Source organism: Oncorhynchus masou, chromosome 33 (genome assembly GCF_036934945.1).
Source record: "Oncorhynchus masou masou isolate Uvic2021 chromosome 33, UVic_Omas_1.1, whole genome shotgun sequence".
In the NCBI taxonomy this organism is placed as follows: domain Eukaryota; kingdom Metazoa; phylum Chordata; class Actinopteri; order Salmoniformes; family Salmonidae; genus Oncorhynchus; species Oncorhynchus masou.
The window spans coordinates 23091249-23213238 of NC_088244.1; the positions used below are offsets into that span (position 1 = coordinate 23091249).

Sequence of the window (121990 nt, forward strand, 5' to 3'; positions counted from 1 at the left end):
AACAAGGTTCTGCTGGCTCTGTTTACGTGTGAGATGCTGGTGAAGATGTATAGTCTGGGCCTGCAGGCCTACTTCGTGTCTCTGTTCAACCGCTTCGACTGCTTCGTGGTGTGTGGCGGCATCGTGGAGACCATCCTGGTGGAGCTGGCCATCATGTCTCCCCTGGGCATCTCTGTGTTCCGTTGTGTTCGCCTGCTACGCATCTTCAAGGTCACACGGTGAGACTGGGAGACTTCAGGAGAGGCTGGACATAGACTGGCGTGGTGGAGGTGTAGTTTTGGCAAAATGTTTACCTCTGTGATACATTCACGTCACATCTCTTTCTTTGCTCACTGGTTTTGATGTATCATATACTGTTGGAACAATGTTTATCAGTCTCTCGGTATGTGTGCTTGCATGCTTGCGTATGGGTTGTTTGTGCATTCATCTTGACCGTCTCTTTCTCTCTCTGCCCTGTAGCCACTGGGCATCTCTCAGTAACCTGGTGGCATCGCTGCTCAACTCAATGAAGTCCATCGCCTCCCTCCTGCTCCTGCTCTTCCTCTTCATCATCATCTTCTCTCTGTTGGGCATGCAGCTCTTCGGCGGCAAGTTCAACTTCGACGAGACGATAACTAAGAGGAGCACCTTCGACAACTTCCCCCAGGCACTACTCACAGTGTTTCAGGTAGGACGACTCTACCTGTTCCTGGCTTCTCTCACAATGATTATTGACATAATCAAAATGGGATGACGTTATAATGGCGTTGTAATAATGTTGTGATATGACGTTGTGATAACATTGTGATATGACGTTGTGGTAACATTGTGATATGACGTTGTGATGACATTGTGATGACTTGTAATAATGTAATAGTAATATTGTAATAATGTCGTGATGGCGTTGTACTAAAGTTGGGATGACGTTGTGTTACACTGTGTCGTGTGACTCAGATCCTGACAGGCGAGGATTGGAACGCTGTGATGTATGACGGCATCATGGCATACGGTGGACCCTTCTCCTCAGGCATGGTCGTCTGCATCTACTTCATCATCCTCTTTGTCTGTGGAAACTGTATCCTGTTTTTAAAACATGTAGAACACATGGCTTCAGCTGCCCCTAGTCATATACAGTGCCTTGCGAAAGTATTCGGCCCCCTTGAACTTTGCGACCTTTTGCCACATTTCAGGCTTCAAACATAAAGATATAAAACTGTATTTTTTTGTGAAGAATCAAAAACAAGTGGGACACAATCATGAAGTGGAACGACATTTATTGGATATTTCAAACTTTTTTAACAAATCAAAAACTGAAAACTTGGGCGTGCAAAATTATTCAGCCCCCTTAAGTTAATACTTTGTAGCGCCACCTTTTGCTGCGATTACAGCTGTAAGTCGCTTGGGGTATGTCTCTATCAGTTTTGCACATCGAGAGACTGAAATTTTTTCCCATTCCTCCTTGCAAAACAGCTCGAGCTCAGTGAGGTTGGATGGAGAGCATTTGTGAACAGCAGTTTTCAGTTCTTTCCACAGATTCTCGATTGGATTCAGGTCTGGACTTTGACTTGGCCATTCTAACACCTGGATATGTTTATTTTTGAACCATTCCATTGTAGATTTTGCTTTGTGTTTTGGATCATTGTCTTGTTGGAAGACAAATCTCCGTCCCAGTCTCAGGTCTTTTGCAGACTCCATCAGGTTTTCTTCCAGAATGGTCCTGTATTTGGCTCCATCCATCTTCCCATCAATTTTAACCATCTTCCCTGTCCCTGCTGAAGAAAAGCAGGCCCAAACCATGATGCTGCCACCACCGTGTTTGACAGTGGGTATGGTGTGTTCATGGTGATGAGCTGTGGTGCTTTTACACCAAACATAACGTTTTGCATTGTTGCCAAAAAGTTCAATTTTGGTTTCATCTGACCAGAGCACCTTCTTCCACATGTTTGGTGTGTCTCCCAGGTGACTTGTGGCAAACTTTAAACAACACTTTTTATGGATATCTTTAAGAAATGGCTTTCTTCTTGCCACTCTTCCATAAAGGCCAGATTTGTGCAATATACGACTGATTGTTGTCCTATGGACAGAGTCTCCCACCTCAGCTGTAGATCTCTGCAGTTCATCCAGAGTGATCATGGGCCTCTTGGCTGCATCTCTGATCAGTCTTCTCCTTGTATGAGCTGAAAGTTTAGAGGGACGGCCAGGTCTTGGTAGATTTGCAGTGGTCTGATACTCCTTCCATTTCAATATTATCGCTTGCACTGTGCTCCTTGGGATGTTTAAAGCTTGGGAAATCTTTTTGTATCCAGATCCGGCTTTAAACTTCTTCACAACAGTATCTCGGACCTGCCTGGTGTGTTCCTTGTTCTTCATGATGCTCTCTGCGCTTTTAACGGACCTCTGAGACTATCACAGTGCAGGTGCATTTATACGGAGACTTGATTACACACAGGTGGATTGTATTTATCATCATTAGTCATTTAGGTCTACATTGGATCATTCAGAGATCCTCACTGAACTTCTGGAGAGAGTTTGCTGCACTGAAAGTAAAGGGGCTGAATAATTTTGCACGCCCAATTTTTCAGTTTTGGATTTGTTAAAAAAGTTTGAAATATCCAATAAATGTCGTTCCACTTCATGATTGTGTCCTACTTGTTGTTGATTCTTCACAAAAAAATACAGTTTTATATCTTTATGTTTGAAGCCTGAAATGTGGCAAAAGGTCGCAAAGTTCAAGGGGGCCGAATACTTTCGCAAGGCACTGTAGCATTTAGATCCGTATTATCCACTGGTTCAAGAGAGATGCAATACTTGCCGGCTTTTGTTCCACCCCAGCACTAACCCATTTGACTCAGCTCGTCATAAGTAACTTTTGATGAATAGTTTCTTTGTTTGTTGAATCAAATATGTTAGTTCTGAGCTGGAACAATAGCCGGTACACATTGCTAGCCCACAGGATCAGGAGTGAAGAACAGTGCATTACACTCAAACGTTAGGTCAATGTTGTATCTCCGTTGCCCTTAAGTCCAGTATGCAATCAGACATCCTGCTGAACGTCTTCTTGGCCATCGCCGTTGACAACCTGGCAGATGCAGAGAGCCTGAACTCAGCCCAAAAAGAGGAAGAGGAGGAGAAGGAGAGGAAGAAGAGTGCCAGGTAATGTCAGCACTGTCTTACTGAAAGAGAGGATGGTCTGTGTTTTTCTGTTGTTCCTCCTGACCCGTCGGGATGTTGTCTTGTGTTTGGGCTCTTTTTTCTCCAGAGATGACACTGATAAGATGGAGGAGTTGAAACCTGAGGACCAGGATGGGGATCTCAAGGTAATCAGAGTAGCTTTTAGATTGGGGTTTTAGAAAGTCAGAGAAGAGCAATCCATAACCACACAGAGGCGCCATTAGACAAAAGATTTTGTAATGGTGGCCCACATAGAATGATACATTCTAAATAAATACATTTTAAATAATTATAGGCCAATCTCAAAGCCGTCACCCCTGGTGAAAATACTTGAAACCCTTGTGAGTGAACAGCTCTCTATTTTACTCTATTTTATCAATGCACCAATCGGGCTTCAGGGAGAAGCATAGAACAATTACAGCAGCCATGACGGTATTAAATGATATCTCTGAAGCCCTTGACAAAAAACAGCACTGTGTCTCACTTTTTATTGATCTCTCTAAGGCAGTTGATCATTCTATACTAAGGCAGATGTTGTCGAGTGTAGGTCTTTCAGAGCATGCAGTTGCATGGTTTGCTAACTATCTGTCTGATAGAACTCAGTGCTCTCAATTTGAAGGGCTTATGTCTGTTAAATTGTGTGTCTTTAATGGTGTGCCACAAGGCTCTGTACTTGGTCCTCTCTTATTCACTATTTATATAAATAAAGACAAAAATGTCCAAAATGCACAACTTCATTTTTATGCTGATGATACTGTTATTTACTGTTGTGCCTCATCTCTTACAAAAGCTTTCCAGAACTTGCAAACTGATTTTTACACTGTTCAACATACCTTGTGTCAATTGAAGCTTATCCTCAATACTGACAAAACTAAACTAATAGTGTTTTCTAAAGCAAGAAATAGACCTCTGAACCTTTCACCTATTACTACCTGCCAGGGCAAGGAGATTGAGGCTGTAACCTCATATAAATATCTTGGAATTTTAATTGATGACGGCCTCTCTTTAAAATTGCACTTACAATAAACTTACAATAAAATTGAAGCTGAAATTGGGATTTTATTTTAGGAATAAGGCCTGTTTTTCTTTTGAAGCCAGAAGGAGGCTAGTATCAGCTACATTTATGCCCTTACTATAGACTGGAGATATTTTATATATGAATGCATCCGCTCAGTGTTTAAGATCAATTGACGCCCTTTACCATGGCACTTTGAGATTTATTTTAAACTACAAAACCCTTACGCACCACTGCACTTTGTATACCAGTGTTGGCTGGCCTTCTCTAGTCACTCGTAGGCTCAGTCACTGGTATACTTTTATTTACAAAGCCATTTTGGGGTTACTACCTTTTTATTTGTGCATTTTTATTATTCAGAAATGTGGTGGGTACTCTCTTCGTTCGCAGGACTTTATCCTGCTAACTGTTCCAAATGTCCGAACTGAATTTGGTAAAAGGGCTTTTATGTACTCTGAATTTGGTCAAAGGGCTTTTATGTACTCTGTGCCATCGTCTTGGAAAGACTTTTAAACTTGAAGAACTTGTCCCGATTGGTATTTTTAAATCACTGATGAATGATCTTGAGACTGACTCCCTGACCTGTCAATGTCTTTAATTTGCTGTTTTTGATTTTGTTATACTCTTGTGAATACTATGGTTTTTACTAGATTACTTGGAGTTTTTCATGTTGTTTGTCTGTAATTTTTGTAATGACTTGGTGCTGCTTACCTTGGTCAGGACGCTCTTGAAAAGAGATTTTAAATCTCAATGAGCCCTTCCTGGTTAAATAAAGGTTAAATAAAACAATACAATAAAATTATACAGTGAGTTAATACCATATGGCATTCATAAAAGTACAGATACACTGCTGATATGTCATTTGTGTCTTGATGAATGTAGGTTCCACTGGAGGAGGAAGAGGAGAAGGAGCCGTATCCCACTCCAGACACTCCAGGTAACCTAATCTGTTCTGAGATCAGTGTCCTAGCTTTGTTGCCATAGCTTCCATGGCCTGGAACTGCCTTATCTCTGATCCTGGTTTTCCCCAGTTGGTGATGATGACAATGATGATGATAATCTGCCAGAGGTTCCGGTTGGGCCACGCCCTCAAAGGCTGTCAGACCTCAGCATCAAGGAGAAGACTCCGCCCATCCCTGAGGGCAGTGCTTTCTTCATCTTCAGCCACACTAACCCGTAAGTATAGTGACACCCTTTCTTGGCATTTTTCCTATTTTGTTGCCTTACAACCTGGAATTAAAATTGATTTTTGGGGGGTTTGTATCATTTGATTTACACAACATGCCTACCACTTTGAAGATGCAAAGTATTTTTTATGGTGACACAAAAAAGAAATGCGACAAAAAAACTGAACTTGAGCGTGCATAACTATTCACCCCCCCAAAGTCAATACTTTGTAGAGCCACCTTTTGCAGCAATTACAGCTGCAAGTCTCTTGGGGTATGTCTCTATAAGCTTGGCACATCTAGCCACTAGATTTTTGCCTATTCTTCAAGGCAAAACTGCTACAGCTCCTTCAAGTTGGACGGGTTCGCTGGTGTACAGCAATCTTTAAGTCATACCACAGATTCTCAATTGGATTGAGGTCTTGCCTTTGACTAGGCCTTTCCAATACATTTGAATGTTTCCCCTTAAACCATTCGAGTGTTGCCTTGGCAGTATGCTTAGAGTATGCTTATTGTCCTGCTGGAAGGTGAACCTCCATCCCAGTCTCAAATCTCTAGAAGACTGAAACAGGTTTCCCTCAAGAATTTCCCTGTATTTAGCGGAATCCATCTTTCCTTCAATTCTGACAAGTCTCCCGGTCCCTGCCGATGAAAACATCCCCACACCATGATGCTGCCACCACCATGCTTCACTGTGGGGATAGGGTTCTCGGGGGATTGAGAGGTGCTGGGTTGGCGCCTGAAGGTACCACGTTCATCTGTACAAACAATACTACACAAGTATAAACACCATGGGCCCACGCAGCCGTCATACCGCTCAGGAAGGAGACGTGTTCTGTCTCCTCGAGATGAACGTACTTTGGTGAGAAAAAGTGCAAAACAATCGCAGAACAACAGCAAAGGACCTTGTGAAGATGCTGGAGGAAACAAGTACAAACGTATCTATATCCACAGTAAAACAAGTTATATATCGACATAACCTGAAAGGCCGCTCAGCAAGGAAGAAGCCGCTGCTCCAAAATCACCATAAAAAAGCCAGACTACGGTTTGCAACTGCACATGGGGACATAGATCATACTTTTTGGAGAAATGTCCTCTGGTCTGATGAAACAAAAATAGAACTGTTTGGCCATAATGACCATCGTTATGCTTGGAGGAAAAAGGGGGAGGCTTGCAAGCCAAAGTTCACCATCCCAACTGTGAAGCACAGGATGGCAGCATCATGTTGTGGGGGTGCTTTGCTGCAGGAGGGACTGGTGCACTTCACAAAATAGATGGCACATGAGGAAGGAAAAATATGTGGCTATATTGAAGCAACGTCTCAAGACATCAGTCAGGAAGTTAAAGCTTGGTTGCACATGGGTCTTCCAAATGGACAATGACCCCAAGCATACCTCCAGAGTTGTGGCAAAATGGCTTCGGTACAACAAAGTCAAGGTATTGGAGTGGCCATCACAAAGCCCTGACCTCAATCCAATAGAAAATTTGTGGGCAGATCTGAAAAAGCGTGTGCGAGCAAGAAGGCCTACAAACCTGACTCAGTTAAACCAGCTCTGTCAGGAGGAACGGGCCAAAATTCACCCAACTTATTGTGGGAAGCTTGTTGAAGGCTACCCAAAACGTTTGACTCAAGTTAAACAATTTAAGGCAATGCTACCAAATACTAATTGAGTATATGTAAACTTCTGACCCACTGGGAATGTGATGAAAGAAATAAAAGCTGAAATAAATCATTCTCTCTACTATTATTCGGATTCATTCTTAAAATAAAGTGGTGATTCTAACTGACCGAAGACTTGGAATTTTTACTTTGATTAAATGTCAGGAAAATTGTAAAACTGAGTTTAAATGTATTTGGTTAAGGTGTATGTAGACTTCCGACTTCAACTGTATACTGAGATTATGTGACAGATCATGTGACTCTTAGAATGCACACAGGTGGACTTTATGTACAGTAATTAAGTAATTATGTGACTTCTGATGGTAATTGATTGCACCAGATCTTATTTAGGGGCTTCATAGCAAAGGGAAGGATACATACACACCACCACTTTTCAATTCTACATTTATTTACATTTTTTGAAACAAGTTATTGTTTTCATTTCACTTCACCAATTTGGACTATTTTGTGTATGAAATCCAAATAAAAATCCTTTTAAATTACAGGTTGTAATGCAACAAAATAGGAGAAACGCCAAGGGGGATGAATACTTTTGCAAGGCACTGTAGGTCTCAGTACTAGACATATGTTATAATGCACGCACACCCACACACTCAAAAACAATGTGTGATTTCATGGCTTTTTTTCCTCAGGGTCCGGGTGGCCTGCCACAAGCTGATCAACCACCACATCTTCACCAACCTCATCCTGGTCTTCATCATGCTGAGCTCTGTGTCTCTGGCTGCTGAGGACCCCATACGGAACTTCTCTGCACGCAACATCGTATGTTTACTGCAACAGACGTTTCTCTTACAGAAAAATAACATTTGATATCATCAAGATAATCTTTACTTCCATGAAAGTAATTTGACTGTAATTTTACAGTAATGACACTGTCACGATAATGTCTAATAGTGGTATGAAATATCTGTGTTAAAAAGAACTAGAAACCTCAAACCTATACTTCATTGCAGTAGTAATCAATTTAGGACTGTTGATGCTTTCTGAAGTTGTTGATATCATGTCAATGTGTTGATGCCTTGCACTCCTGTTAAACTTTCACATTGCTTTTTGCAGATACTTGGTTATTTTGACTATGCTTTCACGGCAATCTTTACTGTTGAGATCCTATTGAAGGTAAATGCTCTCCCCCTGTGTGTGTGTTCTGTGCTCTAGTGCTTGTGTAGTAACGCTCAGACCTTCTCGTTGCTTTCCAGATCCTAGGCTATGCAGATTATGTCTTCACTAGTATATTTACCTTTGAGATCCTGTTGAAGGTAACCAGGTTTCTATGACAACCATAGTCTTGCTACACTCCCCCGTCTACTGTATGTCGCCTGTTTTTAAATGGCGCCTGTCTTTTTCTGCTTGTCTGTCAGCAACCATCACAGCACCTCTTTTAACCACAAACCAGTTTGGAGCCAAAAGAGGGGGAAATATGTATTTTTGTATTTTTTTGAGTGTAGCATGGATCACTCCAGTAGCATGAATCACTGCCTTGTTATTGTGTCCAGTTTTAACTGCACCCTGTAGAGATGAGGGTTCATTGTAGGTCACCTCTTTGTGAACCTTACCCTGGTCTGTTTGTACTTTAGCCAACAACTCCTTTGTCATTGTCAGTTTGGCTTATGCTAAAGCAACCAGGTTAGGAGATCCTTGACATGATTCCCAGACCCAATTCTCTTCTGCTGTCCAGCTCCCACCTGTGTGATCGCTTCATGTGAAGGCTCACATCTGCATCAATTTCTATCGGTCATACGCTTGTTTTGGTATGATTGTTTTGAGTACTTCCACAGAGTATGCATGAAACCATGACACACATGAATGACTCTGAAGCAATTCGACTCTTTTGAATGCAACCTCCCCCCTCTCTGGTTTTGGAGGCTTTCATACACTTCTGTACCGCTCTACTGATGCAAGTCCCATGTTTTGTGTTTTAAGCCTGGGCTTAAATATGCAAATGACAGAACCAATAGATTACCTGTAGATTCAAGGAATATGTGTTGAGCTTTGTTCTAATCTATAAAGGAAATGAATAGCATATCTCTGAAATAATGTTTTATTTTTTGTTGTGTTTTTTGGTTGCTGTTAAAACCAGTTTTTGTTCTATTGAAATACCCTTCATGGCTTATTGAGCAGAATGTGTAGGAGTTTGAGTAAGATTAGAAGGAACTAGATCTGTATCAGTGTGTGTAGGTGTGTTTGTCTGCACACTCTGAGAAAGAGCGTGCGTGTCAACAGATGTAGAATCTTAGCTTGATCATCCTGTTGCAGGAGAACTTTCCTGAAATGCAGGACATTTAAAACGTGTTGTGTATTAGAGGTTTAAAATGAATCAAACCCCACAAAAATGTCCGTTAATTAGAATCCACATAATAATTCACATTTCCTGTTATTATTTTCCTGCTGTAGCAAACTGTCTCAAATGAAGATCCTACATGTCTAGCTCATCTACAGTTGTAGCTGAACCTGTTGTGTGTCTGGTATGAGATGGTCCTAGTGTATAGGTCAGTATATCTGATGCCGGCCTCCCTGTGCTCTCTAGATGACAGCGTTTGGGGCTTTCCTCCATAAAGGAGCCTTCTGCAGGAACTACTTCAACCTGCTGGACCTACTGGTGGTTGGAGTCTCTCTGGTGTCCTTTGGCATTCAGTACGTAAAAATTAATCAATTGGTCGATTGGTGAATCGATTGGTCGATCCATCAAGCAAGAAATAAGTCAATCATTCAATGAGTCAGCGATGTGGCCATAACTGTCTGTGTTTGGTGTTCAGGTCATCTGCCATCTCTGTGGTGAAGATCTTGCGTGTGTTGAGGGTGTTGCGGCCCCTGAGGGCCATTAACAGAGCCAAGGGCCTCAAGGTGAGACGGGGGGCCAGTGGGCCACAGTGTAACAACTGTTTAACAACACACCCTCAAGATAACTGACTACTGAAGTCGCCTGTTTGTAAATCATCAGGCTAAAGGGTACAGGGTCCAATAAGGTCATTCATCCCTGACCTTTTCTCTCTTGTCTCCTCTGTTTTTGACCCTTGACCCTGCAGCATGTGGTCCAGTGTGTATTTGTGGCCATCAGGACCATTGGCAACATCATGATCGTCACCACGCTGCTACAGTTCATGTTCGCCTGCATAGGAGTGCAGCTATTCAAGGTGCCTACCGCCACTACAGTGTTAACACTCATAAAGTATGGTCTGTAGTCTATGCATGATACAGTAGTTATATGTGTAGTTATGTGTGTGTAATATGTGTGACAGCTGGGCAGCTGTTAAACGTTCTGTTCTCTCAGGGCAAGTTCTATCGCTGCACAGACGATGCCAAGTCCAGCCCAGAGGAATGCAAGTGAGTTTGATTGCTATTTGTTCAATCATAAGGACCGGAGTTCTGAGACACAGATATGTGTTTGTGTCTGTTTGGAAATACCGATGATTATGTAGATACATGGATTTAGATGTATAACTCCTCTCTCTCTCTCTTGTAGAGGCACATACATCCTGTATAAGGATGGAGATACAGCGTTGCCTGCAGTTAGGGAGAGGATCTGGTACAACAGTGACTTCAACTTCGACAACGTCCTCATGGCCATGATGGCTCTGTTCACCGTCTCTACATTTGAAGGCTGGCCTGCGTAAGAGCCTCTCACAGATGCACGCATGCGCACACACACACTCATGCACGTGCACACACACACACACACACACACACAGCAAATGCACATGTGAATATGCACACTTCCACGTATGCACATCCAGACAGACATACATTTTGACGAACCATCTCACTGATTAGTGTGCGTTTGTTTCTGTGTCTCAGTCTGCTGTACAAGGCCATCGACTCCAACAGAGAGAATATGGGTCCCATCTACAACTACCGCGTGGAGATCTCCATCTTCTTCATCATCTACATCATCATCATCGCCTTCTTCATGATGAACATCTTTGTCGGTTTCGTCATCGTCACCTTCCAGGAGCAGGGAGAGAAAGAGTACAAGAACTGTGAGCTGGACAAGAACCAGGTAACAACCTAGTTAGTGTGTGTGTGTGTGTGTGTGTGTGTGTGTGTGTGTGTGTGTGTGTGTGTGTGTGTGTGTGTGTGTGTGTGTGTGTGTGTGTGTGTGTGTGAATGCTTGTATGTGTGTTGTCTGTATGTGAACATAAATATGTACAGTACTGTGCAAAAGTTTTAGGCAGGTGTGAAAAAATACTTTAAGTAAGAATGCTTTCAAAAATAGACATGTTAATAGATTATATTTATCATTTAACTAAATGCAAAGTGAGTGAATTGAAGAAAATTCTATATCAAATCAATATTTGCCTTCAAAACAGCATCAATTCTTCCAGGTACACTTGTACAAAGTCAGGGATTTTGCAGACATATAGTCAGGTGTATGATTAAACAATTATACCAAACAGGTGCTCATGATCATCAATTCAATATCTAGGTTGAAACACAATCATTAACTCTGCCGTGGGAACAAGGCCAAGCGACTCAACTATGCACGAAAACACAGGTACTGGGGTGCAGAAAAATGGCCGCAGGTGGTCTGGACTGAAATATTTGTCTGTAGCAGAAGGCAGTTTGTTCTCCGAAGGGCTGGAGAGCGGAACACAAATGAGTGTCTGCAGGCAACAGTGGAGCATTGTGGAGGTTCCTTGCATGTTTGGGGCTACATTTCTGCAAATGGAGTTGGGGATTTGGATGGAATTAATGGTATCCTCAATGCTGAGAAGTACAAACAGATAATTATCCATCATGCAATACCATCAGGGAGGCATCTGATTGGCCCCAAATGTATTCTGCAGCATGACAACGACCCCAAACATACAGCGAAAGTCATTAAGAACTATCATTTTTTTTACTGTAATTATTATTTTCTTACCCCCGTTTCTCCCCAAAGTCGTGGTGTCCAACTGTTAGTAGTTACTATCTTGTCTCATCGCTACAACTCCCGTACGGCTCGGGAGAGACGAAGGTCGAAAGCCATGTGTCCTCCGAAACACAACCCAACCAAGCCGCACTGCTTCTTAACAAAGAGCGCATCCAACCCGGAAGCCAGCCGCACCAATGTGTCAGAGGAAACACTGTGCACCTGGCGACCTGGTTAATGTGCACTGCGCCCGGCCCGCCACAGGAGTCACTAGAGCGCTATGAGACAAGGACATCCCTACCGGCCAAACCCTCCCTAACCCTGACGACGCTAGGCCATTGTGCGTCACCCCATGGACCTCCCGGTCGCGACAGAGCCTGGGCACGAACCCAGAGTCTCTGGTGGCACAGCTACACAGGCCCCCATTAAGAACTATCTTCAGTGTAAAGAAGAACAAGGAGTCCCGGAAGTGATGGTTCGGCCCCCACATAGCCCTGATCTCAACATCATCGAGTCTGTCTGGGATTACATGAAGAGAGAGAAGCACGTGAGGCTGCCTAAATCCACAGAACAACTGTGGTTAGTTCTCCTAGATGTTTGGGCCAACCTACCTGCCGAGTTCCTTCAAAAACTGTGTGCAAGTGTACCTAGAAGTGTACCTAGAAGTGTAACTAGAAGAATTGATGCTGTTTTGAAGGCAAAGGGTGGCCACACCAAATATTGATTTGATGTAGATTTTTCTTTGTTTCACTCACTCTGCATTTAGTTAATTGATAAATAAACTATTAACATGTCTATTTTTGAAAGCATTCTTACTTTACAGCATTTTACAGCATTCTTACACACCTGCATAAAACTTTTGCACAGCACTGTATGTGTGTGTATTTCAATGTATTACTGTGTGTTTTATCTCCCCTCTCCTCTCACTAGCGTCAGTGTGTGGAGTATGCTCTGAAGGCTCGTCCACTGAGAAGGTACATCCCTAAGAACCCCTACCAGTATAAGTTCTGGTATGTGGTCAACTCCACAGGCTTTGAGTACGTCATGTTCGTCCTCATCATCCTCAACACACTGTGTCTGGCCATCCAGGTGAGTCCCTTTCCTGCCATACATGTATAGTCCGATCTCTGTCTCTCTATGTCTCTATATCCGGGTCTATCTCTGTCTCTCTCTCTGTCTCTGTATCCAGGTCTATCTCGGTCTCTATGTCTCTGTATCCGGGTCTATGTCTCTATATCCTGGTCTATGTCTCTATATCCTGGTCTATCTCTCTCTCTATGTCTCTATCTCTCTCTCTATGTCTCTATCTCTCTCTATGTCTCTATATCCTGGTCTATCTCTGTCTCTATGTCTCTATCTCTGTCTCTCTCTATGTCTCTATATCCTGGTCTATCTCTGTCTCTATGTCTCTATCTCTGTCTCTCTCTGTGTCTCTATATCCTGGTCTATCTCTGTCTCTATGTCTCTATCTCTGTCTCTCTCTATGTCTCTGTATCCTGGTCTATCTCTGTCTCTATGTCTCTATCTCTGTCTCTCTCTATGTCTCTGTATCCTGGTCTATCTCTGTCTCTCTCTGTGTCTCTATATCCTGGTCTATCTCTGTCTCTCTCTGTGTCTCTATATCCTGGTCTATCTCTGTCTCTCTCTGTGTCTCTATATCCTGGTCTATCTCTGTCTCTCTCTGTGTCTCTATATCCTGGTCTCTCTCTGTCTCTCTCTGTGTCTCTATATCCTGGTCTATCTCTGTCTCTCTCTATGTCTCCATATCCAGGTCTATCTCTGTCTCTTTGTCTCTGTATCCTGGTCTATCTCTGTCTCTCTCTGTGTCTCTGTATCCGGGTCTGCCTATCTCAGTCTCTATATCCTGGTCTATCTCTGTCTCTCTCTATGTCTCCATATCCAGGTCTATCTCTGTCTCTTTGTCTCTGTATCCTGGTCTATCTCTGTCTCTCTCTGTGTCTCTGTATCCGGGTCTGCCTATCTCTGTCTCTATATCCGGGTCTATCTCTGTCTCTCTCTGTGTCTCTATATCCGGGTCTATCACTGTCTCTCTCTGTGTCTCTATATCCGGGTCTATCACTGTCTCTCTTTGTGTCTCTATATCTGAGTCTATCTCTGTCTCTCTTTGTGTCTCTATATCTGAGTCTATCTCTCTGTCCCGCTATGCCTTTCTGTCTCTCTGTTCTGCATTTCATAAACTGTATATTTATTTCCTTCTTTCTATTCTTCTTATGCCCCTTATCTTCCCCCTTTCTCTTTCTCCGACCCTCTCTCTCCCTCTTCTCTCTCCATCTCTCTCCCACTATCTCCATTTCCTCAGCACTATGGCCAGTCTCACCTGTTCAACTATGCCATGGACATCCTCAACATGGTCTTCACTGGCGTATTCACTGTGGAGATGATCTTTAAACTCATCGCCTTCAAACCCAGGGTGAGTCAGTCTGTTTGCCTGCCTCTCAACTTGCACCATAGACCAGTTATCTCACCCCCTCACTCCACTCCCTCTACCAAGTATCTTCCCCTGCAATATTACCTTAACACTCCCTCCTCACCCTTTCCCTCCCTACTTCTTACTCTCCACCCCCCTCCCCCCACCCACACACCCATGCTGGGCTCCGTACCCGGGCCTGTAGGGGTATTTTGGGGATGCCTGGAACGTCTTCGATGCCCTGGTGGTGATCGGCAGTGTAGTAGACATCATTCTCACTCAGGTAGAGTATTATAGTAGACCTGCCCTCATCCCTGCCTCCTCTCTTCCTCCCTTCCATCCTTATTTACTTCCCTCACCTTTTTCTACTCACTCAAACCCCTCTCTGGTCCTAAAGCCAGTCTGTTGGCTCCTTGTCCTACTGTGGGACCTATGTCAGGGCTGGCCACCATAGGTATGATGTATTACCTATGCAGGACTGGTATTGGGTCCAGGTCTATGGTGGCGAGTTACTCAGCACTGTGTAGGCACTGTATCAGTGAGAGACTTATAACACCTTATACAGTAGAGGGTTGTAGAGGGTTCATAACAGATCATAGTCAGAACTTCACTGTTCCATATGTAAAGTTGGGCTACTTAGAGGCATGTATACACGTTGTATTCTCCCAGACACAGTGCCACTCAGAATCTTTTTTTTCTATTTCCTGCTGTATATTTTCATGTTTTTTGTCTGTATTTTCACCTCTCTCTATCTTTCTCTTTCTCTTTTTCTGCCTCTGTTCTCTCTCTGTTCTCTCTGTTCTCTCTCTGTTCTCTCTGTTCTTTCTCTTTTTCTGCCTCTGTTCTCTCTCTGTTCTCTCTCTGTTCTCTCCCGTCTCTTTGTGTCCTTGGAGTGGCGCTGACAGCACTATTTCGCCGATGCATGGAACACATTTGATGCCTTAATTGTTGTTGGTAGCGTCGTTGACATTGCAATCACAGAGATCAATGTAAGTAGCCATCTTCATGCTCCTTGTTCATGTAGCACAATCAGAGGGAATGCATTACAATAACATCAGGGTTACATTCAAGATCCCAACATATTGTCATGTCCCAAACATGTTCATTAACTATGCTAGCTAGAACAATAGCTTTCCGGGGAGCTATCTAGCTGTTAAGTAGCGTCCACCGTGTTGGAGTAATGTTGTAACCCTGAATGTAACCCGGTCAGCCTTGGAGATCAAATGGCATGTGACATCTATTTAAATATGATGACAGCTGAGTCAGATCTTTACCAGGTTTGTACGATTTTCTAACGATAGGACAGTTTCAAAACACGCCCAGGGTTATTGCAAGGCCTTCCTCCAATATGTTGTCTAGATTAGGGAGCCCATGCTTGGTGCTGTTCTGTGACTTTGTGCCGTCATGACGTTTGTGTGCCTCTGTTTTTCCCCTTTTTTGGAATGACAAATGTAAGCACACATATGGACGTACACATATACACATGCAGAGATTGTCTCACTACGTGGTATATTTCAAATTTTACTACATGAAACAATATACGTAGTTATTTGATATGAATTAAACCAAGTGTGTCTTTCTGGGTTCTCCTTATTTTCTGGTGCTGATCAAAGTTGTACTGCATTATGTTGTTTTCTTTTCTTTCTTCACATGTGTAGAATTGTATGTCATGTTTGATGTACTGAATGTACTACTGTGTGTGGTAATCAGTACTAAGCTGCTGAGGTCGTGCTTTGCATAAAAGGCAGATGCTGGCGTGTCTTCAGTGTCAATATGGTTGCTTATGTAACATGTCTGTTATGGTTGTTCTCTAATTCCTTTTGTTGAAGACGTTTCAATAATTCCGTGGATGGTTGATTGATTCCACAATAAAGAAATGTAATGACATTCTGAACTAGTTGTTAGATAAGTAATTATGTCAATAACTATGTCAATGACTAATTGCTGACTTCAATTATATGAGGGACGAAGAAGTGAAGTTGTTAGTGGTTAACCCAGACCTTTGGTTTCAAGGCCATCCCAGTGGTGAAGGTGATTGTGGACCCAGGGGTAAGAAGCCCCTTCCAGTACCCCACTCTTCCTCATGGTCATCGTCATCTCCGCACAGAGCTGTTTATGTTGTCAGTCGCCACATTTGTTCGCATGAAATATCCTGTTCTGAAACCATATACTGTGTTGAGGTTTTGTCTTGCCTGTTTTGTGGGCAGGTTCCAAGGACAAGATCAGTTCTGGTTTGGGATCTTGCGCGTGTTGAGCATCATCTCATTATCAGTCTTTTTTTGTGTTGTTTTGTTCATGTTTGACCTGGATCATAGTGTAGATGTTGTGGGTTTGTCCAGGTTTGCTTGTGTCTGGACATTCTGGAGATGGGAGAGTGCCTCTGTATGACTCCTAGGAGTGTAGCTACTGTATGTGTGTGGGACGTGTCTGCATCGCATTCACACAAGTTAAGGACTGTTGCATGTTCCTCTACCTGAATGCGTACACACATGCACAGAGGTGGTTGAACACACGTGCACGTACGTACACATGCACACACTGCGTGTTGATCTCTGGCCTGCTCCTAGCTGTGTGTTAAAGTAGCACTGTGGGTGTTCCACCTCTCTGTCTCTCTCTCCCTCTCTCTCTCTCAGAACACTGAGGACAGCGCTCGCATCTCCATCACATTCTTCCGTCTGTTTCGAGTCATGCGATTGGTCAAGCTGCTCAGCAGAGGGGAGGGCATCCGAACGCTCCTGTGGACCTTCATTAAGTCCTTCCAGGTGAGAGAAGAAATGCTCACGTATAGGGTTGCCAAGCTACCGGTAATTTAGCAAAGTTACCAAAATCTTTGTTAATTTTGGTTATTAACAGGTCATTTATGGTCATTTATACTTGAATAGCTTTTAATATATATATATATATATATATATTCATACAGTATTATTTTTTTAGATCTGTGTCATTTTGTCCTTGCGTTTCTAGTAGATAGACCATATGGTTCAAGACAGAATTGCCTAATTAATGAAAAAAGCATCTAATCAACATTATTATTTTCAATAAACTCAACTATTAACTTTTTTCACAACTGCCACCAGTGTGACGCCAAAACATTTACTACCAAGACATATTGACATAATAAAATACATTTAAGTGTGTAAAATATATATATAAAGGTAATTCCATGCTGAAACCCTCATATTAAACACCAATGGTATTCACTAAGTTGATGGTTTATATTTAGGATAGTGTTTTGATTCATGAGCTGAAATAAAAGATCCCAGAAATGTTCCAAACCCACAAAAAGCTTATTTCTCTCAAATGTTGTGCACAAAATTAATTTGTTTACATCCCTGTTAGTGAGCATTTCTCCTTTGCCAATATAATCAAGCCTTACCTCTGCTTGCTGTGTTTCTCTGCACCTGGGGTCAAGTTCGTACTAGCATTATTGGCACAAAATCAAGAAGTTGATTAAACAGCATGATCATTACACATGTACACCTTGTGCTGGGGACAATAAAAGGCCACTCTAAAATGTGCCGTTTTGTCATATAACACAATACCACAGATGTCTCAAGTTTGTTTTGAGGGAGTGTGGAATTGGCATGCTGACTGCAGAAATGTCCACCAGAGCTTTTGCCAGAGAATTGAATGTTAATTTCTCTACCATAAGTCACCTCAAACGTTGTTTTAGAGAATTTGTCAGTATGTCCAACCGGCCTCACAACTACAGACGTGTAACCATGCCAACCCAGGACCTCCACATCCGGCTTCTGCACTTGTGTGATCGTCTGACACCAGCCACCCGGACAGCTGATGAAACTGTGGGTTTGTCTGACACCAGCCACCAGGACAGCTGATGAAACTGTGGGTTTGTCTGACACCAGCCACCCAGACAGCTGATGAAACTGTGGGTTTGTCTGACACCAGCCACCCAGACAGCTGATGAAACTGTGGGATCGTCTGACACCAGCCACCTGGACAGCTGATGAAACTGTGGGTTTGTCTGACACCAGCCACCCAGACAGCTGATGAAACTATGGGATCGTCTGACACCAGCCACCCAGACAGCTGATGAAACTGTGGGATTGTCTGACACCAGCCACCCAGGACAGCTGATGAAACTGTGGGATCGTCTGACACCAGCCACCCAGACAGCTGATGAAACTGTGGGTTTGTCTGACACCAGCCACCTGGACAGCTGATGAAACTGTGGGTTTGTCTGACACCAGTCAACAGGACAGCTGATGAAACTGTGGGATCGTCTGACACCAGCCACCCAGACAGCTGATGAAACTGTGGGTTTGCCCAACCAGAACATTTCTGCACAAACTGATAGAAACCGTCTCAGGGAAGCTCATCTGCTCGTCGTCCTCTCCAGGGTCTTGACCTGACTGCAGTTTGGCGTCTTAACCGACTTCAGTGGGCAAATGCTCACCTTCAATGGCCACTGGCATGCTGTACCGCTTGTATGGCGTCATGTGGGCGAGTGGTTTGCTCATGTCAACGTTGTGAACAGAGTGCCCCATGGTGGAGGTGGGGTTATTGTATGGGCAGGCATAAGCTACAGACAACGAACACAATTGCATTTTATCAATGGTAATTTGAATGCACATAAATACCGTGATGAAATCCAAAGGCCTATTGTGACGCCCATTACTTTCAGTTACTTTTAGATTACTTTCCTCTTAAGAGACATTAGAAGAAGACAAAAATAGGCCTCCCAGGTGGCACAGTGGTCAAGGGCACTGTACTGCATTGCCAGCTGTGCCACCAGAGCTGTGCCACCAGTTACATTTACATGTAAAACTTTAGTCATATAGCAGACGTTCTTATCCAGAAGGAATTACAGGAGCAATTCGGGTTAAGTGCCTTGCTTAAGGACACATCAGCAGATTCTTCACCTAGTTGGCTTGGGGATTCGAACCAGCGACCTTTTGATTACTGGCCTACGCTCTAACCGTAGGCTTCTTGTAACCCAGTTCTTTCTACTTCAATACAGATAGTAATATGATAGGGATAGATTTTTACATTAAAAACCTAAGTCTGTCAGATTTCCAGTCATTTCAATTAATTTAATACCATTTGATCTTCAAGAATAGGACTTGGAAATGTAGAAATATAGATTAGCCAAATAGTTTTACCTGAGCAAGGACTTATTAGTCTACTCTGTTGTTAAATGCTGTTCTCATAGAATGGCATGCTTTGAGTACTACTGAAAAGTGCTATTTGCATTAGAAAAATGAATGCCATATGTTACATTTGCTAAAGGCCGATTGTTTACGTTTTTTTTGGTGGTGACACTTTGATATCTCGATAATTTGCAGCTGAGAGTTTGAACATATGTCCATTAAGTCTATCAAAAGTGTGCGAGTTTGAACATATGTCCATATGTCCATTAAGTCTATGGATTATTTTTTGTTGTTGCACAAATTAGAGCCCCTTCTTAACAAACTGTATGTGTAGCACAATACCACAGAGGAGTGTAGAAGGGAGAAACTCCCTCAACGTTTTATTCCATCCCCCTGGGCACAGACATCAGTTCCAAAAGAAACTGGAATGTTACCAGAATTTTGTCAGTTTACTGGTCAACTTTGAAAGTTTCCAGTAATACCCTCCCTCTGCAACCCTACTGGGGTAACAGTGGAGCCATACAGGTCAGAGTGTAACAATCTACTAAAACTATCTTTTTCTCTCTGACCTTCCTAGGCTCTTCCCTATGTTGCCCTTCTGATAGCCATGTTATTCTTCATCTATGCTGTTATTGGAATGCAGGTAACTGACAGACATTTATTTTGGAAATGTTGAAGTTACAATATGATTAGCATTTATTTCTTCAATAACACACTGTGCTGTGTTTCAGGTGTTTGGAAAGATTGCCTTGGTAGGCCACACACAGATTAACCGAAACAACAACTTCCAGACCTTTCCTCAAGCTGTCCTGATGCTCTTCAGGTATGTCTGTGCGTGTGTGCATGTGTGTGCGTGTGTGTGTGTGTGTGTGTGTGTGTGCATGTGTGTGTGCATGTGTGTGTGCGTGTGTGTGTGTGTGTGTGAGACCTATTGATTTATTATTATGGATGGTGAAAGGTTGTGGTCATTGTAGTCCTAATATTACTGTTGTTGATGCTTCTCAGGTGTGCTACAGGTGAGGCGTGGCAGGAGATCATGCTGGCATGTCTGCCAGGGAAGCTGTGTGACTCGGAGTCAGACTACAACCCTGGAGAGGAGAGAACCTGTGGCAGCGGATTCGCCATCATCTACTTCATCAGCTTCTACATGCTCTGCGCCTTCCTGGTATACACACACACACATAATCGCAGCATGTACACACACCCACATACACACAGGGTTGGGTAAGTGTAATCCATTACAGTAACTAGTTACCTTTTCAAAATTGTACTCAGTAACATACATTTTTGGATTTCCCAAACTCAGTAATGTAATCTGATGAGTTACTTTTGGATTACTTTCCTCTTAAGAGGCATTAGAAGAAGACAAAAAGGATGCATCAAAGTAGTCTCTGACGTGTGGTCAGACTTGCTCAGGAGGAACAAACTTAAACGTTTTTCAATGCTGAATGGAATGTCATTGAGAAAACAGAAAGGTAATCCCTTACTGACACACTGTATACCTCTGTTTTAGATCATCAACTTGTTTGTTGCAGTCATCATGGATAACTTTGACTATCTGACACGTGATTGGTCCATTCTGGGCCCTCACCACCTGGATGAGTTTAAAAGGATCTGGTCTGAGTACGACCCTGAGGCCAAGTGAGTCTGCATTACCATCTGGACATAGAGTACACATACACACACATACCCCTGCAGTCATTCATTTACATTGGTTCTCACTGTGTGTTGTTTCTGTATTTGGTGTCTCTTTCAGTAGTGTGTTGGTTTCAGTGTCTGTGTGACTGTGTTGCTTTCAGTAGTGTGTTGGTTTCAGTGTCTGTGTGACTGTCTCTTTCAGTAGTGTGTTGGTTTCAGTGTCTGTGTGACGGTGTCTCTTCAGTAGTGTGTTGGTTTCAGTGTCTGTGTGACTGTCTCTTTCAGTAGTGTGTTGGTTTCAGTGTCTGTGTGACTGTGTCTCTTTCCGTAGTGTGTTGGTTTCAGTGTCTGTGTGACGGTGTCTCTTCAGTAGTGTGTTGGTTTCAGTGTCTGTGTGACTGTGTCTCTTTCAGTAGTGTGTTGGTTTCAGTGTCTGTGTGACTGTGTTGCTTTCAGTAGTGTGTTGGTTTCAGTGTCTGTGTGACTGTCTCTTTCAGTAGTGTGTTGGTTTCAGTGTCTGTGTGACTGTCTCTTTCAGTAGTGTGTTGGTTTCAGTGTCTGTGTGACTGTCTCTTTCAGTAGTGTGTTGGTTTCAGTGTCTGTGTGACTGTGTCTCTTTCAGTAGTGTGTTGGTTTCAGTGTCTGTGTGACTGTGTCTCTTTCAGTAGTGTGTTGGTTTCAGTGTCTGTGTGACGGTGTCTCTTCAGTAGTGTGTTGGTTTCAGTGTCTGTGTGACTGTCTCTTTCAGTAGTGTGTTGGTTTCAGTGTCTGTGTGAGTGTGTTGGTTTCAGTGTCTGTGTGACGGTGTCTCTTTCAGTAGTGTGTTGGTTTCAGTGTCTGTGTGACTGTGTTGCTTTCAGTAGTGTGTTGGTTTCAGTGTCTGTGTGACGGTGTCTCTTCAGTAGTGTGTTGGTTTCAGTGTCTGTGTGACTGTGTCTCTTTCAGTAGTGTGTTGGTTTCAGTGTCTGTGTGACTGTGTCTCTTTCAGTAGTGTGTTGGTTTCAGTGTCTGTGTGACTGTGTTGCTTTCAGTAGTGTGTTGGTTTCAGTGTCTGTGTGACTGTGTCTCTTTCAGTAGTGTGTTGGTTTCAGTGTCTGTGTGACTGTGTCTCTTTCAGTAGTGTGTTGGTTTCAGTGTCTGTGTGACTGTGTTGCTTTCAGTAGTGTGTTGGTTTCAGTGTCTGTGTGACTGTCTCTTTCAGCAGTGTGTTGGTTTCAGTGTCTGTGTGACTCTCTTTCAGTAGTGTGTTGGTTTCAGTGTCTGTGTGACTGTCTCTTTCAGTAGTGTGTTGGTTTCAGTGTCTGTGTGACTGTGTCTCTTTCAGTAGTGTGTTGGTTTCAGTGTCTGTGTGACGGTGCCTCTTCAGTAGTGTGTTGGTTTCAGTGTCTGTGTGACTGTCTCTTTCAGTAGTGTGTTGGTTTCAGTGTCTGTGTGACTGTGTCTCTTTCAGTAGTGTGTTGGTTTCAGTGTCTGTGTGACTGTGTCTCTTTCAGTAGTGTGTTGGTTTCTGTGTGACTGTGTTGCTTTCAGTAGTGTGTTGGTTTCAGTGTCTGTGTGACTGTGTCTCTTTCAGTAGTGTGTTGGTTTCAGTGTCTGTGTGACTGTGTCTCTTTCAGTAGTGTGTTGGTTTCAGTGTCTGTGTGACTGTGTCTCTTTCAGTAGTGTGTTGGTTTCAGTGTCTGTGTGACTGTGTTGCTTTCAGTAGTGTGTTGGTTTCAGTGTCTGTGTGACTGTCTCTTTCAGTAGTGTGTTGGTTTCAGTGCCTGTGTGACTGTCTCTTTCAGTAGTGTGTTGGTTTCAGTGTCTGTGTGACTGTCTCTTTCAGTAGTGTGTTGGTTTCAGTGTCTGTGTGACTGTCTCTTTCAGTAGTGTGTTGGTTTCAGTGTCTGTGTGACGGTGTCTCTTCAGTAGTGTGTTGGTTTCAGTGTCTGTGTGACTGTGTCTCTTTCAGTAGTGTGTTGGTTTCAGTGTCTGTGTGACTGTGTAGCTTTCAGTAGTGTGTTGGTTTCAGTGTCTGTGTGACTGTGTCTCTTTCAGTAGTGTGTTGGTTTCAGTGTCTGTGTGACTGTGTCTCTTTCAGGGGCAGGATAAAGCATCTGGATGTGGTGACCTTGCTGAGACGCATCCAGCCCCCTCTAGGCTTCGGCAAGCTGTGTCCACACAGAGTGGCCTGCAAGGTGTGTCTGAACACCCAAACAGCACAAACACACATCACACACATATTACATAACGTGTTCATATTGTGAGCTCAATCTTGCCCTGGTTAACTCATATGTTGCATGACTGTTACTCCTTTTAGAGACTGGTTGCAATGAACATGCCCCTGAACAGTGATGGCACAGTCATGTTCAATGCCACTCTGTTTGCCTTGGTGAGGACCGCTCTGAAGATCAAAACTGAAGGTGAGCACTGGGAGAAAACACAGTGACGTCTGAATGAGGACATACTATGAAGTCCATGGGACAGAATCATCCCACAGTATTTCTGATGGCGTATTTCCACTAAGGACTAACCCCAGTGTTTTACCCAAACCGCTCAGATCTTTGTGTTTCCACCGCCACGGCCCGGCTCCAGTTTCTCACTGGCCCATGTCCTTAGTAGACCTGCTCTGACTTAAAGTCAAGCTTCACACGTCCTCAGTGTCAGACTTAGCTATGTGGAAACACAGTTCCCAAAGAACAACATTAGAGCCCACATTACCATAATCACTGTCGACACACTGGTGCTGTAATGGAAACACTCAATGAATGTACTCAAAATACTCTTATACAGTGGCCTGCTCGATAGCTGTCTTGATTGGTCCAAATCATTTACCAAGTGTTGGTTTCCTAGGCAACTTGGAACAGGCCAATGAGGAGTTGCGAGCGGTCATCAAGAAGATCTGGAAGAGGACCAGCATGAAGCTGCTGGACCAAGTGGTGCCCCCTGCAGGCGGTCAGTAGAATGGCTCCCGCCTCCATGTGTCTGTGGTGTCTGTCAACAGTAACTGTACAGTAGATTCTACGTCATGGCTAGCACGGCTAAAGAGAGACCTCCTCATGTCAGACTGCCCTCTATACCCGCACATGCTCAATTGTTATGTACACTTTAAACATACAAATGCGCTGTGCAAAACTACATAGCTAAGCAGTGTTATTACTTATGTACTGTGTGTGTAATCACGTTGGCGATCCTCCAGGCTGACCTTCAACAAAGTTTTCCCTCAGCAGTGGTATTACACAGGATATATACATGGAACTCAAAGCATATACTCAGCAGTCACACCTTGAAAATAAACAAATTCATTGACATTAGTGATCCATGGCCGTACTAACCTTGTGAAACAGATTGCTTCGACAAGTTATTGACAGACAGTTGAGTCTTCACTTCCTTTTTTGTGTGTGAATAGCTGTAAAAGTCCCAGTTGTTAGATCACAGATAAGAGCTGGATCAGATAGGAGATGAGACAGAAAGTACAGACTGTCACTTAAGTTCGGCGAAACTCACCTTATCTCACTCTCTTTTTCCCACCACAGTGTGGTCACATGCTCATTACAGCCCAACTCTGGGGCATCCTAGTGATACTCAGGCCAGGCTCAATCTTATATGGCTCCTTATTCACTTCATTGTGCACCAAGCAGTGTACTCTATAGGAAGGGGATATCGCAGCACCCATGTGTTTCTGTCAAATGCCATGCCGAACTGTTGTTCTGTATACTGCTTGGTTGACCTGAGCCATGCTGACCTATACAGTCTGTGGTGCTGTGCTGTGTTGTACTATGCTGATGATGACCAACCTGTGGTGTTCTTCACTGTGCCATAGTTTGCTGAAACCATTATTTGTGGTATTTTATTTTCATTGTTATCCTTTGCTGCACAATATTTTCTGATTTAACTCCGATGCTTGGCTTGTTCTAGCATTGCATGCTCTGCTATAGTTGACTAACTCCTCTTGATCTCTCTCGCTCTCTCTCTTTCTGGCCAAGCTTCTCTCCCCCACAGCTTTCCCTCTTTCCCCTCTTCCATAGTCTCTTCTGCTCTCTCCCTCTCTCTGCCGTCCGGAATTTCCTGCAGCAGTTCTGTTTTTGGCCGGTGGCATGGAACTAGAGTTGCCTCTCTCCTGTGCCCTAGTTGTCCCCAGTCTGCTTACTAACTAGCTGAGTGACACATATCGCTGCTTCCCTGTTCTGTACTGCTTCCCTGGCCTGCACATCTCTTAACAGTTTAGATATTCTTTTCTTTCTGCTGTAGTCTTCTTGCTAGGTGCTTCTAACTGTGGCAGTATCCCTGTACTGTAGCTAAGCCTTAGATACTGTAGGTGGATGTGTAGCTGTTTGATAGACTCGTATGTTTAGTAAGATGTGGTTGTGTTGGTTTGAAAGAAAACAAGCGTTGCGCCACATCATATCATGATTTTGTGGTATGATGACAGTATTGAGTTGAGGTTAGTGTCTGTTTGGCTGTTTACAGTTCTATGTTTCAGAACTGTTCATATTTTGATAATACCAGATACTCTAGTGCAAGGATGGGCAACTTTGATCGGGTGGGGTCCACAAAAATCTGAACTCATCATGAGGAGCCCCAGTGGCTCACTGGTCAGCTTACCTACATACATATATATACTGTATACAGTACCAATCAAACGTTTGGACACACCAACTCATTCAAGGGTTTTTCTTTATTTTTTACTGTTTTCTACATTGTAGCATAATAGTGAAGACATCACAACTATGAAATAACACATCATGTAGTAACCAAAAATATTTGTATATTTGAGATTCTTCAAAGTAGCCACCCTTTGCCTTGCTGACAGCTTTGCACACTCTTGGCATTCTCTCAAACAGCTTCACCTGAAATGCTTTTCCAACAGTCTTGAAGGAGTTCCCACATATGCTGAGCACTTGTTGGCTGCTTTTTCTTCACTCTGCGGTCCAACTCATCCCAAACCATCTCAATTGTGTTGAGGTCCGGTGGTTGTGGAGGCCAGGTCATCTGATGCAGCACTCCATTGCTCTCCTTGGTCAAATAGCCCTAACACAGCCTGTAAAGTGTGTGTTGTGTCATTGTCCTGTTGAAAAACAAATGATAGTCCCACTAAGAGCAAACCAGATGGGATGGCGTATCGCTGCAGAATACTGTGGTAGCCATACTGGTTACTGCCTTGAACAGACAGTGTCACCAGCAAAGCACGCCCACACCATCACACCCCCTCCTCCATATTTCACATTGGGAACCACACATGCAGAGATCATCCGTTCACCTACTCTGCATTTCACAAAGACACGGCGGTTGGAACCAAAAATCTCAAACTTGGACTCATCAGACCAAACAACAGATTTCTACCGATCTAATGTCCATTGCTCATGTTTCTTGGCCCAAACAAGTCTCTTCTTCTTATTGGTGTCCTTTGGTAGTGGTTTCTTTCCAGCAGTTCGACCATGAAGAAACTTTCAACGTTTTTGACTGACCTTCATGTCTTAAAATAATGATGGACTGTCATTTCTCTTTGCTTATTTGACCTGGTCTTGCCATAATATGGACTTGGTCTTTTACCAAATAGGGCTATCTTCTGTATACCACTCCTACCTTGTCACAACACAACTGATTGGCTCAAATGCTTTAAGAAGGACAGACAATCCATAAATTAACTTTGAACAAGGCACACCTGTTAATTGAAATGCATTCCAGGTGACTACCTCATGAAGCTGGTTGAGAGAATGCCAAGAGAGTGCAAAACTGTCATGAAGGCAAAGGGTGGCTACTTTGAAGAATCTCAAATATAAAATATATTTGGATTTTTTTAACACTTTTTTGGTTACTACATGATTCTATATGTGTTATTTCATAGTTTGATGTCTTCTCTATTATTTTACAATGTAAAAAATAGTTTTAAAAAATAAGAAAAACCCTTGAATGAGTAGGTGTGTCCAAACTTCTGACTAGTCCTGTATACTGTATATAAAAAAAAATGTTGGGTTTCTGCAGAATATCAGTTATTCAAAACAGACTCATGACAAAGACAGCATACATGTATATGATATTCAGCCAATTGTTGGAGTGCTCTGAAGAGTTCCTATAGGAGAGGTAGAGGACCATTGTGTCTTCGGGCCTAGTGTTATTTCCCAGGATGCTGTGCGGCGTGGTGCGGTGCTGACAGTGGAGGCGTTTGTGTGGTCTGTTCACCTAGATGATGAGGTAACCGTGGGGAAGTTCTATGCCACCTTCCTGATACAGGACTACTTCAGGAAATTCAAGAAACGCAAAGAGCAAGGCCTGGTGGGAAGACACTCATTCTCCAGCCTGAACTCCACCATCGCCCTCCAGGTGAGTCTCAACTGCTGTACTGTTCTGTATTGCACTGTACCATTCCACCTCCTCTAGAGTTGTCAATAGTTACCAAACAGTGGTCTAAGGCAGCTGTGCCACCAGAGGTTCTGGGTTCGAGCCCAGGCCATGGGGCGACGCACAATTATTATTTTTTTAATAGTTAACAAACTCAAACTATTATGGCCAATCTGTGTACACTCTACACAACAAGTCAGTTTATTTCAACTGCAGATACCTGTACAATTTAAAAGATAACAACCTTTGAAACTAACTGATAGGACTTACAAACCAAAATATGTGGCTAATTTAGTAAGATAATAATACATTAATATGGGTAAACAATATGTAACTGCTAGTTAGCGATTGGTTGAATCACACTAGTGCTGCTTTGTCCAATCACCACTGGACATCTGCAAAGCAGCAGGCCACTACACCTGAACACAATGTTGCTTCCCTGGCCTGCACTGTGCTATGTCACCTCTAGCCACGCTTTCATCTGCAGACTATATCCTTTCTTACCTGCTTCTGGAAACAGTCAGAGATAAAGAGAATGTTGTTCCTCAGAAATGATTTAGTCTTGTATCAACTCTAGATTAGCAGTGCTGTGCACACTCACCCTGATTAACAAAGCACCTCAATCTGATGTGTCTGTGTGTACTGTATGTGTCTGACCTTATGCTTCAGTTCATGTTCCTGCCAGCTCTCAGCTGCTCTCTTGTCGTCGTTGCAGGCTGGCCTCCGCACACTGCATGATATTGGGCCCGAAATTCGCCGAGTCATATCATGTGACCTGCAAGACGAGGGCCTTGTAGACATGAATGCAGAAGAAGATGACGAGGTGTCTAGGGTAAATCACTGTCCCAGTTCATAGATGCGCTTGATTTAACTCACCCGACACTTAGAATTAGTCTTTTACAGCCAATAGAATGGTCCCAAACTCAGTTCACGTGGTTGCTAGCTGAGCTAAATCAAGTGCCGCAATGAAAACTGTTACTTTGTTGGTCCACTCTTTGGCCAGTGGGAAGAGCTTGCCTATTGACTCAGTCACAACATCACTCTGAGATGTTGACAATAATGTCATTTCCATTGTCGTTGAGACTAGTTTAAAGATGATAACACTCATATTGCCTGATAACCCAGAACACACAGTAGATGATACTTATTCAACCCAGTGGTTTTAAAGTTACTCCACTTACATAAAATGTTTTGCACACAAACCTTCACTAAATGCACTGTTCATTTAATACCCTCATTACCTGTTGAACATAATTTAGTGAAGATCGTAATTAAAACCTCAATGGCCGTTCCTTACCACCAGGACAGACCCAAAGCCAGTGGTTAAGTTTGGTCACTGTGTTGTTATGGTCGCCTGTACTGACCCGAGTGTTGTCTCTACAGAGGAACGGCGTGCTGTTCGCCAACCACACCAATCACGTTAACGGGGACCACCGGGGTTCTGTCACCCAGCGGCCCCTCCAGGTCCCGCCTCCTTCCTGCCATGCATTCGTGGAGCCCTCTCAGGTTGGCTCTGAGGAAGGGGCTGGTGACCCCCACCCCTACAACCACTACTACCCCAAATCCCCCATGTCCTCCAACGCCAACCTCAACAACGCCAACATCCCCACCCTGCCCTCCCTGACCAAAGGGGGGCAGCGGTGCTGTCTCCGCCGAGAGGACTCGTCCGCTAATGGGGCACCCTCTTCCAGCTCGCACCGCAAGAGTGTTGACTTCGACACCCTCACCACGGTCCAGTCTGCAAGGTAGCTTAGGAGGCTGCTTTCTTGGCTCGGTCTCCCTAGTAAATGAGCTCTCTTAAACTGAAAGGGACTTCCTGGTTAAAGGTTACATAATATTATGGTTCTCTTCATTTTTAATGTAGTAGTCAATGAATGAATGCACTGTAAAACAAAAAAATTGATTCAATGTACAATTGTAAGGCAACAAGGTGCAAGAAGATAGTGAGTTCACTCAACAACATTTTCACACAAAAAAAGTGTTTTCTCAACCAATATTTTTGGAGTAAGTTGCCAATCCTATTGCAGCTGGTTGCCTTACAATTGTACGTTGAATCAACATTTTTTTTTACATTGTGCTAATGAACAAGGGGATTATTGTAGGTTTGAATTCATGTGTGATGAGAACAGTGGTTTTTTGCTTGCGTAAGGTCTAGGAGCTGTGGAGCTCAATGAGATCAACCCCATGACAACAGATGTGGATCTGAATAGGACGTTTGGGTTTTGAAGTTGTTGCCCCCATCACATCCTTACCACAGCTATGTCTTTCACATATCCTGGCCTTTCATAGAATGGATCTTTTCAGCACCGTTCATTCTTGCACCACTAAGAGCTCTTTATGTTGAAATCCTGGAATTGTGTGTATCTGTCAGTAACACACACACTCCATTACATTACATTTAAGTCACACTCCAGACCCATTCATTTTATGTCCAGGATTATTATTTCCGTTTGTCTCACATTGTCTTTGTCATTGCATGCCCTTCCCCTCCCCTGTCCCAAATCCACAATTCCTTCACCACAACGTGCTTGCTTGGACAGGAGGCTCTACTATGAGACCTACATTAGGTATGTGTGTGAAACTACTGTTTCACCCTTTAATGACCCCGATCTCGCATTGGCTTATATGATCTGCTTTACTCAGATACTATACCTCAATCACCCCTTAAAAAGGTGTCTGGTTAAACTTTGACCCTTTGACCCCAGGTCAGAATCAGGGGGTGTTCTGTACCCAACCATCCGTAGAGAGAAGCCAGGGGGAGCGGACAGTGATGATGACAAGGGCTCAGGAGAATACTTCAGTGGAGAGGAGTACCAGGAGGACGACCTCATGTTGCACAAGGACAGGTATCAACTGGAAACCACTTATCCTCTGCTCTCCTCTACTGCACTGTCCTCTACTGTCCTCTATTGTCCTCCACTGTGCTCTACTGTCCTCTACTGTCCTCTATTGTCCTCTACACTACTGTCCTCTACTGTCCTCTATTGTCCTCTACTGTCCTCTACACTACTGTCCTCCACTGTCCTCTACTGTCCTCTATTGTCCTCTACTGTCCTCTACACTACTGTCCTCCACTGTCCTCTACTGTCCTCTACTGTCTTCTACTGTCCTCTACTGTCCTCCACTGTCCTCTACACTACTGTCCTCTACTGTCCTCTACTGTCCTCTACACTACTGTCCTCTACTGTCCTCTACTGCACTGTCCTCTACTGTCCTCTACTGTCCTCTACACTACTGTCCTCCACTGTACTGTCCTCTACTGTACTGTCCTCTACTGTCCTCTACTGTACTGTCCTCTACTGTCCTCTACTGTACTGTCCTCTACTGCACTGTCCTCTACTGTCCTCTACTGTACTGTCCTCTACTGTCCTCTACTGTACTGTCCTCTACTGCACTGTCCTCTACTGTCCTCTACTGTCCTCCACTGTCCTCTACACTACTGTCCTCCACTGTCCTCTACTGTCCTCTACTGTCCTCCACTGTCCTCTACACTACTGTCCTCCACTGTCCTCTACTGTCCTCTACTGTACTGTCCTCTACTGTCTTCTACTGTCCTCTACACTACTGTCCTCTACTGTCCTCTACTGTCCTCTATTGTCCTCTACTCTACTGTCCTCTACTGTACTGTCCTCTACTGTACTGTCCTCTATTGTCCTCTACTGTCCTCTACACTACTGTCCTCCACTGTCCTCTAGTGTCCTCTGCTCTACTGTCCTCTACTGTCCTCTACTACACTGTCCTCTACTGTCCTCTACACTACTGTCCTCCACTGTCCTCTAGTGTCCTCTGGTCTATTATACTCTACTGTCCTCTACTGTACTGTCCTGTACTGTCCTCTACTGTCCTCTACTACACTGTCCTCTACTGTACTGTCCTCTATTGTCCTCTACTGTACTGTCCTCTACTGTCCTCTATTGTCCTCTACTACACTGTCCTCTACTGTCCTATACTGTCCTCTACACTACTGTCCTCTAGTGTCCTCTACTACACTGTCCTCTACTGTCCTCTACTGTACTGTCCTCTACTGTCCTCTATTGTCCTCTACTGTCCTCTACACTACTGTCCTCTAGTGTCCTCTACTCTACTGTCCTCTACTGTCCTCTACTGTCCTCTACTGTAGTGTCCTCTACTGTCCTCTCCTCTACTCTCCTCTACTCTACTGCACTGTCCTCTACTGTCCTCTATTGTCCTCTACTGTCCTCTACACTACTGTCCTCCACTGTCCTCTAGTGTCCTCTACTCTACTGTCCTCTACTGTCCTCTATTGTCCTCTACTGCCCTCTACACTACTGTCCTCCACTGTCCTCTAGTGTCCTCTACTCTACTGTCCTCTACTGTCCTCTACTGTAGTGTCCTCTACTGTCCTCTCCACTACTCTCCTCTACTGCACTGTCCTCTACTCTGCTCTCCTCTATTCTACTGTCCTCTACTCTGATCTACTCTCCTCTACTGCACTGTCCTCTACTCTTTTCTCCTCTCCTCTACTGTCCTCTACTCTACTGTCCTCTACTCTACTGTCCTCTACTCTACTGTCCTCTCCTCTACTCTACTGTCCTCTACTCTACTACACTGTCCTCTACTCTACTGTCCTCTACTCTCCTCTACTCTCTTCTACTGTCCTCTACTGTCCTCTACTGTCCTCTACTCTACTGTCCTCTACTCTCCTCTACTCTGCTCTGCTCTCCTCTCCTCTCCTCTACTGTCCTCTACTCTCCTCTACTCTGCTCTCCTCTCCTCTACTACACTGTCCTCTACTCTACTCTCCCTCTCTCTACTGCACTGTCCTCTACTCTGCTCTACTGTCCTCTACTCTACTGTCCTCTCCTCTACTCTCCTCTACTCTACCGTCTTCTCCTCTACTCTACTGTCCTCTCCTCTACTGCACTCTCCTCTGCTCTCCTCTACTGTCCTCTACTCTACTGTCCTCTACGCTACTGTCCTCTCCTCTACTCTACTGTCCTCTACTCTACTGTCCTCTACTCTACTCTACTGTCCTCTTCTCTACTCTAATCTACTCTACTGTATTCTCCTTTCCTCTGCTCTACTCTCTTCTCCTCTCCTCTACTGCACTGTCCTCTACTCTCCTCTCCTCTACTGTCCTCTACTACACTGTCCTGTACTCTCCTCTGCTGTACTCTACTGTCCTCTCCTCTACTCTACTGTCCTCTACTCTACTGTCCTCTACTATACTGTCCTCTACTATACTGTCCTCTACTACACTGGCCTCTCCTCTACTCCACTGTCCTCTACTCTACTCTACTCTCCTCTACTGCTCTGCACTGTCCTCTACTCTACTCTGCTCTCCTCTACTCTACTGCACTGTCCTCCACTGTCCTCTATTGTCCTCCACTGTCCTCTACTGTCCTCTACTGTCCTCTACTGTCCTCTACTGTCCTCTATTGTCCTCTACTGTCCTCTACACTACTGTCCTCCACTGTCCTCTACTGTCCTCTATTGTCCTCTACTGTCCTCTACACTACTGTCCTCCACTGTCCTCTACTGTCCTCTACTGCACTGGCCTCTCCTCTACTCCACTGTCCTACTCTACTCTACTCTACTCTACTGCTCTGCACTGTCCTCTACTCTACTCTGCTCTCCTCTACTCTCCTCTACTCTACTGTCCTCTATTGTCCTCCACTGTCCTCTACTGTCCTCTCCTCTATTCTACTCTACTCTCCTCTACTGCACTTGTCCTCTATTTTGCTCTCCTCTCCTCTAATGTCCTCTACTACACTGTCCTCTACTCTACTCTCCTCTACTGTCCTCTAGTCTACTCCTCTCCTCTACTGCACTGTCCTCTCCAGTACTCTCCTCTACTGTCCTCTACTCTACTGTCCTCTACTCTCCTCTACTCTGCTATGCTCTCCACTCCTCTACTACACTGTCCTCTCCAGTACTCTCCTCTACTGTCCTCTACTCTACTCTATTCTCCACTCCTCTACTCTACTGTCCTCTACTCTGCTCTCCTCTACTGTCATCTACTCTGCTCTTCTCTACTACACTCTCCTCTCCTGTACTCTCCTCTACTGTCCTCTACTCTACTGTCCTCTCCTCAACTCTACTGTCCTCTGCTCTACTGCACTCTCCTCTACTCTACTCTACTCTCTTCTACTGCTCTGCACTGTCCTCTACTCTACTCTGCTCTCCTCTACTCTCCTCTACTCTACTGCACTGTCCACTACTCTACTCTGCTCTGCTCTCCTCTACTCTCCTCTACTCTACTGCACTGTCCACTACTCTGCTCTCCTCTCCTCTACTATCCTCTACTCTACTCTCCTCCACTTGTCCTCTATTTTGCTCTCCTCTCCTCTAATGTCCTCTACTCTACTCTCCTGTCCTCTACTACACTGTCCTCTACTCTACTCTCCTCTACTGTCCTCTAGTCTACTCCTCTCCTCTACTGTCCTCTACTCTACTGTCCTCTACTCTCCTCTACTCTGCTATGCTCTCCACTCCTCTACTACACTGTCCTCTCCAGTACTCTCCTCTACTGTCCTCTACTCTATTCTCCACTCCTCTACTCTACTGTCCTCTACTCTGCTCTCCTCTACTGTCATCTACTCTGCTCTCCTCTACTACACTCTCCTCTCCTGTACTCTCCTCTACTGTCCTCTAATCTCATCTACTCTGCTCTGCTCTGCTCTCCTCTACTGTCCTCTACTGTCCTCTCCTCTACTGTCCTCTACTCTACTGTCCTCTACTCTACTCTCCTCCCCTCTACTGCACTGTCCTCTACTCTGCTCTACTGTCCTCTACTCTACTGTCCTCTCCTCAACTCTACTGTCCTCTGCTCTACTGCACTCTCCTCTACTCTCCTCTTCTCTACTCTACTGTCCTCTACTCTACTGTCCTCTACTCTACTCTACTCTACTCTACTCTACTGTCCTCTCCTCTACTCTACTGTCCTCTACTATACTGTCCTCTCCTCTACTCTCCTCTACTCTACTGTCCTCTCCTCTACTCTACTGTCCTCTCATCTACTCTACTGTCCTCTACTCTACGGTCCTCTCCTCTGCTCTCCTCTACTCTACTGTATTCTCCTCTACACTCCTCTCCTCTACTCTCTTCTCCTCTCCTCTACTGCACTGTCCTCTCCTCTCCTCTACTCTACTGTCCTCTCCTCTACTCTACTGTCCTCTCCTCTACTGCACTCTCCTCTGCTGTACTCTACTGTCCTCTCCTCTACTCTACTGTCCTCTACTCTACTGTCCTCTACTACACTGTCCTCTACTCTACTCTCCTCTACTGTCCTCTAGTCTACTCCTCTCCTCTACTGTCCTCTACTCTACTGTCCTCTACTCTCCTCTACTCTGCTATGCTCTCCACTCCTCTACTACACTGTCCTCTCCAGTACTCTCCTCTACTGTCCTCTCCTCTACTGTCCTCTACTCTACTGTCCTCTACTCTATTCTCCACTCCTCTACTCTACTGTCCTCTACTCTGCTCTCCTCTACTGTCATCTACTCTGCTCTCCTCTACTACACTCTCCTCTCCTGTACTCTCCTCTACTGTCCTCTAATCTCATCTACTCTGCTCTGCTCTGCTCTCCTCTACTGTCCTCTACTGTCCTCTACTCTCCTCCCCTCTACTGCACTGTCCTCTACTCTGCTCTACTGTCCTCTACTCTACTGTCCTCTCCTCAACTCTACTGTCCTCTGCTCTACTGCACTCTCCTCTACTCTCCTCTTCTCTACTCTACTGTCCTCTACTCTACTGTCCTCTACTCTACTCTACTCTACTCTACTCTACTCTACTCTACTGTCCTCTCCTCTACTCTACTGTCCTCTACTATACTGTCCTCTCCTCTACTCTCCTCTACTCTACTGTCCTCTCCTCTACTCTACTGTCCTCTCATCTACTCTACTGTCCTCTACTCTACGGTCCTCTCCTCTGCTCTCCTCTACTCTACTGTATTCTCCTCTACACTCCTCTCCTCTCCTCTACTCTCTTCTCCTCTCCTCTACTGCACTGTCCTCTCCTCTCCTCTACTCTACTGTCCTCTCCTCTACTCTACTGTCCTCTCCTCTACTGCACTCTCCTCTGCTGTACTCTACTGTCCTCTCCTCTACTCTACTGTCCTCTACTCTACTGTCCTCTACTATACTGTCCTCTACTATACTGTCCTCTCCTCTACTCTACTGTCCTCTCCTCTCCTCTCCTCTACTCTACTCTACTCTACTCTAATGTCCTCTCCTCTACTGCACTCTCCTCTGCTGTACTCTAGTGTCCTCTACACTACTGTCCTCCACTGTCCTCTAGTGTCCTCTACTCTACTGTCCTCTACTGTAGTGTCCTCTACTGTCCTCTCCACTACTCTCCTCTACTGCACTGTCCTCTACTCTGCTCTCCTCTATTCTACTGTCCTCTACTCTGATCTACTCTCCTCTACTGCACTGTCCTCTACTCTTTTCTCCTCTCCTCTACTGTCCTCTACTCTACTGTCCTCTCCTCTACTCTACTGTCCTCTCCTCTACTCTACTCTCCTCTACTCTACTGTCCTCTCCTCTACTCTACTGTCCTCTACTCTACTACACTGTCCTCTACTCTACTGTCCTCTACTCTCCTCTACTCTCCTCTACTGTCCTCTACTCTACTGTCCTCTACTCTCCTCTACTCTGCTCTGCTCTCCTCTACTGTCCTCTACTCTCCTCTACTCTGCTCTCCTCTCCTCTACTACACTGTCCTCTACTCTACTCTCCCTCTCTCTACTGCACTGTCCTCTACTCTGCTCTACTGTCCTCTACTCTACTGTCCTCTCCTCTACTCTCCTCTACTCTACCGTCTTCTCCTCTACTCTACTGTCCTCTCCTCTACTGCACTCTCCTCTGCTCTCCTCTACTGTCCTCTACTCTACTGTCCTCTACGCTACTGTCCTCTCCTCTACTCTACTGTCCTCTACTCTACTGTCCTCTACTCTACTGTCCTCTACTCTACTCTACTGTCCTCTTCTCTACTCTAATCTACTCTACTGTATTCTCCTTTCCTCTGCTCTACTCTCTTCTCCTCTCCTCTACTGCACTGTCCTCTCCTCTCCTCTACTGTCCTCTACTACACTGTCCTGTACTCTCCTCTACTCTCCTCTGCTGTACTCTACTGTCCTGTCCTCTACTCTACTGTCCTCTACTATACTGTCCTCTACTATACTGTCCTCTACTATACTGTCCTCTACTCTACTGTCCTCTACTCTACTGTCCTCTACTCTACTGTCCTCTACTATACTGTCCTCTACTATACTGTCCTCTACTATACTGTCCTCTACTACACTGGCCTCTCCTCTCCTCTACTGCTCTGCACTGTCCTCTACTCTACTCTGCTCTCCTCTACTCTCCTCTACTCTACTGCACTGTCCTCCACTGTCCTCTATTGTCCTCCACTGTCCTCTACTGTCCTCTACTGTCCTCTATTGTCCTCTACTGTCCTCTACACTACTGTCCTCCACTGTCCTCTACTGTCCTCTATTGTCCTCTACTGTCCTCTACACTACTGTCCTCCACTGTCCTCTACTGTCCTCTACTGCACTGGCCTCTCCTCTACTCCACTGTCCTACTCTAATCTACTCTACTGCTCTGCACTGTCCTCTACTCTACTCTGCTCTCCTCTACTCTCCTCTACTCTACTGCACTGTCCTCTACTGTCCTCTATTGTCCTCCACTGTCCTCTACTGTCCTCTCCTCTATTCTACTCTACTCTCCTCTACTGCACTTGTCCTCTATTTTGCTCTCCTCTCCTCTAATGTCCTCTACTCTACTCTCCTGTCCTCTACTACACTGTCCTCTACTCTACTCTCCTCTACTGTCCTCTATTCTACTCCTCTCCTCTACTGCACTGTCCTCTCCAGTACTCTCCTCTACTGTCCTCTACTCTACTGTCCTCTACTCTCCTCTACTCTGCTATGCTCTCCACTCCTCTACTACACTGTCCTCTCCAGTACTCTCCTCTACTGTCCTCTACTCTACTCTATTCTCCACTCCTCTACTCTACTGTCCTCTACTCTGCTCTCCTCTACTGTCATCTACTCTGCTCTCCTCTACTACACTCTCCTCTCCTGTACTCTCCTCTACTGTCCTCTACTCTACTGTCCTCTCCTCAACTCTACTGTCCTCTGCTCTACTGCACTCTCCTCTACTCTACTCTACTCTCTTCTACTGCTCTGCACTGACCTCTACTCTACTCTGCTCTCCTCTACTCTCCTCTACTCTACTGCACTGTCCACTACTCTACTCTGCTCTCCTCTACTCTCCTCTACTCTACTGCACTGTCCACTACTCTGCTCTCCTCTCCTCTACTCTCCTCTACTCTACTCTCCTCCACTTGTCCTCTATTTTGCTCTCCTCTCCTCTAATGTCCTCTACTCTACTCTCCTGTCCTCTACTACACTGTCCTCTACTCTACTCTCCTCTACTGTCCTCTAGTCTACTCCTCTCCTCTACTGTCCTCTACTCTACTGTCCTCTACTCTCCTCTACTCTGCTATGCTCTCCACTCCTCTACTACACTGTCCTCTCCAGTACTCTCCTCTACTGTCCTCTACTCTACTGTCCTCTACTCTATTCTCCACTCCTCTACTCTACTGTCCTCTACTCTGCTCTCCTCTACTGTCATCTACTCTGCTCTCCTCTACTACACTCTCCTCTCCTGTACTCTCCTCTACTGTCCTCTACTCTACTGTCCTCTAATCTCAACTACTCTGCTCTGCTCTGCTCTCCTCTACTGTCCTCTACTGTCCTCTCCTCTACTGTCCTCTACTCTACTGTCCTCTACTCTACTCTCCTCCCCTCTACTGCACTGTCCTCTACTCTGCTCTACTGTCCTCTACTCTACTGTCCTCTCCTCAACTCTACTGTCCTCTGCTCTACTGCACTGTCCTCTGCTCTACTGCACTCTCCTCTACTCTCCTCTTCTCTACTCTACTGTCCTCTACTCTACTCTACTCTACTCTACTGTCCTCTCCTCTACTCTACTGTCCTCTACTATACTGTCCTCTCCTCTACTCTCCTCTACTCTACTGTCCTCTCCTCTACTCTACTGTCCTCTCATCTACTCTACTGTCCTCTACTCTACGGTCCTCTCCTCTGCTCTCCTCTACTCTACTGTATTCTCCTCTACACTCCTCTCCTCTACTCTCTTCCCCTCTCCTCTACTGCACTGTCCTCTCCTCTCCTCTACTCTACTGTCCTCTCCTCTACTCTACTGTCCTCTCCTCTACTGCACTCTCCTCTGCTGTACTCTACTGTCCTCTCCTCTACTCTACTGTCCTCTACTCTACTGTCCTCTACTATACTGTCCTCTACTCTACTGTCCTCTACTATACTGTCCTCTACTGTACTGTCCTCTCCTCTACTCTACTGTCCTCTACTCTACTCTACTCTACTCTACTATCCTCTACTCTAATGTCCTCTCCTCTACTGCACTCTCCTCTGCTGTACTCTACTGTCCTCTCCTCTACTCTACTGTCCTCTCCTCTATTGTCCTCTCCTCTATTGTCCTCTACTCTATTCTACTGTCCTCTACTCTATTCTACTGTCCTCTATTCTCCTCTACTCTCCTCTACTGCACTGTCCTCTACTCTACTGTACTCTCCTCTCCTATACTCTACTCTACTGTCCTCTACTCTCTTCTACTCTCCTCTACTCTCTTCTCCTCTCCTCTACTCTTTTCTCCTCTCCTCGACTGCACTGTCCTCTCCTCTCATCTCCTCTCCTCTACTGTCCTCTACTACACTGTCCTCTACTCTCCTCTCCTCTACTGCACTGTCCTCTACTGTCCTCTACTACACTGTCCTCTACTCTACTGTCCTCTACTCTACTCTCCTCCCCTCTACTGCACTGTCCTCTACTCTGCTCTACTGTCCTCTACTCTACTGTCCTCTCCTCAACTCTACTGTCCTCTGCTCTACTGCACTCTCCTCTACTCTACTCTGCTCTCCTCTACTCTCCTCTTCTCTACTCTACTGTCCTCTACTCTACTGTCCTCTACTGTCCTCTACTCTACTCTACTCTACTCTACTGTCCTCTCCTCTACTCTACTGTCCTCTACTATACTGTCCTCTCCTCTACTCTCCTCTACTCTACTGTCCTCTCCTCTACTCTACTGTCCTCTCATCTACTCTACTGTCCTCTACTCTACGGTCCTCTCCTCTGCTCTCCTCTACTCTACTGTATTCTCCTCTACACTCCTCTCCTCTACTCTCTTCTCCTCTCCTCTACTGCACTGTCCTCTCCTCTACTCTACTGTCCTCTCCTCTACTCTACTGTCCTCTCCTCTACTGCACTCTCCTCTGCTGTACTCTACTGTCCTCTCCTCTACTCTACTGTCCTCTACTCTACTGTCCTCTACTATACTGTCCTCTACTCTACTGTCTTCTACTATACTGTCCTCTACTATACTGTCCTCTCCTCTACTCTACTGTCCTCTCCTCTCCTCTCCCCTCCTCTACTCTACTCTACTCTACTCTACTATCCTCTCCTCTACTCTAATGTCCTCTCCTCTGCTGTACTGCACTCTCCTCTGCTATACTCTACTGTCCTCTCCTCTACTGCACTCTCCTCTGCTGTACTCTACTGTCCTCTCCTCTACTCTACTGTCCTCTCCTCTATTGTCCTCTCCTCTATTGTCCTCTACTCTATTCTACTGTCCTCTACTCTATTCTACTGTCCTCTATTCTCCTCTACTCTCCTCTACTGCACTGTACTCTACTCTACTGTACTCTCCTCTCCTATACTCTACTCTACTGTCCTCTACTCTCTTCTACTCTCCTCTACTCTCTTCTCCTCTCCTCTACTCTTTTCTCCTCTCCTCGACTGCACTGTCCTCTCATCTCCTCTCCTCTACTGTCCTCTACTGTCCTCTACTACACTGTCCTCTACTCTCCTCTCCTCTACTGCACTGTCCTCTACTGTCCTCTACTACACTGTCCTCTACTCTCATCTCATCTCCTCTACTGTCCTCTACTGTCCTCTACTGTCCTCTACTCTCCTCTCGTCTACTGCACTGTCCTCTACTCTCCTCTACTGCTCTACTGCTCTGCTCTACTCTACTGTCCTCTCCTGCACTGTCCTCTGCTCTACTCTGCTCTGCTCTGCTCTACTCTACTGCACTGTCATCTACTCTACTCTAATCTCCTCTACTGCACTGTCCTCTACTCTGCTCTACTCTACTCTCGTCTACTCTACTGCACTGTCATCGACTCTACTCTACTCTCTTCTACTGCACTGTCCTCTACTCTCCTCTACTGCAATGTCCTCTACTCTCCTCTACTCTCCTCTACTCTACTGTACTCTACTGCACTGTCCTCTTCTATTCTCCTCTACTGTCCTCTCCTCTCCTCTACTATTTTCCATTCTCCTCTCCTCTACTGCTCTATCCTCTACTCTGCTCTCCTCTACTCTACTATCCTCTACTCTACTGTCCTCTCCTCTACTCTACTGTCCTCTACTCTACTGTCCTCTACTCTACTGTCCTCTACTCTACTCTACTCTCCTCTACTCTACTGTCCTCTCCTCTACTCTACTGTCCTCTCATCTACTCTACTGTCCTCTACTCTACTCTACTGTCCTCTTCTCTACTATAATATACTGTCCTCTACTCTACGGTCCTCTCCTCTGCTCTCCTCTACTCTACTGTATTCTCCTCTACTCTACTCTCTTCTCCTCTCCTCTACTGCACTGTCCTCTCCTCTACTCTACTCTACTCTACTCTACTCTACTCTACTCTACTGTCCTCTACTCTACTGTCCTCTCCTCTACTGCACTCTCCTCTGCTGTACTGCACTCTCCTCTGCTATACTCTACTGTCCTCTCCTCTACTGCACTCTCCTCTGCTGTACTGCACTCTCCTCTGCTATACTCTACTGTCCTCTCCTCTACTCTACTGTCCTCTACTCTACTCTCCTCTACTCTACTGTCCTCTACTATACTGTCCTCTCCTCTACTCTACTGTCCTCTCCTCTACTCTACTGTCCTCTCCCATCCTCTACTCTACTCTACTCTACTATCCTCTCCTCTACTCGAATGTCATCTCCTCTACTGCACTCTCCTCTGCTGTACTCTACTGTCCTCTACTCTACTGTTCTCTCCTCTGCTCTATTGTCCTCTACTCTATTCTACTCTCCTCTATTCTACTGTCCTCTATTCTCCTCTACTCTCCTCTACTGCACTGTCCTCTACTCTACTGTACTCTCCTCTCCTATACTCTACTCTACTGTCCTCTACTCTCTTCTACTCTCCTCTCCTCTCCTCTACTCTTTTCTCCTCTCCTCTCATCTCCTCTCCTCTACTGTCCTCTACTGTCCTCTACTACACTGTCCTCTACTCTCCTCTACTGCACTGTCCTCTACTCTCATCTCATCTCCTCTACTGTCCTCTACTACACTGTCCTCTACTCTCATCTCCTCTCATCTCCTCTCATCTCCTCTCATCTCCTCTCCTCTAGCCACTGTCCTCTCCTCTCGTCTACTGCACTGTCCTCTACTCTCCTCTCCTCTACTGCTCTGCTCTACTCTACTGCACTTTCATCTACTCTACTCTAATCTCCTCTACTGCACTGTCCTCTACTCTGCTCTACTCTACTCTCCTCTCCTCTACTCTACTGCACTGTCCTCTACTCTGCTCTACTCTACTCTCCTCTCCTCTACTCTACTGCACTATCATCGACTCTACTCTACTCTCTTCTACTGCACTGTCCTCTACTCTGCTCTCCTCTACTCTGCTCTCCTCTGCTCTCCTCTACTGCACTGTCCTCTACTCTGCTCTACTGCACTGTCATCTACTCTACTCTCCTCTACTGTCCTCTCCTCTACTGCAATGTCCTCTACTCTCCTCTACTCTACTGTACTCTACTGCCCTGTCCTCTACTCTCCTCTACTCTACTGTACTCTCCTCTACTGTTCTCTCCTCTACTCTCCTCTACTCTACTCTACTCTACTGTACTATCCATATTCTCCTCTATTCTCCTCTCCTGTGCTCTCCTCTGTTCTCCTCTAATGTGCTCTTCTCTTTTCTCCTCTCCTCTATTCTCCTCTACTGTGCTCTCCTCTATTCTCCTCTACTGTGCTCTCCTCTATTCTCCTCTACTGTGCTCTTCTGTGCTCTTCTCTATTCTCATCTACTGTACTCTCATCTATTCTCATCTACTGTACTCTCCTCTATTCTCATCTACTGTGCTCTCCTCTATTCTCCTCTACTGTGCTCTTCTGTGCTCTTCTCTATTCTCATCTACTGTACTCTCATCTATTCTCATCTACTGTACTCTCCTCTATTCTCATCTACTGTGCTCTCCTCTATTCTCCTCTACTGTGCTCTCCTCTATTCTCCTCTACTGTGCTCTCCTCTCCTCCTCTCCTGTACTCTCTCTCTTTTCTTTCCTCTCCTCTATTATCCTGTGCTCTCCTCTCTTCTCTTCTACTCTACTGTACTCTACTCTGTCCAGATTTTGCTGCTGTTGACAAGGTGGTTGTTTACTGATGTTGTTGTCTGGTTGTTGCTCAGGATGCCCCATAGGGAGTTTCAAGACCTTCAAACTGACTTGGACACAAATGCATCGAGGGGTTACCATCAACCAGATAGTCTCTATGACGACGACCAACAACCCATTTACCAAGATGGTGGGCGGTCGCCAAAGCGACGGTTGTTCCCCTCTACACCCCAGGGTGAGGTCCCTTGGTTACCATAGTGATTCAATCAGGGGTGTCACTGATTAGCTGATAAAGATGATGATGGAACACTCAAAGGGCTTTACATTGTAATGAGATCCATAAATGTAAATGATAGGTGTCTCTCCCATGTTTAAACCTCCAGCACCCCACAGACCCTCCTTCAACTGTCTCTCCTGTGTTTAAACCTCCAGCACCCCACAGACCCTCCTTCAACTGTCTCTCCTGTGTTTAAACCTCTAGCACCCCACAGACCCTCCTTCAACTGTCTCTCCTGTGTTTAAACCTCCAGCACCCCACAGACCCTCCTTCAACTGTCTCTCCTGTGTTTAAACCTCCAGCACCCCACAGACCCTCCTTCAACTGTCTCTCCTGTGTTTAAACCTCTAGCACCCCACAGACCCTCCTTCAACTGTCTCTCCTGTGTTTAAACCTCCAGCACCCCACAGACCCTCCTTCAACTGTCTCTCCTGTGTTTAAACCTCCAGCACCCCACAGACCCTCCTTCAACTGTCTCTCCTGTGTTTAAACCTCCAGCACCCCACAGACCCTCCTTCAACTGTCTCTCCTGTGTTTAAACCTCCAGCACCCCACAGACCCTCCTTCAACTGTCTCTCCTGTGTTTAAACCTCCAGCACCCCACAGACCCTCCTTCAACTGTCTCTCCTGTGTTTAAACCTCCAGCACCCCACAGACCCTCCTTCAACTGTCTCTCCTGTGTTTAAACCTCCAGCACCCCACAGACCCTCCTTCAACTGTCTCTGCTGTGTTTAAACCTCCAGCACCCCACAGACCCTCCTTCAACTTTGAGTGTCTGCGGAGACATAGCAGTCAGGATGATGACATCCCCTTGACCCCTTCCGTTCCCCATCGAACAGCTCTACCCCTGCATCTGATGCAGCAACAGGTGTGTACCACTGAACCAAACTGATGGCTGCCCATATGCACTGAAAGACTTACTCTCACACAATTAGCTTACAAAATATTGACACAACTCACTGCACATACACACAAACATGTGTGAGTCTTAATTTAGGCAATGAATTAAAGGTATGTCTATGTGGTTTGACCTCCATGACCCCTCCTCTTCTCCTGTTCCCTAGGTGATGGCAGTGGCTGGCCTGGACTCCAGTAGAGTCCAGCGTCTCTCTCCATCACGCTCTCTACGTTCCTGGGCCACGCCCCCCACCTCCCCCATTAGCAGGGACCACTCCCCATACTACACCCCCCTCATCCAGGTACGTGTGTGTGTGTGCATTTCTGAATGTAAATGTGTTGATACATTTTGTGTGTGTGTGTGTTTGTGTGTATCCAGGTGGACTGGCGTGGTCCCGGGAGTGTGAGCAGCACCCCTGGCTCTGTGAGAAGAAGCTCCTGGTACACTGACGCCCCGGAAGCCCCCTTGAGCCTCACCTACTCCCCCTCACAGCTCCAGATCCCCCCAGAGTACCGCAGGCAGTACCACCAGAAGATAGGCAGTGCCAACAGCCTAGTAGAGGCCGTGAGTAGCCCTGACACACACACACAACACACACAACACATACACACACACAACACACACACACACACTTTGATTGATTTAATGATTTCCCCCTTTTTCCTGTTTCAGGTGTTGATTTCAGAAGGACTGGGGAAATACGCCAAGGACCCCAAATTTGTGGCGGCGACGAAGCATGAGATCGCAGACGCCTGCGAGATGACCATCGATGAGATGGAGAGTGCCGCCAGCAACCTGCTGAATGGCAGTATGGGTAATGGAGCGGGGGAAACCGGGGCCACGGACAAAGTGATGGCCACGAACCTCAGGGACCGTAATCTCCATGACTACAGTGATGAGGAGCCGGACACGAGTGTGAAATGTGAAGAAGATCTGACTGATGAGATGATATGCATCAGCACCCTATAGCATTCAGTCACATAGGCTGACATGGCACCCTATAGCATTCAGTCACATAGGCTGACATGGCACCCTATAGCATTCAGTCACATAGGCTGACATGGCACCCTATAGCATTCAGTCACATAGGCTGACATGGCACCCTATAGCATTCAGTCACATAGGCTGACATGGCACCCTATAGCATTCAGTTACATAGGCTGACATGGCACCCTATAGCATTCAGTCACATAGGCTGACATGGCACCCTATAGCATTCAGTCACATAGGCTGACATGGCACCCTATAGCATTCAGTTACATAGGCTGACATGGCACCCTATAGCATTCAGTCACATAGGCTGACATGGCACCCTATAGCATTCAGTCACATAGGCTGACATGGCACCCTATAGCATTCAGTCACATAGGCTGACATGGCACCCTATAGCATTCAGTCACATAGGCTGACATGGCACCCTATAGCATTCAGTCACATAGGCTGACATGGCACCCTATAGCATTCAGTCACATAGGCTGACATGGCACCCTATAGCATTCAGTCACATAGGCTGACATGGCACCCTATAGCATTCAGTCACATAGGCTGACATGGCACCCTATAGCATTCAGTCACATAGGCTGACATGGCACCCTATAGCATTCAGTTACATAGGCTGACATGGCACCCTATAGCATTCAGTTACATAGGCTGACATGGCACCCTATAGCATTCAGTTACATAGGCTGACATGGCACCCTATAGCATTCAGTTACATAGGCTGACATGGCACCCTATAGCATTCAGTCACATAGGCTGACATGGCACCCTATAGCATTCAGTCACATAGGCTGCATTTGACATGGCACCCTATAGCATTCAGTCACATAGGCTGCATTTGACATGGCACCCTATACCATATGAAGTGCACTATATAGGGAGAGATGTGCCTTTTGGAGTGCCTTTCTTTCTGTGGAATGAATAGGTGGATGGAAACACTGCCAGCTGGAGAGAACTGTAGGGATGGAGGGACATGCTAAGGATCCAACTACAGAGGAGTGGAGGGATGGAGGGACATGCTAAGGATCCAACTACAGAGGAGTGGAGGGATGGAGGGACACGCTAAGGATCCAACTACAGAGGAGTGGAGGGATGGAGGGACATGCTAAGGATCCAACTACAGAGGAGTGGAGGGATGGAGGGACATGCTAAGGATCCAACTACAGAGGAGTGGAGGGATGGAGGGACACGCTAAGGATCCAACTACAGAGGAGTGGAGGGATGGAGGGACATGCTAAGGATCCAACTACAGTGGAGTGGAGGGATGGAGGGACATGCTAAGGATCCAACTACAGAGGAGTGGAGGGATGGAGGGACATGCTAAGGATCCAACTACAGAGGAGTGGAGGGATGGAGGGACACGCTAAGGATCCAACTACAGAGGAGTGGAGGGATGGAGGGACATGCTAAGGATCCAACTACAGAGGAGTGGAGGGATGGAGGGACATGCTAAGGATCCAACTACAGAGGAGTGGAGGGATGGAGGGACACGCTAAGGATCCAACTACAGAGGAGTGGAGGGATGGAGGGACATGCTAAGGATCCAACTACAGTGGAGTGGAGGGATGGAGGGACATGCTAAGGATCCAACTACAGTGGAGTGGAGGGATGGAGGGACACGCTAAGGATCCAACTACAGAGGAGTGGAGGGATGGAGGGACATGCTAAGGATCCAACTACAGTGGAGTGGAGGGATGGAGGGACATGCTAAGGCTCCAACTACAGTGGAGTGGAGGGATGGAGGGACACGCTAAGGCTCCAACTACAGTGGAGTGGAGGGATGGAGGGACATGCTAAGGATCCAACTACAGTGGAGTGGAGGGATGGAGGGACATGCTAAGGCTCCAACTACAGTGGAGTGGAGGGATGGAGGGACACGCTAAGGCTCCAACTACAGTGGAGTGGAGGGATGGAGGGACATGCTAAGGATCCAACTACAGTGGAGTGGAGGGATGGAGGGACATGCTAAGGATCCAACTACAGTGGAGTGGAGGGATGGAGGGACACGCTAAGGCTCCAACTACAGTGGAGTGGAGGGATGGAGGGACATGCTAAGGATCCAACTACAGTGGAGTGGAGGGATGGAGGGACACGCTAAGGCTCCAACTACAGTGGAGTGGAGGGATGGAGGGACATGCTAAGGCTCCAACTACAGAGGAGTAGAGGGATGGAGGGACACGCTAAGGATCCAACTACAGTGGAGTGGAGGGATGGAGGGACACGCTAAGGATCCAACTACAGAGGAGTGGAGGGATGGAGGGACACGCTAAGGATCCAACTACAGTGGAGTGGAGGGACACGCTAAGGATCCAACTACAGTGGAGTAGAGGGATGGAGGGACATGCTAAGGCTCCAACTACAGTGGAGTAGAGGGATGGAGGGACATGCTAAGGATCCAACTACAGTGGAGTGGAGGGATGGAGGGACATGCTAAGGCTCCAACTACAGTAGAATGGAGGGATGGAGGGACATGCTAAGGCTCCAACTACAGTAGAGTGGAGGGATGGAGAGACACGCTAAGTATCCAACTACAGTGGAGTGGAGGGATGGAGGGACACGCTAAGTATCCAACTACAGTGGAGTGGAGGGATGGAGGGACACGCTAAGTATCCAACTACAGTGGAGTGGAGGGATGGAGGGACACGCTAAGGATCCAACTACAGAGGAGTGGAGGGACACGCTAAGGCTCCAACTACAGTGGAGTGGAGGGATGGAGGGACATGCTAAGGCTCCAACTACAGTGGAGTGGAGGGATGGAGGGACATGCTAAGGTTCCAACTACAGTGGAGTGGAGGGATGGAGGGACCAGCTAAGGATCCAACTACAGAGGAGTGGAGGGATGGAGGGACACGCTATGTATCCAACAACAGTGGAGTAGAGGGATGGAGGAACACGCTAAGAATCAAACTACAGAATGGAGAGATTGAGGGACACGCTAAGGATCCAACTACAGAGGAGTGGAGGGATGGAGGGACACGCTAAGGATCCAACTACAGAGGAGTGGAGGGATGGAGGGACACGCTAAGTATCCAACTACAGAGGAGTGGAGGGATGGAGGGACACGCTAAGGATCCAACTACAGTGGAGTGGAGTGATGGAGTGACACGCTAAGGATCCAACTACAGTGGAGTAGAGTGATGGAGGGACATGCTAAGGATCCAACTATAGAGGAGTGGAGGGATGGAGGGACATGCTAAGGATCCAGCTCCAGTAGAGTGGAGGGATGGAGGGACATGCTAAGGATCCAGCTTCAGTAGAGTGGAGGGATGGAGGGACATGCTAAGGATCCAGCTTCAGTAGAGTGGAGGGATGGAGGGACATGCTAAGGATCCAGCTTCAGTAGAGTGGAGGGATGGAGGGACATGCTAAGGATCCAGCTTCAGTAGAGTGGAGGGATGGAGGGACATGCTAAGGATCCAGCTTCAGTAGAGTGGAGGGATGGAGGGACATGCTAAGGATCCAGCTTCAGTAGAGTGGAGGGATGGAGGGACATGCTAAGGATCCAGCTTCAGTAGAGTGGAGGGATGGAGGGACATGCTAAGGATCCAGCTTCAGTAGAGTGGAGGGATGGAGGGACATGCTAAGGATCCAGCTTCAGTAGAGTGGAGGGATGGAGGGACATGCTAAGGATCCAGCTTCAGTAGAGTGGAGGGATGGAGGGACATGCTAAGGATCCAGCTCCAGTAGAGTGGAGGGATGGAGGGACACGCTAAGGATCCAGCTTCAGTAGAGTGGAGGGATGGAGGGACATGCTAAGGATCCAGCTTCAGTAGAGTGGAGGGATGGAGGGACAGGCTAAGGATCCAGCTTTAGTAGAGTGGAGGGATGGAGGGACATGCTAAGGATCCAGCTTCAGTAGAGTGGAGGGATGGAGGGACATGCTAAGGATCCAGCTTCAGTAGAGTGGAGGGATGGAGGGACATGCTAAGGATCCAGCTACAGAGGAGTGGAGGGATGGAGGGACATGCTAAGGATCCAGCTACAGAGGAGTGGAGGGATGGAGGGACATGCTAAGGATCCAGCTACAGAGGATTTTCACCCAACTTTCTTTCTCTCTGTCTGGCAACACCCAGTGAACCAAGAGATGTAGGTAGGGGTTGTCCTTTAGGGGATGCAGTAATGCTAGGTTTGCAGTACATTCAGGATGAGTAGGATTAGTGTCACCGCCTCAATGACTTCATACAGAAATCACATATCAGTGACATCACGTTCCAATCCTCAGGCATATCCCCCCTGCCTCCCATTTGCCTTACCCTCTGCACAGAGATACTGAGAATAGTGAGTCATAGGTGTCGTGGTGGCCATTTTACAGACCACTTTTTGAAACTGTGAACAACCAACACACAAGAAAACAGTGTACTCAAATATCACACACTCATTCCTGCCCAACCAATCAATCTTCAGGGATGACAGGGTTCCGATCGATAGACACATGAACAGGTACAGACACTAGAAGCCATGTTGTTTTAGTGAAAGGAAAAAGCTATTAAGTTGTAGATATTTTTTAAACCCTGTAAGAAAAATAAACTATAGAAAAGAGATGCTTTATATTTGGTTAATTATGAATCGTTACAGGTATAGCAATATCGTCCCCATGCCTATGTTTTATTTGTGAATTAATATGAAATTATATTTTATAATCTTGTCGCCTTTTTTCCTGCTAGAATGCATTATGTTTAAGCATTGCAGTTTAAGGAGGATAATATTGATGTAGAATGACTATGATGTCAAAAAGAGCTGCTTTCACTGAAGTGTACGTACAGTATGGCTGTACAGAAGGGGGGTTTACCATTTACCAGCTTAGCTCACTGCCAACAGAAATAAATAGTTCCAGGTTACATTGAGGACAACTGTTTTTCATTGTGTATTGTACAGCACTAGAGCAGTTTAACTGTTTACTGTGTTACTGTGCTTCTTCTTCAACTGGTTACTGTCATGGAAATGGGTTCATTTCCTGTCAACCTTTACAGTATGTGCATTGAAAGGGCTCCTTAAAAAAAACACCAAAAGGGAAAATCTATGCTTTGAAGACACATAGCTGTGGCCAATAAGGCTGTATGACTAATATGCATTTTCCAAACGCGTAAAGTCAAGTTCAATATAAACGCATGTCATGTTAGGGATCTTTGTGAAATGGCGTCACGAAATGTAAATTTCTTAACAATGGAATATAGTGTTTACAACTACTAGGTTTTCCTCAGCATATAACTACCATCTTTCTCTCGACACCAAACAATGCTCTCAGTTCAACACATGAATGATGGCATAGTGATGGCCACATAGTGGGGTTTTATCTAGAAGGGATAATACAGCTTTGGTCCAAATGTACTTTTCATATAGCAGGTTAGGAGAAATAGGTTAAGGTTAGGAAAAGCGTTAAGGTCAGCTAAAAATAATTTAAAAAATAACTTTTGACGTCAATTTGACAAAAGTTGTGTCCCATCTAGAAATGACCACTCAGTGAGTGTTTCGAGAGTGGGGTTCAAATCCTGACATAATGGTATGCATGCCTTCCAGGACTGGTAATGATAACTACTGCACCAGAGGTTATATCACTGGCTCAAATTGTCTTTGAGATGGTGAGACTATACTTTTCCTGGGGCTATGTACAGTTGAACTCGGACGTTTATATACACTTAGGTTGGAGTCATTAAAACTCATTTTTCAACCACTCCACAAATTTCTTGTTAACAAAACTATAGTTTTGGCAAGTCGGTTATGCATGACACAAGTAATTTTTCCAACAATTGTTTACAAACAGATTATTTCACTTAATTCACTGTATCACAATTGCAGTGGGTCAGAGGTTTACAAACACTAAGTTGACTGTGCCTTAAAACAGCTTGAAAAATTCCAGAAAATGATGTCATGGCTTTAGAAGCTTCTGATAGGCTAATTGACATAATTTGAGTCAATTGGAGGTGTACTTGTGAATGTATTTCAAGGCCTACCTTCAAACTCAGTGCCTCTTTGCTTGACATCGTGGGAAAATCAAAAGAAATCAGCCAAGACCTCAGAAAAATAATTGTAGACCTCCACAATTCTGGTTCATTCTTGGGAGCAATTTCCAAATGCCTGAAGGTACCACGTTCATCTGTACAAACAATAGTACACAGGTATAAACACCATGGGACCAAGCAGCTGTCATACCGCTCAGGAAGGAGACACGTTCTGTCTCCTAGAGATTAACATGCGAAAAGTGCAAATCAATCCCAGAACAACAGCAAAGGACTTTGTGAAGATGCAGGTAGAAAAGTATCTATATCCACAGTAAAACGAGTCCTATATCGACATAACCTGAAAGGCCGCTCAGCAAGGAAGAAGCCACTGCTCCAAAACCGCCATAAAAAAGCCAGACTATGGTTTGCAACGGCACGTGGGGACAAAGATCGTAATTTTTGGAGAAATGTCCTCTGGTCTGATGAAACAAAAATAGAGCTGTTTGGCCATAATGACCATTGTTATGTTTGGAGGGAAAAGGGGGAGGTTTGCAAGCCGAAGAATACCATCCCAACCGTGAAGCACAGGGGTGGCAGCATCATGTTGTGGGGGTGCTTTGCTACAGGAGGGAGTTGTGCACTTCACAATATAGATCAAATGATGAAGAAAGAAAATTATGTGGATATATTGAAGCAACATCTCAAGACATCAGTCAGGAAGTTAAAGCTTGGTCGCAAATGGGTCTTCCAAATGGACAATGACACCAAGCATACTTCCAGAGTTGTGGCAAAATGGCTTAAGGACAACAAAGTCAAGGTATTGGAGTGGCCATCACAAAGCCCTGACCTCAATCCTATAGAAAACATGTGGGCAGAACTGAATAAGTGTGTGTGAGCAAGGAGGTCTACAAATCTGACTCAGTTAAACCAGCTCTGTCAGGAGGAATGGGCCAAAATTCACCCAATTTATTGTGGGGGGCTTGTGGAAGGCTACCTGAAACATTTGAACCAAGTTAAACAATTTAAAGGCAATGCTACCAAATACTAATTGAGTGTATGTAAACTTCTGACCCACTGGGAATGTGATGAAAGAAATAAAAACTGAAATAAATACATCTCTTTACTATTATTCTGGCATTTCACATTCTTAAAATAAAGTGCCAATCCTAACTGACCTAAGACAGGGAAATTTTACTCTGATTAAATTTCAGGAATTGTGAAGAACTGAGTTTAAATGTATTTGGCTAAGGTGTATGTAGACTTCCGACTTCAACTGTATGTGATTACAGAGACCTTTGAGTCAGAGATCTGCCAAGTGATATGTGAAGGTAACTCCCACTAATTGAATCATCTTTATTTATACTGTTTGCAAGTGATAAAAACAAAAACTACTTTGAGAAACAAAAGGTTTGATATGCAGCTTGTGCAATTCACAGCTTAATTCTTTGTACTGCTTCTGTTGTGTAAGAAACTGTGCAGAATGTGAAGGTTAAAGTGATTCACTGTACTTGAAGAATCCTGCTTTCTACCCGCTAACGTTACAGATGATTCCACTTTGTAGCAGATTAGTTTTACCTTCAGGTTTTATACTGTTGAAACCCCTTTTTTGTACAGTTCCTTTAATCTTTTGAACATTTGCCTGGAATGCTGATGATTTTGTAACGATCACAACTGAATAAACTCCAAGTCACTCAATGGCTCCAGATGACAGTATCTGTGTTATATGTACTCGGCGGCAGGAATTTGCCAAACAAAACATATGGACTCTACATATGATTAAAACAATTACCATCACAGCTGTTTGGTGAGTGTGTAAAACGCAGGGTGCAAAGTGATGATGTAATAGTCTTAATTGAAAACGTAGTCAGAAGCACTAACATGGTGGTTAATAATGCTGTACACATGACTGTGAACGTGTAGAAACTAGAGGGTACGTTTGTGTGGGATCATTATGTCTTATCTAGGCTCAGCTGTACAGCTACAGGGAATTTCTTTAGAAATGTCATAAATGTGACTTGAACATTGCCCATTGCGATGGTTGGCTAGCTGGCAGCTGTTGATTAAGTACCAACATTTCCATAGAAATCAAGTAGCTATAGATCCCGAGGAATTGTGATAGGCAAACAATGTGTTACCCCGATTCAAAACAATGGATTGGATTAGGAACAAAGACAGATAGAAAAGATTCAGTAAAATGTAAGTGCTGGTGATATGCAGTACCAGTCAAAAGTTTGGACACACCTACTCATTCAAGGGTTTTTCTTTATTTTTACTATTTTTACCCTAAAACACTTCTGCGAGTAGGCCTTTCTAATCGACCTGGCCCGGGTATCCTGGAAGGATATTGACCTCATCCCGTCAGGAGAGGATGCCTGGTCTTTCTTTAAAAGTGCCTTCCACACCATCTTAAATAAGCATGCCCCTTTCAAAAAATGTAGAACCAGGAATAGATATAGCCCTTGGTTCTCTCCAGACCTAACTGCCCTTGACCAGCACAAAAACATCCTGTGGCGTTCTGCATTGGCATCGAATAGCCCCTGTGATATGCAGCTTGTCAAGGAAGTTAGGAACCAATATACACAGGCACAGGCAGTAAGGAAAGCTAAGGCTAGCTTTTTCAAACAGAAAGTTGCATCCTGTAGTACTAACTCAAAAAAGTTCAGGGACACTGTAAAGTCCACGGAGAATAAGAGCACCTCCTCCCAGCTGCCCACTGCACTGAGGCTAGGAAACACTGTCACCACCGATAAATCCACAATAATTGAGAATTTCAATAATAATTTTTTGGCGGCTGGCCATGCTTTCCACCTAGCTACCCCTACCCCGGTCAACAGCACTGCACTCCCCACAACAACTCACCCAACCCTCCTTCACCCAAATCCAGATAGCTGATGTTCTGAAAGAGCGGCAAAATGTGGACCCCTACAAATCAGCCGGGCTAGACAATCTAGACCCTCTCTTTCTAAAATGGTCTGCCAAAATTGTTGCAACCCCTATCACTCACCTGTTCAACCTTTGTTTCGTATCGTCTGAGATTCCCAAAGATTGGAAAGCTGCCGCAATCATCCCCCTCTTCAAGGGGGAGACACTCTAGACCCAAACTGCTACAGACCTATCTATCCTACCCTGCCTCTCTAAGGTCTTCGAAAGCCAAGTTAACAAACAGATTACTGACCATTTACAATCCCACCGTACCTTCTCCGATATGCAATCTGGTTTCCGAGCTGGTCATGGGTGCACCTCAGCCACTCTCAAGGTCCTAAATGATATCATAACCTCCATCGATAAGAGACATTACTGTGCAGCCGTATTCATCGACCTGGCCAAGGCTTTTGACTCTGTCAATCACCACAATCTTATTGGCAGCCTCAACGGCCTTGGTTTCTCAAATGATTGCCTCGCCTGGTTATCCAACTACTTCTCTGATAGAGTTCAGTGTGTCAAATCGGAGGGCCTGTTGTCCGGACCTCTGGCAGTCTCTATGGGGGTACCACAGCGTTCAATTCTCGGGCCGACTCTTCTCTGTATACACCAAGGATGTCGCTCTTGCTGCTGGTGATTCTCTGATCCACCTCTACGTAGATGACACCATTCTGTATACTTCTGACCCTTCATTCGACACCGTGTTAACTAACCTCCAGGTCAGTTTCAATGCCATACAACTCTCCTTCCGTGGCCTCCAACTGCTCTTAAATGCAAGTGAAACGAAATGCATGCTCTTCAACCGATCACTGCCCGCACCTGCTCACCCGTCCAGCATCACTACTCTGGACGGTTCTGACTTAGAATTTGTGGACAACTACAAATACCGAGGTGTCTGGTTTGACTGTAAACTCTCCTTCCAGACTCACATTAAGCATCTCCAATCCAAAATTAAATATAGAATCGGCTTCCTATTTCGCAACAAAGCATCCTTCCCTCATGCTGCCAAACATACCCTCGTAAAACTGACCATCCTACCGATCCTCGACTTCTGCAATGTCATTTGTAAAATAGCCTCCAACACTCTACTCAACAAATTGGATGCAGTCTATCACAATGCCATCTGTTTTGTCACCAAAGCCCCATATACTACCCACCGCTGTGACCTGTGCGCTCTTGTTGCCCGGCCCTCGCTTCATACTCGTCGGTCATCTACAAGTCTCTGCTAGGTAAAGCCCCACCTTATCTCAGCTCACTGGTCACCATAGCAGCACCCACTCGTAGCACGCTCTCCAGCAGGTATATTTCACTGGTTACCCCCAAAGTCAATTCCTCCTTTGGCCGCCTTTCCTTACAGTTCTCTGCTGCCAATGACTGGAACGAACTGCAAAAATCACTGAAGCTGGAGACTCATATCTACCTCACTAGCTTTAAGCACCAGCTGTCTGAGCAGCTCACAGATCACTGCACCTGTACATAGCCCATCTGTAAACAGCCCATCCAACTACCTCATCCCCATACTGTATTTATTTATCTTGCTCCTTTGCACCCCAGTCTCTACTTGCACATTCATCTTCTGCACATCTACCATTGCAATGTTTAATTGCTGTATTGTAATTTACTTCGCCACCATATTATTGCCTAGACTTTTTGTTTTCTTTTTTTTCTACTGTATTATTGACTGTATGTTGTGTTTATTCCATGTGTAACTCTGTGTTGTTGTATGTGTCGAAATGCTATGCTTTATCTTGGCCAGGTCGCTTTTGTAAATGATAACTTGTTCTCAGCTAGCCTCCCTGGTTAAATAAAGGTGAAATAAAAAATCTCTGCTTGAAGCGTCACTACAGCCACCCTGGTCAAATCCAGGCTGTATCACAACCGGCCGTTGGAAGTCCCATAGTGTGGCGCACAATTGGCCCACCGTCGTCCGGTTTTGGCCGGTGTTGGCCGTCATTGTAAATAAAAATGTGTTCTTAACACAACTTGAACACTATATTTAATTATTAGTTTTGTGTGTCGTTGAGCTTTGCTACAGCTGCTTTAATTTATTTCACTGGCTCACCTTTGTCGGCAGGTTTTATTTGTGAACTTTTTTATAGCTTGCCCTTTATATTCCTTTTCTACTGAATAGTAAACTAGTGTTTGGGTTAAACTCGTAGCCCTTTACACTCCAGCCCGTATACGGTTGCGAATAGCAGATTTTGACACTGATAAGCACCTAAATTTTAACGCAGTGGCTGTACAGTAAAATACTATACATGACATCAGAGCGTAGGGTCTCTGCAGCGCTGTATGGGATGGGATTCAACTGACAGTAGTTCTAAAGGTGAGGACCAACCGCCAAAGGAAGCCTTATGTTTGTCGTATTGTGAAGAAAATGTGCTGCACCTGAATGCACTAATGACTATGTTCTCTGCGCTCCAAAAGTACAGTACAATCTGTTTTTCTGAAGTGCCTTGTGAAACTCTAACACCGTAAGATTGTATTTCAAACTTAGCTAGTCATGTTGGCAATATAATATTCTTTCAAATGATGCCTGTCTGACCCAGATTGCGATTTGTAATGGACCGTTTTGGGGTTTTGTAAACAGCAACAGTAATTGTGTGATGGCGGAGGGCTGTGTCCAAACAAAACAACTACAAGTGCGGGTGCTTCATTTCCTCAGCAGCAACAGCTACAAGCTCAAACAAGCACCTAATAGTTGAAGGCTCTTTCCTTAAGTCCTCAAAGTGCATTAAAATGACATACGAACTGTGCACAATTTGGAGAGGTGTGTGGTCACTTGGAGACACCAGTTAGACCTCTCAGTCAAACACTTGTCATTGTTTGGTCTGTGCACCTACACAAAATGTTCCATTAATATTCTTATTATGACACTGAATGTATCCAGAGTATTTTCAGATATCGTTGTCAACACATGCTGTGAAAAGTACAGAAAATATCAAATGCACATAAAATCAATGTTTGGGTTCAGTCTTGTGTTAGGTGAACTGTTGTGTCCTCACCTTTGGTCTAATAATTTCCTGATAATCTCCAAACTGTTCCCTTTCAATTGTTACCATGGTTATGCACGTCATCACATCATTCAAGTGCAAGTTAGCTTTTTTTTGCTTTTTTTTGTTGTCGCTTTTTTTCACACAGTAAAATACTACTTGAGTAAAAGTATAATAGAAGTATTTGGTTTTAAATATACTTAAGTATCAAAAGTAAATGTAATTGCAAAAATATACTTAAGTATCAAAAGTCAAATTAAAAGTGTAAATAATTTCATATTGCTCATATTAAGCAAACCAGGTGGTATAATTTTAATGTTTTATTTTAAATGTATGGATAGCCATGGGGCGGCAGTGTAGCCTAGTGGTTAGAGAGTTGGACTAGCAACCGAAGGTTGAGAGTTCAAACCCCCGAGCTGACAAGGTACAAATCTGTCGTTCTGCCCCTGAACAGGCAGTTAACCCACTGTTCCCAGGCCGTCATTGAAAATAAGAATTTGTTCTTAACTGACTTGCCTGGTTAAATAAAGGTAAAAAAGGGGCACACTCCAACACTCAGACATCATTTACAAACAAAGCATGTGTGTTTCATGGATCCGGGGGAGTAGGGTTGACCAGGTATGTTCTGTTGTCTGAATTGGACCATTTTCCAGTCCTGCTCAGTATTCAAAATTGAACAAGTACTTTTGGGTGTCAGGGAAAATGTATGGAGTAAAAAGTACCTTATTTTCTTTAGGAATGTAGCGAAAAAATATAAATAGTAAAGTAAAAAATTCCCAAACAACTACTTTAAAGTATTTTTTACTTAAGTACTTTACACCACTGGTCGTTGTCTTGTTGGAAGGTGAACCTTCGCCCCAGTCTGAGGTCCTGAGTGCTCTGGAGCAGGTTTTGGAGCACGCTGGGCCAATTGTGCACCATCCTATGAGACTCCCAATCATGGCCAGTTGTGATACAGCCTGGAATCAAACCAGGGTCTGCAGTGACACATCTAGCACTGAGATGCAGTGCCTTAGACCACTGCGCCACTTGGAAGCCCAGGTTCCTTCCAGACATGTTACTTGGCATTCAGGCCAAAGAATTCAAGTTTGGTTTCATCAGACCAGCGAATCTTGTTTCTCATGGTCTGAAAGTCCTTTGGGTGCCTTTTGGCAAACTATTATGTGCCTTTTACTGAGGAGTGGCTTCCATCTGGCCACTCTACCATAAAGGCCTGATTGGTGGAGTGCTGCAGAGATGATTGTTCTTCTTGAAGTTTCTCCCATCTCCACAGAGGAACTCTGGAGCTCTGTCAGACTGACCATTGGGTTCTTGGTCACCTCCCTGACCAAGGCCCTTCTCCGATTGATCATTTTGGACGGGTGGCCAGCTGTAGGAAGAGTCTTGGTGGTTCCAAACTTCTTCAATATATTAATGATGGAGGCCACTGTGTTCTTGGCAACCTTCAATGCTACAGAAATGTTTTGGTACCCTTCCCCAAATCTGAGCCTCGACACAATCCTGTCTCGGAGCTCTACGGACAATTCCTTCGACCTCGTGGCTTGGTTTTTGCTCTGACATCCACTATCAACTGTACTATCAACATTTTCTGTACTTGACACACATGTGCTTAGCTTTTCAACTAGCTAAAAGCTAGCTATTGGAGTCTGTGTGTACTTCCCTTTGTACCACAGCACGTTAAAGCAACTCACAAGTTGGAAATATTGAACACATGCAGAACACAGAACACACTGCAGCCTAGTGTGGCACCCCCAATGTAGCATTGCAGACATCTCCATTGACAATAAATGACTTTTGCCGGAACGCAAAGAGTTTGATGCATCTGGTAGACATGAGGCATAACCCTACTATCTTTAAGAGTGGGCTAAACACTGGTTCTGGAATTTTGGAGATTGACTCTGAAAATGTTAGTCAGGTTTTTGCATTTCGGGCAATTCACCAAAAAATATGTCCTTGATGTCTTACTTGCTATAGATACCAAGATATCTACAGGGGCTGACCAATTGTAACCGGGTACGCTTGTCTTCGATACCTGGAGGTGTTCTTGTGAAGAGCCGTCCGGGCTCTTTTCCAGGTACAATGACGGCAACAGACAAACATCTGGGCCGAGGGTATGCTGTCCTCTTGCTCTGGGAAGAGCGGGGGCTGATAACCCAGGGAAAACTCAAAGGGCAAGAGACCCGTGGCAGAGCAAGGAATGTTGTTGCGGGCATATTCAACCCACGCTAGTTGCTGGCTCCAGGTGGTGGGGTTGGCGGAGACCAGGCATTGAAGAGTCATGTCCAGGTCTTGGTTGGCTTGCTCCGACTGGCCATTGGACTGGGGGTGGCTGGCCGACGACCCAATATGTGTGCAGAACACCTTTCACAATCGGGACGAGAATTGAGGACCCCGGTTGGAGACCATGTCCACTGGGAGTCCATGGATCCAGAAGACATGCTGCACCATGAGCTGGGCTGTCTCTTTGGCAGGGGGTAGCTTTAGAAGAGGAATGAATTGGGTGGCTTTGGAAAACCGGTCCACTTCTGTCAGGATGGCGGTGTTGCCATCAGACGGGGGGAGACCCATGACAAAGTCCAGGGGTATGTGAGACCAAGGACAGTGAGGAACAGGCAGAAGTTGAAGGAGACTAGCCGGAGCTTGCTGGGGAGTCTTGTTCTGCGCACAGATCGTGCATGCGGCGGTGAACGTGGAGACATCGGGAACGATGGTAGGCCACCAAGCGTTGTTGCACAGAGGCCTGGGTCCGACGGGAGCCCAGGTGGCAGGCCAGCTTAGAGGAGTGGGCCCACTCCAGCACTGAGGAGCGGACAGCGTCAGGAACAAACATCTGGTTATTTGGCTCGTCCTATAATTCCCCCGATACTCCGTGCAGGAACATGTCGAACAGCGCTTCCGGGTTCCAGGAACTCTTAGCTGCCAACGTGCAGAAATCCACCGCATAATCTGTCACACTGTGGGAGTCTTGCCGAAGCTGGAGTAACTTCTGGGCAGCCTCTCTCCCGGACAATGGAGCATCGAACTTTCTTCACCTCCGCCAGGAGGTAAGCGGGGTTCCCAGGAAATTGGGGTGGCCAGGGAGGCGGCGTTCCTAACAGCTGGGTTACTGAGGGGCTATTGTCGTGGTAGGCTGCCAAACAGATAACCTGTGGAATTGCTCCAGCAATGTGTTCAACTCTCTGTCATGGCATTCGGCCAAGGTCTGGAACCCTTCCATAAGACCACGAAGCAAGACCTCGTGCCTTCCAATGGTGGCTCCTTGGGAGGAGATGGCGTTGCGGAACTGGTCCGAGTCTGCTGGGTCAGTCAGGAGAAGACACAGATGCAGATAGTGTCGAAGTAACAAACTTTTATTACTAGAACAGAGTGCAGGCAAAACGACAGTTCAAGGGCAGTCAGAGGTCCGAAAATCCATATCAGAGTCAATCAATTAATCAAATGTATTTATAAAGCCCTTTTTACATCCGCTGATGTCACAAAGTGCTGTACAGAAACCCAGCCTAAAACACCAAACAGCAAGCAATGCAGATGTAGAAGCACGGCAGCCCATAAGGTACAGAACACGGCAGGTAGTCTCGGTTCAGGGCAGGCAGAAGTCAATAATCCAGGGTGGTGTGATAAGGTACATAATGGCAGGCAGGCTCAGGGCAGACAGAATGGTTAAAACCGGGAAAACTAGTAAACAGGAACTATAAAAAGACAGGAGCAAGGGGAAAAACACTGGTAGTCTTGACGAACAAAACGAACTGGTAATAAACAAACAGAGAACACAGGTATAAATACACTGGGGATAATAGGGAATATGGGCAACACCTGGAGGGGGTGGAGACAAGCACAAAGACAGGTAAAACAGATCAGGGTGTGACAGTAATAAGCAACTTTGCTCTTTTTTGTCTGTGCATGGTATTTTGACATAAATCAATCTGGATTTAGGCCAGGGCACAACATTATCACAGCAACAACATTAGTTGTTAATTATGTTGTCAATGATTTAGATGCTAAAATGAATTGCGCTGTGCATCTGTCAAAAGTGTTTGATACTGTTGATCATGCTATTTTATTGAACAAGTTGTCCTCAATTGGCCTAGGTTCTGACGCCTGCTCATGGTTTCATGGTTATTTTAGTGACAGAACTCAGGCCATTGTGATTGAAGGGGTTAATAAGTACGAATTTCTTGAAGTACATAAAGGTGTTCCGCAGGGGTTGATACTAGGACCTGCTCTTTTCACTATTCATATAAATGCTATTGGTTAATCTGTTAACATGTTTAACAGTATGTACACAATTTCCCCGACAGCTGATATGGATGTGACAAGGCTACAGTCCGATTTTGCAGCTGTGCAGGAAGCTCTTAGTGATTTATAACTCGTGCGTAATACGGGCTAAACGAAATACATGTTATTTTCAAGTTCTCGTAAGATTGTCTCACATGGATTACATCTTCACTCATCGGATGGTTCTATAATCGAACGAATCCCTGCATACAAATGCCTTGGTATTTGGATTGACAATGATTTAACATTTAGAAAACATACGAATGAGCTTGTTAAGTAGCTAAGATTTAAAGCAGCCTTTTTTTTACATAAACAGATTGCCTCTTTCTAATTAGCATGTAAATCACATCATTACACTATTTTGTTAACTCCACTGTTGAAATGACGAGGGTTGGTTAACTCTGGAAACCAGAATTACTTGCACCCAATGTTTGAAATAATCTCCAAAAGATGCTTTGGTATCCCTAGGGCAATTCAGACAGAGGATAGGATTTTTATAATGAAGAATGTGTTTGTTTTAATTGACAGTGTTTTGTATCTTAATGCGTATTTCATGTGTATATGTTGTGTATATTTATTTTTGTATTTAGTTTATTTAACCTTTATTTAACTAGGCAAGTTTATACTTGTCTATTGATGTGTTTGTTTTCGTATTGTGTAGGACTCATTTGCAAGAGACTAGTCTCAATATGACTTCTCTGTTGAAATTAAGGTAAATAAATATAGTAGCCTATCATGCATTTCTAGTCAAGGAGAATCATGTAGCCTATATGGACTATACTGGGAGGCGGCTATAAGGAGAGTCAACCGTCAACGCTTTCATTCTCGAGTTTCAGTTTCAACATATCAAACAATTTCAACTTTTTTTAAAAGCGAGAAATGTTTGCGACATCATCTATATTTTCTGTGATATTTAATTTTTTACTTTTAAATTCACCTGTCTATGAAAACACAGATAATGTGTCTGTTATGATTTTTTAAAATGTAGGCATTAACACGATGTAAAACTGGAGTGGGGTCACAGCAGGCAATGCAGAAAATGGCATAGGTCTTCGAACTGTGGTTCAAATTTCGAAACAATCAACTTCGATCCGATTATGTGGTTTTAAATAGAAATTACATCTTAAAAAAACGGGTTTGCTCATCGCTATTCTTGATCGCATTGACCGATCTTTGAATTCTGTCACACACTGCAGATACGAGGATGGCATGCCACCGGGCGCTGGATTTCCCTTTGCAGTACGCGCCGGGAGCAGCAGAGTGGGAGGAGTCCTACAATGATCTGTCCCACCATGACACCCTACAATCCAGCGCGCGGGGTGCCACGCGCACGTAGCCTATCCAACCGATATAACCAAGGGGTTCACAGAGTGATCGTCAGTAAGCGGACGGATTTGGTGTTCTCGATAGTTTATTATATAACCCTTTCACGGGATATTTAGCCATTTTGCAACTACATATGAATATGTGATTATTGTTTTCAGTCATGAGGACCTTGCTGTTGATTATATTCTCTAAATTACTTACTGCTCAGCCGTCACCCATAATTGTAAGTTTTTATTTATCCTATAAAAATGGTTTAGTTGGGAGATGAATCCTTTTAATTGTTCATTATGTTATTCACAGAGTGTTACATGTGAGGAATCGGAATATGGTGAGTTAGCCCAGGGATGGTTCACTCAGATTACAATATTATTTATTTGTTTTCTTACCTTGAATTATGGTGACAAGGATAGACTGTAATCCACAAACTGTCAAATCAGTCTACTAATCCATAGACTGCTTTCAGGGTGAGGAAATAATATTTTAATGACCTGTGCAAAGGTATGCTCATTGCAATCTTCCTTAAGAGGGTTACCTTATTCCTATTAAAGCAGTGGTTAGCAAGTCTGTGTTTTGTAGACATGCTGCTGTTTGCTACGTTGGTGTCAGGAGTGGGATGCTGTCATTTATTGATGGGGTATTTTTTCCCCAAGCGATACCACTGGAATGGATAGAGATTCCTCAGGCCTGTCCTTCTCTTCTACTCGCACTCAAAGTTGCTGTTCTGCCTGAAGACTTTGGGGCTATTCGGCTGAACATAAGTTGGGCCATCAACATCGACAGTAGGGGAAGCCTTATCGGAATTAATTGCATGTTAATAGAAATAGATTTGGAAAAATAACAGTGATGCATATAATACTAACACTTCATATATTTTGCAGAAAGCATTTACTATCTCACAGGAACTTGGATCGATATAGATGGTGATCCATACCGCTGTCGGTATGAACCACCTTTTGAAGAAGTTGACCTCAGGGGTCTCGAACAGGTGGGCCTACTGTAGCCTATTCCTTTACAACAAATTTCAAATCCCAATCAGTGGCTATATTGCTGATAATTGCTATAGTTAAAAAAGGTATATTTGCTAATGTCTAACTCTTTTTGTATTATTCAGGTAAGGCTCATTGAGATTTACATTTACATTTAAGTCATTTAGCAGACGCTCTTATCCAGATAATGTCTTTTTCATACAGCTGTGGTTCTATTACCTTGCACCTGCAGAACCAGTGTTCCATCTGATCATCACTGCTTACAATCTTCCGATTCCGGCAGAGGGTGAATTTTCCAAGTTTACGACATGTAATGTACCATATGGTAAGTACGTTTTTTTTAATGAATTGTAATGTTTTTATAGGGATATTAGTTAAATAAAAAATAAGAAGAATACTAATAATTAGCATATGTTACTGAAATGTAAACTCTAGTATATAAGACTATACCTACAGTGGCGTAGCACAGATTTGTTGGGCCCCGCAAGGTCAGAGCAAGGCCCCCCAACCCTTGGGGCAGAGAGAGTTGTATAGCTAAACTCATGCTATTTTACACATTTTGACATTAGGCTGAGAGAAAATGTTGCTGTTTTAGAGAACAGTCGTAACTTATTTTTCACAAATATTTGTCTTAATATAAAAAATAATATATATTTTTTGATAGACCAAAGTATCAACTTTACCATGTAAAGGAACAACTTTTTTTGTTTTGTTTTATAGCCCTATTCAATGCTCGTTTTTATCAATATTTAGCATATAAAATAACATTTATAAAGCAAACATTACCCCTTAGGTCGAGCAAATACTTCAATTGTTTCAGCATATTTTGCAAAACAGTGATGCAAATATTTGTTCAGAATATTGACAAAACAAATCGATCATAAGGCGGCTAACATCAGTGACAGATATTACAAACCACTGACGGAGTTGACAACAGATACTCAAAACACATATTTTAGCCTCTAAAAATAAAAGTCCAATACAAATATTTGGAAAATTATTCATTTGAAAATCCCCAATAAAAACATAACATTCTATCAGATCTGTCAGCACTCTTACGGAGTTGACGTTAGCTGATGGAGTTAATGTTTAACGGAGTTGACAAAATTGGCATTTTTCTTCTTCATTCAAGTGGTATACATGGTAGCAATTGTGTTTTTCCTCATTTGCTTTATGACTCTAAAATCTAATATAGCATATTCTATCTTAATTTATCAGGCTGATGAAGTTGACAGTTTATGGTTTTAACCATTGTCTGTTCCTTCCTGCATGTTTCCGAACATCTAAGTTCCTGTAGATTGTGAAAACAGGATGTCACATACTGCAGTCGCACGGCTCTTATCTGTATGCCCAGACTTATGACTAAATCACACAAGACAAGTCTGTACCTGCAAAATACTAACATATTATATCTAAGTAAAAACAACATAGTAGGTCTAATTAAACAGTATAGTATGTAATGAATATTACATTTCCACCACAGTGCTAATGGTCGTTGTCCTGTTGGAAGGTGAACCTTCACCCTAGTCTGATGCCCAGACTGCTCTGGAGCAGGTATTCATCAAGGATATCTCTGTACTTTGCTCCGTTCATCTTTCCCTCGATCCTGACTTGTCTCCCAGTCCCTGCTGCTGAAAACATCCCCACATCATGATGCTGCCACCACCATGCTTCACCATAGGGATGGTACCAGGTTTCCTCCAGACGTGAACTTTGGCATTCAGGCCAAAGAGTTCAATCTTGGTTTCATCAGACCAGAAAATCTTGTTTGTCATGGTCTGAGAGTTCTTTAGGTGCCTTTTGGCAAACTCCAAGTGGGATGTCACGTCCCTTTTATTGAGGAGTGGCTTCCGTCTGGCAACTCGACCATAAAGGCCTTATTGGAGTAGTGCTGCAGAGATGGTTGTCCTTCTGGAAGGTTCTCACAGAGGAACTCTGGAGCTCTATCAGAGTGACCATTGGGTTCTTGGTCACCTCCCTGACCAAGGCCCTTCTCCCCTGATTGCTCAGTTTGGCCGGGCGGCCAACTCCAGGAAGAGTCTTGGTGGTTCCAAACTTCTTCCATTTAAGAATGGACAATCTTGTCTTGGAGCTCTACGGACAATTCCTTCAACCTCATGGCTTGGTTTTTGATCTGAGATGCACTGTCAACTGTGGGACCCTATATAGACAGGTGTGTGCCTTTCCAAATCATGTTCAGTCAATTGAATTTACCACAGGTGGTCTCCAATCAAGTTGTAGAAACATCTCAAGGATGATTGATGGAAACAGGATGCACCTGAGGGGGGGGGGGGATATCAATCCATTTTAGAATAAGGCTGTAAGGTAACAAAATGTGGAAAATGGGAAGGGGTCTGAATACGTTCCAAATGCACTGCATAAGAAAAATAAATACATAATTTTTATAATGGAATTACTCGTATACCTTTTATGTGGAAATGGCCTATTCACTTCAATACATTTTTCAGCAGGCACCAGGTTACCTTCAGACGAGTCCCGTGAAACTTGAGGGAGTCATTGAGCAAAACAGAGAATACCAACGTGTTCATGAGTCTAATCTTTCTGTAGAGAGGTCATATTAGTGTGTAGCAGAAACGGTTCGGACGCTACAGACTTTTTCGTGAGAACATCGATTTTCGGGATGTCTGATAAACACTGCTGTAGCTCTGCCACCTTCCACCGTTGTCACTAGTTAACACAGCCACAAAGTCAAATTAGCTATGTCATAAAAACTCATGAAGACTAAAATTAGCTTTTTGGTATTTTTGGTTAGGGTTAGGCATAAGGTTAGCAGTCTGGTTAAGGTTAGGGTTAAGGTAAGGGTTAGGCTTAAAATCAGATTTTAAGTAGATCAATTGTAAAAAAAAATAAAAAAATGTAAAAGGCAGGGTTTAGCCATAATTACGATTTTGTGGCTGTGGTAACTAGTGACGACGGATGCGGTGGATTGACAACAAACAAACAAAAACAGAATGGAGCATGGGGGGGCCTCAAGCGGAGATTATTTTTTTTCATGCCCAGCTCATGAGGCCCCTTGATGATGTGACGGCCTGAGGCAATTATCTCTCCTGCCTATTTGCCTCTTCTGCCAGTGTGTTCATGGCTTATGATGTGTGCATATGCTATCTACAGGTCAACCTCAGGGGGAACCCCAATCACCCCCCTAAAAAAATGGGGGGAGGTTGGGTGTCCCCATTGCAGGGGCTGCGGCTGTGTGTGCCACGACAGTGTATACCTGAGATCCTGGTGCTAAGATGTTTTTCTTTATAGCTAGCACCTCATGTTCAATCATTTCTATATTTGTTTATTAAAGTGGCTGGGGTTTGTTTAACCATTTCCATTCTATTTTATGCCAGCGACATCAAATGACGACACAGGTGAGCAATCTGATTCACTTGACACATATGATTTGAAGTGCAGGGATTCCTATGTATTTGATAGGTGGTATTTGTTTATTTTTCTTTTAAGCTGAGTTGGCTTGGCCTACTTCAAACCCCACTGTGATGCCCATATCTGGTAAGATCTTTAAGTCTTTTGAGTGTCTGAACATCTGTGATCTATTTGACATGCTGGTGCCTCCCACCACTCTGTGATGGCAACAATATTCTTGGTTGAACAAGCTTTGAATGTGTGCCCTGGACCAACTACCTTGCTTAGATTGTCATTCTGAATGTCCTCCCTGCCAGACAGTCAGGTTCCTCCCAGGCCTGCCTTGGAAGCTTTTCCTTGCTAGGTTTCTGTAACACTTTGTGACAAAGGTTATTAGCAAAATGGCTATGTCTATACAAACACAATTTCTATGATTTATCATAATGTATTTGACATGAACTGTGTTCCCTTTTAATATACCTCTCCAAGTAGATAAATAGGGAGATTCTGACCATGAGATTGATTAGCATTTTGTGTTTTATTAGGATACACATTAGCTGCTGTTAAAGCAGTAGCCACTCTTCCTGGGGTCCACACAAAACTTAAAACATGACATAATACAGAACATTAATAGTCAAGAACAGCTCAAGGACAGAAAAAAGTAGATGTAAAATTCTCTGATGTGAACATAGCAGTGTCTCATGAATCATGTAGAGTTATTGAAGCTCCCTCCTGGCTCAGCTCCCCTGACGTGAACATAGCAATGTCTCATGAATCATGTAGAGTTATTGAAGCTCCCTCCTGGCTCAGCTCCCCTGATGTGAACATAGCAATGTCTCATGAATCATGTAGAGTTATTGAAGCTCCCTCCTGGCTCAGCTCCCCTGACGTGAACATAGCAATGTCTCATGAATCATGTAGAGTTATTGAAGCTCCCTCCTGGCTCAGCTCCCCTGATGTGAACATAGCAATGTCTCATGAATCATGTAGAGTTATTGAAGCTCCCTCCTGGCTCAGCTCCCCTGACGTGAACATACAGTAGCTACATATCATACGGCATATAGAGCCCCACTGAAAATCCTTTGCTCTCGCTAAATTCCCCTGACGTGAATAAAGCTTGTCATTTACAGGTACCACCCGTAATAGGTCTCCGGGGGTAAAATGTAGTCTTATTACAGTTACCACCCGTAATGGGTCTCCTGGGTAAAATGTAGTCTTATTACAGTTTTCACCTGTAATGGGTCTCCTGGGGTAAAATGTAGTCTTATTACAGTTACCACCCGTAATGGGTCTCTTGGGGTATAATGTGGGGTTATTACAGTTCCACCCGTAATGAGTCTCCTGGGGTAAAATGTAGGGTTATTACAGTTATCACCCATAATGGGTCTCCTGGGATAAAATGTAGTCTTATTACAGTAACCACCCGTAATGGGTCTCCTGGGGTAAAATGTAGTCTTATTACAGTAACCACCCGTAATGGGTCTCCTGGGGTAAAATGTAGTCTTATTACAGTAACCACCCGTAATGGGTCTCCTGGGGTAAAATGTAGTCTTATTACAGTAACCACCCGTAATGGGTCTCCTGGGGTAAAATGTAATCTTCTGGAGTTTTTTGCATTACAGTTACCACCCGTAATGATGATGAGGGGAAACCAGCAAGCCTTCTAATAGTCTACCTTGGATGCTTAGCTGGGCTCGTGGCACTGGTGGCTTGCTCTCTCACTCTGTGTAAGCTAAACAGGATCTCTTTAAATTCAGGAATCAACATTGAACAAACTCTTTGTTTTGAAGTAACTATCTCCTCTCTCATTTATTTTCCAGATCAAATGTATGGAAGGCACTCAAATTCCCACTTCACTTCACTGCCAAAGGCAACTGAGGTCACTGTGTCGGTGCTGGTGGTGTACCCTGCAGAAAACCCTGTCTTCCAGAGAGCTGTGCTAGCTTTTGCTGAGTTCCTCCAGTGGCATGGTGACTGCCAGGTGGCTATCGACATGTGGCAGCGTGGCAGGCTGGCAGAGCAGGGCCCGATGCGCTGGCTAGCAGATCAAGCCAAATCCGTAGCCAGGGTGATGGTTGTAAGCCCGCAGCCCAACCACTGCCACACTGGCCCAGGGGAACACACAGTACCAGCCACGGCTCATGACCTGTTTCCTCTGGTGCTCAACATGGTGGCAAGCTATGCTCAGTGCCCCAATGAGCTGGCCAAGTTCTGGTTGGTGCACCTAGGCAAGGCCCCAGAGAGGAGCGGCCTACCTGTGGAATTGACATCCTGTAGGGAATTTAGTCTGAACAGGGACTTGGAGAAACTGTGTAGACACTTGCATCAGCAGGGCTCCAAAAGACCAGGGTTAATGTTCAGATCCGGATTGGCCTATGGGGAGAAGGCGACAGGGAAGCTGAAAGAGGCTGTGCAGCAGTTAGAGGCATGGCAATGCTCTCAGCCAGGAGGTGCAGGGGAGGCAGCTCCTTTGACCAAATTGATGGCTAGACTGTAAGAACCTGATGATGCTGGTATGATGACAAATCCAGAGCTTAAATAGTAATATGAAAATAATCTAAGTAAAAACTCTCTTTTGACCACTTGTAGAACAGTGGGACTGCAAAAATGAGGGCATGCTAACTTTTCTCACTTAGCTTTAAGATTGCTTTTTAAATAGTTTAATATGTTATTTTTCATCAAATGTTTCTGTTTTGGAAATGAAACAAATATTCTATGCTGTTGACATTTTTTATATACTTATTGAATGTTTTGTTATGTAAATAAATACTTGAATCTAATTATTGACTAACTTCAATGAGTATACAATATTACACTGTATTTTCCTTTATAAAGCTCTGTAGTACCACATATTGTATAAGATGTGCATTTTCACACACTGAATTAAATGGTAAATCTACCTCAAAAACAACATATGGATTTCAGATGCTTATAAATTTGTGTCTATAATTGTTTACTACGGAATGACTTTTCCCCTGATTTCTACTAAACAAAAATATAAATGCAACATGCAACAATTTCAAAGATTTTACTAAGTTACAGGTCATATGAGGAAATCAGTCAATTTAAATAAATGTTTTTGTCACTGTCAGAAAGATCAGTTTGTCTCTAAATGGTTTGTCCTCTGACAAATCAACTGTAAATGTCTGTGTTCCTCAAGGTTCCGTTTTAGGACCACTATTGTTTTCACTATATATTTTACCTCTTGGGGATGTCATTCATTAACATAATGTTAATTTTCACTGCTATGTGGATGACACACAGCTGTACATTTCAATGAAACATGGTGAAGTCCCAAAATTGCCCTCGCTAGAAGCCTGTGTTTCAGACATAAGGAAGTGGATGGCTGCAAACCTTCTACTTTTAAACTCGGACAAAACAGAGATGCTTGTTCTAGGTCCCAAGAAACAAAGAGATCTTCTGTTGAATCTGACAATTAATCTTGATGGTTGAAAAGTCATCTCAAATAAAACTGTGAAGGACCTCAACGTTACTCTGGACCCGGATCTCTCTTTTGACGAACATATCAACACTGTTTCAAGGACAGCTTTTTTCCATCTAAGTAACATTGTAAAAATCAGAAACCTTCTGGCCAAAAATGATGCAGAAAAATGAATCCATGCTTTTCTTACTTCTAGGTAAGATTACTGCAATGTTCTACTTTCTGGCTACCCGGATAAAGCATTAAATAAACTTCAGTTAGTGCTAAATACGGCTGCTAGAATCCTGACTAGAACCAAATAATTTGATCATATTACTCCAGTGCTAGCCTCCCTACACTGGCTTCCTGTTAAGGCAAGGGCTGATTTCAAGGTTTTATTGCTAACCTATAAAGCATTACATGGGCTTGCTCCTACCTATCTTTACGATTTGGTCCTTGCGGAGATCTTTGTGGGCTATACTCGGCCTTGTCTCAGGATGGTATGTTGGTGGTTGAAGATATCCCTATTGTGGTGTGGGGGCTGTGCTTTGGCAAAGTGGGTGGGGTTATATCCTGCCTGTTTGGCCCTGTCCGGGGGTATCTTTGGATGGGGCCACAGTGTCTCCAGACCCCTCCTGCCTCAGCCTCCAGTATTTATGCTACAGTTGTTTGTGTCTGGGGGCTAGGGTCAGTCTGTTATATCTGGAGTACTTCTCCTGTCTTATCCGGTTTCCTGTGTGAATTTAAGTATGCTCTCTCTAATTCTCCATTTCTCTCTCTTGGAGGACCTGAGCCCTAGGACTATGCCTCAGAACTACCTGGCATGATGACTCCTTGCTGTCCCCAGTCCACCTGGACGTGCTGCTGCTCCAGTTTCAACTGTTCTGCCTGCTGCTATGGAACCCTGACCTGTTCACTGGACGTGCTACCTGTCCCAAACCTGCTGTTTTCAACTCTCTAGAGACAGCAGGAGCGGTAGAGATACTCTTAATTATCGGCTATGAAAAGCCAACTGACATTTACTCCTGAGGTGCTGACTTGTTGCAGCCTCGACAACTACTGTGATTATTATTATTTGACCCTGCTGGTCATTTATGAACATTTCAACATCTTGGCCATGTTCTGTTATAATCTCCACCCGGTACAGCCAGAAGAGGACTGGCCACCCCTCATAGCCTGGTTCCTCTCTAGGTTTCTTCCTAGGGTTTTGCCTTTCTAGGGAGTTTTTCCTAGTCACCGTGCTTCTACACCTGCATTGCTTGCTGTTTGGGGTTTTAGGCTGGGTTTCTGTACAGCACTTTGAGATATCAGCTGATGTAAGAAGGGCTAGATAAATACATTTGATTTGATTTGCACTATACGTTTTCTACATGTTTTCTTTTCAGTTTTAGGGAACATATTATGGCCTAGAAAGAAACGAGAGCCACTGGGAAGGGGACCTGAGTCAGAATTTACTGTAGCCTACACCAAAGTCTGATGAACCACTGTCTTTTTAATTTGGTGTAATCAGTCTTCAACAACAAAATAATTGAAAATTAAAATACATTTGTGCTTTTGTGAAATAAGAGGATTACAGTTTCCAGAATACATCTGTTGTTACCAAGCTAAGGCTGCATCTCAATGGTCCAAAGTGGTTCATCAGACCTATCTACCTACCTGGTTGGACCGAGCTATCTGGACAGTTGGCCGGACCTACCTATCTGGTGCGCCGGCCGGACCAAGATCCCTGGCCAGCTGGCTGGACCGACCTACCTACCTAGTCGGCCCTAACTATCTGGCCAGTTGGCTGGACCTGGCACCCTCCCTACAGCGAGGCACGGTGGCGGCAGTATCATGCTGTGGGAATGTTTTTCAGCGGCAGGGACTGGTAGACAAGTCAGGATCGAGCAAAGTACAGAGAGATCCTTGATGAAAACCTGTTCCAGAGCACTCAGGACCTCAGACAGGGGTGAAGGTTCACCTTCCAACAGGACAACGACCCTAAGCACACAGCCAAGACAACACTGGAGTGGCTTCCAGACAAGACTCTGAATGTCCTTGAGTGGCCCAGCCAGAGCCCGGACTTGAACATTTCTGGGGAGGCCTGAAAATAGCTGTGCAGCGACGCTCTCCATCCAATCTGACATAGCTTGAGAAGATCTGCAGAGAAGAATGGGAGAAACTCCCCAAATACAGGTATGCCGAGTTGTAGCGTCATACCCAAGAAGACAAGATGCTGTAATCGCTGCCAAAGGTGTTTTAACAAAGGAATTTCTTTCCTTCTTAATGCGTTTGAGACAATCAATTATGTTGTGACAAGGTAGGGGTGTTATACAGAAGATAGTCCTATTTGGTAAAAGACCAAGTCCATATTATTCCAAGAACAGCTCAAATAAGCAAAGAGAAACAACAGTCCATCATTACTTTAAGACATGAAGGTCAGTCAATATGGAAAATCTCAAGAACTTTGAAAGTTTCTTCAAGTGCAGTCCCAAAAACTATCAAGCGCTATGATGAAACTGACTCTTATGAGGACGGCCACAGAAAAGGAAGACCCAGAGTTACCTCTGCTGCAGAGGATAAGTTCACTAGAGTTACCAGCCTCAGAAGTTGCAGCCCAAATAAATGCTTCACAGAGTTCAGGTAACATTCACATCTCAACAGCAACTGTTCAGAGGAGACTGCATGAACCAGGCCTTCGTGATCGAATTTCTGCAAAGAAACCACTAGTAAAGGACACCAATCAGAAGAAGAGACTTGCTTGGGCCAAGAAACACGAGTCATTTGACCAGTGGAAATCTGTCATTTGGGCTGATGAGTTCAAATTTGAGATTTTTGGTACAAACCGCCTTGTCTTTGTGAGACACAGAGAAGGTGAATGGATGATCTTTGCATGTGTTGTTCCCATCGTGAAGCATGGAGGAGGTGTGATGGTATGGGGGTGCTTTGCTGGTGACACTGTCCGTGACTTATTTAGAATTCAAGGCACACTTAATCAGCATGGCTACCGCTGCATTCTGCAGCAATACGCCATCAAATCTGGTTTGCGCTTCGTGGGGCTATCATTTGTTTTTCAATGACATAACACACCTCCAGGCTGTGTAAGGGCTATTTCACCAAGAAGGAGAGTGATGGAGTGCTGCATCAGATGACCTGGCCTCCACACGTGCTCAGCATATGTGGGAACTCCTTCAAGACTGTTGGAAAAGCATTCCATGTGAAGCTGGTTGAGAGAATGCCAAGCATCTGCAGAGCTGTCATCAAGGCAAAGGATGGCTACCTTGAAGAATCTAACATATTTTTATTTGTTTAATACTTTTTTGATTCCTAGTTATTTCATAGTTTTGATGTTTTCACTATTATTCTACAATGTAGAAAATATTAAAAATTAAGAAAATCCCTTGAATGAGTAATGTGTCCAAACTTTTGGCTGGTAGTGTACGTAACCTTCGTGCCCGGGAAAAGGGAGACAGATCTGGCAAGCACAGTGCTTAATCGGAAGCTTGAAATATGATGGTAGTATGGTGAACCCGCTAGCAACAAATTTTACTGTATAATTTAGCTTGATCAACAAGTTTTGTCTTTTTCAAATTTTAAGAGGACTTGAGTGTATAGTTAGTCCACTAAAAGCTCCTTGCTTACAACTAGTCATCATCTCTTCCACACATTTTACACCAATCAGAGTATCTCCACTGTGTGATCTCCAGAGATGGATGAATCCCACTTGCTTGCTCTACCCCTCCAGTACTGGTACACTATGTACACCATATTTGCTTGACTCAATACATCTAAAGATACACCTTACTTCATATGGGTTCATTGATTTTTCATGACTGTGGCATACCAATTACTCTGAACATTTAACCATCACATGTGATATTGTAACCCGGGAACCTGTGACAGAGACATTGTCTAAAGCTTACACATTCATTCTTGTCCTACAATATTACTGATGTTTAAGAAACAGGTTATAATTAGGTTTCTAGGTTTCCTTGAATATGGTTTCCAACATAAGATTGCCAGAACTTTACTGAAGAGCAAGTGCATTACTGTATTGTAATTATTTTTACAGAATACATTATTCACCTTTGACTAGTGGCTGCAAACAAAGTAGCACTGGTGATTATGACTGAACAGTTTTAGCAGTATAGCAACAGCTTCAGTACACTTAGTTTCATTGAATTGGTTCAGGGTAGTACTGCATCAGTGAGAATGCAATGAAATCAATAGGGTTCCATTATTGGATATTTATTACACCGAGAAAACAGAAATACAGAAGCACATGAGGGGTTTGAATGGAGGGGTTGGAGTGGAGGCTTAGAAGTTGTAGTTTCAAGTCCTGTAGGATGGCTGTGGTAGGTAGGAAGGTTTGTGTTTCCTGGAAGGGAGAAAAGTGCATATTAGGATATACATAATATAAAAATTACATGAATTATACAGTTGTGGCAAATATAGTGATTCATGTGTGGGGAGAGTGTCAGAACTGAGCCCAACTGTAAAATAGTGGACCCAAAGTGGGAATGAAGAGGATCGTAAATTGTAGTGAACAAATCCCTCTCTGGACGACCAACCAACGACATTGAGCCCAATGTTCAATGAAAAAAGCATTGCATTGTATTTGCACAGTCTGAAGTATTTACAGTTTATTCTAGGTTTGATAGTCTGGACTTTAATACTGAGAAGGAAGAGCTGCTGTGTGAACTCATCATTAGCACAAGATGAAAATAGATGTAATAGAAGAAGTATTGTTGCATTAAAGAAGTTACTAAATACATTTTTTTTTACTTAGATACAAATAAAAATATATATTTATTTAACAATTTAATTCCGTTTTTTGCCGATGTTTACTGACACTGTCATATTCAACTGGTGTTGTGCATTTGTAAATTCATCAGTTATCTGACACTCTCAGAGAAGAATGCTCTGAAATCAGAGTAGATAGACAAACGCAGCCTAAATATTTAGATTTGTAGCGAATTTTAAAATAATTCACTGTGGGGATTGAACTTGATCATAATAAACTAATTGTGTTAATTTACATAGCTTTCTAGGGCAGACCGCAGTGCTTTTGACACTGGTAGCCTGCTGCGCACGAGCAGAACTCGTGACTTCATGCTCCAGACCTGACACCGGCGGCCTGGAACTAATAGGCAAATATCCACACTTGTAAACCATTTAGAATATTATATATAGATAAATATATATATATAAAATCCCACTTCTGACACCAGTGTAATGAAAGAGGCAGGGAGCAGGTCTCGAACCCTCGACGTTCTAGCCCGAAGTCCAGCGCGCTATTGGCTCTGCGCTTATAAACCCAGGGTCATTACACTACATTGCTTCTTTCTTTGGTGTGCTAAGTGTAGATATTGGACGATATTTTTCCTGTTACGTTTTATGGTCGGCCACCCAATTAAAATCATGGGAATAGTCATGGTTGTCCAGCAAACTGATGTTATGTTAGTAGCTACTAATGTAGAAACTGTGATACAGATTTGGTTTTAGCTTTATTGCCCACGACACTCCACAATGACACAAGCGGAGAGAGAGCAAGAAAACGGCAAAGAGAAAGAAAAGGAAAAGGAGCGAGAGAAGGAGAAAGAGAAAGAAAAGGAACAGCGTGGTATCAAAAGACCAATCGCACCACCGGTTATCCCAGAGCCTCTTCAAGAAGTAAGTTACAAAGCAGCGTTAAAAGGGCCAAGGATTGATATGAGATTCAAATACGAACATATTAAATAATATGAGAATAATGTTTAGTTTGCACAAAGACTGCTATCTATGGCAGCTGCACATGGGCTAATGTTAGCTAGCTAGCAGCTTGCCGACTCAACGATTTACGAAGGCGCTACTAGCTGGCTGACTGGAACTCCCACGTCACATTTTTTAAATAAAAAACTGAACTCAGAACCCAAAGCCCACAATTACACACTACAATGTCAAGGTTACGCTGTCTTGTAGTCCCCGTACTGTTTGCTTCCTTGTTTATGAATACATATTGTGACCTTACATCTCCATTCACAGCAAATTCAGAGCAACTTTATCGTTGTGTTACACCCTGGATCGAAAACGTTGAGAATTGGTAGAGCAACCGACACGCTTCCTGCGACTGTCCCGCACGTCATAGCCCGCAGACATAAACAAACGTGCCAGCCCCGATATGAGGATGGATGGCTGGTGAGAGAAGGCCTAAATGTGAGTCAAAAATGACCAACATATATGGGGTCAATTTCACGCCATATGTATTGAATTTAAAATAAAATAAATAGTGAACATGAAAAATAATGTTGTGAATGTTAACATATTGTAGCGACCTGCACAGACAGCTGTGTGTTATGTGTTAGGCTATGAGTTGGTTGTGTTGTACTTACCAGTACCCAGTGTTCGCAGGGTCCCACATGCCAATCAACCTGCTATCTGTCAATCACGGGAATGCCTGGAATGTTCTGATGCCGGGCTTCCTGGTGGTTGGCAGAGTTACGTGGAGGGGGATGGGGCATTGGAAGTTAAGACCAGGTTTAGCTATTGTTCTTCCTCTTAAGTCTGTTCTTCACAGGAGAAGCTCATGGTTGGTTTGTAGGGTATCTTTCATTTATTTGGCGTGGGCTACGGCCAAACAGTAGCCTGTGTAAAGTTGGGTCAATAAACCGTCAATAAACCGTCAATTCGTTGAACTCAATCCTCTGTCTGGACAATTGTTCCTTTTATGATCTAGTCTGGTCATTACAATATTTAAGGACAGGTGAAATGGATGTTGAAATCAAAATCAAACAATCGAAAGCAAAATTTATAGAATTGTAAACAAAATACATCAAAACCTTAACTTCATCATTTAAAAGCAAGAGCAAAACTGAAAATTATTAAAGGAAAATATTTGAAAACGAATGCAAAAATCGTTTTCGGTTAAACTTTCCCAGCAACCAATCCTATTGAATACATTTAGCCTATGCTCTTGCCTGCATGTACTACCTTTTGGTTACGCTACTCGTGTATCTTTGCTTTCGATGTCTGTTGCTTTGCTGTCACTGCCAGTCTTTTCGATTGCGAGTTTTGGCATTATTTTTCCGTGAAGGGTGGGGTATAGAGGGAGGAGGAGACAATGAGTTTCCATTGGTCCGCTAGTTTTGGAGTGACGGTTCATCTTAACCCAATCAATGATTTGATGTGTCACTGGCTCTGACCTTTCTAACTACTTAGGTAAACGTATGGATTAACTGTTGCACAACGTTCAGAGCAGGTGTTGGTAACTGGTTCGCCATGTTCAGAACATGCGGGCACGTGTCTTTCTTATCCCCAGCGCAGTTCAGCCAAAACCACGACCCGTTATTCAGAGAGACGTTCTACAAGGCTTTGAGCGCTCACCAAGTCCGGAAGTGAATATCACGTAGCACGAAATTTCAGTCACTGATTAATAACGTTTGCCCTTGTATTTCAACATTGAAAAATATAATAACATAATGTCCCCAAAGCTCAAAGACAGATTCAATGGCTGTAGCATAGCGTATTCGACTGAATGATTAGCTAATAAATAGCGAAATTATGAAAAATAAGTATATGCTTTTACCTGATAGACTACTTATGTTAATATAACAACTTCATAAACCGACCTAGTAACGTTAAGTCGCCTAGGTAAACTTAGTTGACCTTCAATTGAGGTAATTCAGCAGAGTTCTGAGACACTTTTACAAGTCATTGTAACTCTGAAAATCTATAAATTGGCAAATGTTACCAAACATGATGATAATAGTAGGCCTGCTTTACTGTATGAAGCTAATTGTTAAATTACACTTTCCATCTCTGCGCTGATCTCCTGTGAGTGAGACAATGCTAGCTAGCCAATGGGAGCAAAGTAGAACGCCCCTCTGAATAACGGGGCGTGTTTTTGGCTTAACTGCGTTGGGAAAAAGATGCTGCGGGAAGATTTGGCGCGTAGTGTTGACGTCAGACCGTCTACTTCGACAGGTTTTTTTATTATTATTATTATTATTTTTTTCTTCTTTCTATTGCCAAGATGGCGGCTTGAACAGATGCTTTTTTACCGAGCTCCGTACCAAACTTCAGAAAGATTGTGAAAAAAACAAAACAAGTTTACAGTCATTACTATTTTTATTTGTTCAAGATATAAGACCTTTCCTGTGACTGGAATGATAATTGGATCATTTATTTTGGCATGTCCATGCAAAGTCGTGACAAAAAAAGAAAGGAAGAAGTTAGCCGTTCTATTGCTAATCAACAAGAGAGAAACGTGCTTATAGACAACTGCCATAACTATGCTTGGCCTATGGATAATATCATGCTTTCGAATGCTGTTGAAGATGACGTATTCCCCTCTTTACCGGTTACTCCGTGCAAACCTCCACCCTCCAAAAAACCCAACATGAACTCTGACATCGTGTCTGGTAGGCGTGAAAACCATGGTTATCGAAGGCTTGAAAAAGACTGGAGTTTGCATGTGGTGAAATCAATGATGTGAAAACGAGAGTGGCAAAAGTTGAAAACATGTGGAAAGGGTGGAAAAGAATAACAATGTCTAGAATAGACGTCTCACTGATCTGGAACAATACACAAGAAAATGGAACCTGAGACTACGGCTTGCCAGAGGTGGAGAATGAAGATGTGCAAGGAGAGGCTATCCGTATCTGCCAAGACGTTTTGCCTGCAGAGAAGAACAAAGTTGGTGATACCATCGACGTTGTGCAGCGCCTCGGCAAGAAGCAACAGCAAAACGATTCAAGACCTAGGGCTATCATCATCCTATTCACTACCAGATTCCACAGGGATGCTGTCTGGAAAGCTGCTAGGAAGAACGCCTTCCTTCAGAGCCATGCGTTTCACCGAGCATCTCAGCCCGGAAGACATAAAAAAGAAGAAACAAGCTGTGGCCAACGATCAAGATTGCACAAAATGAGGGGAAGGCTGCCAACTTCGTCTGAGGACGAGGCTTCATCAACGGTTCAGAAATCCATATTCCTCCCTAAAATCTCACCAGAAGGAACAGGTTGATGGTTTCAGCCATGGTATTCTCATTTTCCTTATGTTGTTTACCTAACAAGCATCAGGTGACTATTTTTCAGGAAAACTCAGGTACTTCAATTTATTAGTTTGGTCTTGTATGACGAGAAGGCCTATTTTGTTTACAAACTTACGAAGAAGACTGAAAGCTGTATTTATTTATTATATATACAGTAACTAAGATACTGTGTTAAATGGCATACAGGTCTGCTCTGACTTTACACGGTTATTGTTCTATTTAGTTATTAATACTTATTTCCAAAAAAGGTCTTAGGAACGTTTATATGTAAAACATTTTGTTATTCAATTATTTTATGATCAGTTTTCATATGTACTTAAAATAGTAGGTACCCTTTTATTTAAATTAGTATTTGTTGTTTTATTTCTCAGAATAGTTCCTGATTAAACTAAAGAGGGTTTTTAGTCTCTCTTACTACAAGAACCCTTGGTTTGGTCTTGAACATAATTTCCAGTTGAGTTGAATTTCAACGCCAGATAACGTCTAGCTCAAAGGTTATGGAATAAGCTATTTTCACTTTAAATTGACTTAAATGGTGCAGATCTCGGTTCCTTATCGTTTACGTTCACTGCTCCTACATCTTTGACTCATCCTACTACAGTTTATACTTTTATATAATCTTTGTTGTTTTGTCTTTGTCTATAGTATCTCTTAATGCTAGGGGGTTACGAAACAATGTGAAGCACAAGGCCTTATTTTTATTTACTAAACAATTTCGAACAGATTTGAGCTTTTTTCAAGTGTCCCACTCAATTTTGGCTGATGCCAATTTCTGGAGGTCACAGTGGGGCAACGATATTTGGCTCTCCCATGGATCTGAACGCTCCGCCGGTGTCACTACAATGAAAAATACCTTTGGTGGTAATATTCTACACTCGGAATGTGACCTCTTTGGTCACTTTATTTGTCTTGTGATCAGTTACAATGACATTACGCTCATTACTGTACACTTCTACGGGTACAACACCAAACATGAGAATGATGAGTTGCTTGAATCTAGAGAAACATATACTTCATTGGTTATCTAAATGTCCCAATTCGTTATTATTGATAGGAGGGGACTTTAACATTACAATAGATCATTCAACTGATAGATGGCCCCCCAGGTAGGCCAACCAATCAGAATTTGGGTTTAATACTTTTTATGGAAAAGTTTGATCTTACTGATATATGGAGAGAGAGGTTTCCGGCCGAAAGATCATTCACTTGGAGTAACAAAACAGGTTCCAGACAATCCAGAATAGATTTTTGGCTTATATCCAAATGTATTGATAGTGAGTGTGTTACTACAAATATTTGTACCACTCCCCTCACAGACCATAGGGTCATTTACATTGATATCAAAGTATTTACCCCTGATACGAACCTTGGTAGAGCATCCTACTGGAAGCTAAATAGCTCATTATTAAATAATGATATAGTTCAATTTGAGGTTAAAGATCTGCTCTCACACTTTTGGGAAAGGGCTTGTGAAGAAAAATCTTTAAATTTGAGGTGTCCAAATACCTTAGAAAATATGGTAGTAATGTTGCTAAGACCAGAAGAGCTGAGGAGGAAAAGGTGATCATTAAGATAACTTCCCTTTCTCAGAGGTCCCCAGCTAACCTCTTGGGGGAGGAGAAGATGGAACTAATTGAGTTACAAAATAAACTGAATAATATACACTGCTTAAAAAAATAAAGGGAACACTAAAATAATCCATGAGGGATCTCCTCCCAGACCTGGACTAAAGCCACCCCAAAAAATTCTGAGATTTCCATACCCAACTATAACATCTTCCGTCAAGATAGAACTGCCAAAGGGGGAGGAGTTAGCCTGCAAAGTAATGTCATACTTTCCAGGTCCATACCCAAACAGTTCGAACTACTAATTTTGAAAATTACTCTCTCCAGAAATAAGTCTCTCACTGTTGCCGCCTGCTACCGACCCCCCTCAGCTCCCAGCTGTGCCCTGGACACCATTTGTGAATTGATCGCCCCCCATCTAGCTTCAGAGTTTGTTCTGTTAGGTGACCTAAACTGGGATATGCTTAACACCCCGGCAGTCCTACAATCTAAGCTAGATGCCCTCAATCTCACACAAATCATCAAGGAACCCACCAGGTACAACCCTAACTCTGTAAACAAGGGCACCCTCATAGACGTCATCCTGACCAACTGGCCCTCCAAATACACCTCCGCTGTCTTCAACCAGGATGTCAGCGATCACTGCCTCATTGCCTGTATCCGCTACGGAGCCGCAGTCAAACGACCACCCCTCATCACTGTCAAACGCTCCCTAAAACACTTCTGTGAGCAGGCCTTTCTAATCAACCTGGCCCGGCTATCCTGGAAGGACATTGACCTCATCCCGTCAGTTGAGGATGCCTGGTCATTCTTTAAAAGTAACTTCCTCACCATTTTAGATAAGCATGCTCCGTTCAAAAAAATGCAGAACTAAGAACAGATACAGCCCTTGGTTCACTCCAGACCTGACTGCCCTTGACCAGCACAAAAACATCCTGTGGCGGACTGCAATAGCATCGAATAGTCCCCGCGATATGCAACTGTTCAGGGAAGTCAGGAACCAATACACGCAGTCAGTCAGGAAAGCTAAGGCCAGCTTCTTCAGGCAGAAGTTTGCATCCTGTAGCTCCAACTCCAAAAAGTTCTGGGACACTGTGAAGTCCATGGAGAACAAGAGCACCTCCTCCCAGCTGCCCACTGCACTGAAGCTAGGTAACACGTTCACCACCGATAAATCCATGATCATCGAAAACTTCAAGCATTTCTCAACGGCTGGCCATGCCTTCCGCCTGGCTACTCCAACCTCGGCCAACAGCCCCCCCCCCGCAGCTCCTCGCCCAAGCCTCTCCAGGTTCTCCTTTACCCAAATCCAGATAGCAGATGTTCTGAAAGAGCTGCAAAACCTGGACCCGTACAAATCAGCTGGGCTTGACAATCTGGACCCTCTATTTCTGAAACTATCCGCCGCCATTGTCGCAACCCCTATTACCAGCCTGTTCAACCTCTTTCATATCGTCTGAGATCCCCAAGGATTGGAAAGCTGCCGCAGTCATCCCCCTCTTCAAAGGGGGAGACACCCTGGACCCAAACTGTTACAGACCTATATCCATCCTGCCCTGCCTATCTAAGGTCTTCGAAAGCCAAGTCAACAAACAGGTCACTGACCATCTCGAATCCCACCGTACCTTCTCCGCTGTGCAATCTGGTTTCCAAGCCGGTCACGGGTGCACCTCAGCTACACTCAAGGTACTAAACGATATCATAACCGGCATCGATAAAAGACAGTACTGTGCAGCCGTCTTCATCGACCTTGCCAAGGCTTTCGACTCTGTCAATCACCATATTCTTATCGGCAGACTCAGTAGCCTCGGTTTTTCGGATGACTGCCTTGCCTGGTTCACCAATTACTTTGCAGACAGAGTTCAGTGTGTCAAATCGGAGGGCATGCTGTCCGGTCCTCTGGCAGTCTCTATGGGGGTGCCACAGGGTTCAATTCTCGGGCCGACTCTTTTCTCTGTATATATCAATGATGTTGCTCTTGCTGCGGGCGATTCCCTGATCCACCTCTACGCAGATGACACCATTCTATATACTTCCGGCCCGTCCCTGGACACTGTGCTATCTAACCTCCAATTGAGCTTCAATGCCATACAACACTCCTTCCGTGGCCTCCAACTGCTCTTAAACGCTAGTAAAACCAAATGCATGCTTTTCAAGCGATCGCTGCCTGCACCCGCATGCCCGACTAGCATCACCACCCTGGATGGTTCCGACCTTGAATATGTGGACATCTATAAGTACCTAGGTGTCTGGCTAGACTGTAAACTCTCCTTCCAGACTCATATCAAACATCTCCAATGGAAAATCAAATCAAGAGTCTGCTTTCTATTCCGCAACAAAGCCTCCTTCACTCACGCCGCCAAACTTACCCTAGTAAAACTGACTATCCTACCGATCCTCGACTTCGGCGATGTCATCTACAAAATTGCTTCCAACACTCTACTCAGCAAACTGGATGCAGTTTATCACAGTGCCATCCGTTTTGTCACTAAAGCACCTTATACCACCCACCACTGCGACTTGTATGCTCTAGTCGGCTGGCCCTCGCTACATATTCGTTGCCAGACCCACTGGCTCCAGGTCATCTACAAGTCCATGCTAGGTAAAGCTCCGCCTTATCTCAGTTCACTGGTCACGATGGCAACACCCATCCGTAGCACGCGCTCCAGCAGGTGTATCTCACTGATCATCCCTAAAGCCAACACCTCATTTGGCTGCCTTTCGTTCCAATACTCTGCTGCCTGTGACTGGAACAAATTGCAAAAATCCCTGAAGTTGGAGACTTTTATCTCCCTCACCAACTTCAAACATCTGCTATCTGAGCAGCTAACCGATCGCTGCAGCTGTACATAGTCTATTGGTAAATAGCCCACCCATTTTCACCTACCTCATCCCCATACTGTTTTTATTTATTTACTTTTCTGCTCTTTTGCACACCAATATCTCTACCTGTACATGACCATCTGATCATTTATCACCCGTGTTAATCTGCAAAATTGTAATTATTCGCCTACCTCCTCATGCCTTTTGCACACAATGTATATAGACTCTCTTTTTTTCTACTGTGTTATTGACTTGTTAATTGTTTACTCCATGTGTAACTATGTGTTGTCTGTTCACACTGCTGTGCTTTATCTTGGCCAGGTCGCAGTTGCAAATGAGAACTTGTTCTCAACTAGCCTACCTGGTTAAATGAAGGTGAAATAAAAAAATAAAAACTAGTCTGGACGGTTCTGACCTAGAATATGTGGACAACTGCAAATACCTAGGTGTCTGGTTAGACTGTAAACTCATGAACTCTGTAAACATGATGTCCCAGATGTGCTCAATTGGATTCAGGTCTGGGGAACGGGCGGGCCAGTCCATAGCATCAATGCCTTCCTCTTGCAGGAACTGCTGACACACATGAGGTCTAGCATTAGGAGGAACCCAGGGCCAACCGCACCAGCATATGGTCTCACAAGGGGTCTGAGGATCTCATCTCGGTACCTAATGGCAGTCAGGCTACCTCTGGCGAGCACATGGAGGACTGTGCGGCCTCCCCAAAGAAATGCCACCCCACACCATGACTGACCCACCGCCAAACCGGTCATGCTGGAGGATGTTGCAGGCAGCAGAACGTTCTCCATGGCGTCTCCAGACTCTGTCACGTCTGTCACATGCTCAGTGTGAACCTGATTTCATCTGTGAAGAGCAGAGGGCGCCAGTGGTGAATTTGCCAATCTTGGTGTTCTCTGGGAAATTTGTGGCCTGCTGGAGGTAATTTTGCAGGGCTCTGGCAGTGCTCCTCCTGCTCCTCCTTGCACAAAGGCGGAGGTAGCGGTCCTGCTGCTGGGTTGTTGCCCTCCTGCGGCCTCCTCCACGTCTTCTGATGTACTGGCCTGTTTCCTGGTAGCGCCTCCATGCTCTGGACACTACGCTGACGGACACAGCAAACCTTCTTGCCACAACTTGCATTGATGTGCCATCCTGGATGAGCTGCACTACCTGAGCCATTTGTGTGGGTTGTAGACTCCGTCTCATGCTACCACTAGAGTGAAAGCACCGCCAGCATTCAAAAGTGACTAAAACATCAGCCAGGAAGCATAGGAATTGAGAAGTGGTCTGTGGTCACCACCTGCAGAACCACTCCTTTATTGGGGGTGTCTTGCTAATTGCCTATAATTTCCACCTGTTGTCTATTCCATTTGCACAACAGCATGTGAAATGTATTGTCAATCAGTGTTGCTTCCTACTGCTTCCTATTGTGTTGTTTAAGTGTTCCCTGTATTTTTTAAGCAGTGTATATAAATTAAAAGCAGAAGGAGCCTTTATTAGATCTAGGAAAAAATGGATTGAGGAGGGAGAACAGAATTCATCCTATTTCTTTAGACTTGAGAAATTTCACTCTAAAAATAACACTATCCATAAGTTAAACATTGATGGTGTTGTTGCAGATGACCAAAAATTAATCGCTAAATACTGTAGCAATTTTTATAGAAAATTGTATAGCGCTACGTACTGCCAGGAATCCACAGATATGTTTTTTAACTCACTGAATAATGTTCACTCTATCAGTGATATAGAATCTAAACAGTGTGATGAACTCATCAATGTTGAAGAGATTATCGAGTCTATCAAACATCTAAAGAACAATAAATCACCAGGTGTTGATGGAATTACATCAGAATTTTACAAATTATTTGATGAACAAGTAGCTCCCTTCCTATTTGAAGTCTTTTTAGAGAGTATTAAAAACAATGTTCTCCCTCCTACAATGAGTCAGGGGTTAATAACACTGATACCTAAGCCTAAAAAAAATAAGTGCTGCTCATTGATAACTGGCATCCAATTTGTCTTCTTAAATAATGACTATAAGATATTAGCCTCACTACTTGCAAAAATAATGAAAGAAGTCCTGGATGCAATCATTGATGAAACAGTCTGGCTTCATGAGGAACAGACATATGTCTAACAATGTCAGACTAGTATTAGACATACTTGACTCCTCAGACCTAATAACTGAGGAGAGCTTCATATTATTTTTAGGTTTTTATAAAGCATTTGACACAGTAGAGCATCAGTTTCTCTTCCACTCCCTTGAGAGACTTGGCTTTGAGGATTTTTTCTGTAAGGCTATTAAGACTCTATGGAAATGGTAACAGCTCTATCAAATTGAAATATGGCACCTCGCTTAGATTTGAGTTAGGACAACCTTGCCTCATTCCTCTATCTCTCCGTACCTGTTTTTATTAATCACCCAACTTCTTGCAAATTCTTTAAATAATAGTCGTGTACAAGGTATTTCCATAGCTGGTAAAGAAATTATTATAAGCCAGCTGGCTGACGATACTACACTTTTTCTGAAAGACGCTAACCAAATTCCCATATCGATCAATGTGATACAATCCTTTTCCAAAGCATCTGGTCTATATCTTAACATTAATAAATGTGAACTCATAGCTGTCAAAGATTGTGTGACACCTTTATATTATGGTATTGCAGTAAAAGAAGAATTTACATATTTAGGCATAACCATTACTAAGGATCAGAAGTCTAGAGGCTTACTAAATTTTAACCCTCTTATTAAAAAAACCCAGAAGAAACTAAATCAATGTCTACAGAGGGACTTATCTTTAAAAGGTAGAGTCCTAATAACCTAGGCTGAAGGTATCTCTAGACTAACATATGGTCCTCTATCTTTATCTTGACAGTAAAATAAGCAAGGAGATAGACCAGATGCTTTTCAACTTTCTTTGGAGTAACCGTACCCATTACATGAGGAAAACTGTTGTAATGAACACTGAGAATGGTGGACTGAATTTTCTGGACTTTACTACTTTAAATAATACTTTTAAGATCAATTGGATAAAACAATTCCTAAGAAGACCCACTTCTATCTGGAACTTTATTCCTCATCATGTCTTCTCTACTTTTGGTGGCCTTAACTTCATGTTGTTTTGCACTTATAATATTGACAAAGTTCCAGTGAAACTTTCTGCTTTTCATCGGCAGGTTTTCTTGTCATGGTCCTTAATTTATAAACACATTTTTTTCTCCACACAGATATTATATATGAAATAATCGGGTTATATTGTATAAAAATACCTCTTTGTTTTTAGAATATTGGTTCCGAAATAATATCCTATTGGTGAGCCAACTGGTAAATGCAGAAGGTCTTTTACTCAGTTATAAGGAATTCTTATCACTTTACAAGGTCCCTGTAACACCTAAAGATTTTGCAATTGTTTTAGATACCATTCCCTCAGGTGTTGCTCTGTTATTCAGGAACGTGTCAAGACCTGACCCTCAGAGCCTACCTTCTATTGACCCTGTTGACTCATCAGTAGGAAAGATTTGTTTCTCTTTTGGTTCATTCAACAACAGAGCGATACAACATCCTGCTGAAACAAGGATCGTATCTATACCTTATGCCTTATTGGAATGGATTTATTGATAATATCTGTTGGAGAAAAGTGTGGATGTTGCCACACACATACCTACTTGTTAACAAAATTAAGGAAGTTTCCTTTAAAATTATTCATAAATATTATCCTGCCAACCACAATATGAAGAAGTTTAAGGAAAACATCAACTCAAATTGCTCCTTTTGTAATGACCACCCAGAAACAGTGTTGCATCTTTTTTTGTCATTGTATGCATGTAAGAAAACTGTGGCAAGACATCAGTAGGTTTATAATTGAACACATTTATGAAGATTTTACACTATTGTGGAGAGATGTACTGTTTGGATTCTTTACATACAATAGAAATAAGTTGAAACATTTTTGTAATTCATTTCATTATTCTTTTGGACAAATTTCATATACACAAATGTAAATTTACAAACAGAAAACCACATTTTCATACCCTACAAAAATAAATTGAACTGTATTTTAAGACTGTTAAATGCTCTACTAACAAAAAAGCTGTTAGAATTGTAAGTATATGCATGTCCCTTAAGGTCCTTGTGTAATGTGATATTGTACCCCCTAGCTTGATTGTCCATTGTTTGTAATCTATGTATGCTTGTGTTCCCTCATGTGCTTTATGTATTGATTTGTTGTTAATAAAAACTTAAAAAAAAAATATATATATATATATATATATATTCTATTGCCTTATAATATTCATTGATTGGATTAAGACAAACTGTCACTCCAAAACTAGCGGACCAATGGAGACTCATTGTCTACTCCTCCCTCTATACCCCGCCCTTCACGTAAAAATAATGCCAAAACTCGCAATCGAAAAGACTGGCAGTGACAGCAAAGCAACAGACATCGAAAGCAAAGATACGAGTAGCGTAACGAAAAGGCAGTACATGCAGGCAAGAGCGTAGGCAAAATGTATTCAATAGGATTGGTTGCTGGGAAAGTTTAACCGAAAACAATTTTTACAATCGTTTTCAAATATTTAAAAAAATCATTTGTCATAGTTTTGCTCTCGCTTTAAAATTATTTGCTTACAAGTTTTTGGGTTTTGCTTTTGATGTCTTATTTTTTGTTTACAATTCTATACATTTTTCTTTCAAATGTTTTGATTTCAACATCATTATCTCACCCGTCCTAAAAAAATATGTTCACATTCTCAACTTTATTTTTCATGTTCACAATTTATTTGATTTTGAATTCAATACATATGGTGTGAAATTGACCCCCTACCAACACACATATACGCACTGTCACCCTTATAATTCTCCAATGTGTACTCTCTCTCAACAAAGAAACCAGAGAGTAATGAACAGAGGCAGAATGGTCTCAAAATGGTTGACCAGGCGATCTGGTCAAAGAAGATGTCCAATGGCGTACGGAGGACGCCAGTGTCTGCTGAACAGGTGTGTGTAGTTGTATGTGCAGGGCTCTACGTATCTTTACCTATGTAGCCGGTGTGTATGTCTGCTCTGCAGCACAATCAGGTGACCACATGTCTCTGATTGTGCGGGACAGTCCCAGATTTTGTTCTACAAACAATCATGTCCTGCATTTTATCAACAAATTCAAACACCACTAATTTACAAAAAAATATGTAGATTTGTTCTGTATTTCAGTCTGACATTACAACCTGTCTCTTATAGTCACTGCGCTGTTTCTGCGTCACCAAATTTCATGGCAAAAAAGTAGGATAAGTGTGCTTCAATTAGCTTGTTCGGTGTAGTGCTGCCAGAACGTTGCTCCGACACTTTTCACAATGGTTCTCGTTTAGTGAAGTTAGACCAAAAGCTAAATCAATGCCTTGCAATTTCACATACAGATTAATTAATGTTCTACATAACCCCAAAAATTAGCATAGTGAAACATTGTTACACCAAAACACCACTGTAGTCATTTATTTTTAGGATGGTTAGCAGAATATTCACATTGTTTTTCTTATGCGGTCAAAACTCAACAGTGCGCGGCACTAGGCAGAATTTGCTTGGATTGAAAAAAAAATACAGGAAGGTAGAGTAGTTTAACACCATATGCTCTAATTTACAACAAAAAAAGTAATGGTAGAAGCTCAATGCATATTCCCAATAAACTGACTGAGATCAAATGTTTGGCATGCAGATGCAGGTTGAATGTTTCACAGGTAAAACCTGAAGAATTATCATCATTCACGATTGACTGTAGTGATGGCCTATTTTGAAAGTATGTATGCCTAACTGGGTATTAAAAATATAACATTTCTTTGAGACTGTGTGGGCAAAAAATGCAATTGGAGGATGTATATTCTGTAATGATATTCAATAAGCAACATATGTCGGTACAAACTTTGAGCATTTATGACATTTTGTATTCATGTAGGCTATACTGTCCTGCCAAAATCATCCTGTTGTCTCGCATTTGGGTATTTTAAATGTGGTCACCCTATCGGCAGCTCATGAACGACGGATTGATAGTCTGTTTGGGTGTGTTGTCTTGCAGGCCAGGTCTTATAACAGACTGATTCGACCAGCAGGTCTGGACACTAGCTCCAGGATGAAGTGGACCACCACAGCACACCATCCAGAGCACCTGGTGGGAGAGGAGGTGAGGGAGTACAGCACATCTGGACACAATACATGCATGTTAAAGAGCAGGTTACTTTCAGAAATTGTTTTTAGTATATAAGTCCTTTGTCGATTTTGTCAATCATTGATTTCTCTCTCCTCTCTCGCTTTGTTTTCTCTCCCCTCTGTTACTTCTGGCAGGCATTGTATGTAAACCCCACTGACTGTTACAACGTGCACTGGCCCATCAGCAGGGGGCAGCTCAACGTGCACGGCGGTGCAGGGGGTTCTCTGACTGCTGTCCTGGCCGATCTGGAGGCCATCTGGAGCTACGTCATCCAGAAACAACTGGAAATCCCCCTAAAAGACCTCAAGGTACAGGACAGACAATTGGCTCACTTCACACTACAGTGCCTGAATATTACCAGTTAAAAGTTTGGACACACCTACTCATTGAAGGACTTTTCTTTATTTTGATTTTCTACATGTAGAATAATAGTGACAACATCAAAACTATGAAATAACACATATGGAATCATGTAGTAACACCATAAACGTGTTACACAAATCAAAGATTCTTCAAAGTAGCCACCCTTTGCCTTGCTGACAGCTTTGCACACTCTTGGCATTCTCTCAACCAGCTTCACCTGGAATGATATTCCAACAGTCTTAAAGGAGTTCCAATATATGCCAAGCACTTGTTGGCTACTTTTCCTTCACTCTGTGGTCCAACTCATCCCAAACCATCTCAATTGGGTTGAGGTCGGGTGATTGTGGAGGCCAGGTCATCTGACTTAACCCATCACTCTCCTTCATGGTCAAATAGCCCTTACACAGCCCGGAGGTGTGTTGGGTCATTTTCCTGTTGTAAAATAAATGATTGTGCCACTAAGCGCAAACCAGATGGATGGCGTATCACTGCAGAATGCTGTGGTAGCCATGTTGGTTAAGTCTGCCATGAATTCTAAATAAATCACTGACAGTGTCACCAGCAAAGCACCATCACACCACCTCCATTTTTCATGTTGGGAACGACAAATGCAGAGATCATCCGTTCCCCTACTCTGCGTCTCACAAAGACACGCGCCGCTCGGAACCAAAAATCTCAAATTTGGTTTCATCAGACCAAAGGACAGATTTCCACCAATCTGATGTCCATTGCTCGTGTTTCTGGCACAAGCAAGTCTTCTTATTATTGGTGTCCTTTAGTTGTGGTTTCTTTGCCATAATTTGACCAGGAAGGCCTGATTCACGCAGTGTTCTCTGAACAGTTGATGTTGGGATGTCTGTTACTTGAACTCTGTGAAGCATTTATTTGGGCTGCACTCTGAGACTGGTAACTCTAATGAACTTATCCTCTGCAGCAGAGGTAACTCTGGGGCTTCCTTTCCTATGGCGGCCCTCATTTGAAATAAAAATAAAAACTTTATTTAACCAGGAAGGGCTGATCATCCTGGCCAAGATAGGCAGCACTAAGTCATTACACAATTTCAGACAGACAACAAGAAAAACTACAGGTAATCTAGTAAAATACCATATCATTCACAAGAGTATAACAAAATCATAATACAGCAAATTAACAACAATCGCCCTCAATCCTTCATTAATGATTTAAAAACACCAAGTGGGACAAGTTCTTCCAGTTTAAAAGTATTTTGTAAGGTGTTCCAAGCCGTTGGCGCAGAGTACATAAAAGCTCTTTTACCAAATTCAGTTGGGACATTTGGAACAATTAGCAGGATAAAGTCCTGCGAATGAAGAGAGTACCCACCACATTTCTGAACAATAAAAAATCCCAAATATAATGGTAGTAACCCCAAAAGGGCTTTGTAAATAAAAGTATACCAGGGTGAGCCTACAATTGACTAGAGAAGGTCAGCCAACCCTGGTATATAAAGTGCAGTGGTGCGTAAGGATTTTGCAGTTTAAAATAAATCTCAATGCTCCATGGTAAAGGCTGTCAGTAGATCTCAAACTCTGAGCGGAAGCATTCATATATAACATATGGCCATAGTTCAGTATAGGCATAAATGTAGCTGATAATAGCCTCCTTCTGGCTTCAAAAGAAAAATGCCTTATTCCTAAAATAAAATCCCAGCTTCAGTTATTTTTTTTTTGTAAGTTGTTGAATATGCAATTTAAAAGAAGCCTTCATCAATTAAAATTCCAAGATAAAATTCCAATCTCATTGCATGAGCAGGTAGTAATAGTTGAAAGATTCAGAGGTCTATTTCTTGCTTTAGAAAACTCCATTAGTTTTGTCAGTATTGAGGATAAGCTTCAATTGAAAAGTATAAAAAGCAGTTTGCAACTTCTGGAAATCTTTTGTGAAAGACGAAGCACAACAAATTACAGTATCATCAGCATAATGGAGAAGTTGCGCATTTTGCACATATTTGTCTAAATTATTTATATTAATAGTAAATAAGAGGGGACCAAGTACAGAGCCCTGGGGCACACCATTACAGACAGACAGTTTAACAGACATGAGCCCATCAAATTGAGTGCACTGAGTTCTATCATACAGATAGATGGCAAACCATGCAACTGCATGCTCCGAAAGACCGACGCCTGACAATCTCTGCCTCAGTATAGCATGATCAATTGTATCAAAAGCCTTAGAGACCAATAAAAAGTGAAACACAGTGCTGTTTTTTTGTCAAAGGCTTCAGTGATATCATTTAAAACCTTCATGGCTGCTTTAATTGTGCTATGCTTCTCCCTGAAGCCCGATTGGTACATTGATGAAATCGGTAGTATATAAAAACTCTTTTAGCTGTTCACTAACAAGGGTTTCATGTATTTTCACCAGGGGTGACCGCTTTAAGATTGACCTATAATTATTTAAGAGTTGATCTTCTCCTTTTAAAAGTGGTAGGACAAATACTGATTTCTAGCTCTTTGGAATTTCATTACATTCCAAAGTTAAATTGAACAGATATGTAAGTGGTTCAGCTATGAAAGCACCTGCCAGTTTAAATAAATCAGTGATCAAGAAGATCAGGACCTGCAAGCTTTCTCTGATCTATGGATTTCAGGGCTTTTATGTACCACCTGCACTGAGAATGGCAAAAAGCTAAAGGTTTTACCAACTCTCACTGGTTCATCCACACGGGGTTGTACAAAGACCGAGGATACTGAATCAAACAGCCTACCAGATGATACAAAGTGTGCATTGAAACAATTCAGCATTTCAGTTTTGTCAAATACAACAACAGAGTCCTTCAATACACATGACGGTAATTCATTAACATTACCGTTACCAGACATAGACTTAATAGCCTTCTAAAACTTTCTAGGGTCATAGAGGTTATCAGTGGTAGCAGACATAAAATATTCAGACTTGGTCTTGCTGAGAAGAAAATAACACTTGTTTTGTAGCTGCCTAAAAATAAGCCAATCAGCATCAGAACATGATTTTCTTGTTTGGTTCCTATTTGGAAGAAAATATCATGAAATCATTTCCAGGCAGTTTCCACATCAGGAATAATAATATGGCTCCAGTCAAAATAAAACAAATCATGAAAGAAAGCCTGCTTATTAAACTCTTAAAATAAAATTCTCTTACAAATAAAGCGTGGGGTTGTCTTAGGAACTTTAGTATTTCTAAAAGCAACAACAGCGCAATGGTCACTTAAATCATTACAAAAAACACCAACCATAGAATATTTATGTAGAACATTTGTCAATATCAAATCAGAGTAGATTTCTCTGGAGATTTGGGTGGGTGGGTGAGTTAATGAACTGGGTAAGATTCATAGAATTACAAAACATTTTAAAATCATCAGACACCGGCTTTGACCAACACCAGTTGAGATCACCAATCAAGATCATTTCACTGTAAAGAAGTTCAGACATAATGTGCATCAGAGAAGAAAATGCATCAGAGAGCAGAGGGGGCTCTATAACAGCCAATCACAGTTATAGAGAGACCCTTTGAAACCTCAAGATTCAAAGCAAGAAATTCCAACTGTTTACAAATAGTTTCAGACTTTGCCACATTTACAAGGATTTTAGTTTTACGTAAAGCCACACCCCCACCTTTCTTAACTTGATCAGTGCGATACACATTGTAACCATTTCTACAAACATCCTTATCATGAGAGCCAGTTTCATCATAGCGCTTGATGGTTTTTGCGGCTGCGCTTGAAGAAACTTTCAAAGTTATTGACATTTTCCGGATTGACTGACCTTCGTGTCTTAAAGTAATGATGTAATGTTGTTTCTCTTTGCTTATTTGAGAGTTTCTTGCCACAAATAGGGCAATATTCTGTATACCACCCCTACCATGTCACAACAAACCACCCCTACCATGTCACAACCATTCCTCCTTGCAAAACAGCTCGAGCTCAGTGAGGTTGGATGGAGAGCATTTGTGAACAGCAGTTTTCAGTTCTTTCCACAGATTCTCGATTGGATTCAGGTCTGGACTTTGACTTGGCCATTCTAACACCTGGATATGTTTATTTTTGAACCATTCCATTGTAGATTTTGCTTTATGTTTTGGATCATTGTCTTGTTGGAAGACAAATCTCCGTCCCAGTCTCAGGTCTTTTACAGACTCCATCAGGTTTTCTTCCAGAATGGTCCTGTATTTGGCTCCATCCATCTTCCCATCAATTTTAACCATCTTCCCTGTCCCTGCTGAAGAAAAGCAGGCCCAAACCATGATGCTGCCGCCACCATGTTTGACAGTGGGGATGGTGTGGTCAGGGTGATGAGCTGTGTTGCTTTTACGCCAAACATAACGTTTTGCATTGTTGCCAAAAAGTTCAATTTTGGTTTCATCTGACCAGAGCACCTTCTTCCACATGTTTGGTGTGTCTCCCAGTTGGCTTGTGGCAAGAAAGCCATTTCTTAAAGATATCCATAAAAAGTTTTGCTTAAAGTTTGCCACATCTTCCACATGTCTTCACTAATATTCTACAATGTAGAAAATAGTACAAATTAAGAAAAACCCTTGAATGAGTAGGTGTATCCAAACTTTTGACTGGTACTGTATATATATTTTTTTACCTGACTAAACCTAACAAATCATAACATGTAGCAGAGACAATGTTGTGGTCAGTTGTCAGTTTTATTTTGTACTCTGATCTAATCTTTTGTTTGTTGGTTTGGCAGTATTACAGATGTATCCTTTTAGTCCCTGACATCTATAACAGGCATCACATCAAGGAACTGGTCAACATGCTGCTGCTCAACATGGGCTTTTCAGGTACAATACACACTAAATGTTTTTTTGTTGTTGCACTGTCTATGCACACTTACAGGACCCTTCACACATACACTCACTTCATAATTTGCTCACACACATAATATGCACATACATTTATACTGACTTTACACACACCCACTCATACAATCATCATATACACTGCTGTTTATCATATCCTGATGCCTAGTCACCTTTCACTTATACATATGTACTTTTGCGGTTTGTTTTACCCACATACTCATATCCGTAAGTTGACATGTAATATTCGGATCGGATGATACTCGTGATCTGAAAAAAACGAAGTGTTAAGTAGATGTTGGCAATGTACCTCCCTGCACGTTCTCAAATAGCTGTAGATTAGGAGCAGAGAGGTGTGTCTGTGTCCTCAACTTGCAACAGGCAGCCAATGTACCTCCCTGCACGTTCTCAAATAGCTGTAGATTAGGAGCAGAGGTGTGTCTGTGTCCTCAACTTGCAACAGGCAGCCAATGTACCTCCCTGCACGTTCTCAAATAGCTGTAGATTAGGAGCAGAGAGGTGTGTCTGTGTCCTCAACTTGCAACAGGCAGCCAATGTACCTCCCTGCACGTTCTCAAATAGCTGTAGATTAGGAGCAGAGAGGTGTGTCTGTGTCCTCAACTTGCAACAGGCAGCCAATGTACCTCCCTGCACGTTCTCAAATAGCTGTAGATTAGGAGCAGAGAGGTGTGTCTGTGTCCTCAACTTGCAACAGGCAGCCAATGTACCTCCCTGCACGTTCTCAAATAGCTGTAGATTAGGAGCAGAGAGGTGTGTCTGTGTCCTCAACTTGCAACAGGCAGCCAATGTACCTCCCTGCACGTTCTCAAATAGCTGTAGATTAGGAGCAGAGAGGTGTGTCTGTGTCCTCAACTTGCAACAGGCAGCCACGTTTGCTGTTACTCAGTCAGAATGCGCATCAGTGTTTCATTTTTTCTCTCCATACCCTTGCCTGCTTGTTAGATATTGTGCACATTCATAGCTTTATATAGTCCTTGCAATGTGATTTATTATAGTAGTAGCCAGGCAGCAGCAATTTGAATGATCAGACCAAAAACATGCAAGAAAAATTGATCTGGTGAAATAATGAACCGAGTGGATGGTGAAATACAGCTTCACTCTTATCCAACCAGAGCAGCAGGATCAAAGTACAGCCCGCCCTTCTCTAAAGACAGCCAGTGGAGTTATTTAGACCATGTAGAACCTCTCACATTACTGACTGACATGAGAAAGATGCGTGCTGTCACCAGAAAATATATATTTTTTTCCCCATCACGTATCATTACAAAAAATACTTGGACCGTAATTTTATCCAGAAATTTGCCCATATCTGTTAGGATACTCGTTTTGTCTGGCTACTCGGCACACCCCTGGTAAATATGGTACTGGAACTGATCCTGTATATATAGCTTGTTTGCTTGCTTTTTTTGTAATTTTTATTTCTATTTCTTGTGTTTGTGTTCTACATTGTTATTTTTAGTATAACATTGTTATTGATTACTGCGTTGTTGGGTTTAGAGCTGGCCAGAAATGCATTTAGCTGTACTTGTGTATGTGACTTTGAAACTTAATTGTCGCTCCTTGGTCTACAGCGATCGTAGTCCACCAGGAGTCTGTGTGTGCTACTTTCGGCAGTGGCCTGAGCAGTGCCTGTGTGGTGGACGTGGGCGACCAGAAGACCAGTCTGTGTTGTGTGGAGGACGGGGTGTCTCACCGCAACTCAAGGTGGGTATATTGCATCATGCATCTCATATGTATATATTGTACTCTATACTATGCCACTGTATCTTAGTCCAATGCCGCTCTGACACGTGTATATACAGTGCCTTGCGAAAGTATTCGGCCCCCTTGAACTTTGCGACCTTTTGCCACATTTCAGGCTTCAAACATAAAGATATAAAACTGTATTTTTTTGTGAAGAATCAACAACAAGTGGGACACAATCATGAAGTGGAACGACATTTATTGGATATTTCAAACATTTTTAACAAATCAAAAACTGAAAAATTGGGCGTGCAAAATTATTCAGCCCCCTTAAGTTAATACTTTGTAGCGCCACCTTTTGCTGCGATTAGAGCTGTAAGTCGCTTGGGGTATGTCTCTATCAGTTTTGCACATCGAGAGACTGAAATTTTTTCCCATTCCTCCTTGCAAAACAGCTCAAGCTCAGTGAGGTTGGATGGAGAGCATTTGTGAACAGCAGTTTTCAGTTCTTTCCACAGATTCTCGATTGGATTCAGGTCTGGACTTTGACTTGGCCATTCTAACACCTGGATATGTTTATTTTTGAACCATTCCATTGTAGATTTTGCTTTATGTTTTGGATCATTGTCTTGTTGGAAGACAAATCTCCGTCCCAGTCTCACGTCTTTTGCAGACTCCATCAGGTTTTCTTGTATTTGGCTCCATCCATCTTCCCATCAATTTTAACCATCTTCCCTGTCCCTGCTGAAGAAAAGCAGGCCCAAACCATGATGCTGCCACCACCATGTTTGACAGTGGGGATGGTGTGGTCAGGGTGATGAGCTGTGTTGCTTTTACGCCAAACATAACGTTTTGCATTGTTGCCAAAAAGTTCAATTTTGGTTTCATCTGACCAGAGCACCTTCTTCCATATGTTTGGTGTGTCTCCCAGGTGGCTTGTGGCAAACTTTAAACAACACTTTTTATGGATATCTTTAAGAAATGGCTTTCTTCTTGCCACTCTCCCATAAAGGCCAGATTTGTGCAATATACGACTGATTGTTGTCCTATGGACAGAGTCTCCCACCTCAGCTGTAGATCTTTGTAGTTCATCCAGAGTGATCATGGGCCTCTTGGCTGCATCTCTGATCAGTCTTCTCCTTGTATGAGCTGAAAGTTTAGAGGGACGGCCAGGTCTTGGTAGATTTGCAGTGGTCTGATACTCCTTCCATTTCAATATTATCGCTTGCACAGTGCTCCTTGGGATGTTTAAAGCTTGGGAAATCTTTTTGTATCCAAATCCGGCTTTAAACTTCTTCACAACAGTATTTCAGACCTGCCTGGTGTGTTTCTTGTTCTTCATGATGCTCTCTGCGCTTTTAACGGACCTCTGAGACTATCACAGTGCAGGTGCATTTATACGGAGACTTGATTACACACAGGTGGATTGTATTTATCATCATTAGTCATTTAGGTCAACATTGGATCATTCAGAGATCCTCACTGATCTTCTGGAGAGAGTTTGCTGCACTGAATGTAAAGGGGCTGAATAATTTGGCACGCCCAATTTTTCAGTTTTTGATTTGTTAAAAAAGTTTGAAATATCCAATAAATGTCGTTCCACTTCATGATTGTGTCCCACTTGTTGTTGATTCTTAAAACAAAAATACAGTTTTATATCTTTGTTTGAAGCCTGAAATGTGGCAAAAGCTCGCAAAGTTCAAGGGGGCCGAATACTTTCGCAAGGCACTGTATATTCTTAATACATTCCTTACTTTGATTTACATGTATTTTGCTTATATGTTGTGAAACTGTTAGATATTACTGCACTGTCGGAGCTGGAAGCACAAGCATTTCGCTTCACCCGCAATAACATCTGCTAAACACGTGTATGTGACCAATAAAATTGAATTAATTGCAAAGTCCCTCTTTGCCATGCAAATGAACTGAATCCCCAAAAACATTTCCACTGCATTTCAGCCCTGCCACAAAAGGACCAGCTGACATCATGTCAGTGATTCTCTCGTGAGCACAGGTGTGAGTGTTGAGGAGGACAAGGCTGGAGATCTCTCTGTCATGCTGATTGAGTTCGAATAACAGACCAGAAGCTTCAAAAGGAGGGTGGTGCTTGGAATCATTGTTCTTCCTCTGTCAACCATGGTTACCTGCAAGGAAACACGTGCAGTCATCATTGCTTTGCACAAAAAGGGCTTCACAGGCAAGGATATTGCTGCCAGTAAGATTGCACCTAAATCAACCATTTTATCGGATCATCAAGAACTTCAAGGAGAGCGGTTCAATTGTTGTGAAGAAGGCTTCAGGGCGCCCAAGACAATCCAGCAAGGTCCAGGACCGTCTCCTAAAGTTGATTCAGCTGCGGGATCGGGGCACCACCAGTACAGAGCTTGCTCAGGAATGGCAGCAGGCAGGTGTGAGTGCATCTGCACACACAGTGAGGTGAAGACTTTTGGAGGATGGTCTGGTGTCAAGAAGGGCAGCAAAGAAGCCACTTCTCTCCAGGAAAAACATCAGGGACAGACTGATATTCTGCAAAAGGTACAGGGATTGGACTGCTGAGGACTAGGGTAAAGTCATTTTTTTCTGATGAATCCCCTTTCTGATTGTTTGAGGCATCTGGAAAAAAGCTTGTCTGGAGAAGACAAGGTGAGCGCTACCATCAGTCCTGTCATGCCAACAGTAAAGCATCCTGAGACCATTCATGTGTGGGGTTGCTTCTCAGCCAAGGGAGTGGGCTCACTCACAATTTTGCCTAAGAACACAGCCATGAATAAAGAATGGTACCAACACATCCTCCGAGAGCAACTTCTCCCAACCATCCACCCAGGAACAGTTTGGTGATGAACAATGCCTTTTCCAGCATGATGGAGCACCTTGGCAAAAGTGATAACTAAGTGGCTCTGGGAACAAAACATCGATATTTTGGGTCCATGGCCAGGAAACTCCTCAGACCTTAATCCCATTGAGAACTTGTGGTCAATCCTCAAGAGGCGGTTCGACAAACAAAAACCCACAAATTCTGACAAACTCCAAGCATTGATTATTCAAGAATGGGCTGCCATCAGTCAGGATGTGGCCCAGAAGTTAATTGACAGCATGCCAGGGCGGATTGCAGAGGTCTTGAAAAAGGGGTCAACACTGCAAATATTGACTCTTTGCATCAACTTCATGTTATTGTCTATAACAGCCTTTTGTCACTTATGAAATGCTTGTAATTATTACTTCAGTATTCCATAGTAACATCTGACAAAAATATCTAAAGACACTGAGGCAGCAGACTTTGTGAAAATGTATATTTGTGTCATTCTCAAAACCTTTGGCCACGACTGTACATGTGTCTGTCCTCCTGCAGGCTGTGTCTGTCATATGGGGGCGCTGATGTCACCCGCTGTTTCTTCTGGCTCCTGCAGAGGGCCGGCTTCCCCTACAGGGAGTGTCAGCTCTCCAACAGGGTGGACTGCATCCTGCTGCAGCAGCTCAAAGAGACCTTCTGCCACCTTGACCAGGTACTTAAACATCAAAGTCATAAGGCATCAATCGGAAGAAAACAGCCTGAAATAGGGAGGAGCTTCTTTAACTTGTCCATTTTAAGAAAGTTATTTTACCAAATTTCTATCAACATGTTAAATGTGCAACCAGAGGTTAAAAAAATAACACCTCCACACACAGAGACGTGTACAAAGCTCTCCCTCGCCCTCCATTTGGCAAATCTGACCATAACTCTATCCTCCTGTTTCCTGCTTACAAGAAAAAATTAAAGCAGGAAGCACCAGTGACTCGGTCTATAAAAAACTGGTCAAATGAAGCAGATGCTGAACTACAGGACTGTTTTGCTATCACAGACTGGAATATGTTCCGGGATTCTTCCAATGGCATTGAGGAGTTGAGGAATACACCATATCAGTCCCTGGCTTTATCAAAAAGTGCATTGAGGACATCGTTCCCACAGTGACTGTACTTACATACCCCAATCAGAAGCCATGGATTACAGGCAACATTCGCACTGAGCTTAAGGGTAGAGCTGCTGCTTTCAAGGAGTGGGACTCTGACCCGGAAGCGTATAAGTTTATGCCCTCCGACGAACTATCAAACAGGCAAAGCGTCAATACAGGACTAAGATCGAATCGTACTACACCGGCTCCGATGCTCGTCGGATGTGGCACTGCTTGCAAACTATTACAGACTACAAAGGGAAGCACAGCCGAGAGCTGCCCAGTGACTCAAGCCTACCAGACAAGCTAAATAACTTCTATGCTCGTTTCGAGGCAAGTAGCACTGAAACATGCATGAGACCATCAGCTGTTCCGGACAACTGTGTGATCACGCTCTCCGCAGCCGATGTGAGTAAGACCTTTAAACAGGTCAACATTCACAAGGCCGCAGGGCCAGACGGATTACAAGGACGTGTACTCCGAGCATGCACTGACCAACTGGCAAGTCACTGTAATACCAAAATGTTTCAAGCAGACCACCATTGTCCAAGAACAGTAAGGTAACCTGCCTAAATGACTACCGAACAGTAGCACTCATGTCTGTAGCCAAGAAATGCTTTGAAAGGCTGGTCATGGCTCACATCAACACCATTATCCCAGAAACCCTAGACCCACTCCAGTTTGCATACCGACCCAACAGATCCACAGATGATGCAGTCTCTATTGCACTCCACACTGCCTTCTCCCACCTGGACAAAAGGAACACCTATGTGTGAATGCTATTCATTGGCTAAAGCTCAGCGTTCAACACCATAGTGCCCTCAAAGCTCATCACTAAGCTTAGGACCCTGGGACTAAACAGCTCCCTCTGCAACTGGATCCTAGACTTCCTGATGCCCCCCCCCCCCCCAGGTAGTAAGTGGGTACCAGAGCGCGAAGTCTAGGCTCAAAAGGCTTCTAAACAGCTTCTACCCCCACGCCATAAGACTCCCGAACAGCTAACCAAATGGCTACCCAGACTATTTGCCCCCCCTGCTACTACTCTCTGTTTGTTTTCTACAACTTAAACAAACCTACCTGCATGTACATATTATCTCAATTACCTTGACACCGGTGCCCCTGCACAATGACACATTGACTCTGTATCAGTGCACCCTGTATATAGCCTCCACATTGACTCTGTATCAGTGCACCCTGTATATAGCCTCCACATTGACTCTGTATCAGTGCACCCTGTATATAGCCTCCACATTGACTCTGTATCAGTGCACCCTGTATATAGCCTCCACATTGACTCTGTATCAGTGCACCCTGTATATAGCCTCCACATTGACTCTGTATCAGTGCACCCTGTATATAGTCTCCACATTGACTCTGTATCAGTGCACCCTGTATATAGCCTCCACATTGACTCTGTATCAGTGCACCCTGTATATAACCTCCACATTGACTCTGTATCAGTGCACCCTGTATATAGCCTCCACATTGACTCTGTATCAGTGCACCCTGTATATAGCCTCCACATTGACTCTGTATCAGTGCACCCTGTATATAGCCTCCACATTGACTCTGTATCAGTGCACCCTGTATATAGCCTCCACATTGACTCTGTATCAGTGCACCCTGTATATAGCCTCCACATTGACTCTGTACCAGTTCCCCCTGTATATAGCCTCCACATTGACTCTGTATCAGTGCACCCTGTATATAGCCTCCACATTGACTCTGTATCAGTGCACCCTGTATATAGCCTCCACATTGACTCTGTATCAGTGCACCCTGTATATAGCCTCCACATTGACTCTGTCTCAGTGCACCCTGTATATAGCCTCCACATTGACTCTGTATCAGTGCACCCTGTATATAGCCTCCACATTGACTCTGTATCAGTGCACCCTGTATATAGCCTCCACATTGACTCTGTCTCAGTGCACCCTGTATATAGCCTCCACATTGACTCTGTATCAGTGCACCCTGTATATAGCCTCCACATTGACTCTGTATCAGTGCACCCTGTATATAGCCTCCACATTGACTCTGTATCAGTGCACCCTGTATATAGCCTCCACATTGACTCTGTATCAGTGCACCCTGTATATAGCCTCCACATTGACTCTGTATCAGTGCACCCTGTATATAGCCTCCACATTGACTCTGTATCAGTGCACCCTGTATATAGCCTCCACATTGACTCTGTATCAGTGCACCCTGTATATAGCCTCCACATTGACTCTGTATCAGTGCACCCTGTATATAGCCTCCACATTGACTCTGTATCAGTGCACCCCGTATATAGCCTCCACATTGACTCTGTATCAGTGCACCCCGTATATAGCCTCCACATTGACTCTGTCTCAGTGCACCCCGTATATAGCCTCCACATTGACTCTGTATCAGTGCACCCCGTATATAGCCTCCACATTGACTCTGTATCAGTGCACCCCGTATATAGCCTCCACATTGACTCTGTATCAGTGCACCCTGTATATAGCCTCCACATTGACTCTGTATCAGTGCACCCTGTATATAGCCTCCACATTGACTCTGTATCAGGGCACCCTGTATATAGCCTCCACATTGACTCTGTATCAGTGCACCCTGTATATAGCCTCCACATTGACTCTGTATCAGTGCACCCTGTATATAGCCGTGCTATTGTTATTCTTACCGCTTATTTTTTAGGTATTTTTTTTAACTGCATCTTTGGTTAAGGGCTTGTACTTAAGCATTTCACTGTAAGGTCTACACCTGTTGTATTCGGTGCATGTGACATTCAAATTTGATTTAGTTTCTTCTGTTGTGCTCTAATAACTAAGTCCCTGGTGCACTTTTCAATGTAAGGACTCTCCAACCCTGGTCTTGAAGTGCGAACTGTATGGTTATGTATGGCTTTTATTTCAAGACATCACAACATGCCAGTTTCACATGGCCAACTAATGAATCATGGTCTTCCGTCTGGGCTATAAGGCCGTAGCTGAAATAAGGTGTGTTACTGAGGAACGGGGTGTAGGAATAAAAGGTGATACCCCTTTTCTACATGCTCAGCTCTTTCCCCTTTTTCTCCAGGACATCTCTGGGCTTCAAGACCACGAGTTCCGCACCCGTTTCCCAGAGTCCCCTGCACTTCTTTACCAGGTTCGACTTGGGGATGAGAAACTGCAGGTATGTATACACACCCAGTCAGGGATTGTGGTTTTGAAGCCCAATTTTGATATTGAAGATGACTATAATAAATATGACATAATAAATGCTGTCACAATGTATCGTTTGTGTACCTCAGGCTCCTATGGCCCTGTTCTACCCCACCACGTTTGGAATAGTGGGCCAGAAGATGACCTCCTTGCAGCACAGATCTCAGGGTGACCCAGAGGACCCACATGATGAACACTACCTACTGGGAACACAGAGCAAGCAGGACCAGGTAGTCTAGGAACACCTGACTCGATCCTATTAGAACTATCTGATTGGCTGATACTTCCCCTCTCTGTTTCCACCTCTCCCTTTCTCCTCTCTCCATCTCATCCTCCCTCTCCCATTATTATGCTCAGTCCTCTAAAGCCTCAGCGGAGCGTAAATCCCTTCCCAAGCCGCCTGGGTTCGAGGGGGAGTTGAGCAGCCAGGGTGGGGACCCCTCAGAACGTGGAGGTGGTGCCCATGGCCAGGATGTGGAGCTGGGACACTCCCAGAACGACTGCCTGATGGGAGGAGCAGAGATGGAGGAGCCTCCCTCAGCACTCCTCTCCAGGAAGACTGCCATGACCCAGTTTGAGGGCAAAGCGCTAGGCTTGGACAAAGCCATCCTACACAGCATCGATTGCTGTGGTAAGCAAAATACTCTGCTTCAAAACTCTGTCCTATAATACAGTATCTTGTTTTATTCTACCATAAACACGAGGTAACATACAGTAAATAATAAACATAAGATATAGATAAAACATTATTGGACATGATATTCATTATTCTGTTATGAAGTGAGGGTAAATTGTGAATTTTAAGCAGTGGTTTCCAATGTTGGATGTTTTGATAGGGGAATGTTAGGTTTTGTGTGTATTTTGTTTGTGCCCAGCATCTGACGAGACCAAGAGGAAGATGTACAGCTCCATCCTGGTGGTGGGGGGAGGCCTACTGTTTCACAGGGCCCAGGAGTTCCTGCAGCACCGCATCCTCAACAAGATGCCCCCCTCCTTCCGCAGGGTGGTGGAGAGCGTGGAGGTCATCACACGACCCAAGGTACACTGGCTTCTATGTACACTGGCTTTACAGTGGGCTAACATGGTCTTGAGGCACGCAGAAGACCAGGTGTTTATATCTAGTCTAACACAGTGGGTATAAAATGCAATCTTGCAGGAGTTTGTGTGTCGCCCCAAGCAGAGGTGTTTTAATGGCTGTGTTTTCCAGGACATGGACCCTCGCCTGATCTCGTGGAAGGGGGGAGCGGTGCTGGCCTGCCTGGACACCACCCAGGAGATGTGGATCCACCAGAGGGAGTGGCAGCGCTTTGGTGTGCGCATGCTGAGGGAGAGGGCTGCGTTTGTCTGGTGAACCACCCCAGACTACGTCCCACTGGAACAAGGGAACACAGAGGGAGAAGCCCATTAATTTAGACAGTAAAACACTGGCACAGGTACTACTCACAGAGAAAGACTGTCGGACACACAATATAAGGCAAATACTTAACCTGGGCACTGTCCCTCATAGGCTTCAAACATCTCTCTCTTAGTACCTTATATTGTGTAGTGTAACGTGTACTGCATGTCTTTCTGACAGTTTATCTGGTGCCTGTGTGGTAGATTGTTTAAATAGCTGTTTTGTTCACAGTTTCTTTCTTCTGGCATTGTGGATGTTAAATTTGATTAAAAACGTACTTATTTCTTGAAGGACTTACTGTTTTGACATTTCTTATAGACCTTATGTAGGTTGGAAGAAATTTGATTTGAGGCATATTATGAACGTGGCCTCCCGGGTGCTAGCTGTGCCACCAGAGACTCTGGGTTCGAGCCCAGGCTCTGTCGCAGCCGGCCGCGACCGGGAGGTCCATGGGGTGACGCACATTTGGCCTAGCGTCGTCCGGGTAGGGAGGGTTTGGCCGGTAGGGATGTCCTTGTCTCATCGCGCACTAGTGACTCCTGTGGCGGGCCAGGCGCAGTGCACGATGACCAGGTCGCTAGGTGTACGGTGTTTCCTCCGACACATTGGTGCGGCTGGCTTCCGGGTTGGATGCGTGCTGTGTTAAGAAGCATTGCGGCTTGGTTGGGTTGTGTATCGGAGGACGCATGACTTTCAACCTTTGTCTCTCCCGAGCCCGTACAGGAGTTGTAGCGACGAGACAAGACAGTAACTACTAACAATTGGATACCAAGAAATCGGGGAGAAAAAGGGGGTCAAATAACAAAACAAATTTTTTTTATGAACGTGTACCTATTCTACTTCACAATTACCTAAGACCTTAAGTGTTATTACATACAACCGGGAAGAAATATTGGCTATCAGAGACGTCAACTTACCAGTACAACCAGCACTACGACCAGGAATACGACTTTCCCAAAGCAGATCCTTTGTCTGCACCTCCCAGGGCATTTGAACTGATTCCAGAGTCCAACCCAAAACAACGCCGCCGGAGATCAGGGCAAGAGTTGCTTTCCAAAGAGATATCCGGGATTGTAACATACTGTCTCAAGGAAACATGGCTAGCTGGGAACATGCTGTCGGAGTCCAAACAGGCAACAGAATTTTCAGTGCATTGCGCCAACAGGAATAAACATCTCTCTTGTATGAAGAAGGGCGGGGGTGTATGTTTCATGATTAACAACATACAGGAATTCAAGTCCTTTTGTTCACCTCCCTCACAATCAAATGCCGACCGTATTACCTCCCAAGAGAACTCGTCTCGGTTATCGTCACAGCCGTGTATATCCCCACGCAAGTGGATACCAAGACGGCCATCAATGAACTTTACGCTGGAAACCATATACAGTTGATGTCGGACGTTTACATAGACTTAGGTAGGAGTCATTAAAACTTGTTTTTCAACCACTCCACAAATTTCTTAACAAACTGTATTTTTGGCAAGTCGGTTGCCAATTGTTTCCAACAATTGTTTACAGACAAATTATTTCACTTATAATTCACTGTATCACAATTCCAGTGGGTCAAAAGTTTACATACACTAAGTTGACTGTGCCTATTAAACAGCTTGGAAAATTCCATAAAATGATGTTATGGCTTTAGAAGCTTCTGATAGGCTAATTGACACAATTTGAGTCAATTGTAGGTGTACCTGTGGATGTATTTCAAGGCCTACCTTCAAACTCAGTGCCTCTTTGCTTGACATCATGGGAATATCAAAAGAAATCAGCCAAGATCTCAGAAAAAAATTGTAGACCTCCACAAGTCTGGCTCATCCTTGGGAGCAATTTTCAAATTCCTGAAGGTACCACGTTCAATTGTACTAACAATAGTACGTAAATGTAAACACCATGGGACCATGCAGCCGTCATACCACTCAGGAAGGAGATGTGTTCTGTCTCCTAGAGATGAATGTCCTTTGGTGCGAAAAGTGCAAATCAATCCCAGAACAACAGCAAAGGACCTTGTGAAGATGCTGGAGGAAACTGGTATAAAAGTATCTATATCCAAAGTAAAACGAGTCCTATATCAACATAACCTGAAAGGCCGCTCAGCAAGGAAGAAACCACTGCTCCAAAACCGCCATAAAAAAGCCAGGCTACGGTTTGCAATTGCACAAGGGGACAAATATTGTTATTTTTGGAGAAATGTCTTCTGGTCCGATGAAACAAAAATTGAACTGTTTGGCCATAATGATCATCATTATGTTTGGAGGAAAAAGGGGGAGGCTTGAACACCATCCCAACCATGATGCATGGGGGTGGCAGCATCATGTTGTGGAGGTTCTTTGCTGCAGGAGGGACTGGTGCACTTCACAAAATAGATGGCGACATGAGGTAGGAAAATCATGTGGATATATTGAAGCAACCCCTCAAGACATCAGTCAGGAAGTTAAAGCTTGGTCGCAAATGGGTCTTCCAAATGGACAATGACACCAAGCGTACTTCCAAAGTTGTGGCAAAATGGCTTAATATTGGAGTGGCCATCACAAAGCCCTGACCTCAATACCATAGAAAATCTGTGGGCAGAATTGAAAAAGCTTGTGTGAGCAAGGAGGCCTACATTCCTGACTCAGTTACACCAGCTCTGTCAGGAGGAATGGGCCAAAATTCACACAACTTATTGTTGGGAAGCTTGTGGAAGGCTACCCAAAACATTTGACCCAAGTTGACATTTTTTAAAGGCAATGCTACCAAATACTAATTGAGTGCATGTAAACTTCTGACCCACTGGGAATGTGATGAAAGAAATAAAAGCTAAAATAAATAATTCTCTACTATTATTTATTCTGACATTTCACATTTATTAAAATAAAGTGGTGATCCTAACTTGCCTAAAACAGGGAATTTTTACTAGGACTCAATGTCAGGAATTGTGAAAACTGAGTTAAATGTATTTGTCTAAGGGGTGTATCTTCTGACTTGAACTGTATCCTGAGGCAGCATTTATTGCAGCTGGGGATTTTAACAAAGCTAATTTGAGAACAAGGCTACCTAAATTCTGCCAGCATATCGATTGCTGTACACGAGTGAGTAACACGCTTGACTATTGCTACTCTAACTTCCGCGATGCGTTCAAGGCCCTGCCCCACTCTCCTTTTGGCAAATGTAACAATGACTCCATCTTGTTGCTCCTGTCCTATAGGCAGAAACTAAAACTGGAAGCGCCCGTGCTTCGGTCTATCCAACACTGGTCTGACCAATCGGATTCCACGCTTCATGATCGCTTTGATCATGTGGACTGGGATATGTTCCGGGTAGCCTCAGATAATAACATTGACGTATGCGCTGACTCGGTGACCGAGTGCCCAGAACCTGACCTAAAGAGTGTGAACACGTGTTAGTGATTGTTTTAACCAAACTACAAAGCCTGGAACTAACGTCTTGGTCCATCAGCCAGTTTGACTGACTGGTGTATGAACCCTCCCACCTCCCAACCAGCATTTGACAGGTGCTAATTTCAAGCCCTGCATTGAGGAACACAGAGGCTGTGTTTCACTTGCATTACATTAGTTACCTCCCAAATATCAAATGGAGAGACAAACACACACAAGAAACATAGCTAGCTATGTTGACAGGCTCAATTGAATTATCCACTCTACAGCACATAAAGGGCCAAAACTTTCAAACACCGTAATATTTAATAATAGTTATTGCTGTCTATGGTAACTAGCTAGCATCATTTCGCATTTCTGTCAAAAGGTGAAGACATTGGGAGACCGCAGCGATGAATGCTACGATATTGTATGGCAATTAGCAACTCTAAAAAAACAATAAACAAATACAAACACATACAGTTGTAAAAGATTAATGGTTAGATTAATACACAATTTTTGCAGCAGTGCAGCATCCGGTGTACTACTTTGAGGTTTATTGGCAGACAGTCATCAGAAGTATTGCCACCAGCTACTATACGAGGTAGGAAAAAAATCCCCCAAAACAAAAACTGTTTTGGATTAACAAATTCATACTAACTGCCAAAAACAAAAAACACTAACCAAAATTCACTCTACTACCATAAATAAAATAACACGGTATTCCTTCAGTTGTATTTAAATGTCTATTTAGGTCCCTACACATGCTCAGGAACCTCTTCATTCAGTACTCACTGTAACATTTTGGCTGTAAAGTCCTGGAGATCCAGAAATATATTTGCCACCTTCACAATGACATTTAGCTTCTTTTGATTGTTTTATTAGCGCAATTGATCACAACGAATGCCACCTTCTTCACTGTTAGTGCATGTCATTCACTGCAGACTGTGGGACATATACTACCATCTCATCTCTAATCACACCTTCAGATATTTTCACTGCCTCCACATAGGCGACCTGCTGGATAAACCTGATCCTAGCTACTGCAGCCCTTACAGGACACTCTGGAATGGGATTCCCATCACAATTACTGCAGCATGTTTTTTGTTAGTTTTCTTAACCTTTATTTAACTAGGCAAGCCAGTTAAGAAATGTTTATTTATTTACATTATTGGCCTACACCGGCCAAACCCTGATGACGCTGGGCCAATTGTGCGCCACCCTATGGGACTCCCAACTATGGACAGTTGTGATACAGTCTGGATTTGAACCAAGGTGTCTCTAGTGACCCCTCTAGCACTGAGATGCAGTGCCATAGACCTCTGCACCACTCGGGAGCCCGAGTAGTGCAGAGGTCTATTTCATCTGACTCTCAAACTAAGACATATTTATTATTTCATCAAACACTTGCCACGTGTCCAATGTTTTTACAATTGTAACACTACAGCGGCTTCTGTACATACGGTCTAACCGCATATCTCACATATCCAAGTTCTACATAAGTCGGGAGAACCACTTCAGCAAACTTCTTCTGTGGTGTTTATTGGCGGTTGGCATGCAACGTTATGGTGCATTACCGCCACCTACTGTACTGGAGTGTACCAGCTCCGTTTCTCTTAAAGATAACAACAAATATTTGAGACTCTAACGACGTTCTACTCAATATACTCTTTAATTTCCTGTATACACTCCCTCATACTAGGTCTCAGCCTCTTTCCTTCTCATACTGCACACACTGTATCAATACATGTCTCACTATCTCTGTTTCCTGGCAATAATCACACTTTCCTGTTGGAAGCTTTCCTATCACATTTAAAGTCTTATTCAATCTTGCAAAAATAGCCTCCTCTCTTCTGTCCCTTCCTGCCGTCCTCCCCTCCCTGACTTTCCTCTGTACTTCGAATAAATGCTTAGTATCTCTATTCCACTGCTTCTACCATCTCTGCACCATCACTGTCCATATCAGACTTTTTGCCTCTGCCTTGCTCATTGAAACGACAACATCAACATCCGCATGACTAAGTGCTTGTTTAGCCAGTACAGTACTTCAAATGCCTCGTTCCCCTCCACTCCCACATGGGCTGGGACCCAAGTAACTCTTATCTGTATACCCATCTGTCTAATCCTGCCATGGGTTTGTAGCACCTCATAAAGCAGGTCTTGTCTGCTACATCAGCTAAAGGACTGCAGACTCATCAACACTGCACATGAATCAGAGCAAATAACTACTCTGTCTGGCTTGACTTTCTCCGCTCACTGGAAGGCCAACAGTGTGGCCATCAGCTCCGCTGTATATACAGCCAGATGATTCGGAATATGTTTCCTGAAGGTCATTCCCTGTTCCTGCACTATAAATGTTGACCCAGTACGCCATGTCCGTGGGTCTATTGAACCATCTGTGTAAATGGATCAACACCCTCCCTATCTTTCTGTAGTCTCTCCAACACTTCTAGATCAACTACTGGAGGCAGGAGTAGCCATGGTGGGTTTACAGGAATAGCTACAGTCCCATCTCCCTCGTCTGAGTATTACTCACCTGCCCAAAGCATGTGTTGTGTCCTTGCTCATGTCCCCAGCATTGCTTTAAAATCCCTTTCGCAGGATGAGACACCCCATGTCCCTGTAGGTTGATCCAATAATGATTTGCCAGCTGTTGTCGCGTAATCTGCAATGGCATATCCCCCATCTCCACCTGTAGTGCAGCTACTGGGGCATATCCCCCATCTCCACCTGTAGTGCAGCTACTGGGGCATATCCCCCATCTCCACCTGTAGTGCAGCTACTGGGGCATATCCCCCATCTCCACCTGTAGTGCAGCTACTGGGGCATATCCCCCATCTCCACCTGTAGTGCAGCTACTGGGGGCATATCCCCCATCTCCACCTGTAGTGCAGCTACTGGGGCATATCCCCCATCTCCACCTGTAGTGCAGCTACTGGGGGCATATCCCCCATCTCCACCTGTAGTGCAGCTACTGGGGCATATCCCCCATCTCCACCTGTAGTGCAGCTACTGGGGGCATATCCCCCATCTCCACCTGTAGTGCAGCTACTGGGGGCATATCCCCCATCTCCACCTGTAGTGCAGCTACTGGGGCATATCCCCCATCTCCACCTGTAGTGCAGCTACTGGGACATATCCCCCATCTCCACCTGTAGTGCAGCTACTGGGGCATATCCCCCATCTCCACCTGTAGTGCAGCTACTGGGACATATCCCCCATCTCCACCTGTAGTGCAGCTACTGGGACATATCCCCCATCTCCACCTGTAGTGCAGCTACTGGGACATATCCCCCATCTCCACCTGTAGTGCAGCTACTGGGACATATCCCCCATCTCCACCTGTAGTGCAGCTACTGGGGGCATATCCCCCATCTCCACCTGTAGTGCAGCTACTGGGGGCATATCCCCCATCTCCACCTGTAGTGCAGCTACTGGGGGCATATCCCCCATCTCCACCTGTAGTGCAGCTACTGGGGGCATATCCCCCATCTCCACCTGTAGTGCAGCTACTGGGGCATATCCCCCATCTCCACCTGTAGTGCAGCTACTGGGGCATATCCCCCATCTCCACCTGTAGTGCAGCTACTGGGGAGGTCCGAAAAGCCCCACTACATGTTCTGAGTCTTTGCCCCTGTATGACATCTGGCCTTTCCAATGAGGTCCGGGCTGCTGAATCCCCACATGAATGCCCACCGCTCTACCTCTGTTGCTTCCTGTACCTTCCTGACTATGTAGGGCACATTTCTTCCCCTTGTTGGGTTCTGAGAATAGGAAACATACTTATTCATGTCATTGAAGGAGAGAGGGTAATGTATAACGTTTACATTATGTCAGGATATGTTATTGTTAACCATCAGGGATCCTCTGGGAGGAGAAGAGACACAGTCCAGATATCACTAAAGGTTTTGTCTAGCAACAGAGATGCATTGGCTGTTCAGATGTGTAGGAGGAGACTCCGCATAGGAGAAAGGGTTAAATACTCGTGCTCATGTGAATATGTTTTTATCGATTCAGTTGTTCAACTCTCTGAGAAGAATAAAGTTGGTTTAAGCTTTCACAGTGTCCGTCGAGTTCTTACTGTAATAATTAGAACCTAACACACCATCATCTGCAAATAACAACCTCCCAATATCCGTCCGTACCTGAGAGTAAACATCATTGATCATGATTGAGAACAACAGATGACTAATCATGCTCCCATGCGGTGTACAAATATCCACCAGGTAGCTGTCTGTGCATGCTTCAAGTGGTAGAAATCGGAAAGCACTACCAGCACTTTGAAAGTTGATGTAATTACACTTTCCTGTGGATATATTATCTCACATTCCTACCTGAAAAAGGACTAACCACGCGGACAAACAATAAAGTAAGTTAAAATGTAATTTTATTAATAGACTGCCAGTAGATGGCAGTCCATGTCCAGTAGATGGCAGTCCATGTCCAGTAGATGGCAGTCCATGTCCAGTAGATGGCAGTCCATTTCCAGTAGATGGCAGTCCATGTCCAGTAGATGGCAGTCCATGTCCAGTAGATGGCAGTCCATGTCTAGTAGATGGCAGTACATGTCCAGTGGATGGCAGTCCATGTCCAGTGGATGGCAGTCCATGTCCAGTAGATGGCAGTCCATGTCCAGTAGATGGCAGTCCATGTCTAGTAGATGGCAGTCCATGACTAGTAGATGGCAGTCCATGTCCAGTAGATGGCAGTCCATGCCTATTCTTATTTTAATTTGTTTATTCCTATCGATGGTCCTCTGTATGTTACCCACTGTAGAGTCAAGTGGCTGCTTAGATATTGAAAAATGTCTCTTCTGCAGGTAGACAGCCATCATCATATCAATCCATGTTTTACTGAGATATAGGTGACATTAGTATTATCATTATTACCATTCTAATGAACTTTGGTGCCTTTTCAATTCCAAGAGATTCACATCATTACACACTTTCTAATTTTCTTCCTCTCACACAGAACACAACCCACGCTCTCTCTATGAGTTGATGTCTTCATATGTTCACAAACAGACACCATCATTGTGCTCGGCTAATTGTGCAATTCTGTTTGGGACTCATTTGTAGAAAAAGGAAGCAAGGGAATTCAACGAATGAGAAGGGTGAGGAAAGCGAGAGAACTACACACTTCCATTTAGGCACCAGCAGGGTAGAAAATACTATTTTTTACAGCTACGATAAGCCCCTACGAAACACATTCAGGCCAGTGCAGCTGCTGACTGGTGAAGTGGGTGTGGTGTGAGGTCATCACAGAGCGCAGGGTGTCAGAGACAATGGAGAAGCCAAGTGTGGGGGAAAAGAGTATCTATGCAGCAATAGTCTATGTGCTGGGGGGGCTTGGGTCAGTCTGTTATATCTGGTGTAATTCTCCTGTCTTATCTGTTGTCCTGTGTGAATTTAAGTATGCTCCCTCTAATTATCTCTCCCTCCCCTCCCAGAGGACCTGAGCCCTAGGACATGCCTCAAGATTACCTGGCCTGATGACTCTTGGCTGTCCCCAGTGCACCTGGTCGTGCTGTTGCTCCAGTTGCAACTGTTCTGCCTGCGGCTATGAAACTCTGACCTGTTCACCAGACGTGCTACCTGTCCCAGACCTGCTGTTATCTCTCTCTTTCTCTCTCTCTACCTCTCAAAGTGCTGTACAGAAACCCAGCCTAAAACCCCAAACAGCAAGCAATGCAAGTGTAGAAGCACGGTGGTTAGGAAAAACTCCCTAGAAAGGCCAAAACCTAGGAAGAAACCTAGAGAGGAACCAGGCTATGTGGGGTGGCCAGTCCTCTTCTGGCTGTGCCGGGTAGAGATTATAACAGAACATGGCCAAGATGTTCAAATGTTCATAAATGACCAGCATGGTCGAATAATAATAAGGCAGAACAGTTGAAACCGGAGCAGCAGCACGGCCAGGTGGACTGGGGACAGCAAGGAGTCATCATGTCAGGTAGTCCTGGGGCATGGTCCTAGGGCTCAGGTCCTCCGAGAGAGAGAGAAGGAGAGAATTAGAGAACGCACACTTAGATTCACACAGGACACCGAATTGGACAGGAGAAGTACTCCAGATATAACAAACTGACCCCAGCCCCCCGACACATAAACTACTGCAGCATAAATACTGGAGGCTGAGACAGGAGGGGTTAGGAGACACTGTGGCCCCATCCGAGGACACCCCCGGACAGGGCCAAACAGGAAGGATATAACTCCACCCACTTTGCCAAAGCACAGCCCCCACACCACTAGAGGGATATCTTCAACCACCAACTTACCATCCTGAGACAAAGCTGAGTATAGCCCGCAAAGATCTCCGCCATGGCACAACCCAAGGGGGGGTGCCAACCCAGACAGGATGACCACATCAGTGAATCAACCCACTCCTGAGGTACTGACCTGTTGCACCCTCTACAACCCTGCTGGTCATCTAACGTTTGAACATCTTGTTGAACAATCTGGCCTTAATGGTCATGTACTCTTATAATCTCCACTCCACACAGCCAGTAGAGGACTAGCCACCCCTCAGAGCCTGGTTCATCTCTAGGTGTCTTCGTAGGTTCCTGCCTTTCTAGGGAGTTTTTCCTAGCCACCATGCTTCTACATCTGCATTGCTTGCTGTTTGGGGTTTTAGGCTGGGTTTCTGTATAGCACTGTGTGACATCTGCTGATGTAAAAACGGGCTTTATAAATATATTTGATTGATTGATCTTCTCTGTCCTAGTAATGTTATACGTGAGCAGGGGGACACTGGGTGTTTCCTATCAGGCGCACAAAGAGCCATTGAAGTGGGTTTGTTCCTCTACTTCCCCTCAGATCTATACAGAGTAACAGCTGGGTTACAGCCTAGGCCTGCATAGATCTATACAGAGTAACAGCTGGGTACAGCCTAGGCCTGCATAGATCTATACAGAGTAACAGCTGGGTTACAGCCTAGGCCTGCATAGATCTACACAGAGTAACAGCTGGGTACAGCCGAGGCCTGCATAGATCTATACAGAGTAACAGCTGGGTACAGCCTAGGCCTGCATAGATCTATACAGAGTAACAGCTGGGTTACAGCCTAGGCCTGCATAGATCTACACAGAGTAACAGCTGGGTACAGCCTAGGCCTGCATAGATCTATACAGAGTAACAGCTGGGTTACAGCCTAGGCCTGCATAGATCTACACAGAGTAACAGCTGGGTACAGCCTAGGCCTGCATAGATCTACACAGAGTAACAGCTGGGTACAGCCTAGGCCTGCATAGATCTATACAGAGTAACAGCTGGGTTACAGCCTAGGCCTGCATAGATCTATACAGAGTAACAGCTGGGTACAGCCTAGATAGCCTGCATAGATCTACACAGAGTAACAGCTGGGCTACAGCCTAGATAGCCTGCATAGATCTACACAGAGTAACAGCTGGGCTACAGCCTAGGCCTGCATAGATCTATACAGAGTAACAGCTGGGTTACAGCCTAGTCCTGCATAGATCTATACAGAGTAACAGCTGGGCTACAGCCTAGGCCTGCATAGATCTATACAGAGTAACAGCTGGGTACAGCCTAGGCCTGCATAGATCTACACAGAGTAACAGCTGGGTTACAGCTTAGGCCTGCATAGATCTATACAGAGTAACAGCTGGGTACAGCCTAGGCCTGCATAGATCTATACAGAGTAACAGCTGGGTTACAGCCTAGGCCTGCATAGATCTATACAGAGTAACAGCTGGGTACAGCCTAGGCCTGCATAGATCTATACAGATTAACAGCTGGGTTACAGCCTAGGCCTGCATAGATCTATACAGAGTAACAGCTGGGTTACAGCCTAGGTCTGCATAGATCTATACAGAGTAACAGCTGGGTTACAGCCTAGGTCTGCATAGATCTATACAGAGTAACAGCTGGGTACAGCCTAGGCCTGCATAGATCTACACAGAGTAACAGCTGGGTTACAGCCTAGGTCTGCATAGATCTATACAGAGTAACAGCTGGGCTACAGCCTAGGCCTGCATAGATCTATACAGAGTAACAGCTGGGTTACAGCCTAGGCCTGCATAGATCTACACAGAGTAACAGCTGGGCTACAGCCTAGGCCTGCATAGATCTATACAGAGTAACAGCTGGGTACAGCCTAGGCCTGCATAGATCTATACAGAGTAACAGCTGGGTACAGCCTAGGCCTGCATAGATCTACACAGAGTAACAGCTGGGCTACAGCCTAGGCCTGCATAGATTTATACAGAGTAACAGCTGGTTACAGCCTAGGCCTGCATAGATCTATACAGAGTAACAGCTGGGTACAGCCTAGGCCTGCATAGATCTATACAGAGTAACAGCTGGGCTACAGCCTAGGCCTGCATAGATCTATACAGAGTAACAGCTGGGCTACAGCCTAGGCCTGCATAGATCTATACAGAGTAACAGCTGGGCTACAGCCTAGGCCTGCATAGATCTATACAGAGTAACAGCTGGGTTACAGCCTAGGCCTGCATAGATCTACACAGAGTAACAGCTGGGCTACAGCCTAGGCCTGCATAGATCTATACAGAGTAACAGCTGGGTACAGCCTAGGCCTGCATAGATCTATACAGAGTAACAGCTGGGTACAGCCTAGGCCTGCATAGATCTACACAGAGTAACAGCTGGGCTACAGCCTAGGCCTGCATAGATTTATACAGAGTAACAGCTGGTTACAGCCTAGGCCTGCATAGATCTATACAGAGTAACAGCTGGGTACAGCCTAGGCCTGCATAGATCTATACAGAGTAACAGCTGGTTACAGCCTAGGCCTGCATAGATCTATACAGAGTAACAGCTGGGTACAGCCTAGGCCTGCATAGATCTATACAGAGTAACAGCTGGGCTACAGCCTAGGCCTGCATAGATCTATACAGAGTAACAGCTGGGTACAGCCTAGGCCTGCATAGATCTATACAGAGTAACAGCTGGGTACAGCCTAGGCCTGCATAGATCTATACAGAGTAACAGCTGGGTACAGCCTAGGCCTGCATAGATCTATACAGAGTAACAGCTGGGCTACAGCCTAGGCCTGCATAGATCTATACAGAGTAACAGCTGGGTACAGCCTAGGCCTGCATAGATCTATACAGAGTAACAGCTGGGCTACAGCCTAGGCCTGCATAGATCTATACAGAGTAACAGCTGGGCTACAGCCTAGGCCTGCATAGATCTATACAGAGTAACATCTGGGCTACAGCCTAGGCCTGCATAGATCTATACAGAGTAACAGCTGGGCTACAGCCTAGGCCTGCATAGATCTACACAGAGTAACAGCTGGGTTACAGCCTAGGCCTGCATAGATCTATACAGAGTAACAGCTGGGCTACAGCCTAGGCCTGCATAGATCTACACAGAGTAACAGCTGGGTTACAGCCTAGGCCTGCATAGATCTACACAGAGTAACAGCTGGGTACAGCCTAGGCCTGCATAGATCTACACAGAGTAACAGCTGGGTACAGCCTAGGCCTGCATAGATCTACACAGAGTAACAGCTGGGTACAGCCTAGGCCTGCATAGATCTACACAGAGTAACAGCTGGGTACAGCCTAGGCCTGCATAGATCTACACAGAGTAACAGCTGGGCTACAGCCTAGGCCTGCATAGATCTATACAGAGTAACAGCTGGGTACAGCCTAGGTCTGCATAGATCTATACAGAGTAACAGCTGGGTTACAGCCTAGGCCTGCATAGATCTACACAGAGTAACAGCTGGGTACAGCCTAGGCCTGCATAGATCTACACAGAGTAACAGCTGGGCTACAGCCTAGGCCTGCATAGATCTATACAGAGTAACAGCTGGGTACAGCCTAGGTCTGCATAGATCTATACAGAGTAACAGCTGGGTTACAGCCTAGGTCTGCATAGATCTATACAGAGTAACAGCTGGGTTACAGCCTAGGTCTGCATAGATCTATACAGAGTAACAGCTGGGTTACAGCCTAGGCCTGCATAGATCTACACAGAGTAACAGCTGGGCTACAGCCTAGGCCTGCATAGATCTATACAGAGTAACAGCTGGGTACAGCCTAGGCCTGCATAGATCTACACAGAGTAACAGCTGGGTTACAGCCTAGGCCTGCATAGATCTACACAGAGTAACAGCTGGGTTACAGCCTAGGCCTGCATAGATCTACACAGAGTAACAGCTGGGTTACAGCCTAGGCCTGCATAGATCTACACAGAGTAACAGCTGGGTACAGCCTAGGCCTGCATAGATCTATACAGAGTAACAGTTGGGTACAGCCTAGGCCTGCATAGATCTACACAGAGTAACAGCTGGGTTACAGCCTAGGCCTGCATAGATCTATACAGAGTAACAGTTGGGTACAGCCTAGGCCTGCATAGATCTACACAGAGTAACAGCTGGGCTACAGCCTAGGCCTGCATAGATCTACACAGAGTAACAGCTGGGTTACAGCCTAGGCTGTGAAGTGTGACTTGTGCATCTCAAGTAAGTGATGTGCCGTGGTCAATTCCGTGATGCGTACACCATCAATTTCAAACCTTGACCAACGCAGCCCATTGGAGCACATGGAGCTCATCGGAGGCCCTTATATTGAGCGCAGAGCTCCCATTGGGTTACTTATGACTTGTGTTGAAAACATTTTATACCCAGAAAAGCAGCAGTCTCTGAACTGTTGAGCATCTTCCACCCCTTGACCTCTGCCTGTCTGGCATCCCCTATCCCCGTCACTGGATCAGTGCCAAAACTCTTAGAGACAGTGGATGAGAATGGGAGGGGTGGACAGGAGGAAGTGTGTGTGTGTGTGTGTGTGTGTGTTGGGGGGGGTGTGTATGGTGATTCTTTCAGAGATGGTGAATGGCATAGGGAGGGGGAGGGTATGGTGAATAGCCTATGGTGGGGATGGGTGTGGAGTTATTGTGGGAATTTCTATAAAGCCGAGGCTTAAACTACAGCATCCTGCTCATTCTGTCCCGTCCCCCTGTGCTCTTCCTGTCTTTTCTTCTATCCCTTTTGTATTCTGTCTTTGTCTTCCCTTCTTCCTCCAGAGTTAACATTGTGTGTGTGCACAGTGCTGTTCATAAGCCAATGAACAAAAAGCTAACAACACAGCCAATTTATTACCAGCTTTCTTTTGATTCATTCTTTCACTGTTGAAGGTTGTTTGAACAAACTTTGTTTGTGTAAAGAGAGTTCTCTGTAGTGTGACCTTTGTAGCGCTGCTCTCTCTGCCCCCCCAGCCTTTTTGTCCTGAGAGGATGTGTTACAACAGCAGGACAGTTGGATTGTCTCTGTAGTCCATTCTATGAATGAGTACCAATAGATTCCAGGGGGACTGCTTACATCTTTGTGGCTGAATACAGGTGGATCTGTTGTCATCTGTGGAATAATACAGTAAGGTAATGGATGAATCATTTAATACTTCCTAGAAGTGGTGGGTGGGAAGAAGAAAAGAAGGAGGAACGAAGAAACGTAGGGATGGGTTGGGATTGTGTGTGTGTGTGTGTGTGTTATCCATTTATTAGACAAGACGAGGAGCTGTGGAGGCTTTCTTCAGCAGAGCATCTTGTTCTGAAGATGCACAAGAAGAACATTGGAAGGATCTGAAACATCTTTGTTCTCTCACTCCCTCTGAGAGAGCATTCTGAACCCTGTCCCACGTCACAGTTAGACGCTGCATAGCCAGTACGGTTTCATCTTTCACACATGTTGTTCCCCTTTCTCAGTCCAACTGGCAAGGCTTCTTTGTTTTGTCATGTTGATTAGCCCTCTCCCAGGCTGTGGCTTGGGTTCCAGTTGTACCAGTGACATATTGGGTCGGTATGTCTTGGCCCCTTTTGGATCTCCCTTCGCCAAGCTGTAAAACGTCCCATGTTGACAATTTACCCTTGTTGTTTTTCCATGGCTATGTTTGTCTCGGCAGCCATTATGCTTCTCTGTAGTTATGTATCTCACACCTGTTGATTGATGGTGTTCCAGAGATGTTTACATTGCATTCCTGCTGTTGAATTGACCTGATTGTACATGAGGGCATGACATCCCCTGGGTTACTTCATGTTAAGGGAGCTAATGGGTTGTTGATAAGGGGGGAAATTTAGGGGCAGTGGGCATGGGGGGTTGGGGGTAGGCTTAGGGGGCATAGCTAGCTCCTAAAGAATGATAGATAGGATTACTGAATACACTCTAAAGATATTGAAGAGGTATGTTAAAGCCAGAGGCTGTCTCTCTGTCTTCAGAGATGAGGTCGTTACTGGAGATCAACAACATGTAGAGCAAGAAAGGCATTTTACCATACTTGTACATTTGACACTGAAACTTTAAACTTCTTCACCCTCCCTTAAAAATCACGTGGATGAAGTCACCTCCTCTCACTCTGTCTGTATGTGACCCCATGGCTCTAACATAACTAATCTGCCATGATCTTTCACCATCCACAACCTCTGCTATTTCTGAGCCATAGAGCCTTTCCCTGTGTGTCCGCTCCAGGTGTCATATCGTGTTATGGTGTTATGGCATAATGGATGTCCTGTGCTGTACAGGTCAGGGAGGCAGTCTTTTGTGCAGCAGGTTCAAAGTCCTCTGAGAGAGTGCCGTCACCACCCCCGCCATGCCCTTCACCCTACTGGTGTCAGTCTGTTGTGGTACTGGGCTGTAAAATGTGAACTCTGTGAGTCTGGATGACAGATATTCATATAGCACTACTATTGTCGGCCATAGGGCCTGAGGGTTAAGGGCTTTGAACTGTGGTCAACTGTGTTGAGCTCTGCGAGGGTGTTGTGTGTTAGTGTGTAAACAGCATGCTACAGGGCTATTACTGACCATGCCTGGCGTGTCCGTCTGTCTGTATGTCTGCCTGTCTACAGACCAGGGCTCTTATGACTTCCACTTCCCTGATCAAATGAATAATTGACCAGCCATATTTCTGGTTGCCAGGGTTACCGCCGGCCGTGCACAGTGGCAGGTGATGCATTGATCTGTGCCGTGATAGGGCTGGAGGAAGGGCGGGGCGTTTTTGTTTGTACCATGGAAAATAGAGTGAAAAGATTTGGTAAGTAAAGAGCAGTTAAGCTACTGTCTGATGAAACCTGACATGGAGATGTCTGATAAGAATCTGGTCCTGGGAACAGTCACGCTTACTGTTAAAGTAGGTAAGGGGATAGCTCTGCCTCTACCCAGTAAGTAAATGTACTTTGTGTGGTACCAAGGTATGCAGAGTGTCCTCAAATCTGCCTGCTCTCAACATACCGGACGTAAACACTTCTACCACTTAAGCCAGGCGAGGAGTTTCTGCTGAGGAGGAGAGGAGGAGAGGAAGGAGAAGAGAGGGAGGAGAGGGGGAGGAAAGGAGAGGAGGGAGAGGAGAGTCTGAAGGCACTTCTGTCAGAGGATAAATATAGGAGGTAGAATGGGCTCTGTTGTTCCCACAGAACAGCACTCTGCCTCTCTGTATGGTACACACTACAGACTACTTATCTGTGTGATTGAAGGAGTGAGAGGAAAGAACAGAGTAATCCATCACTACAAGCAC

General features: G+C 44.2%; 3 protein-coding genes and 1 long non-coding RNA gene across 4 annotated transcripts in view; 3 read left to right on the forward strand and 1 right to left on the reverse strand.

The window, feature by feature from the left end:
- The window catches only part of LOC135528053 (voltage-dependent L-type calcium channel subunit alpha-1D-like), a 125663-nt gene extending 80692 nt beyond the window's left edge, over positions 1-44971 (forward strand). Inside the window, exons 13-51 of the mRNA XM_064956823.1 lie at positions 1-218; positions 460-667; positions 934-1054; positions 3018-3132; positions 3239-3296; positions 5048-5102; positions 5197-5341; positions 7645-7774; positions 8069-8128; positions 8209-8268; positions 9537-9643; positions 9766-9853; positions 10036-10143; positions 10281-10333; positions 10473-10619; positions 10805-11006; positions 12789-12947; positions 14179-14289; positions 14492-14574; position 15245; positions 16300-16335; positions 16920-17048; positions 19975-20040; positions 20129-20220; positions 20403-20562; positions 20911-21038; positions 23116-23212; positions 23335-23437; positions 23868-23969; positions 27202-27338; positions 28072-28188; positions 28740-29101; positions 29897-29923; positions 30062-30202; positions 42841-43001; positions 43787-43911; positions 44108-44242; positions 44320-44505; positions 44614-44971. The exon at positions 1-218 is cut by the window's left edge and continues 8 nt beyond it. Coding sequence (XP_064812895.1) covers positions 1-218; positions 460-667; positions 934-1054; positions 3018-3132; positions 3239-3296; positions 5048-5102; positions 5197-5341; positions 7645-7774; positions 8069-8128; positions 8209-8268; positions 9537-9643; positions 9766-9853; positions 10036-10143; positions 10281-10333; positions 10473-10619; positions 10805-11006; positions 12789-12947; positions 14179-14289; positions 14492-14574; position 15245; positions 16300-16335; positions 16920-17048; positions 19975-20040; positions 20129-20220; positions 20403-20562; positions 20911-21038; positions 23116-23212; positions 23335-23437; positions 23868-23969; positions 27202-27338; positions 28072-28188; positions 28740-29101; positions 29897-29923; positions 30062-30202; positions 42841-43001; positions 43787-43911; positions 44108-44242; positions 44320-44505; positions 44614-44910 — 4830 coding nt within the window. The 3' untranslated portion in view covers positions 44911-44971. The remainder of the gene's footprint in view (positions 219-459; positions 668-933; positions 1055-3017; positions 3133-3238; positions 3297-5047; positions 5103-5196; positions 5342-7644; positions 7775-8068; positions 8129-8208; positions 8269-9536; positions 9644-9765; positions 9854-10035; positions 10144-10280; positions 10334-10472; positions 10620-10804; positions 11007-12788; positions 12948-14178; positions 14290-14491; positions 14575-15244; positions 15246-16299; positions 16336-16919; positions 17049-19974; positions 20041-20128; positions 20221-20402; positions 20563-20910; positions 21039-23115; positions 23213-23334; positions 23438-23867; positions 23970-27201; positions 27339-28071; positions 28189-28739; positions 29102-29896; positions 29924-30061; positions 30203-42840; positions 43002-43786; positions 43912-44107; positions 44243-44319; positions 44506-44613) is intronic.
- Positions 44972-62350: 17379 nt separating this feature from the next.
- LOC135528055 (uncharacterized) lies at positions 62351-69530 on the forward strand. The gene is made up of 9 exons (XM_064956824.1): positions 62351-62618; positions 62696-62723; positions 63046-63174; positions 63274-63380; positions 63586-63706; positions 66738-66758; positions 66850-66897; positions 68373-68477; positions 68571-69530. Exons 1-9 carry the CDS (start codon positions 62556-62558, stop codon positions 69245-69247), a joined length of 1299 nt encoding a protein of 432 aa, XP_064812896.1. The 5' UTR covers positions 62351-62555; the 3' UTR covers positions 69248-69530.
- A 4814-nt stretch (positions 69531-74344) lies between these two features.
- On the reverse strand, positions 74345-77190 carry LOC135528057 (uncharacterized). The gene is made up of 3 exons (XR_010453503.1): positions 77120-77190; positions 76522-76774; positions 74345-74528 (listed from the first exon to the last, which is right to left on the reverse strand). It is a non-coding gene; the product is annotated as an uncharacterized LOC135528057 (long non-coding RNA).
- On the forward strand, positions 75534-105439 carry actr8 (actin related protein 8). The gene is made up of 13 exons (XM_064956825.1): positions 75534-75823; positions 76175-76345; positions 88452-88562; positions 89632-89736; positions 89898-90071; positions 94818-94911; positions 96522-96654; positions 99983-100136; positions 103629-103724; positions 103843-103983; positions 104111-104384; positions 104629-104792; positions 104961-105439. The coding sequence occupies exons 1-13, from the start codon at positions 75680-75682 to the stop codon at positions 105102-105104; spliced, it is 1905 nt and encodes a 634-aa protein (XP_064812897.1). The 5' UTR covers positions 75534-75679; the 3' UTR covers positions 105105-105439.
- Positions 105440-121990: the final 16551 nt, after the last annotated feature.

Excerpts from the sequence above, each read along its gene's own strand:
- LOC135528055 (XM_064956824.1), top strand. The coding sequence starts at position 62,556 with ATGAGGACCTTGCTGTTGATTATATTCTCTAAATTACTTACTGCTCAG. Across the intron at positions 62,724-63,045 it reads ATGTGAGGAATCGGAATATG|CGATACCACTGGAATGGATA; the intron begins GTGAGTTAGCCC and ends TTTTTCCCCAAG. Across the intron at positions 63,175-63,273 it reads TTGGGCCATCAACATCGACA|AAAGCATTTACTATCTCACA; the intron begins GTAGGGGAAGCC and ends TATATTTTGCAG.
- actr8 (XM_064956825.1), top strand. The coding sequence starts at position 75,680 with ATGACACAAGCGGAGAGAGAGCAAGAAAACGGCAAAGAGAAAGAAAAG. Across the intron at positions 76,346-88,451 it reads TGGTGAGAGAAGGCCTAAAT|AAACCAGAGAGTAATGAACA; the intron begins GTGAGTCAAAAA and ends CTCTCAACAAAG. Across the intron at positions 89,737-89,897 it reads AGCACCTGGTGGGAGAGGAG|GCATTGTATGTAAACCCCAC; the intron begins GTGAGGGAGTAC and ends TACTTCTGGCAG.